The sequence below is a fragment of the Hevea brasiliensis genome, chromosome 2 (assembly GCF_030052815.1).
Source record: "Hevea brasiliensis isolate MT/VB/25A 57/8 chromosome 2, ASM3005281v1, whole genome shotgun sequence".
NCBI classification, from domain to species: Eukaryota; Viridiplantae; Streptophyta; class Magnoliopsida; order Malpighiales; family Euphorbiaceae; genus Hevea; species Hevea brasiliensis.
The window spans coordinates 47,275,977-47,420,155 of NC_079494.1; positions in this window are offsets into that span (position 1 = coordinate 47,275,977).

Below are 144,179 nucleotides of genomic sequence, written 5' to 3' on the forward strand. Positions count from 1 at the left end.
GCCTTTGATTGAGTTTGCTTACAACAACAGCTATCAATCAAGCATTGGGATGCCTCCATATGAAGCTTTATATGGCAGAAAATGTAGAACCCCGTTATGTTGGGATGACATGGGTGAAAGAAAGATGATTGGACCCGAAATTATTCAGCAAACTGATGAGAAAATCAGGGTGATTCGAGATCGACTTAAGACTGCATCAGACCATCAGAAGTCTTACATTGATTTGAAAAGAAAGGATATTGAGTATGCAGTGGGTGAGAAAGTTTTCCTCAATGTTTCTGCTTGGAAGAGAATTATGAGATTCAGCAGAAAAGGGAAACTGAGTCCTCGTTTCATTGGGCCATATGAGGTTCTGGAAAGAGTGGGTCCTTTGGCTTATCGGTTGGCACTACCTCCAGAGTTGGAGAAGATACATAATGTCTTCCATGTGTCTATGTTGATGAGGTATCGATCAGACCCATCTCATGTACTACCAGTAGAGGAAATTGAAATAAATCCAGACCTCACATATGAGGAAGAACCCATAAAAATTCTGGCTTATGAGGTGAAGCAGCTACGAAACAAGCAGATATCGTTGGTAAAAGTGCTGTGGAACCATCATTCGGGCCAGGAGGCTACATGGGAACGAGAGGAGGACATGAGGAGACAGCACCCACAGCTGTTCAGAGATTGATACCAGGTAAAATTTCGAGATGAAATTTATTTTAAGGGGGGGAGAATTATAACACCCCTGTTTGTATAGCTTGGTATATTTCGCTGTTCCGGTGACCGGTGTTGGTCCGGAAAATTAAGGGGATTAGAACCACACTTAAGATAACTTGATAAGCTATAAAAACAAATAATTAGTAATTGCCAATTAGTTAAGTATAAATAAGAAAAACAGAAGATAAGAAGTTAAACGAGCCGAGAGTCACAGCGATGGGTGACCTTCTCGGGAAGGACTGCGAAGTCATTTTAAACTCAAATTTCAAACCGTAAAATGTGACGCTGCGGTCCTTAGGACTATTATAAACACAGTAGAAAAGAGAAAATCACGAAAAAGAACTATTAAACCAGTCATATAATTAGGTCAGGGAGCCAGAAGAAATATTGAATTATTTGCAAATCGAGTTGAACCGGCGAGGGGCAATTTGGTCAATTGACCTCGAGAGCTGAATTTTGACCTAACTGTCAAATAAAATCAGAGAAAAGAAAATTTCAGAATCGAAAATTAAATTAAAGAACTAATAGAAAAAATAAATAGAAAAAAAAAGTCAAAAAGGTAGTGACATCATCAAGGTGACATCACATATGAAGTCATAAATTTTTTTTTTATTTACTAGATAAATTGACTAAGTCAATTAAAGGATACATATGCAATTAAATAAACAAAAACTCATTTTTGCTTCTTCCTTTTCAAGCTAGCCGAAGTCTCTCTCTCACTTTCCCTTACATCTTCATTTTCCAACCTCCATGGAAGCTTACTCTCAAGCTTCTTAAACCCCAAAACTAGCCATAAATTTCACAAATCCCTTCATTAAACTTGGTTTTTGAAGCTTGGTAAAACTATTGACAACAAAAAAAAGAGGAAAGAAAGGAGATTTGAAGAGGAAGAAATTCAACAAAAAAAGGTTAGTGATTTAAGATACAAAATTAGTTTGTTTGTTGTATTTTTAGCTTGATTAACTTGTAAATAAACTTAAAATGAAAAGAAAATTTGTTGAGGGACCAAACTGAAATTCGGCCAGCATGAAGGGGAGGGTGATTTGCATGATTTGAATGGTTTGAATGGGTATAGGAACTTTAATTAGTTGAATGGCTAGGATTAAAGACTTTGAAAGTAGCTAAATGCATGAGTTTGTGAATTAGGATTTTGAACATTAGAGTTTAGAGACCAAAAATGTGAGAAACTGGTAAATGATGTCTTTGACCTAATGTGAAGTGAAAAATGGTCATTTGTGACCAAATGAAGTATTTTGGAATGGTGGGAGTTAAGGCCAAATTCGAATGGAGTATCAGCATGACCAAATTTCATTTGAGGGACCAAAAATGAAATTTTACAAGTCCAATTGGTATGATACTAATTGGGAATGAAAATAGACACTAAATGACACAATTTTCATTTAGGAAACATGCCCAAAAAGTGACCAAAACCTAGTGAACAAATTGACCAAACTCAGAATTCTGCAGTCTGACCTGTACAAAGTGACCAAATGAACAGTGTTTGTTCATTTGGTCATAACATGAGCTAGGAAGGTCTAAATGACCTGAAATTTTACTAGTGGTTAGATGAGATATAGACCTAAAACTTTCATGAAGAACACAAACCTAAATTATGCCATTAACCAAGTCATTTGGCAACCCCAAGTTGGTGACCTAAATCTGCCTGAACCAAAAAATTGCCCAGAAAATCTGGGTTGAGTCTAATCCAGCAGCCATAGTTCAAATGGCTATAACTTAAGCTAAAAAACTCCAATTGGAGTGATTCAAAAAGGAGAATAAACTTAAGACAATACGGAACATTTTCTATGAAGAAAGTTTTTGCAAATTCCAATAGTAAGATAACCAATGGAACAGTGCAACATTGGACACCAAAACTAAAAATTATCAAATTTGCTTAAAAGACTTAGAATTTGAATAAACAACCAAAACCAACAAATTTAGTTACCAAAATGTGGTATGTGGGTGAAGTTGGAATTCCCATACCTATTAAGCCTTAGAAAGTCAACAATTTGACTTGAATAGTGTAGTGAATAGTAACCCCGAAATACAAAATTTTAAGAACGTCGAGTTTAGCATGTTAGAGCTAGGTAAAAGTGAAATTAAATTTATTTTTGGATTTATGCTAAGTTATGGTACTGAAACACTGTAAAATTGTGTTTTTCAGTTAAAAAGAATACCGGGAAAGAACTCGAGGAACCAAATCAAGGCCAAGAGGCGACTCGCTTGAGTTTTGTGCACAACATCACTATGCTTTAAAATTCATTGATAAAGTGAATGAAATATGCATTTTACTTTTGCTTTGAATTGTTGAAAGTTTATTGTGACCTTATTTATGATGTTTTGATTTAAATTGTGAAAGTTATTGTGTATATTTAGAATGACAATGTTTAGCAAATTGTTAAGATAAGTTTTGAAATCACAGTGTCATGACCATATATTTGAACACCTTACTAGCACGACTAGTGGGGGTAATTAGTTTCGAATTTTGATTCCTTCTCTGGAGAAGTGTTGAGGTGTGCCAGTAGAAGAGGATGTGAATGGATATCCATATATTTGAGCTAGCTAGCCTTGTGATGTGATTTCTCTTTAGCCTCTGGCTATTGAGATTCTATTTGTTTCGAATGGCATGATCTAACTGTGGGTTTTATGAAATGTGATTTGATACTTCAAAATGAAATTGTTTGGGATTAAAATCTCATAATGCATGATTTGTATTTAATTTTCATGTTCAGTCAAATTTTTTAATAAATGTGATTTAAGTTTTGCATAAAGATTATTTTAGTATGTTGTGCACCACTGAGTCCTAGTACTCAGCGATAGCTTTATTGCCGTCGCAGATTTAGAGACTAGAGGAACAATAGACTGAGCTGTTGAGCTGTGAGGATCTTTCAGCTTGAAGTTATCGGGTATAATTTATACCTTGCCTGTAAATATTTCTTTTGATGTATGTATTGCACATAAATGTATGGACATGTAAATTCGGTCTTGAGCAGCTTGTATAAAGCTTGTGTAAAGTTTGTAATAAATTTTAGTTGAATTTCTCTTAATGTAAATTTTGTAAGGATGTATATAAATTGTTTTGTCCTTAATGAATTATGAACGGAACTATTTTATTTATTTTGAATTGAATGAAATTTATTATTAGCATTTGATGATTGTTGGAAATTGATAAATGAGTTGAAATTGATTAAGATTGATTGTGAAATTGAAGTAGTGATTGAGAAAATTTATTGGAAGTGTTTTTTACAGGTATTTGAAGAACTGTTTTCTCAAAATATAAACGGAACTCTTTCAAAATTTTTATAAAATTTGCGGAAAAATAAAATGGACCAAAAATATTAACTAGTTTTAAATTTAATTAAATGTTTTAAATACCTATTAGAAAATGCTCACCACTTATCAAAAGTAAGAAAATTTTTTTAAAATCCCTTGTAGGGTACTTAATGAGTTATCAGTAGGTGAAGTTTGGTAGTTCATTAGGTATTCTACGGGATCATATTATGCCTTACAGAGGGATAAGGTGTGACATTTTCAGTTTAGGTCCCTAAAAGGGACCTTGGTTCTGCTGCCTACATACGACCCACATTCAATCTGAATCTAAACCAAATTCTAACACTTCCAACATACATCAATTGGTCACAAATGACCAAATTCTAACACTTCCAAGAAGACATTTCATGCTCCTCTTTTCCCTTCTCCATTTTCATGCTTACAAAGCTTGAATCCACACCCTTTCTCACCATAAAAACCCTAGTTGTCTTCACAAAAAATTCACCCCACACCTTGAGGAAGCTTTGGGCAGCAAATTTTTGAAGAAAAATTGAAGTTTTGCAAGACCCAAACTTAGTTCCATTAGAGGTTAGTGACCAATCCTTACTTTCTTTTTGAAATTCATGTTTAGGGACAAAAATTGAGCTAGAAAATGAGAGAAACTTAAATGAAATTGATGATTATGTAAACACCCCATTTTCAGCAGCTATGTGAAGGGTAGGGTTTTAATTGTTTTCTTTGAATAAATTTGGTATTGTGGCTACCCATAACACTAACCTATTGTTTAGAATGGTGAAAGGTAAGTGAATGCATGTATTGAGATGGAATGGGTTATGGTTTGGGTATAAAATGGAGACTTTGATCATGTAATGGTTAAATTGAGTTTTAATGGTCAATTAGTGACCATTTGGATATGGATAAACAAGAAATGAAGTGGTTTGTATAGTGGGAATTGAGATAAGTGTGGCTGCCCTAGGTGACCTGCAGAATTGGACATGAGTCCAGCAGGTTTGGGCAGCCATAACATAAATTGTAGAGGTTAAATTGGTGCAAGGCCAATTGGACATGAAACTAGACACATAATGGCACAACTTTGGTGAAGAAACCATGCCCATAAAACAAAACCAAGTGGACCAAAAGCTTGCCTTAATCCAGGTGACCTGCAGTCTGATTCTGCAGAATGACCAAATGAACAGTGATTGTTCATTTGGCCATAACTCAATGTAGAAAGGTCTAATTGACCTGAAATTTTACCAAAAACAAGCTAAGATATAGGCCAACAACTTTCATGAAGGAACCTACCTCAAATTATGACCAGAACCTATCCAACAAGGGAGTTGCAGTCACTGTTCACTGCACTGTAGATATGGTCAGTCTAGAAAAATTCCAATTCGGCCAGTTATGGTTTTTGGACCATAACTTGAGCTACAAAACTCCTAATGGAGTGATTCAAAAAAGGAAATTCAACTAGACAAAATAAGGAACAACTTTCATGTCGATCATTTTGCCAAATTCCCACTGCAAAAATGACCAATGGAACAGTATAAATAAGATATGAAAACTGAAATTTCAGCTCAATTAACTTTAAGCTTTGAAATGGTATTGACAACCAATACCAACAAATTTTGAATGCAAAATGTGGTATGTTGAGAGTATTAAAACCAATGTACCTATTGTCTATATAAAAGTCAATATTTTGGTTGACTAATGAAGTGAATAGTAACACCAAAACTTGAAATTCAAAAATTGTAAAACTTAAAAGTGTAAAATGCCCTAGTATACCTAATAAGATTGATTTAGATAGCTTGGCATGCCAATAGGGTTCTGTTAGCAGTACTGCATATGGCTTCATGCCATTCTGTGTTTCATGGCTTTCCCATGCCATTCTGTGACATAATAGCCTTTGGCTATGTTATTGAGTTAATATACTTGGGTTTTGACCCTGATAATTATTACAGCTTGTTAGCTGTTCTGTTGCACACCGGGAGACACAATGTGACTAATGGTGTGATGGTCCGAGGTACTTAGTACCCAGTGTCAGTTTACCCGTTTATCCAGTCCAGTCAATCAGTATGGGTTACTCGGGCAATGTTAATGAACCTTAACCAAAATTTTAAATCGTATAATAATGCAATAATACTAGAAATTAAGTCTACCCAAAAAAAAAAAATGAAATCATACATTCTGCATAATTATTTTATTCTATTTTATTTTATTTTATATTATCACCACTAAGCAGACTTGCTTAGTGCGTCGCTTTTGCCACGCGCAGGTACTAGAGACCTAGCTGGGGAGCCCAGCAGACACTAGACAGTGTGAGCCTACAGAGTTGCATCAGGAGTTTAGAGTCACCTCACATCTACACTGCATATGGTAGGACATTAGGACTATAGGTGGCTCTTTTGTATTTTGCATTTTGTATTAGTTTGAATTGTAACTATAAACTCCTGTAATTATGTATTAATGTAAATATATGAAATTTCATATTATTGAGATTTTCTGCATTATGTATGTTGATAAATGAAATGTTGAGAATTATTTGTGAATATGCTTTAGGTGATGAAGAGAACATAAAAGTTTTGAAATAATATCGTGATTGAGATTGAGATTTTGTGATTGACTTGAATATATATAATGGAGTTTGGAATTGGAAATTATTTTGGAAGTGTTTTTAAATAAGTGTAGAAGAACTGTTTTTCCAATTTACAGTCGGCACTCTGCCAGATTTTCTATAAAATTTGTGGATAAATTTAGATTTATCAAAATTGAAAATAAATAAATTATAAAGGGATAAATTGTAATAGAAACATAAATTGGTGCTCCGGCAAACTGAGTGGCATAACTTGCTCGGCTACACTATAGACGAGTAAGGAGTGTCACAAAAAAAGTCTTCTTCTTCCCAAACTTGCCGGCTAATCTATCTCAACTCTCCCTCACCAAAAACCTTCGTTGAAGCTCATTTTTTAGCTTGAAGAACACCAAAACTCACCATAGAAAATTTACCTACCATGATTAAACTTTGTTTAGGCAACTAGAAAAGAAGATTAAAGGAGAAAGAAAGAAGAAAAATTTGAAGGAAGTGAAGATTGAAATTCTGCATAAAGGTTAGTAAACTAAACTTGATTTTCTAGTTGAATTAATTGTGTTTATAGTTGTATAAACCTAGAAATATGCTTAAAATGAAATAAAAACATCTTTGGGGAACTATATGGAATTTTGGCCAGCTAGGGTTTGAGATGAGAATGCATGTGTTTGATTGAATTAAATGTGTTAGGAAGCTTGAATGAGTTGAGAAATGGTGTTTGTATGTTTGGAATTAATTAAATGTAACAAAGTAGTGAGTTAGGGTTTTGGACCTAGGGTTTTGGAAGAAAAAACTTGGAGAATTGGTCAAGTGGTGTGTTTGAGCTAGTTTGAGCTGAAAATTAGTCATGTATGACCAATTGTGGTATGTTGGAAGTGTTGGAATCAAGTGGAGATTCGGATTGGATATGGCCATTATGCAGGTAGCGAGACCAAGGTCCCTTTCAAGGACCAAAACTAAAACTTTATCAAACCAATTGGTGTGAGGCCAATTGGGAATGAAACTAGACACAAAATGGCACATTTTTCATTTAGGAATTATGCCCAAAAAGTGACCATAGCATAGTGAACAAACTGGCCAAATCCGGACTTAGTTATTCTGCCCTATACAAAAATGACCAAATGAACAGTATTTGTTCATTTGGCCATAACTTGGGCTAGGCATGTCAAAATGACCTGAACTTTCACCAGTAGAAAGATGAGATATAGACCTAAAACATTCATGAAGAATACAAACCCAAATTATGCCCTTAACCAAGTCATTTAGCCAACCAAAATTGGTGACCTAAAACTGCCAGAACCAGTTTTGGTGCCCAGAAAATCTGGGTTAGGCCAATCCGGCCAGCCATGTTCAAATGGCTATAACTTAAGCTAAAAAACTCCAAATGGAGTGATTCAAAAAGGAAAATAAATTTAAGACAATAAGGAACAATTTCTATGAAGAAAACTTAGCTAAATTCTAACAGAAACATGACCAATGGAACAATGCAATATAAGACACCAAAACTGAAAATTTGAAATTTTGCTAAAAAGACTTAAGTTTTGAGAAAACAACCAAAACCAATAAATTAGATAACCAAAATGTGGTATGTGAGTGAAATTAGAATTTCCATACCTATTAATCCTTAGAAAGTCATCAAATTGACTTGAATAGTGTAGTGAATAGTAACCCCGAAACACAAATTTTAAAGAACGCCAAGTTTACCAATTAAAGCTAGGTAAAAGTAAATTTGAATTTGTTTTTAGATTTATGATAAGTTATGATACTGAAATACTGTGAAACTATGTGTTTCAGTGAAAAAGAATACCGGAAAAGAACCCGAGGTGTCAAGTCAAGGCCAAGAGGCGACTCGTATAAGGTTTGTACACAACATAGAATTTTTGTAAATTTTCTTCTGCACATTGTTTTGAATGAATTGAGATATGAAATTGTGACATAATTGAATTGAAAAGTTTATTATGCTTTTGATTTAAATTGTTGAAAGATTAATTGTTTGTGTTTGAAATGGCAATAAATGTTTAGTAAATTGTTAAGATAGTTTTGAAACCACAGTGTCATGACCATATATTTGAATACCTCACTAGCATGACTAGTGCGAGAAATTAGTTTCGAATTTTGACTCCTTCTCTGGCTGAAGTGTTGAGGTGTGTGCCAGTAGAAGAAGAAAAAGAATGGGTTCCCATATATTTGAGCTAGCTAGCCTTGTGTTGTGACTTCTCCTTAGCCTCTGGCTACTGAGATGACATTTATTTCGAATGGCATGATATAACTGTGTGTTTTTATGAAATTTGTTTCGAGACTTTTGAAATGAAATTGTTTGAATTAAAATCTTATAAATCATGTGTTGAATTTATATTTCATGTTCAGTTTAATTTTTGAATAAGTATGATTTAAATTTTGCATAAAGGTTATTTTAGTATATTGTGCACCACTGAGTCCTAGTACTCAGTGATGGTTGTTATTGCTGTCGCAGATATAGAGACTAGAGGAGTAGCAGAGTGAGCTACTAAGGATTGAGGAGCTACCTACTCTGAAGTTTATCGGGTATAATTTATACCCTGATTGTAAAAATTATTTTGATGTATGTAATGTATGTAAATATAGAAAATGGTCATGAGCCGTTGTGTAGAGTTGTATAAAGCTTGTAATAAATTTTAGTTTGGATTTTTCCTAATGTAAATATTTAGAATGATGTATCTAAATTGTTTTATCTTTATTGAAATATGAATGGAAATATTTTGCTTTAATTTGAATGAAATTGAATTATATTATTTGATGATGTTGAATTTTGGAAATTGAGAAATGATGTTGAAATTGGTTGGGATGGATGTTGAATTGATGAAGTTATTGAGATAAATCTTTGGAAGTGCTTTTTACAGGTATTTAAAGAACTATTTTCTCAAAATACAGATGACACTCTGTCGAAATTTTTATAAAATTTGCAGAAAAATAAAATGGAACAAAAATTTTAACTAGTTTTCAAACTCTAATTAAATGTTTTAATACCTAATAGAAAATGCTCACCACTTATGAAAGAAAGAAAATTGTTTTAAAATCTCTTGTAGGGTACTTAATGAGTTATCGGTAGGTGAAGTTCGGTAGTTCATTAAGTATTCTACGGGATCATGTTATGCCTTACAGAAAGGTAAAGTGTGACATGTTTTAGTGGTATCAGAGAAAACTTTTGAAGTAATGTTTTAACTTATGAATTTGTGTCTTTCCTTATTATGTACAACTGCTCAATGTCCTTATTTGTTACATACAGTGCATTACATCATAAATATGAACTAACGGAAGGAAATCTCCTTATGTTAATTGTTCAGGAGATATCCTAACTTTAGATTAAAATGGAAGAAGGGGATCGCTCAGTTGAGCAATCTATTGAAGCTGAGGCACAAGGGGAAGCCCCAGCTCTACAGAATGTCAGTGGGTCAGTGGTATCAGCCCCACAAATGCCACAGTTTCCTGCACAGTTTGTATAGTAGATGGCAGCAATGTTTTAACAAATGGCTGGGGGTATGCCTACTCAAGCTCCACCCCAGACTCCTGTGGTGCAAACCCAATCTCCAGTCAGACAATATGATAAGTTATTAATATATGGGATGACAGAATTCAAGGGTACAGTAGACCCTTTAGAGGCAGAGCAGTGGCTAGAAAGGATGGATCGAGTGTTCAAGAAGCTGCATTGCCCAGATGAGTTGAAATTTGAATACTTCATATCACTACTGCAAGGGGATGCGTATGATTGGTGGAAAACCATCCCCCACAACTTGGCTGAACCACCAGTACTGACCTGAGATGACTTCATTAAACAGTTCAGACATAAATATATCCTAGATGCATAAGTTGATCAGAAACTACAAGAATTTCTGAGTTTGAAGCAAGGTAACAGAACAGTGGCAGAATATGAGAGGGAGTTCTCCTGCTTAAGCCACTATGCTGTGAGTCTCCTTTCTACCAACAAGGAAAGGTGCAAAAGATTTGAGGTGGGTTTGAAGCCCAGCCTACGGATGCAGGTAGTGGGATTCAGACACAGTAATTTCTCAGAGCTCATTTCTCAAGCACTTGAGTTGGAAAGAATTGAATCAGAAGTGACCCCAGCAAAAGAAAAATTAGAGAATGCTGAGAAATCAGAGAAAGATAAGAGAGAAAAGTCAGTAAAGCAAAGTCCCAGTGGTACCTCTGGAAAAAAGAAGAAATTCGGTGGACCTATTAGAGGTCGAGGTGGAAGGTTTGGAAGGGGCAGATTCTCTTGACAGAGACCCCTAGGTCTGGTCAACAGTCGAGCAGGGGTTCACAACCTCCCCGCCCCTGTGAGACTTATGGCAAGATTCATGGGGGAGAATACTATTGGGCAAAAAGAGCATATTTTAACTGTGGAGGCAAGGGTTATATTACAAAAGACTGCACTAGTGGTCCTAGATTCGGTCCAGCTCCTACTACTGCAGAAGGATCTATTATGTAACACCCCTCACCCGTCTACAGAATAGCCGAGCAAGGCATGCTACATGGCGTGCTGAAACACCTAGTCTATGATTATTTCATTACCTGAGCTCAATTTGATTTTAAGAAGTCTTTTATGTAATATTCATATCATGCTGATACTATTTTCATACTTTGATAAAATCAGTGTTTCAAGATTGGTAATAAAAATTTGGCAAGGTCCCGTCTGTATTTCGGACAAACTGTCCTTCCAAACCTGTTGAAAACAGTTTAATATGATAATATCAAAATCTCAAATATTTCACAGTCTCTATTTCTTAGTAAAGTAAATAGACTTTTACAGTCATTAAACAGTTCCATAATAATTCAAATATATCCAGAAAATCTCCATGTTATTTAATATGTACAAAATATTACAAACTTTAGAGCTTTCATAACATTACCAAATACAAGGCCGAATTTAAAAAATACAACAAAAGTACAAAATATAAGATATCCTAAGTCCTACCATGTATGCAATGCAGTGCAGATGACTCTGGACTCCTGTGCAGATGACTCTGGACTCCTGTGCAGATCTGATGTCTCGCCCGGTCGTAGGTCTGCTGGGCTCCCCAGCTGTGTCTGCAATACCTACGCGTTACAAAAGCAACGCGCTAAGCAATTTTGCTTAGTGGTGCAAAATATAAAGAATTATACACTAAAATAAAGTAAATGAAGTGTTTACGAATTTATAACATCGATATACTTTGTAGTTGCTGATTCAACTTTTATTTGCTAACATTTCAATATTTGCTAATTTTTGGTAGTGCTATATGTCAGTAGACTGGATTTAGCTATTTGAATTTAATAGTACTTGAATTACTGCCCGTGTAGCCTATATACTGATCAGACTGGATAAACAGATATACTGGCACTGGATACCTAGTACCTCGGGCCGTCACATCATCAGTCACAAAGAGTCTCCCGGTGTGCAAACAGCGTGGCTAAAAAGCCATATAGTCAATCTAGTGGTAAGCCAAAAATAAATACACAATATGTACTGTAGGCTGTTAAAGTTACAGTGTGGCATAATAAGCCGTAAAAATATAGTATGGCATGAAGCCATTTACAGAACAGCTGTCAGAATTCTATTGGCATGCCAACCTGTAACACCCTCCTTGTAGCAACTCCGTACATTCTACTGTTCCGGTGATCAGTGTCAGTCTAGACAGCTAAAACGTCCAGAAAAATATTTAAACTAAAGTGAGGAACCATAATTAACTCAAATATTAATAAGAAAAATTTAGGAAAAATTTTTGAAATAAAATACAACCAAGTTAAATAAGCCGGTGCCCTAGCGATGGGTAACCTAGTGAGAAGTTGCGGTTTAAGCAACTAGGAGCCCTAGACCCGAAGGAAAAATTATAAAATAATTATTGGGACTCTAGAGAAGGGTTATTGAGGTTTTTATGGCATTAGAATGCCAAAAAAATGCTTAGAAAAATTTTTCAATCGGTACAGACAATTTTAACCCGTTAAGCCAAACGGAGGGCATTTTGGTCATTTCGTCTTCAGAGATGATTTTTAGCCAACTTGTCCAGCTAAATAAATAATTTATATAACATAAAATATGATTAAATGTTGTTAAAAATTTAATTAAAATTAATTAGACAAGAAATGGAAAGAAAATGAAAGAAAATGGCATTATGACATCATAGTGACGTCATTAAAGTTTTCCCAATCAACTCAATGTGGACACATGGCATAAACTTATTTAAAAAAAAAACAAATGGGCTGGAAAAATGAAAAAAAAAATCAGATTTCTCTTCTCTTCATCTTCCTTGCTGTGAACATCCTCCATAGCCAAACCATTTTCAAGCTTTCAAAGCTTGATTTTCACTCACTTCTACCCAATAAAACCCTAACCTAGAAACACAAAAAAGTGTTCTTGCATCTTGAAGATTCTTTTGGGAACAAAAAGAAAAGGAAAACAAGAATTTTAGCAAGTGGGAAATCTCACTCCATAGAGGTTAGTGACCTAAACCTTGAATTTCACTTTAAATTCATGTTTAAGAACTATAAATGTGTGCAAATGACAAAGAAATTTGATGAAATACCATTGGTATGATAACTTGAAATTTTGGCAGCCATGGTTAGGGTAATATGGTGATGATTTTTGGGGAGCTAAAATGCTAGTATGGCTGCCCTTAATGTGTATCTCATAAGTGAATTGATAAATGCAATGATAATGCATGGTTTTATAATGTTGAGTTAGGGTTTGAGGTGGAAAAATGAGACTTTGACCATGTGATGATGGAAGTAGGTTTTAATGGTCAATTAGTGACCATTTGGTATTGTTTGAATAAAAAATGAAGTGCATTGTGCAGTGGGATTGGAGCTTGGTGTGGCTACCCTTGGTGACCTGCAGAATTGGACATGAGTCCAGCAGGTTTGGGCAGTAATAACTTGAATTGTAGAGGTTCAATTAGTGCAAGGCCAATTGTACATGAAACTAGACACATAATGGCACAACTTTGGTGAAGAAACCATGCCCAGAAAACCAAAGTAAGTTGACCAAAAGTTTGCCCTAATCCGGGTGACCTACAGTCTGCCTGGGCAAAATGACTAAATGAATAGTGTTTGGTCATTTGGTCATAACTCAGTGTAAAAAGGTCCAATTGACATGAAATTTTACCAGAAACAAGTTGATATATATATCAACAACTTTCATGAAGAAACCTAACCCAAATTATGACCAGAACATATTCAAAAAGTGAGTTACAGCCACTATTTCTAACACCATAGATTTGGTCAGTCCAGAAATTGTGGACAAAATTTTAATCCGGCCAGTTGTGGTTTTTGGGCCATAACTTGAGCTACAAAACTCCAAATAGAGTGATTCAAAAAAGGAAATTCAACTAGACAAAATAAGGAACAACTTTTATGTTGATCATTTTGCCAAATTCCTACTACAAGAATGACCAATGGAACAGTAAAGACAAAGCATGAAAACTGAAAATTCTGCCCAATTAACATTAAGCTTAGAAATGGTATTGACAACCAATACCAACAAATTTTGAATACAAAATGTGGTATGTTGGGAGTATTAAAACCAATGTACCTATTGTCTATGCAAAAGTCAACATTTTAGTTGACTACTGAAATGAATAGTAACATTCAAACTTGAAATTCAAAAATTGTAAAATTTAAAAGTGTAATATGCCCTAGTATACCTAACAAGATTGGTTTGGATAGCTTGGCATGCCAATAGGGTTCTGTTAGCAGTACTGCATGTGGCTTCATGTCATTCTGTGTTTCATGGCTTCCCATGCCATTCTGTGACATAATAGCCTTTGGCTATGTTATTTGAGTTGATATACTTGGGTTTTAACCCTGATAATTATTACAGCTTATTAGCTGTTCTGTTGCACACCAGGAGACACAATATGACCGATGGTGTGATGGTCCGAGGTACTTAGTACCCAGTGCCAGTTTACCCGTTTATCTAGTCCAGTCAACTAGTATGGTTTACTCGGGCAATAATAATAAATTTTTTACCAAATTTTAATCGAATAATACTATAATAAATACCAGAAATTAAGTCTACCCAAAAAAGAAATCATACATTCTGCATAATTATTTTATTTTATGTTATTTTTTATTGTCACCACTAAGCAGAATTGCTTAGCGTGTCGCTTTTGCCACGCGCAGGTACTGGAGACCTAGCTGGGGAGCCCAACAGACATCGGACAGGGTGAGCCTTCAAAGCTGCATCCGGGGTCCAGAGTCGCCTCACATTTGCATTGCATATGGTAAGACATTAGGATTTTGGGTAGCATTTTATATTTTGCATTTTGTATTAGTTTTGGATTGTAACTATAAACTCTTGCAATTATGTAATAATATAAATATATGAAGTTTCATATTTTTGAAATTTTCTGTATAATGTATGTTGATAAATGAAATGTTGAAAAATATGAATGTGCTTTCAATGATGATGTGAACAGAAAAGAAAAATTTGTAAAAATAGTATTGAGATTTTGAGATTGAGTTCAAATATGTATGAATAAAGGAGTTTAGATTTGGAAATTATATTGGAAGTGTTTTTAAGCAGGTTCAGAAGAACTATTTTTTCAATTTCTAGCCGGCACTCTGTCGGATTTTCTATAAAATTTACGAAAAAATTCAGATTTATCAAAAATTGAAAATAAATGAATTAAAAGGGATAAATTGTAATAGAAATATGAATTGGTGCTCCGGCACACTGAGTGGCATATCTTGCTCGGCTACACTATAGACGGGTAAGAGGTGTCATATTTAGTGGTATTAGAGCATCGGTTTAGGCATTTCTGTGCCTAGATAGAGTGCATACCATTTGCATTGCATTTGTAAGTGTTGAGGTGACACTGATGCAGATCTGTTTGTTTTCTTATTTTGAATAGAATATGGATCCTGCTTTGCAAAGAGCAGTTGATGAAGAGGTGGAGAGTCGTGCTCCACCAAGGCCTGAATCTGGGGGCAGGGGAGAATCTACTCCACCAGCAGCTGAGGCACTTGCCCAACCTCAGTTTGCTCTATTTCGGTAAATGACTGAATTCTATTGGCAAATGATGGGGGTAATTCCACCACCACAACCATAGCCACAACCCCCCCAAGCACCATAGAAATCTCATCTGGAGAAACTGCGAAAGTATGTGGCTGTGGACTTCTTTGGGAGGATGATCCCATGACAGCACAAAACTGGTTGGATAGAACCATCAGAGTGCTGAAATAGCTAAACTGCACCCCTGAGCAGAACTTGGTGGGTGTTGTGTCCCTACTTCAGGATGATGCATATCAGTGGTGGGACACAGTAACCCGTGAGGTGCAACTAGAACGGATTATCTGAGAATTCTTCCTTATAGAGTTCAGGAAGAAATATGTTAGCAAAGTGTACCTAGAAGAGCGAAGAAGAGAATTTATCAGTCTAAGACAGAGGCAATTGTCATTGGTGGAATATGAGCATTAGTTTGTCAGACTGAGTCGATATGGGAGGGAGATAGTCCCTACAGAGGTAGAGAGGTGCAGAAGGTTTGAAGAAGGGCTTAATGACAACATCAAAGTCATGATCACAGCATTAGAGATCACAGATTTTGCTAAACTGGTAGATGCTGCATCAAAAGTGGAAAGGGTCTGAATCAATGAACAAAATAGAAGGGAAAGACAGCAGAAGAGGGGTCTGGGTCAGTCCAAAGCATTTTCTGCTCCCAGTAAGAAGAGTAAGGGTCCTCCTTCTCAGAGTTTAGGACCACCACAGGTCGTGGTCGATCCTCGGGCCTGCACCACGCTCACACCTAGGAGAGGCCAGTCCACACCATCAGTGGGCAGCTCTCCACGCACGATGTTCAGGGGACTAGCCCCAGCATCTTCTGCTTGTTAGTACTGCCAGAAGTGGCATAAGGGGGACTGTTGGCGAATGACTGGTGCATGCTTACGGTGTGGATCTATAGAACACCAGATTAAGAATTGTCCGAAGAGGACTACTATAGTTGCTCCAACACAAAATGATAGACTTGCTCCTGCACCACAAAGGGGTAGGAAGCCCGATAAACCTGAGGCCGCTGGTCCATCACTGAAGCCAGCATCCAAGTCAGCTGAGAGGCCAAATACTAGAGTACCTGCTAGGGCCTATGCCATCAGAGCTCAGGAGGAGCAAGATGCCCCATATGTCATCAGGGGTACGTTTTCCCTCTATAACACTTCTGTGCATGCATTGGTGGATCCAGGATCCACTCATTCCTATATTTGCATCAAAATACCCGCAGAGAGGGGAGTTCCAACAGAGGAGAGTGATCAAGACATTCTGGTCACAAATCCACTAGGCCACAGTGTGGTAGTGAATAAGGTGTATAAAGGTTGCCCGTTGAGGATTCAGGGGTATGAATTCTCAGCAGATCTAATTGAATTACCCTTCCATGAGTTTAACGTGATTTTGGGAATGGACTAGTTGTCACGTCATCAGGCAATAGTTGATTGCAAATTGAAGAGGATTTCTCTTAAAACTTCTGAGGGTAATGAGATTGTTGTTGTGGGTGAAAAGACAGATTTTCTGTCCAATGTTATCTCAGCCACAGTTGCAAGAAGATTGATGAGAAAAGGCTGTGAAGCTTACCTAGCACACGTGGTTGATAATAGGCAAGCTAAGCCAAACCTGTGTGATATACCCACAGTAAGAGACTTCCTAGATGTATTTCCTGAAGAGTTGCCTAGTTTACCACCAGAAAAGGAAGTCGAGTTTGCTATTGAGGTAATGCCGGGTTCAGCACCCATTTCCATTGCTCCTTATAGGATGGCACCCACTGAATTGAGGAAGTTGAAAACTCAGTTGCAGGAGTTACTCGATAAGGGGTTCATACGCCCCAGTGTGTCACCATGGGGAGCTCCGGTGCTGTTTGTGAAGAAGAAGGATGGAACTTTGAGACTGTGCATTGATTACCAGCAGTTGAACAAAGTAACTGTGAAGAATAAATATCCGTTGCCCAGAATTGACGATCAGTTTGATCAGTTGATGGGAGCCGATGTATTTTCAAAAATTGATCTCAGATCAGGGTATCATCAATTAAGGGTAAAGGATGCAGATGTGTCAAAAACTGCATTCAGAACCCGGTATGGGCACTATGAATTTCTAGTGATGCCATTTGGGTTAACAAATGCACCAGCAGAATTTATGGACCTTACGAATCGTATCTTTCATCCATATCTTGATCAGTTTATAGTGGTCTTTATTAATGATATTCTGGTGTATTCCAAGACTAGGGAAGAACATGATAAACATTTGAGGATTGTTCTACAAACCCTGCGAGAAAAGAAGCTGTATGCTAAGCTGTCCAAGTGTGACTTCTGGATGAGTGAAATCTCCTTTTTTGGACACAGTATCACCTGAGAGGATTAGAGTGGATCCCAAAAAGATAGAAGCAGTGATGAAATGGAAGCCTCCCATAAATACAACTGAGGTTAGAAGTTTCTTGGGGCTAGCTGGGTATTACAAAAGATTTGTGAAGGGGTTTTCTCTTATAGCTTCTCTAATGACCAAGTTGTTACATAAGAATGTGAAATTTGGCTGGAACGACAAGTGCCAAGCCAGTTTTGAGAGGCTAAAGGCTATGTTGACAGAAGCACCAGTGTTAACATAGCCAGTGTCAGGAAAGGACTTTGTGGTCTACAGTGACGCCTCTCATAATGGGCTAGGGTGTGTATTGATGCAAGAGGGGAAAGTGGTTGCCTATGCTTCCAGGCAGTTAAGGCCACATGAACAGAACTACCCTACTCATGACCTAGAGTTAGCAGCAATTATCTTCGCACTGAAGATATGGAGGCATTATTTATATGGTGAAAAATGCTACATCTATACAGACCACAAGAGTCTAAAATATTTGCCAACCTAGAAGGAGCTCAATCTTAGACAGAGGCAATGGATTGAGTTCTTAAAGGACTATGATTGTGTGATAGATTATCATCCTAGGAAGGCAAATGTAGTTGCTAATGCTTTGAGCGGAAAATCCATCACAGCTTTAAGATCACTAAATGCCCGTCTGTCCTTAGCTCAAGATGGAGCTATTTTGGCTGAGTTGCAAGTGAGGCCAACCCTGCTACAGTAGATATAAGATGGGCAGAGGGCAGATGAAAATTTAATGGCCATTATGGGCAAAATTCTAGAGGGGAAAGAAACTGAATATGAGGTGAAAGCAGATGGGTGTTTGTATTACAGAGGAAGAGTGTGTGTACTAGATGATGGGGAATTGAAGACTAGTATTCTGAAAGAAGTACACACTAGTGTTTATGCTATGCACCTGGGAAGCACGAAAACGTATAATGATTTAAAGCCTCATTATTGGTGGCCTGGTATGAAGAGGGATATAGCTGACTATGTGACTAAGTGTTTGACATGTCAGCAAGTTAAAGCAGAACATCAAGTTCCATCAGGATTGCTACAGCCTATAAGCATACCTGAATGGAAATGGGACTGGGTCATTATGGATTTTGTTAGTGGTTTACTTCTCACCTAGAAGAAGCATGATGCAGTATGGGTGATAGTGGATAGATTGACGAAGTCAGCACATTTTCTGCCAGTTAGGACTGACTGCTCACTGGAGAAGCTAGCAGAATTGTATATCAGTGAGATAGTTAGACTGCATGGAATCCCACTTTCCATCATATCTGACCGAGACGTAAGGTTTACATCGAGATTCTGGAAAAAGTTGCAAGAAGCCTTGGGCACACAACTTCGTTTTAGCATGGCTTTTCATCCTCAGATGGATGGACAGTCAGAATGAGTAATCCAGGTAAACCTAAGAACTAATTGAATTTTTGAAATTAATAAATTGAAATGATAGTAACAATGTGAATTATGTGATAGATCTTAGAGGATATGCTAAGGAGTTGTGTCATTGAGTTTGAGGGGAGTTGGGATAGATACCTCCCATTGGCAGAATTCGCAAATAACAATAGCTGCCAAGCTAGCATTCAAATGGCTCCGTATGAAGCACTGTATGGGAGGAAATGTAGAACCCCAGTATGTTGGACTGAATTGGCCGAAGATAAGCTAGTAGGACCAGACCTGGTGAAACAGAATGAGGAAAAAGTGAAGATAATCAAAGCTAACTTGAAGGTTGCCTCAGATAGACAGAAATCATATGCTGACTTAAAGAGAAAAGAGATAGAGTATGCAGTTGGCGATAAAGTGTTTCTCAAAGTCTCACTGTGGAAGAAAGTACTGAGGTTTGAAAGGAAGGGTAAGTTAAGCCCTAGGTTCATTGGCCCATATGAAGTCATTGAACGTGTGGGACCAGTGGCCTATCGGCTAGCGTTACCACCAGAACTGGATAAAATACACAATGTATTCCATGTTTCTATGCTGAGGAGATTTTCCTCAAACCCTTCACATGTCATTTCCATGGAAGAGATTGAAATCCTACCGAACTTGACATATACAGAAGAACCTATACAGATCCTAGCTCGGGAAGTGAAGGAACTGAGAAATAAACAAATTCCATAGGTGAAAGTGCTTTGGAGGCACCACAACACTGAAGAGGCGACTTGGGAAAGTTAAGAGATGATGAGGCAACAATTTCCTCAACTGTTTGCATCTGGTAAATTTCGAGGACAAAATTTTTATTAGAGGGGAAGAGTTATAACACCCTCCTTGTAGTAACTCCATACGTTCTACTGTTCTAGTGATCAGTGTCGGTCCGGACAGCTAGAACGTCTAGAAAAAGTATTTAAACTAAAGTGAGGAACCATAATTAACTCAAATATTAATAAGAAAAATTTAGGAAAAATTTTTGAAATAAAATACAACCAAGTTAAATGAGCCGGTGTCCTAACGATGGGTAACCTAGTGAGAAGTTGCGGTTATCACAACTAGGAGCCCTAGACCCAGGGAAAAAATTATAAAATAATTATTGGGACTCCAGAGAAGGGTTATTGAGGTTCTTATGGCATTAGAATGCCAAGAAAATGCTTAGAAAAATTTTTCAATCGATACAGACAATTTTGGCCCGTTAAGCCAAACGGAGGGCATTTTGGTCATTTCGTCTTCAGAGATGATTTTTGGCCAACTTGTCCAGTTAAATAAATAATTTATATAATATAAAATATGATTAAATGTTGTTAAAAATTTAATTGAAATTAATTAGACAAGAAATGGAGAGAAAATGAAAGAAAATGGCATTATGACATCATAGTGATGCCATTAAAGTTTTCCCAACCAACCCAATGTGGACACATGGCATTAACTTATTTAAAAGAGACAAATGGGCTGGAAAAATGAAACAAAAATCAGATTTCTCTTCTCTTCATCTTCCTTGCCGTGAACCTCCTCCATAGCCAAACCATTTTCAAGCTTTCAAAACTTGATTTTCACTCACTTCTACCCAACAAAACCCTAACCTAGCAACACAAAAAAGTGTTTTTGCATCTTGGAGATTCTTTTGGGAACAAAAAGAAAAGGAAAACAAGAATTCTAGCAAGTGGGAAATCTCACTCCATAGAGGTTAGTGACCTAAACCTTGAATTTCGCTTTAAATTCATGTTTAAGAACTATAAATGTGTGCAAATGAGAAAGAAATTTGATGAAATACCATTGGTATGCTAACCCTAAATTTTGGCAGCCATGGATAGGGTAATATGGTGCTAATTTTTAGGGAGCTAACATGCTAGTATGGCTGCCCTTAATGTGTATCTCATAAGTGAATTGATAAATGCAATGATAATGCATGGTTTTGTAATGTTGAGTTAGGGTTTGGGGTGGAAAAATGAGACTTTGACATTGTAATGATGGAAGTAGGTTTTAATGGTCAATTAGTGACCATTTGGTATTATTTGAATAAAAAATGAAGTGCATTGTGTAGTGAGATTAGAGCTTGGTGTGGCTGCCCTTGGTGACCTATAGAATTGGACATGAGTCCAGCAGGTTTGGGCAGCAATAACTTGAATTGTAGAGGTTCAATTGGTGAAAAGCCAATTGGACATGAAACTAGACACATAATGGCACAACTTTGGTGGAGAAACCATGCCCAGAAAACCAAAGTAAGTTGACCAAAAGTTTTCCCTAATCCGGGTGACCTACAGTTTGCCTGGGCAAAATAACCAAATGAACAGTATTTGGTCATTTAGCCATAACTTAGTGTAGAAAGGTCCAATTGACCTAAAATTTTACAAGAAACAAGCTGAGATATAGACCAACAACTTTCATGAATAAATATAACCAAAATTATGACCAGAACATATTCAAAAAGTGAGTTGCAGTCATTATTTCTAACACTGTAGATTTGGTTAGTCCAGAAATTGTGGACAAAATTTTAATCCGGCCAGTTGTGGTTTTTGGGCCATAACTTGAGCTACAAAACTCCAAATGGAGTGATTCAAAAAAGGAAATTCAACTAGACAAAATAAGGAACAACTTTTATGTTGATCATTTTGCTACTGCAAAAGTGACCAATGGAACAGTAAAAACAAAGCATAAAAACTGAAAATTCTGCCCAATTAACATTAAGCTTAGAAATGGTATTGGCAACCAATACCAACAAATTTTGAATGCAAAATGTGGTATGTTGGGAGTATTAAAACCAATGTACCTATTTTCTATGCAAAAGTCAACATTTTAGTTGACAAATGAAATGAATAGTAACATTCAAACATGAAATTCAAAAATTGTGAAATTTAAAAGTGTAATATGCCCTAGTATACCTAACAAGATTGGTTTGGATAGCTTGGCATGCCAATAGGGTTCTGTTAGTAGTACTACATATGGCTTCATGCCATTCTATGTTTCATGGCTTCCCATGCCATTCTGTGACATAATAGCATTTGGTTATGTTATTTGAGTTGATATACTTGGGTTTTAACCCTAATAAATATTACAGCTTATTAGTTGTTCTGTTGCACACCGGGAGACACAATGTGACCGATGGTGTGATGGTCTGAGGTACTTAGTACCAAGTGTTAGTTTACCCGTTTATCTAGTCCAGTAAACTAGTATGGTTTACTCGGGCAATGATAATAAATTTTTTACCAAATTTTAATCGAATAATACTACAATAAATACCAGAAATTAAATCTACTAAAAAATGAAATCATACATTCTGCATAATTATTTTATTTTATTTTATTTTTTATTGTCACCACTAAGCAGATTTGCTTAGCGCGTCGCTTTTTCCACGCGCAGGTACTGGAGACCTAGTTGGGGAGCCCAACAGACATCAGACAGGGTGAGTCTTCAAAGCTGCATCCGGGGTCCAGAGTCGCCTCACATCTGCACTGCATATGGTAGGACATTAGGATTTTGGGTAGCATTTTATATTTTGCATTTTGTATTAGTTTTGGATTGTAACTATAAACTCTTGTAATTATGTAATAATGTAAATATATGAAGTTTCATGTTTTTGAAATTTTCTGTATAATGTATGTTGATAAATGAAATGTTGAAAAATATGAATGTGCTTTCAATGATGATGTGAACAGAAAAGAAAAATTTCTGAAAATAGTATTGAGATTTTGAGATTCAGTTGAGATATGTATGAATAATGGAGTTTGGATTTGGAAATTATATTGGAAGTGTTTTTAAGCAGGTTCAGAAGAACTATTTTTCCAATTTATAGCCGGCACTCTGCCGGATTTTCTATAAAATTTGCGGAAAAATTCAGATTTATAAAAAATTGAAAATAAATGAATTAAAAGGGATAAATTGTAATAGAAACATGAATTGGTGCTCTGGCACACTAAGTGGCATATCTTGCTCGGCTACACTGTAGACGGGTAAGGGGTGTCACACAACCTATCCAAACTATTCAACTAGGCAAACTAGGGCACATTATAAATTAATTGTTTAATTCTTCAATTTTTAGAGTTTACTAACTATTATGTAATTCATAAGTCAATGCATGTGTTGACCTTTTTAGGTACTATGGATAAGTTGTTTCTAGCCTCAATATGTCACATATTGTAATTCAATATGCTGCCAATATAGTGCAATTTACCATTTTTACAAGTTGGCATTCATTGCCAAATTGCTTCAAGTATCATTGTATGTAAATGTCAAATTCTCAATTTTTGGTATGCTAGATTAGTCTAGCTTAAAATCCTATTTCTCTTGGTTTTTAGCTTCTGGTCAAAGAAGCAAAATTGTAGCTCTATGTCTTATTGCACGCGGGGCAAATTTCAGATTATTCTGAGTTGTATAGACCAAGATATGGTTAATTTACTAAAGCTGGACAGATTGCACCTTTAGTGCAAAATTTGGTCAATTTTAGGTCACTTTTAGTCCTGGTAGTTTTGGTACCCGAAATTGTGCAAGCTATTTGACTTAGTTCTGGTCATTTCTGGGCTTTGGTGTCTTCATAAGAAATGTAGCTCTATATCTAAGCTATCCATGGTAGAAATTTCAGGTCAATTGGACTTGTTTTGAGTGAGTTATGATCATCCTAATGATTACTGTTCATATAGTCAAAAATCTGGGTTGCAAGGTTGCTATTCCGGATTTGGTCATTTTTAAGGTTAGTTTCTAGGCAGAATTTTAGCAACATTTCTACATGAAAGTTGGCCTATTTGGTGTCTAGTTTCACCCCCCATTGGCCTCATACCAATTGGGTTTGCAGTTTAGCACTTATGACCTAATTTAGGTACTGCCATCAATACACAACCTGCACAAAACACATACACTTCCAATTTGATATTCCTTCTCCTCCTCATTACTTCAATATTCAATCAATGACACTTCCATATATATATTATACACAATTCTAGTAACAATTTTGGGTAGAACATTCAAGTGCTCAATGCACACAATTCACTATTAATCAACAATAATTTCCATCCATTAGAGGTAAGAAAAACTCAAATACAACACATAATCATGGCTACCGAAAATGGACCATTTCATTTCTCAAGATTTTCTTCATTTCTCTTCACCAAAATACTCACCTCAACCTAAACACAAGGTTTACTAAAGCAAGAGAGAGGTTTTGGACACTTACCACTTTTGAAGCTTATCAAAACTTCACCAAATCTTGTTTTTCTTGTTGCCAATATCTTTCTCATGGTAAGTAGGCAAGCTTTAATGAAGGAACTAAGTAGAAATGGTGGCTTGATCATGCACCCATGGAGGTTGCATGTGGGGCGGCCATGGTGATTTCCATGGTGAATTTCTCTTGACTAGTTTTTCTCTCAATGTTGAAGATGGTGATTCTGCCCACAAATGGCTTAGATAGGTGTCCAAGGGTTTGAGTTAGTGGAGCACTAACTTTAAGCTAAATGTTTAATTATTTCAAGTTCCATTATTTACACATTTATCTTCCCTTTTTCACTATTTACATAATGTGTCACAATTTAATTTTTCATGATATTTTCTAAGTGCAATATCATTTATTCTTAATGGACATTGAGGTCAAAAGGCAACTCTAGGTGTCAAATGACCAAAATACCCCACTTCGGGTTATATTCCAAATTTTTCGGTAACACCGATTTTTATCTGTTTCTCAATTTTTCGTTTTTCTTTGTATTAATTTATTAAAATTTTTTTTTTGATATTTCTAGTGTCAATTACATTTCAATAAACCTTTATTTATGTCTCAAAATTAAATTCCGAGGGTTCCTCGCGGTCCTGGGTCGAATGACCTTCCAGTGCGGTCACCCATCATGTCATTGCTTAACTTAGCTTCATTTTCTCTCTTATACTTTTCTTTGATTTTTCTTGTATTTTATTTTTATCTATTTCATCATTATATGCCTATTCACTATCACCGAAGTGTAGTTCCAGACATCCTGACTTGCTTGGACTGTTATTTGGCCACTAGAGCAATAGAACATACAGAACACATACAATGGGGATGTTACATATTCAGAGTCTTGCTTCCAGAGGTTCACAACCAGTTAGTAGAGGAAGAGGCAGAGGTAGAGGCATTACTTTTAGCAGTCAGGGTACTGTTGGTCAGTCAACATAAGGAAGTGCTTCAGCCAGAGTTTATACAATGAGACAGTGAGAAGAGGCTGAGACTTCTGACATTGTAGCCGGTATATTCTCTATCTCTAATCAAGAAGTATTTGTGTTGTTTGATCTGGGTTCAACCCACTCATATGTTAGTGCTAGCATAGTCAGTTCACTTGCTATTCCGTGTGTCAAAATGGGTTTTGAAGTGTTAGTAACTAGTCCATTAGGACAAGAGGTTCGAGTCAATAGAATCTATAGAGACTGTCCTTTAGTGATCCAAGGATATGTTTTTCTGTCAAATTTGATTGAAATGCCCTTCAGAGATTATGATATTATCTTGGGCATGCATTGGTTAACCAGGCATCACGTCATGATTGACTGTAGACTGAAGATAGTCACTTTTTGTCTCTCTCTATATAGTGATGTGGTAATACATGGGGAGAGGCATTTACTACCATCAAACATCATTTCGGCTGTACTGGCCAGAAGGATGATCAGAAAGGGGTGTGAAGCATACTTGGCACATGTGATAGACACCCAAGTGGGGAGACTAGTACTAAGGGACATCCCTACAGTATGTGACTTTCCGGATGTGTTTCCTGATGAATTGCCAGGATTACCTCCAGAAAGAGAGGTGCAGTTTGAGATTGATGTTATGCCTGGTGTAGACCCAATCTCTATAACACCATATAGAATGGCACCTGCAGAATTGAAAGAGTTGAAAGTGCAGTTGCAAGAGTTACTTGATAAGGGCTTTATCCGGCCTAGTGTGTCACCTTGGGGAGCGCCAGTGCTGTTTGTTAAGAAGAAGGATGGCACTCTTCGCTTATGTATTGACTATCGGAAGTTGAATAAGGTGACAATCAAGAATAGATATCCATTGCCCCGCATTGATGACTTGTTTGATCAGTTGAGGGGTGCTGCTGTGTTCTCCAAAATTGACCTGAGATCAGGTTATTATCAGCTGAAAGTATAAGAGTAGAGTATTCCTAAAACTGCCTTTAGAACCCGCTATGGCCATTATGAGTTATTGGTTATGCCATTCGGGTTAACTAATGCTCCGGCTGCTTTTATGGATCTGATGAACACTATCTTTAGACCATACCTCAACCAGTTTATTGTGGTATTGATAGATGATATATTGGTCTATTTGAGGAGTGTAGAAGAGCATGATAGACATCTGCGGATTGTACTACAGACTTTGAGGGAGAAACAGCTATACGCTAAATTATCGAAGTGTGAATTTTGGCTGAAGGAAATATCCTTCTTGGGGCATATAGTATTAGTAGAGGGCATCAAGGTAGATCCAAGTAAGATAGAAGCTGTCCTTAATTGGAGGCCACCCAGAAATATCATAGAGATTCATAGTTTTCTGGGTTTAGCTGGATACTACCGTCGTTTTGTGAAGGGATTTTCTATGTTGGCATCTCCATTGACTAAGCTACTTCGAAAGGATGTGAAATTTCAGTGGACGGATAAATGTCAATAGAGTTTTGATGAATTGAATAGGTGTTTAATTGAGGCTCTAGTCCTAACTTTACGTACTCCGGGTAAAGAATACACAGTTTACAGTGATGCTTCTCACAATGGGTTAGGCTGTGTATTGATGCAAGATCGAAATATCATTGCCTATGCATCACGCCAGCTGAAACCGTATGAGAGGAATTATCCGACACATGACTTGGAGCTTGCAGCTATAGTGTTCGCTCTTAAGATCTGGAGACACTATTTGTATGCGGAGAAGTGCTACATCTACACAGATCATAAGAGTTTGAAGTATTTAGGCACCCAGAAAGAGTTGAATTTGAGACAGAGGAGATGGTTAGAGTTGATAAAAGACTATGATTGTCTGATATCAGCCAGGGAAAGCTAATGTTGTGGCTGATGCCTTAAGTCGCAAGACTATGGCAAGTTTACGGGTTACTCCTTTGTCTATGGTACATGAGTTGAGATCATTACATGCCAGCTTAGAGATTAATAATGAGGGACAGACAACAGTTGCATGGACAGCCAGTGTTGATTCATCAGATCAAAATGGCTGCTCATAATGATGAAAAGTATCAGAAACTATTGGAAGAAGTCAGACAGGGCAAGAAACTAGAATTCTCAATAAGAGATGATGGCCTACTATTACACCAGGGCAGAATGTGTGTTCCTAATGATGTTGATTTGAGAAAGATCATTTTGAAGGAAGCACATGAGTCTCCTTTTGCCATGCACTCCGATGGCACAAAAATGTATAGAGGGTTAAAAGTGCATTACTGGTGGATGGGTATGAAAAGAGATGTGGCAGAGTTTGTTTCCAAATGCCTAACTTGTCACACCCTACCCCTCCGTACGGCATAACATGATCCCGTAGTATACCTAATGAATTACCAACTTCGTCTACTGATAACCCATTAAATATACTACAAGGGATTTTAAACCTTTTCTTACTTCTTTTTATAGTGGTGAGCACTATTTGCAGGTGTTAAATTTTTTTTTTTTTTTTACTGAAGTGAAACCAGATAATACATTTGAAGAATTAATAATTTCTATAAAAATTTTAGCAGAGTGCCATTTGTATTTTGAATAAAACAGTTCTTCAAAAATCTGTAAAAAAGTACTTCAATTATTTTGTTCAATCCCCAAACTCCAATATACAATCAACACAATAAGTTTCTCAAAAATTGTCAACTCAAACCCACAATAATTTTCCAGTGTTTTCAAAAGCTGAGACAAAAGAATATATCACAATATTTACAAACCAAAATAATTTACAAATTTAGTTTACAACTTTAATGTACAATTTTAATTTACAACTGCTCAAAACCAAGAACAATATATATATACAGTGAACATACATTACAATACAAAATGCAAAATATGGTATACTCAATATACCCGATGATCTCTCAGTGTAGTACTAGCAGCCTAGTCTACTGCATTGTCAGTCTGTCTACCTGCGACAACAATGAAAAGCTATCACTGAGTAAAATTTACTCAGTGGTGCACAATAACAATTTGAAATGCTATATATAAATCTTTTATTGACAATTCACAAATCAAATAATTCACAATTCCATTTCACAATTTACAAAGTTCATATAACACAAATTTGATTAAATAATTGAATAACACAGTTTTGCCAATTAATAACACCATTTGATCAAATAACTGAATAATACAGTTTTGCTAATCAATAACATCATTTGATCAAATAACTGAATAATACAGTTGTAACATCCTCATTTTAGCTAGTCCGTACAGTCTACTGTTCCGGTGACCAGTGTCGGTTCGGACGGCTAGAACATTCAGAAAAATATTTAAACTAAAGTGAAGAACCAAAAATTAACTCAAATAATTAATAAGAAAAAAAATTTAGGAAAAATTATAAAATAATTTTTGGGACTCCATAGAGGTTCTTATGGCATTAGAATGCCAAGAAAATACTTAGAAAAAATTTTCAATCGGTATAGATAATTTTGGCCCATTAAGCCAAACGGAGGGCATTTTGGTCATTTTGTCTTCAGAGATGATTTTTGGGCCAACTTGTCCAGTTAAATAAATAATTTATATAACATAAAATATATATAAATATTATCAAAAATTTAATTGTAATTAAATAGACAAGAAATGGAGAGAAAATGAAAGAAAATGGATTTATGGCATTATCATGATGTCATTAAAACTCACCCAACCAACCCAATCTTGACACATGGCATAAACATATATAAAAGAGGTATAATGGGCTGGAAAACAAACAAAAAAATCAGAACCTCTTCCTTCTTCTTCTCCTTGACGTCAACTCTCCTTCCCTAACCCTCCATGAATAAGCTTTTTCAAGCTTGATTTTCCCTAGCTTTCTTCCACCAAAAACCCTAATTGTCAATACAAAAACTTGCTCTTTCATCTTGGTGAAGCTTTGGGCAGCAAAATTTTGAAGAAAAACTGAAGTTTTGCAAGACCCAATCTTAGTTTCAAAGAGGTTAGTGACCCAACCCTAATTTTTTTACTTTGAATACATGTTTAGGGACTTGAATGAGTGTAAATTTCAAAGGAAATTTGTTAAAAACCACTTATATGCTATCCCATATTTTTTGGCAGCCATGGTTAGGGTTTGATTGTGTTAAGCTTAATGAAGTTAAAAGACCATCATGGCAGCCCACAATATGTACCCACTAAGTGTATTGAAGAAATGCAAGTTAAATGTATGATTTGAGATGTTAGGGTTAGGGTTTGGGTATAAAATGGAGACTTTGATCATGTAATGGTTAAAGTGAGTTTTAATGGTCAATTAGTGACCATTTGGATATGTGTAAACAAGAAATGAAGTGGTTTGTGTAGTGGGAATTGAGATTAGTGTGGCTGCCCATGGTGACCTGCAGAATTGGACATGAGTCCAACAGGTTTGGGCAGCCATAACTTGAATTGTAGAGGTTCAATTAGTGCAAGGCCAATTGGACATGAAACTAGACACATAATGGCACAACTTTGGTAATGGAACCATGCCTATAAAACCAAACCAAGTGGACCAAAAGCTTGCCTTAATCCGGGTGACCTGCAGTCTGTTTCTGCAAAATGACCAAATGAACAGTAATTGTTCATTTGGCTATAACTCAATGTAGAAAGGTCCAATTGACCTGAAATTTTATCAGAAACAAGCTGAGATATAGACCAACAATTTCATGAAGAAACCTAACCCAAATTATGATCATAACCTATCCAACTAGTGAGTTGCAGTCACTGTTCACTGCACTATAGATATGGTCAGTCCAGAAAAATTTCAATCCGGCCAGTTATGGTTTTTGGACCATAACTTAAGCTACAAAACTCCAAATGGAGTGATTCAAAAAAATAAATTCAACTAGACAAAATAAGGAATAACTTTCATGTTGATCATTTTGCCAAATTCCCACTGAAAAAATGACTAATGGAACAGTAAAAATGAAGTATGAAAACTGAAAATTTTGCTTAATTAACATAAAGCTTAGAAATGGTATTGGCAACCAATACCAACAAATTTTGAATGCAAAATGTGGTATGTTGGGAGTATTAAAACCAATGTACCTATTATCTATGCAAAAGTCAACATTTTGGTTGACTAATGAAGTGAATAGTAACACCAAAACTTGAAATTCAAAAATTCAAAAACTCAAAAGTGTAAAATGCCCTAGTATACCTAACAAGATTGGTTTGGATAGCTTGGCATGCCAATAGGGTTTTGTTAGCAGTACTGCAAGTGGCTTCATGCCATTCTGTGTTTCATGGCTTTCCCATGCCATTCTGTGAAATAATAGCCTTTGGCTATGTTATTTGAGTTGATATACTTGGGTTTTAACCCTGATCATTATTACAGCTTATTAGCTGTTCTGTTGCACACCAGGAGACACAATGTGACCGATGGTGTGATGGTCCAAGGTATTTAGTACCCAGTGTCAATTTACCCATTTATCTAGTCCAGTCAACTAGTATGGGTTACTCGGGCAATGATAATAGACCTTACCAAAGTTTAATCAAATAATAATGAAATTAATATCAGAAGTTAAGTCTACCAAAAATGTAAACACACATTCTGCATATTTGTTTCATTTTATGTTATTTTATATTATTTTATATTGCCACCACTAAGCAGAATTGCTTAGCGCGTCGCTTTTACCACGTGCAGGTACTGGAGACCTAGCTGGGGAGCCTAGCAGACATCAGACGGGGTGACTCTTCAGAGCTGCATCCGGGGTCCGGAGTCACCTCACATCTGCACTGCATATGGTAGGATATTAGGATTATAGGTGGCCCTTTTGTATTTTGCATTTTGTATTAGTTTGGATTGTCACTCTAAACTCCTATAATTATGTATTAATGTAAATATATGAAATTTCATATTATTGAGGTTTTCTGCATTATGTATGTTGAAAAATGAAATGTTGAGAATTATTTGTGAATATGCTTCAAATGATGAAGTGAACAGAAAAGTTTTAAAAATAGTATTGTAATTTGAGATTGAGATTTTAAGATTGACTTGAATGTGTATAATGGAGTTTGAATTTGGAAATTATTTTGGAAGTGTTTTTAAACAGGTTCAGAAGAAACTGTTTTTCCAATTTACAGTCGGCACTCTACCAGATTTTCTATAAAATTTGCGGATAAATTCAGATTTATCAAAATTGAAAATAAATGAATTATAAAGGGATAAATTGTAATAGGAATATAAATTGGTGCTCCGGCATACTAAGTGGCATAACTTGCTCGGCTACACTGTAGATGGGTAAGGGGTGTCACAGCAGTGTTGCCAATCAATAACACAATTTGATCAAATAACTGAATAACACAATTTAGGCCATGACACAATTTTTCTGCACATGCCATGTTGTACACCACGACAAGACACACTCACCCCAATAATCAAAATCAATGAGGGAGGAAGCTAGCTAAATAATGAGTACTCATCTACACTCACCTCAGACTAACAAGTAAAAGAGGGAGGAACATAATCACACTCACCCCAGACTGATAAGTCAAAGAGGGAGGAATATAATAACAGTATCATGCCAAGTGTGAATCAAAACAATTCCAAATCATAATATTTCATACAATTCCCAAATCACATTTTATCTCAAAATTTCCATTTGCAAAGTACGCAACACAATAATTTCCAATTAAGATTCACAAGGCCAAAACAATAAAAAATTATTCATAACTCATTTCTCTAAATAAATTTTCTGGTAAAAGCAGTGAATATAAAAAGTATTGTGCACGGACACAATTTAAAACTATAATGTTCAATTAAAATTTTAAGTAGAAAATGAGAAATCAAAATTATTGCGCACAAACATAATTTAAAATAATAACATACAAATAATCATAATTTATTTCAATTGAAAAATTCAAAAGAAATAACTATTGTGCGCAAACCTCTGATATATGCCTCTTGGCCCTGACTCAGTGTTCCTTATGCTTCTCAATATCCTTTTCAACTGAAACACAACAATTTAAAGTGTTTCAGTACTCAATAAATTTATTTCTAACAATAAAATCTAATATTTAAATTTTCTTGGTACTATTCCCTTCAATTCATTTCATTAGTCAACCTATAATATTGACCATTGATGCACTCTAAGTGAGTCAATTCTAATGTTACCAATATGTTACATTTCATAGCCTTTTAGTGTTGGTACATGTTACCAAATTCATTTTCAAGTATATTGCATTTTATTGCAATTTGCCGGATTTCGGTATACTAATTTGACCTAGCAGGATGACCTAGTTTCCTCGATTTTCGTATTTCGGTCCAAACTACAAACTTGTAGGTATATGTCTTATTACACGGGGGCAAAATTTCAGGTCATTCTAAGTTGTGTAGACCAAGTTATGGTCAATTTACCAATGCTGGACAGAATGTACCAAAATGGTAACTTTAGGTCATTTTTAGGTCACTTTTGGTTCAGCCAGTTTTGGTACCCAAAATTGTGCAAGCTATTTAACTTGCTTATGGTCATTTCTGGGTGTTGGTGTCTTCATAAGAATTGTAGACATATGTCTAAACTATTCATGGTAAAAATTTCAGGTCAATTGGACCGTTTTGAGTGAGTTATGGCCAAAACACCAACTACTACCCAAATGGTCAATTTTCAGGCTTTCAATTCACTAATCCGGATTTGGTCATTTTTCAAGTTACCTTCTAGGGAGAATTTTGGTAAGCTTCCTTCATGAAAGTTGGCATATTTTGTACCTAGTTTCACCTCCAATTGGTCTCATACCAATTGGAGTCATACATTTTCATGTATAACCTAAAATGTATACTGTTTTTACTAACCATACTTTGCATTGTAAATTGGCACTTCTAATGAACACCATTCACATTTCATTTTGGTCAATTGTCCAACCACAACCCAATTTGTTAATTTGTCCGGCAACAACTCAGTTTAATGAAATGAAATGTCCAACAATACTCAATTCACTTAAACATCCAACAGCTATTCTATTTAAGTAAATATCTATTACATTCAATTCAATGAAATCAATATCCAACTCTTATACAAACCTTCAAACCCTAATCCATTGATCAAAACCACTAATGTACATTCCATTAACTCATAATCAACATTAATCTACATGAAATTAAAGCTCTCTTACATACATCAAAACTGCCCAATTACACATACACTTCTCTCATTTTCAATTCACAACCTCACTTCACATACACACTTCAAACTATACCTATGGTAATCAAACTCTTATGCATTTAAATACTCTAATCAACATCATTCCCCAACAAATACATGTAAAAACAAACTAACTCCTTTAATCACCATGGCTGCCAAAATTGAAGTCCACCAATTACCATCCAATTCTTCAAATTTCTCCATAAATCAACTCATTACAACATTAACTCAAAGATTAATTAAGAAAGGGAAGGAAAATTGACACTAACCTTGACTTGAGCTTGACAAAACTTCACCAAATCCTCTCCTTCTTGCTGCATATCTCTTTCCCATGTTGTGTAGACAAACTTTGGTGAAGAAATCAAGTGGAAAAGGGGCTCACTTCATGCTTGCATGGAGGTTAGGAAGCTTTGGCCATGGTGTTTCCATGGTGGATTCAATTCAGCTGGTGAGAGTGAGGTTGAAGAAGAAGAAGTTTCTGCCCATTTCCACTTTGATATATCTCTTTTTTTTTTTTAAGGATAGTGGAGCACTAACCAATAATTTAATGTTTAATGATTTAAAGTTTCCCTAATTTTCACATTTAGCTCAATTCTTTCACTATTTACATAATGTATCACCATTTAATTTTTTCATAACATTTCTAAGTATAATATCATTTATTTTTAATGGACATTGAGGTCAAAAGGCAACTCCAGGTGTCAAATGACCAAAATGCCCCACTTCGGGTTATATTCCCGATTTTTCGATAACACCGATTTTTGTCTGTTTCTCGATTTTTCGTTTTTCTTTGTACTAATTATTTAATTTTTCTTTGATATTTCTAATGACATTTATACTTCAATAGATGTTTATTAAAGTCCTAAAAATATTTATTAGGGTTCCCCATGGTCCAAGGCTAGTTAACGGTCCACGCCGTAACTTCTCGGTGCGGTCACCCATCGCTATGGTTCTCGGCTCGTTTAACTTGTTTACATTTCATTGCTATTATTTTTCCTTTATTTTTCTTATATTTTCTTTTCTTATATTTCATTATTCTATGTCTCCTCACTAATATTTAAATATAGTTCTAGGCATTCTAGCTATCTGGACAGACACTGGTCACTGGAGTAGTAGAACGCACTACTGAACATAGGGGTGTTACATAACTTGTCAGCAAGTGAAGGCAGAGCATCAAGTACCCGTTGGGTTGTTACATCCACTACCAGTACCAGAATGGAAATGGGAGAGAATAACGATGGATTTTGTGATGGGACTTCCGAGGACACAGAAGAGTCATGATGCAGTTGGGGTCATTATTGACAGACTAACCAAGTTTGCTCATTTTCTGCCAGTTCGGATGGACTACAGTTTATAAAGGTTGGCCAAGTTGTGCATTGATGAGATAGTAAGACTGCATAGAGTGCTAGTATCCATTGTATCAGACAGAGATCCCAGGTTCACTTCTAGATTCTGGGGTAGTCTTCAGAGAGCCTTAGGAACTAGATTGAACTTCAGCACAACATTCCACCGACAGACCGATAGCCAGTCTAAAAGGATAATTCAGATCTTGGAGGACATGCTACGGGCTTGTGTGATTGAGTTTGAGGGTAGTTGGGATACACACTTGCCTTTGATTAAGTTTGCTTACAACAACAGCTATCAATCAAGCATTGGGATGCCTCCATATGAAGCTTTGTATAGCAGAAAGTGCAAAACTCCCCTGTGCTAGGATTAAGTAGGTGAAAGGAAAATGATTGTGCCCGAAATTGTTCAGCAGACCTAGGAGAAGATTAGGTTGATCAGAGATCGACTTAAGACTGCATCAGACCGTCAAAAGTCCTATATTGATTTGAAGAGAAGAGATATTGAGTGTACAGTGGGTGAGAAAGTATTCCTCAAGGTTTCCCCTTGGAATAAAATTATGAGATTCGGCAGAAAGGGGAAACTGAGTCCACGTTTTATCAGGCCATATGAGGTTCTGGAAAGAGTGGGTCCTTTGGCATATCGGTTGGCACTACCTCCAGAGTTGGAGAAGATACATAATGTCTTCCATGTGCCAATGTTGAGGAGGTATCGATCAGACCCATCTCATGTACTACCAATAGAAGAAATTGAAGTGGATCTATACCTCACATATGAGGAAGAACCCATAGAGATTCTAGCTTATGAAGTGAAGCAGCTACGGAACAAGCAGATACCGTTAGTGAAAGTGTTGTGGAACTATCATTCAGGCCAGGAGACTACTTGGGAACGAGAGGAGGACATGAGGAGACAACACCCACAGCTGTTTAGAGACTGATACCAGGTAAAATGCCTGTTATATTTCACCATTCCAGTGACCGGTGTTGGTCCGAACAATTAAGGGGATTAGAACCACATCTAAGACAGCTAGATAAGCCCTAAACACAAATAATTAATAATTGTCAATTAGTTAAGTATAAATAAGAAAAATAGAATATAAGAGGTTAAATGAGCCAAAAGTCACAGTGATGGGTGATCTTCTCGGGAAGGACTGCAAAGTCAATTTGAACTCAAATTTCAAACTGTAAAATATGACGCGACTGTCCTTAGGACTATTGCGAACATAGTGGAAAAGAGAAAATCACAAAGAAGAATTGTTAATCCAGTCAAATAATTAGGTCAGGAATCCAAAAGAAATATTGAATTATTTACAAACAGGGTCGAATCGGCGAGGGGCAATTTGGTCAATTGACCCCTGGAGCTGATTCTTGACCTAACTGCCAAATAAAATCGGAGAAAAGAAAATTTCGGAGTCGGGAATTAAATTAAAGAACTAATAAAAAAATAAATAGAAAAAAAAAAGAAAAAGAAAAAGTGAAAAGTGATGACGTAATGCATGACATCATGTGTGATGCAATAAATATTATAATTAAAAAAATTAATTTTGGATAATTGTGGTCTTCCTAAAGGATTAAAAACATAAAAGAAAAGAAAGGAAGCAAAAAAAAAAAAGTCTTCTTCTTCCCAAACTTGCCACCCCATCTCTCTCACCTCTCCCTCACCAAAAACCTCCATCGAAGGTCATTTTTGAGCTTGAAGAACACTAAATCCCACCATAGAAAATTTACCTACCATGATTAAACTTTGTTTGGGCAACTAGAAAAGAAGATTAAAGAAGAAAAAAAAAAAAAGAAAATTTTGAAGGAAGTGAAGATTGAAATTTTGCATAAAGGTTAGTAAACTAAACTTGATTTTCTAGTTGAATTAATTGTGTTTATAGTTGAATACACGTAGAAATATGCTTAAAATGAAATGAAAACATCTTTGGGGGACTATATGGAATTTCGGTTAGCTAGGTTTTGAGATGAGAATGCATGAGTTTGATTGAATTAAATGTGTTAGGAAGCTTGAATGAGTTGAGAAATTGTGTTTGTATGTTTAGAATTAATTAAATGTCACAAAGTAGTGAGTTACGGTTTTGGACCTAGGGTTTTGGAAGACAAAACTTGGAGAATTGGTCAAGTGGTGTGTTTGACCTAGTTTGAGCTGAAAAATGGTCATGTATGACCAATTGTGGTATGTTGGAAGTGTTGGAATCAAGTGGAGATTCGGATTGGATATGGCCATTATGTAGGCAGTAGGACCAAGGTCCCTTTCAAGGACCAAAACTGAAAATTTACCAACCCAATTGGTATGAGGCCAATTGAGAATGAAACTAGACACAAAATGGAACATTTTTTATTTAGGAATCATGCCCAAAAAGTGACCATAGCATAGTAAACAAATTGGCAAAATCTGGACTTAGGTATTCTGCCCTGTACAAAAATGACCAAATGAATAGTATTTGTTCATTTAGCCATAACTTGGGCTAGGCAGGTCAAAATTACCTGAAATTTTACCAGTAGAAATCTGAGATATAGACCTAAAACTTTCATGACGAAGACAAACCAAAATTATGCCCTTAACCAAGTCATTTAGCCACCCAAATTTGGTGACCTAAAACTGCCAGAACCAGTTTTGGTGCCCAGAAAATTTGGGTTAGGCCAATTCGGCCAGCCATGTTCAAATGGCTATAACTTGAGCTACAAACCTCCAAATGGAGTGATTCAAAAAGGGAAATAAAGTCAAGACAATAAGGAACAATTTCTATGAAGAAAACTTAGCCAAATTCTAACAGCAACATGATCAATGGAATAGTGCAACATAAGACATCAAAACTGAAAATTTGAAATTTTGCCTAAAAGACTTAAGTTTTGAGAAAACAACCAAAACCAAAAAATTAGGTAACCAAAATGTGGTATGTGAGTGAAATTAGAATTTCCATACCTATTAAGCCTTAGAAAGTCAACAAATTGACTTGAATAGTGTAATGAATGGTAAGCCCGAAACACAAATTTTAAAGAACGTCAAGTTTAGCATATTAAAGCTAGGTAAAGCATATTAAAGCTAGGTAAAAGTAAATTTAAATTTATTTTTGGATTTATGATAAGTTATGATACTGAAACACTATGAACTGTGTGTTTCAGTGGAAAAGAATACCGGGAAAGAACCCGAGGTGTCGAGTCAAAGCCAAGAGGCGACTCATATAAAGTTTGTGCACAACATAGAATTTTTGTAAATTTTCTTCTGCACATTGTTTTGAATGAATTGAGATATGAAATTGTGACATAATTGAATTAAAAAGTTTATTATGCTTTTAATTTAAATTGTTGAAAGATTAATTGTTTATGTTTGAAATGGCAATAAATATTTGGTAAATTGTTAAGATAGTTTTGAAACCACAGTGTCATGACCATATATTTGAATACCTCACTAGCATGACTAGTGGGGGAAATCAGTTTCAAATTTTGATTCCTTCTCTGGCTGAAGTGTTGAGGTGTGTGCTAGTAGAAGAAGAAAAAGAATGGGTTCCCATATATTTGAGCTAGCTAGCGTTATGTTGTGACTTCTCCTTAGCCTCTGGCTACTGAGATGATGTTTGTTTCGAATGGCATGATATAACTATGTATTTTTATGAAATTTGTTTTGAGACTTTTGAAATGAAATTGTTTGAATTAAAATCTTATAAATCATGTTTTGAATTTATATTTTATGTTCAATTTAATTTTTGAATAAGTATGATTTAAATTTTGCATAAAGGTTATTTTAGTATATTGTGCACCACTTAGTCCTAGTACTCAGCGATGGCTGTTATTGCTATCGCAGATATAGCGACTAGAGGAGTAGCAGAGTGAGCTGCTGAGGATTGAGGAGTTACCTACTCTGAAGTATATCGGGTATATTTTATACCCTGATTGTAAAAATTATTTTGATGTATGTAATGTATGTAAATGTAGAAAATGGTCATGAGCAGTTGTATAGAGTTGTATAAAGCTTGTAATAAATTTTGGTTTGGATTTTTCCTAATGTAAATATTTAGAATGAAGTATCTAAATTGTTTTATCTTTATTGAAATATGAATGGAAATATTTTGTTTTAATTTGAATGAAATTGAATTCTATTATTTGTTGATGTTGAATTTTGGAAATTGAGAAATGATGTTGAAATTGGTTGGGATGGATGTTAAATTGATGAAGTTGTTGAGATAAATCTTTGGAAGTGCTTTTTACAGGTATTTGAAGAACTGTTTTCTCAAAATACAGACGACACTTTGCTGAAATTTTTATAAAATTTGCAGAAAAATAAAATAGAACAAAAATTTTAACTAGTTTTCAAACTCTAATTAAACGTTTTAATACCTAGTAGAAAATGCTCACCTTTTATGAAAGTAAGAAAATTGTTTTAAAATCCCTTGTAGGATACTTAATGAGTTATTGGTAAGTGAAGTTCAGTAGTTCATTAGGTATTCTACGGGATCATGTTATGCCTTACAGAGAGGTAAGGTGTGACACTTATCCAGAAAGATTGTAATCATGTTTATTCCCAAGTTATTTATATGAGATATAGTAAGATGGAATGGTGAGCCTCATGCCATATAACAAATATGATAGGCACTTATACATGATAAGTAAGCCGAGCCAGTGACATCTATGACAAGTACATGGAGTTTACTCTTATCAATGTATTGTCATAAATCATGTCAGTGCATATAATCTTTAGACTTGAGATAGCACATTTATCTTGTATATAGGTGGTTTGAGTTTGATACTGTTTTCATACTTGTACTGTGTATGGGTATATGGGCATGTGTTGGCTCTTACTAGTTATATATAGAGGTAGGTGTTGATCAAGATGGAATCTGTTACCCTAAGCAAATAGGGATAAAATCCTATGTTCATTTAATTATTCTTGATGTTTCAAGTTCTTGGCCAGGACAGATAGATTTAATCAGAAAAGAGTTTCTAATGAGAAAATCTTTTTAATGAAGAACTGGAATTAAAAGAGAACATAATATTCATAGCAAATGGGGTTTGACATAAACCATGACTCCAGCTCGAATTGGGATTTTGTAACAGAGAGATTCTAGTGCATGGTAATATATGATTATAGGTTCATTTAAGGTAAACCTTATTTGTCACACCTTACCCCTTTGTAAGGCATAACATGTTTCCATAGTATACCTAATGAATTACCCACTTCATCTACTGATAACTCATTAAATACACTACAAGGGATTTTAAAACTTTTCTTACTTCTTTTTACAGTGGTGAGCACTATTTACAGGTGTTAAAAACTTTTTAAACTGAAGTGATAGAACTAACACATTTGAATTATTAGAAATTTCTGTAAAAATTTTGGCAGAGTGCCATCTGTATTTTGGATAAAGAGTTCTTCAGAAAACCTGTAACAAAAAACACTTCAATATATTTTCCTCAATCTCAAACTCCAACAAAATTCAACACAATATGTTTTTCAACTCAATCCACAATAGTTTTTCGAAGGCTGAGATAAAGAAATACAGTACAAATTTTACAAGCCAAAATATCTCATAATTTACTTTACAACTTCAATGTACAATTTTAATTTACAACTTCTCAAAACCAAGAACAATATGTACATACAGTGGTCATACATTACAGTACAAAATGCAAAATGAAGTATACTCGTTATACCCGATAATCTCTCGCTGGATGTACTAGCAGCCTAATCTGCTGCCCTGTCCATCTATCTACCTGCGATAGCAATGAAAAGCTATCGCTGAGACAATGTCTCAGTGGTGCACAACATTAACAAAATACAACTTTAAATCACAATTCATAAATCATATAAATGATGGATATGTAAAATCATAGTTAAATTCAAGACATTTAATGTCATAAGGAATTTAACACAATATCACAATAAATCTCAGAGATCAAAACATAGTTAACTTCAAAAGACAGTGAATGTCAATAAGAGTTTAAATTCATTTCACAATCTCACAATACATATCAATAAATCACACACAGCTTAATCATGTTCCAAGGTTCAATTCGTCCTAAAAGCCGATGGCTAATGAGGTATTCAATTCGTCCTAAAAGTCGATGACTAATGAGGAATAACATAGCTAGCTAGCAAAAATATGAGTACTCATTCTATTCGTCCTCAACAGGCACACACCTCAACACTTCAGCCAGAGAGAGAATTCAATTCATCCCACTAGACAAGCTAGCGAGGAATACAAACAATATACATGATAGCTGTGGTTTCAAATCATTTCCAATGCTTTTCAATCAATAAGTATCCATCAATATCATTCAAACAATTTTTCACAGTTTCAAACCATTTACAATACTTTTCAATCAGTAAGTATCCATTCAAACACATTTCCACAATTTAAAACAATAATGTACAAATAGTCATAATTCATTTCAATTGAAAAATTCAAAAGAAATAGCTATTGTGCACAAACCTGTGATAACTGTCTCCTGGTCTTGACTCAATGTTTCCTTCCCTTTTCCTGAGTCTTTGGTAACTGAGAAACACAATTTGAAGTGTTTCAGAACTAAATTAAACTATCTCTAACAATAATGCTTGATAAGTAATTCACTGAATGCTATTATTTGCTTAATCAACCTAATATATCGACCCTCGATGCATTCTAGGTAAATTAAGTTTTAATGTTACTAACATGTCACATTCGATAGTCTTTTAGGGTTGGTACATGTTACCAAGTTCATTTCCGTGTATACTGCATTTTCTTGCAATTTGTTGGATTCCAGGATACTAGTTTGACCTAGCCGGACGACCTAGTTCCCCCGGTTTTCGGGTTTCGGTCAAAACTACAAACTTGTAGATCTATGTCTTATGGAACGCGGGGCAAAATTTCAAGTCATTCTGAGTTATGTAGGCCAAGTTATGGTCATTTTACTATTGCTGGTCAAATTGCATCAAAATTGGTCACTTTAGGTCATTTTAGGTCAATTTTGGTTCGGCCAGTTTTTGAACCCGAACTTGTGCAAGCTGTTTGACTTGCTTATGGTCATTTCTGGGCTTTCACATATTCATAAGACTTGTAGATATGGGTCTTAGCTATTCATGGTCAAAATTTCTGGTCAATTGGACCTGTGTTGAGTGAGTTATGGCCTAAACACTAACTGCTGCCCAAATGGTCAATTTTCAGGCCTTATTTGCACTTAATTCGGATTTGGTCATTTTTCAAGCTACCTTGCAAGCAGAATTTTGGTATGCTTCCTTCATGAAAGTTGGCACATTTTGTGTCTAGTCTCACCTCCAATTGGTCTCATACCAATTGGAGCCACACGCTTAAAGTTCTAGGCCTAAAACACAAACTGCCTTATTGCATTTCTTTCATACACACCAAGGATCACTCTTAACACTTACCAAACTCAACATTCAAGCCAATTCTGGTTGTACCATGACCTAAACATAATTCACAACATATTATAGGTCATTTTGGCAGCTTACAATTACATTCAAAATACACCATAAAGTGCAGAATTTTTCAAACCAAATTTACAACAATTCAATCACCTAACCATAACACTTTTACATGTCCAACTTCACACCATCACACACATACCCAAATTGCCATAATAACCAACACAATTCAACATCATTATTCCATAAACCAAGCATGAATTCCAGCATTCTTCAAGAGTTAACAAACTGCCACAATGGTACACCTCCATAATTGTCTTCAAACTCAAAATTTTCACTTGGTCACCATTCCACATACATGAAGTTAACTTACCAAACTTTGAATCACATTAGCCAAAGTTAATTCTCCATAATACATGTAATTATATTTCATTTAGTGTACAATCCCATGGTTGTCCATTTAGACAATCACACATATAATTCCAAATTCAACAAAAATTTCCAATTCAAGTGTTCAATTTAACATACATCAATAACTAACTTACTAAACTTTGATTTACTTTAATCAACACTAATACCCATCAAATGCATGTGAAAATAATTCAAATTCTTAAGTTGCCATGGCTGCCTAACTAGTGCATAACAACAATTCTCCAAAATTTCAAAATCTCTCCATAAATCAAATGCCCATGACATCCTTACAAACTTTAACAAAGTAACAATCAAAAACTCAAACTTACCTATGGATGAGGCTTCTTAAATCTTCACTAAACTCCCTTGATTTTGGTATCTACTTCTTCCTTGTGAGGTGGGGATCAAAATTACTTAAGACAAGTAAGGAAAATTCAACTTGAAAATGGGTGGAGTGTGGCATACAAATGGGGCGGCCATGGGAGGATTTTGTTAGAGTTCATTTCGGCAATGGTGATTTTTAAGGTTGAAGATGAAGTGTGAGTGGAGGTAATCTGCCCACTTAATGCATATTTTAAATCCTTAGTGGTCCACTCACCTAAGAAAATAATTAAATATGATTTAAGTGCTAATTATCCAACTTATACTCCACTTTTGGCTATTTACATTAGGTACCCCTAATTTAATTTTTCATGACATTTTCCAAGTGTAATATTATTTATTTTTAATGGAAATTTAGGGCAAAAGACAACTCGGTGTATCAAATGACCACAATGCCCCTGTTCGGGTTGCATTCCCGATTTTTCGGTAACACCGGGTTTTGTCCATTTTTCGATTTCTCACTTTTCTTTGTACTAATTATTTAATTTTCATTTAATATTTCTAATGGTATTTGTATTTCAATATGTGTCTATTTAAGTCCTAAAAATATTTTCCAGGGTTCCCCGCAGTCTAGGGCTAGTCAACGATCCACGCCGTGACTTCCCGGTGCGGTCACTCATTGCTAAGGTTCTCGGCTCGCTTAACTTGGTTACATTTCTTTGCTATTATTTTTCCTTTGTTTTTCTTGTATTTTCTTTTCTTGTATTTCATTATTTTATGTCTCCTCACTCATATTGAAGTGTAGTTCTAGGCATTCTAGTTGTTCAGACAAAACTGGTCATTGGAACAGTAGAACGCACTACAGAACATAGGGGTGTTACAATTCTCCCCCCCTTAAAATAAATTTCGTCTCGAAATTTCACTTGGCATTAGTCTCTGAACAGCTGTGGGTGTTGTCTCCTCATATCCTCTTCACGTTCCCAAGTAGCTTCCTAGCCTGAATGATGGTTCCACAGCACTTTAACCAGGTGTATCTGTTTGTTCCTCAGCTGCTTCACCTCATAGGCGAGAATTTCTATGGGTTCTTCCTCATATGAGAGGTCTGGATTTACTTCAATCTCTTCAACTGATAGTACATGAGATGGGTCAGATTGTACCTCCTTAACATGGACACATGGAAGACATTGTGTATCCTTGTTAACTCTGGAGGTAATGCCAATCGATATGCCAAAGGACCAACTCTTTCCAGAACCTCATATGGTCCGATGAAACGAGGACTCAGTTTCCCCTTTCTGCCAAATCTCACAATCCTCTTCCAAGGAGAAACATTGAGGAATACGTTATCACCCACTGCATACTCAATATATCTTCTCTTCAGATCAACATAGGACTTCTGACGGTCTGATGCAGCCTTGAGTCTATCTCTGATGAATCTGATCTTTTCCTCTGTCTGCTGAACAATTTCTAGCCCAATCATCTTCCTTTCACCTACTTCATCCCAACATAAGGGAGTTCTGCACTTTCTGCCATATAAAGCTTCATATGGAGGCATCCCAATGATTGATTGACAGCTGTTGTTATAAGCAAACTCAATCAAAGGCAAGTGTGTATCCCAACTACCTTCAAACTCAATCACACAAGCCCGTAGCATATCCACTAATATCTGAATAACCCTCTCAGACTGGCCATCTGTCTGGGGGTGGAATGCTGTGCTGAAGATCAATATAGTTCCTAGGGCTCTCTGAAGACTACCCCAGAATCTAGAAGTGAACCTAGGATCTCTGTCAGACACAATTGATACTAGCACTCCATGCAATTTTACAATCTCATATATGTACAATCTGGCCAATCTTTCCAGGCTATAGTCTATCTGAACTGGCAAAAAGTGAGCAGACTTGGTCAATCTGTCAACTATAACCCATACTGCATCATGACCACTCTGTGTCCTTGGAAGTCCTGTAACAAAATCCATAGTTATTTGTTCCCATTTCCACTCTGGTACTGACAAAGGATGTAACAAACCAATTGGAACTTGATGTTCTGCCTTTACTTACTGACAAGTTAGGCATTTGGAAACAAATTCAGCTATATCTCTCTTCATACCCATCCACCAGTAATGCTCTTTCAGCCCTCTGTACATTTTAGTTCCACCAGGGTGCATAGCAAAAGGAGACTCATGTGCTTCCTTCATAATGATTTGTCTCAATTCCACAAGCCAAAATATCTCATAATTTACTTTACAACTTCAATGTACAATTTTAATTTACAACTGCTCAAAACCAAGAACAATATGTACATACAGTGGTCATACATTACAGTACAAAATGCAAAATGTAGTATACTTGTTATACCCGATAATCTCTCGCTGGATGTACTAGCATCCTAATCTGCTGCCCTGTCCGTCTGTCTACCTGCGACAGAATGAAAAGCTATCGCTGAGACAATGTCTCAGTGGTGCACAACATTAACCAAATACAACTTTAAATCATAATTCATAAATCATATAAATGATGGATACGTAAAATCATAGTTAAATTCAAGACAATTAATATCATAAGGAATTTAACACAATATCACAATAAATCTCAGAGATCAAAACATAGTTAACTTCAAAAGACAGTGAATGTCAATAAGAGTTTAAATTCATTTCACAATCTCACAATACATATCAATAAATCACACACAGCTTAATCATGTTCCAAGGTTCAATTCGTCCCAAAAGCCGATGGCTAATGAGGTATTCAATTTGTCCCAAAAGTCGATGACTAATGAGGAATAACATAGCTAGCTAGCAAAAATATGAGTACTCATTCTATTCATCCTCAACAGGCACACACCTCAACACTTCAGCCAGAGAGGGAATTCAATTCGTCCCACTAGACAAGCTAGCAAGGAATACAATCAATGTACATGATAGCTGTGGTTTCAAATCATTTCCAATGCTTTTCAATCAATAAGTATCCATCAATATCATTCAAATAATTTTTCACAGTTTCAAACCATTTACAATACTTTTCAATCATTAAGTATCTATTCAAACACATTTCCATAATTTAAAACAATAATGTACAAATAGTCATAATTCATTTCAATTGAAAAATTCAAAAGAAATAGTTGTTGTGCACAAACCTCTGATAAATGCCTCCTGATCTTGACTCAGTGTTTCCTTCCCTTTTTCTGAGTCTTTGCTAACTGAGAAACACAATTTGAAGTGTTTCAGTACTAAATTAAACTGTCTCTAACGATAATGCTTGATAAGTAATTCACTGAATGCTATTATTTGCTTAATCAACCTAATATATCGACCCTCGATGCATTCTAGGTAAATTAAGTTTTAATGTTACTAACATGTCACATTTGATAGTCTTTTAGGGTTGGTACATGTTACCAAGTTCATTTCCGTGTATACTGCATTTTCTTGCAATTTGCTGGATTCTGGGATACTAGTTTGACCTAGCCGGACAACCTAGTTCCCTCGGTTTTCAGGTTTCGGTCAAAACTACAAACTTGTAGATCTATGTCTTATGGAACGCGGGGCAAAATTGCAGGTCATTCTGAGTTATGTAGACCAAGTTATGGTCATTTTACTATTCCTGGTCAAATTGCATCAAAATTGGTCACTTTAGGTCATTTTAGGTCAATTTTGGTTCGGCCAGTTTTTGGATCCGAATTTGTGCAAGCTGTTTGACTTGCTTATGGTCATTTCTGGGCTTTTGTGTCTTCATAAGACTTGTAGATATGGGTTTTAACTATTCATGGTCAAAATTTCAGGTCAATTGGACCTGTGTTGAGTGAGTCATGGCCTAAACACTAACTGCTGCCCAAATGGTCAATTTTCAGGCCTTATTTGCACTTAATCCGGATTTGGTCATTTTTCAAGCTACCTTGCAAGCAGAATTTTGGTATGCTTCCTTCATGAAAGTTGGCACATTTTGTGTCTAGTCTCACCTCCAATTGGTCTCATACCAATTGGAGCCACACACTTAAAGTTCTAGGCCTAAAACACAAACTGCCTTATTGCATTTCTTTCATGCACATCAAGGATCACTCTTAACACTTACCAAACTCAACATTCAAGCCAATTCTGGTTGTACCATGACCTAAACATAATTCACAACATATTATAGGTCATTTTGGCAGCTTACAATTACATTCAACATGTGACACCCCTTACCCGACTACAGTGTAGCCGAGCAAGTTATGCCACTCAGTGTGCCGAGCACTCTATTTTATCTTAATTCATTTTTATTATTCCTTTTGAATATAACTTGTGAAATATAATTTATTTAAGCCATTTATCGAAATTATAATTTATTTGAGGTTCTGAGAATTTTATAGAAAATCCGGCAGAGTACCGGCTAAAAATAGAGAAAACAGTTCTTCGGAACATGTGAAAAACACTTCCTATGATCATATTCAATCATCTCATCACTCTCAAACTTCAATATCAAAATCTCAACATTTTTCACCATTCATTTCTCAATCATTTATCTCATGTGATAATCATGTACAAGTCACAGTTATGTATTCACTTTTCCTTTCACAAACACAATTTTCTTAACAATTCCTCTATTTGTCATTCATTCATTTCACATCATCATTAGACTCAAATCATAAATAAATTCTCACATGTGATTTATAATCACAAATTACAAGTACTTACATTAATACAAAATTATATTACATTTGTTTCAAATACACATGATAAAATAAGAATTTAATTACAAAATTTACAAAAATCTCAAAATACAAAATGGGACCTAGTGTCCTACCAATGCACTGTGGATGGTGAGGTGACACGAACACTATGCAGAACTGTGAACTGCCTTACCGAATCTGTGGTCTTCTGGGCCCTCTGTCCAAATCTTCAGTACCTACGCGTTGCAAAAGCGACGCGCTAAGCATAAAGCTTAGTGGCATAATTTGGGGTGGGTTTCTTCATGAACGTTATGTGTCTATATCATATCTTGTTACTGTAAAAATTTCAAGTCAATTGACCATATCTACAGTGAGTTATGGCCAAATGAACAGTTACTGTTCATTTGGTCATTTCTACAAAGTCTTTGTGGTATCCGGATTGGGGCCAACTTTTGGTCCTCTTGCTTTGGTCTTTTGGGCATGGTTTCTTCAGCAAAAATGTGCCATTATAAGCCTGGTTTCATGTCCAATTGGCCAAACACCAATTGGACCTACACAGCCAAAGTTATGGCGGTCTAAGTGGACTGAAATTTCAGTCACCCTGCTGCACTTACAAGGCAGCCTACTCATTCCCTTTGCCATGCTACATTTCAGTCCAAATTATGGTCAACTTACCTAAAATGGTCACTAATTGACCCTTATAATGTTCTTTCACAATTTCATAAGCTAAATCCAAGTTTCACACCTCAAAACCCTAATTTCCATTATAAATTTTCACAACTACCTTAATTAATCACTTTCATTCCTTACATATATATATATATTTTAAACATACTCTCTAGTTCACTCTAAGTCCATCAAAACACTCAATCATGTTCCTTCTTTAGGGCTGCCAAAAATCATGGTGGACATACTCATAACTTTTATTCATTTAAGTTACAAATTCATACTTGTTTCAAGTCTCTAGCATGGGATTAAAGAGTTTTAAGTATATATGTGCACTAACCTCTTGTAGGGTATAATTTTCCCAAGTTAATCTTCACTTTCTTTCCCTTTCTAGGCTGCCAAACACTTCCCAAGAGGTAGAGAAAAGTTTTTAGTGAAGAGACTTAGGGTTTTGGGGTGAGGAAACCATGGAAATTGAAGCTTTAGAAAGTTTGTTAATGGAGGAGTGAGGGAGGAGGTGAAAAACGTTTTTGAAGGAGAAGAAGGGCTGCTGTTTGCTTTTTAATTCTTTGGTCTCTTTTGACTCTTTTTATTAGTTAATTTGATGGTTACTTAATTGTGATTGGTGGACAATTTTAAATGACCTCATAATATGTCATAATTGGCATTTTATTGTATTTTCTTTTCTCTTCTTCTCTACTCACTTTCAATTAATTTTTTATCAATATTAATTCATATTTTATGTCATAATAATTATTTACTTAACTGGACAAGTCGGCCAAAAATCACCTCTGAAGGCGAAATGACCAAAATGCCCTCCGTTTGGCTTAACGGGTCAAAATTGTCTGTACCGATTGAAAAATTTTTCTAAGTATTTTCTTGGCATTCTAATACCATAGGAACCTCAATAACCATTCTCTGGAGTCCCAAAAATTATTTTAAAATTTTTCCCCCGAGTCTAGGGCTCCTCGTTGCGAGAATCGCAACTTCCCTCTGGTTACCCTTCGCTTGGGCACCGGCTCATTTAACTTGGTTGTATTTTATTTCTAAAATTTTTACTAAATTTTTCTTATTAATATTTGAGTTAATTATGATTCTTCACTTTAGTTTAAATGGTTTTTTTTCTAGAAGTTCTAGCTGTCTGGACCGACACCGATCGCCGGAACAGTAGACTGTGCGGAATTGCTACCGGGAGGATGTTACAACTCTTCCCCTCTTATTTAAATTTCGTCCTCGAAATTTACTCAATGTAAATAACCAAGGAGCTAATACCTCTTTATTTCTTCACCTTTCCGTGTTATCCTACTTCACTTTCTCCTTAGTCTCAATCCTATCCTCAAACAGTTATGTACTCATCCTTTTTCATCTTAAATATAGTCTCCTTCTCATCTCCATTCGCTATCTCATTGTCTCTTCACTCTCTTATTCCATACTTTAATGTAAAATAAACAGGAAATACAGATCTGCAATAGTGTCACCTCGACTCTTATGAATGCAATGCATGATATGCAATCTATCTAGGTCCAGAAACACCTAAACCGTGCTCTGATACCACTAAATGTGACACCCCTTACCCGACTACAGTGTAGCTGAGCAAGTTATGCCACTCAGTGTGCCGCGCACTCTATTTTATCTTAATTCATTTTTATTCTTCCGTTTGAATATAACTTGTGAAATATAATTTATTTAAGCCATTTATCGAAATTATAATTTATTTGAGGTTCCGAGAATTTTATAGAAAATCCAGCAGAGTACCAGCTAAAAATGGAGAAAACAGTTCTTCGGAACCTGTGAAAAACACTTCCTATGATCATATTCAATCATCTCATCACTCTCAAACTTCAATATCAAAATCTCAACATTTTTCACCATTCATTTCTCAATCATTTATCTCATGTGATAATCATGTACAAGTCACAGTTATGTATTCACTTTTCCTTTCACAAACACAATTTTCTTAACAATTCCTCTATTTGTCATTCATTCATTTCACATCATCATTAGACTCAAATCATAAATAAATTCTCACATGTGATTTATAATCACAAATTACAAGTACTTACATTAATACAAAATTATATTACATTTGTTTCAAATACACATGATAAAATAAGAATTTAATTACAAAATTTATAAAAATCTCGAAATACAAAATGGGACCTAGTGTCCTACCAATGCACTGTGGATGGTGAGGTGACACGGACACTATGCAGAATCGTGAACCGCCTTACCAATCTGTGGTCTTCGGGCCCTCTGTCCAAATCTTGACCTACAGCGTTGCAAAGCGACGCGCTAAGCATAAAGCTTAGTGGTGCCAATAATACAAGAAAATACAATATGCAAATAAAAATAATAATTTCCTTGCTATTGTGTTCATAAGAATTGACTAATTACTAACTTATTGTTTAGTCGAGGGCTAATCATGTTTTATGATATTAACTTCTTCATGCATTTCGTTAATTATTTTCTTCATGATCTTGAGCTTCTTTGTATTTTTGTAATCATTCCTGATACTTAATTTTCGTATTTTCTTTAATAATCAGTTCAATCACAGTTATACTTTTCTATGCCCAAGTAACCTATACCGACGATCGGATCGATAACGGGTCGCTGGCACCGACACCGTGGTGCCTCGGTCATCATACCATGGGACGCAGTAACGCCTACCACGTATGCAGTCAGTATGGATAAAAAGCCATGATATCACATAATCGGGCATAAAAGCCATGAATACGGGCATAAAGCCATGAATACGGGCATAAAGCCTTTCGCAGTACTGCTAAAACAATACCCTATTGGCATGCCAAACTATCCAAACCAATCTTGTTAGGTATACTAGGGCATTTGATACTTTAAAATTCTTCAATCTTTGAATTTCAACTTTTGGTGTCACTATTCATTTCATTGGTCAACAAGAAAGTTGACTTTTGCATAAAAAGTAGTTACATTGACTTTGGCACTTCAAACATACCACATTTTTCATTTAAAACTTGTTGGAAGTGATCACCATTACCATTTCTAGGCTTAAACCAAGGGAAACAAAATTTTCGCTTTTGAAGCTTAACTTTACTATTCCATTAAGCACTGTTAGTGGGAATTTGAGGAAATGGTAAACATGAAAGTTGTTCCTTATTTTGTCTAGTTGAATTTCTTTTTTTGAATCACTCCATTTGGAGTTTTGTAGCTCAAGTTATGGCCAAAATAAGTTTACTGCTCACTGCATCGCTCTCGCTGAAATTTTGGGTTTTGACAGATTTTGGTCCAACTTTGGTCAGTAATTTGACCAAGTTAAGTTCATAATTTGGTCTAACTTTCTTCATATGAAATGTTCTACCGTGCCTTAGGTTTCCATCGGTTCAAGAATTGCCTAAATCCGAGTTTTCTAGAGAGAGTTATAGCCATCCAAACATTACTGTTCAAATGTAAATCTGCAGAGTTGCAGGTTTGATAACTCAACTTTGTTCAATAATTTGAATGGGTTAATGGCATAATTTGGGGTAGGTTTCTTCATGAAAGTTGTTTTTCGATATCATATCTTGTTACTGTAAACATTTCAGGTCAATTGACCCTATCTACAGTGAGTCATGGCCAAATGAGCGATTCATCGTTCATTTGGTCATTTCTACAGTGTGCAGTGGTATCCGGATTGGGGCCAACTTTTGGTCCTCTTGCTTTGGTCTTTTGGGCATGGTTTCTTCAGAAAAATGTGCCATTATAAGCCTAGTTTCATGTCCAATTGGCCAAATACCAATTGGACCTACACACAAAGTTATGGCTGTCTAAGTGGACTGAAATTTCATCACTGCTTTGCACTTACAAGGCAGCCTACTCATTCCCTTTGCCATGCTATATTTCAGTCCAAATTATGGTCAACTTACCTAAAATGGTCACTAATTGACCCTTATAATGTTCTTTCACAATTTCATAAGCTAAATCCAAGTTTCACACCTCAAAACCCTAATTTCCATTATAAATTTTCACAACTACCTTAATTAATCACTTTCATTCCTTACATATATATATATATATATATATATATTTTTTAAACATACTCTCTAGTTCACTCTAAGTCCATCAAGACACTCAATCATGTTCCTTCTTTAGGGCTGCCAAAAATCATGGTGGACATACTCATAACTTTTATTCATTTAAGTTACAAATTCATACTTGTTTCAAGTCTTTAGCATGGGATTAAAGAGTTTTAAGTATATATGTGCACTAACCTCTTGTAGGGCATAATTTTCCCAAGTTAATCTTCACTTTCTTTCCCTTTCTAGGCTGCCAAACACTTCCCAAGAGGTAGAGACAAGTTTTTAGTGAAGAGACTTAGGGTTTTGGGGTGAGGAAAGCATGGAAATTGAAGCTTTAGAAAGTTTGTTAATGGAGGAGTGAGGGAGGAGGTGAAAAACGTTTTTGAAGGAGAAGAAGGGCTGCTGTTTGCTTTTTAATTCTTTGGTCTCTTTTGACTCTTTTTATTAGTTAATTTGATGGTTACTTAATTGTGATTGGTGGACAATTTTAAATGACCTCATAATATGTCATAATTGGCATTTTATTGTATTTTCTTTTCTCTTCTTCTCTACTCACTTTCAATTAATTTTTTATCAATATTAATTCATATTTTATGTCATAATAATTATTTACTTAACTGGACAAGTCGGCCAAAAATCACCTCTGAAGGCGAAATGACCAAAATGCCCTCCGTTTGGCTTAACGGGTCAAAATTGTCTGTACCGATTGAAAAATTTTTCTAGGTATTTTCTTGGCATTCTAATGCCATAGGAACCTCAATAACCCTTCTCTGGAGTCCCAAAAATTATTTTAAAATTTTTCCCCCGGGTCTAGGGCTCCTCGTTGCGAGAACCGCAACTTCCCTCTGGTTACCCTTCGCTTGGGCACCGGCTCATTTAACTTGGTTGTATTTTATTTCTAAAATTTTTACTAAATTTTTCTTATTAATATTTGAGTTAATTATGATTCTTCACTTTAGTTTAAATTTTTTTTTTCTAGAAGTTCTAGCTGTCTGGACCGACACCGATCACGAATAAGAGATGGTATGAATTGCTACCGGAGGATGTTACAACTCTTCCTACTTATTTAAATTTCGTCCTCGAAATTTACTCAATGTAAATAGCCAAGGAGCTAATACCTCTTTATTTCTTCACCTTTCCGTGTTATCCTACTTCACTTTCTCCTTAGTCTCAATCCTATCCTCAAACAGTTATGTACTCATCCTTTTTCATCTTAAATATAGTCTCCTTCTCATCTCCATTCGCTATCTCATTGTCTCTTCACTCTCTTATTCCATACCTTAATGTAAAATAAATAGGAAATACAGATCTGCAATAGTGCCACCTCGACTCTTATGAATGCAATGCATGATATGCAATCTATCTAGGTCCAGAAACACCTAAACCGTGCTCGATACCACTAAATGTGACACCCCTTACCCGACTACAGCAGTAGCCGAGCAAGTTATGCCACTCAAGCAGCCGCAGACTCTATTTTATCTTAATTCATTTTTATTCTTCCTTTTGAATATAACTTGTGAAATATAATTTATTTAAGCCATTTATCGAAATTATAATTTATTTGAGGTTCCGAGAATTTTATAGAAAATCCAAGAAGTCTGGCTAAAAATAGAAAGCAGTTCTTCGGAACCTGTGAAAAACACTTCCTATGATCATATTCAATCATCTCATCACTCTCAAACTTCAATATCAAAATCTCAACATTTTTCACCATTCATTTCTCAATCATTTATCTCGTGTGATAATCATGTACAAGTCACAGTTATGTATTCACTTTTCCTTTCACAAACACAATTTTCTTAACAATTCCTCTATTTGTCATTCATTCATTTCACATCATCATTAGACTCAAATCATAAATAAATTCTCACATGTGATTTATAATCACAAATTACAAGTACTTACATTAATACAAAATTATATTACATTTGTTTCAAATACACATGATAAAATAAGAATTTAATTACAAAATTTACAAAAATCTCAAAATACAAAATGGGACCTAGTGTCCTACCAATGCACTGTGGATGGTGAGGTGACACGGACACTATGCAGAATTGTGAACTGCCTTACCGAATCTGTGGTCTTCTGGGCCCTCTGTCCAAATCTTCGCACTCACGCTGCAAAAGCGACGCGCTAAGCATAAAGCTTAGTGGTGCCAATAATACAAGAAAATACAATATGCAAATAAAAATAATAATTTCCTTGCTATTGTGTTCATAAGAATTGACTAATTACTAACTTATTGTTTAGTCGAGGGCTAATCATGTTTTATGATATTAACTTCTTCATGCATTTCGTTAATTATTTTCTTCATGATCTTGAGCTTCTTTGTATTTTTGTAATCATTCCTGATACTTAATTTTCGTATTTTCTTTAATAATCAGTTCAATCACAGTTATACTTTTCTATGCCCAAGTAACCTATACTGGACGATCGATCGATAACGGGTCGTTGGCACTGGACACCGTGGTGCCTCGGGCTGTCATACCATGGGACGCAGAACGTCTACCACGTATGCAGTCAGTATGGCTAAAAAGCCATGATATCACATAATCGGGCATAAAAGCCATGAATACGGGCATAAAGCCATGAATACGGGCATAAAGCCTTTCGCAGTACTGCTAAAACAATACCCTATTGGCATGCCAAACTATCCAAACCAATCTTGTTAGGTATACTAGGGCATTTGATACTTTAAAATTCTTCAATCTTTGAATTTCAACTTTTGGTGTCACTATTCATTTCATTGGTCAACAAGAAAGTTGACTTTTGCATAAAAAGTAGGTACATTGACTTTGGCACTTCAAACATACCACATTTTTCATTTAAAACTTGTTGGAAGTGATCACCATTACCATTTCTAGGCTTAAACCAAGGGAAACAAAATTTTCAGTTTTTGAAGCTTAACTTTACTATTCCATTAAGCACTGTTACAGTGGGAATTTGAGGAAATGGTAAACATGAAAGTTGTTCCTTATTTTGTCTAGTTGAATTTCTTTTTTTGAATCACTCCGTTTGGAGTTTTGTAGCTCAAGTTATGGCCAAAATAAGTTTACTGTTCACTGCATCGCTCTGCTAAAATTTTGGGTTTTGTGATTTTGGTCCAACTTTGGTCATGAATTTGACCAAGTTAAGTTCATAATTTGGTCTAACTTTCTTCATATGAAATGTTCTACCGTGCCTTAGGTTTCCATCGGTTCAAGAATTGCCTAAATCCGAGTTTTCTAGAGAGAGTTATAGCCATCCAAACATTCTGCTCAAATGTAAATCACAGAGTTGCAGTTTGATAACTCAACTTTGTTCAATAATTTGAATGGGTTAATGGCATAATTTGGGGTAGGTTTCTTCATGAAAGTTGTTTTTCGATATCATATCTTGTTACTGTAAACATTTCAGGTCAATTGACCATATCTACGATGAGTTATGGCCAAATGAACAGCCATCGCTCATTTGGTCATTTCTACAGTGTCAGTGGTATCCGGATTGGGGCCAACTTTTGGTCCTCTTGCTTTGGTCTTTTGGGCATGGTTTCTTCAGAAAAAATGTGCCATTATAAGTCTAGTTTCATGTCCAATTAGCCAAATACCAATTGGATCTACATAGCCAAAGTTATGGCTGTCTAAGTGGGCTGAAATTTCAATACCCCGCTGCACTTACAAGGCAGCCTACTCATTCCCTTTGCCATGCTACATTTCAGTCCAAATTATGGTCAACTTACCTAAAATGGTCACTAATTGACCCTTATAATGTTCTTTCACAATTTCATAAGCTAAATCCAAGTTTCACACCTCAAAACCCTAATTTCCATTATAAATTTTCACAACTACCTTAATTAATCACTTTCATTCCTTACATATATATATATATATATATATATATATATTTTTAAACATACTCTCTAGTTCACTCTAAGTCCATCAAGACACTCAATCATGTTCCTTCTTTAGGGCTGCCAAAAATCATGGTGGACATACTCATAACTTTTATTCATTTAAGTTACAAATTCATACTTGTTTCAAGTCTTTAGCATGGGATTAAAGAGTTTTAAGTATATATGTGCACTAACCTCTTGTAGGGCATAATTTTCCCAAGTTAATCTTCACTTTCTTTCCCTTTCTAGGCTGCCAAACACTTCCCAAGAGGTAGAGACAAGTTTTTAGTGAAGAGACTTAGGGTTTTGGGGTGAGGAAAGCATGGAAATTGAAGCTTTAGAAAGTTTGTTAATGGAGGAGTGAGGGAGGAGGTGAAAAACGTTTTTGAAGGAGAAGAAGGGCTGCTGTTTGCTTTTTAATTCTTTGGTCTCTTTTGACTCTTTTTATTAGTTAATTTGATGGTTACTTAATTGTGATTGGTGGACAATTTTAAATGACCTCATAATATGTCATAATTGGCATTTTATTGTATTTTCTTTTCTTCTTCTCTACTCACTTTCAATTAATTTTTATCAATATTAATTCATATTTTATGTCATAATAATTATTTACTTAACTGGACAAGTCGGCCAAAAATCACCTCTGAAGGCGAAATGACCAAAATGCCCTCCGTTTGGCTTAACGGGTCAAAATTGTCTGTACCGATTGAAAAATTTTTCTAGGTATTTTCTTGGCATTCTAATGCCATAGGAACCTCAATAACCCTTCTCTGGAGTCCCAAAAATTATTTTAAAATTTTTCCCAGGTCTAGGGCTCCTCGCTATGAGAACCGCAACTTCCTCCAGTTACCCTTCGCTTGGGCACCGGCTCATTTAACTTGGTTGTATTTTATTTCTAAAATTTTTACTAAATTTTTCTTATTAATATTTTAGTTAATTATGATTCTTCACTTTAGTGTAAATTTTTTTTTTCTAGAAGTTCTAGCTATCTGGACCGACACCGATCACGAATAAAGAGATCGTATGGAATTGCTACCGGGAGGATGTTACAACTCTTCCCCTCTTATTTAAATTTCGTCCTCGAAATTTACTCAATGTAAATAACCAAGGAGCTAATACCTCTTTATTTCTTCACCTTTCCGTGTTATCCTACTTCACTTTCTCCTTAGTCTCAATCCTATCCTCAAACAGTTATGTACTCATCCTTTTTCATCTTAAATATAGTCTCCTTCTCATCTCCATTCGCTATCTCATTGTCTCTTCACTCTCTTATTCCATACCTTAATGTAAAATAAATAGGAAATACAGATCTGCAATAGTGCCACCTCGACTCTTATGAATGCAATGCATGATATGCAATCTATCTCGGTCCAGAAACACCTAAACCGTGCTCTGATACCACTAAATGTGACACCCCTTACCCGACTACAGTGTAGCTGAGCAAGTTATGCCACTCAGTGTGCCGCGCACTCTATTTTATCTTAATTCATTTTTATTCTTCCTTTTGAATATAACTTGTGAAATATAATTTATTTAAGCCATTTATCGAAATTATAATTTATTTGAGGTTCCGAGAATTTTATAGAAAATCCAGCAGAGTACCGGCTAAAAATAGAGAAAACAGTTCTTCGGAACCTGTGAAAAACACTTCCTATGATCATATTCAATCATCTCATCACTCTCAAACTTCAATATCAAAATCTCAACATTTTTCACCATTCATTTCTCAATCATTTATCTCGTGATAATCATGTACAAGTCACAGTTATGTATTCACTTTTCCTTTCACAAACACAATTTTCTTAACAATTCCTCTATTTGTCATTCATTCATTTCACATCATCATTAGACTCAAATCATAAATAAATTCTCACATGTGATTTATAATCACAAATTACAAGTACTTACATTAATACAAAATTATATTACATTTGTTTCAAATACACATGATAAAATAAGAATTTAATTACAAAATTTACAAAAATCTCAAAATACAAAATGGGACCTAGTGTCCTACCAATGCACTGGATGGTGAGGTGACACGGACACTATGCGTAATCGTGAACCGCCTTTACCGAATCTGTGGTCTTCGGGCCCTCTGTCCAAATCTTGATCGCACTCACGCGTTGCAAAAGCGATGCGCTAAGCATAAAGCTTAGTGGTGCCAATAATACAAGAAAATACAATATGCAAATAAAAATAATAATTTCCTTGCTATTGTGTTCATAAGAATTGACTAATTACTAACTTATTGTTTAGTCGAGGGCTAATCATGTTTTATGATATTAACTTCTTCATGCATTTCGTTAATTATTTTCTTCATGATCTTGAGCTTCTTTGTATTTTTGTAATCATTCCTGATACTTAATTTTCGTATTTTCTTTAATAATCAGTTCAATCACAGTTATACTTTTCTATGCCCAAGTAACCTATCCGACGATCGATCGATAACGGGTCGTTGGCATCGACACCGTGGTGCCTCGGTCGTCATACCATGGGACGCAGTAACGCCTACCACGTATGCGATCGATGGCTAAAAAGCCATGATATCACATAATCGGGCATAAAAGCCATGAATACGGGCATAAAGCCATGAATACGGGCATAAAGCCTTTCGCAGTACTGCTAAAACAATACCCTATTGGCATGCCAAACTATCCAAACCAATCTTGTTAGGTATACTAGGGCATTTGATACTTTAAAATTCTTCAATCTTTGAATTTCAACTTTTGGTGTCACTATTCATTTCATTGGTCAACAAGAAAGTTGACTTTTGCATAAAAAGTAGGTACATTGACTTTGGCACTTCAAACATACCACATTTTTCATTTAAAACTTGTTGGAAGTGATCACCATTACCATTTCTAGGCTTAAACCAAGGGAAACAAAATTTTCAGTTTTTGAAGCTTAACTTTACTATTCCATTAAGCACTGTTACAGTGGGAATTTGAGGAAATGGTAAACATGAAAGTTGTTCCTTATTTTGTCTAGTTGAATTTCTTTTTTTGAATCACTCCATTTGGAGTTTTGTAGCTCAAGTTATGGCCAAAATAAGTTTACTGTTCACGGGTACTGTTCCTGCTGAAATTTTGGGTTTTGACAGATTTTGGTCCAACTTTGGTCAGTAATTTGACCAAGTTAAGTTCATAATTTGGTCTAACTTTCTTCATATGAAATGTTCTACCGTGCCTTAGGTTTCCATCGGTTCAAGAATTGCCTAAATCCGAGTTTTCTAGAGAGAGTTATAGCCATCCAAACATTACTGTTCAAATGTAAATCTGCAGAGTTGCAGGTTTGATAACTCAACTTTGTTCAATAATTTGAATGGGTTAATGGCATAATTTGGGGTAGGTTTCTTCATGAAAGTTGTTTTTCGATATCATATCTTGTTACTGTAAACATTTCAGGTCAATTGACCATATCTACAGTGAGTTATGGCCAAATGAGCGATCGCTCATTTGGTCATTTCTACAGTGTTGCAGGTATCCGGATTGGGGCCAACTTTTGGTCCTCTTGCTTTGGTCTTTTGGGCATGGTTTCTTCAGAAAAATGTGCCATTATAAGCCTAGTTTCATGTCCAATTGGCCAAATACCAATTGGACCTACACACCAAAGTTATGGCTGTCTAAGTGGACTGAAATTTCAGTCACCCTCTTTGCACTTACAAGGCAGCCTACTCATTCCTGTGCCATGCTACATTTCAGTCCAAATTATGGTCAACTTACCTAAAATGGTCACTAATTGACCCTTATAATGTTCTTTCACAATTTCATAAGCTAAATCCAAGTTTCACACCTCAAAACCCTAATTTCCATTATAAATTTTCACAACTACCTTAATTAATCACTTTCATTCCTTACATATATATATATATATATATATATATTTTAAACATACTCTCTAGTTCACTCTAAGTCCATCAAGACACTCAATCATGTTCCTTTTTTAGGGCTGCCAAAAATCATGGTGGACATACTCATAACTTTTATTCATTTAAGTTACAAATTCATACTTGTTTCAAGTCTTTAGCATGGGATTAAAGAGTTTTAAGTATATATGTGCACTAACCTCTTGTAGGGCATAATTTTCCCAAGTTAATCTTCACTTTCTTTCCCTTTCTAGGCTGCCAAACACTTCCAAAGAGGTAGAGACAAGTTTTTAGTGAAGAGACTTAGGGTTTTGGGGTGAGGAAAGCATGGAAATTGAAGCTTTAGAAAGTTTGTTAATGGAGGAGTGAGGAGGAGGTGAAAAACGTTTTTGAAGGAGAAGAACGGCTGTTGTTTGCTTTTTAATTCTTTGGTCTCTTTTGACTCTTTTTATTAGTTAATTTGATGGTTACTTAATTGTGATTGGTGGACAATTTTAAATGACCTCATAATATGTCATAATTGGCATTTTATTGTATTTTCTTTTCTCTTCTTCTCTACTCACTTTCAATTAATTTTTTATCAATATTAATTCATATTTTAAGTCATAATAATTATTTACTTAACTGGACAAGTCGGCCAAAAATCACCTCTGAAGGCGAAATGACCAAAATGCCCTCCGTTTGGCTTAACGGGTCAAAATTGTCTGTACCGATTGAAAAATTTTTCTAGGTATTTTCTTGGCATTCTAATGCCATAGGAACCTCAATAACCCTTCTCTGGAGTCCCAAAAATTATTTTAAAATTTTTCCCCCGGGTCTAGGGCTCCTCGTTGCGAGAACCGCAACTTCCCTCTGGTTACCCTTCGCTTGGGCACCGGCTCATTTAACTTGGTTGTATTTTATTTCTAAAATTTTTACTAAATTTTTCTTATTAATATTTGAGTTAATTATGATTCTTCACTTTAGTTTAAATTTTTTTTTTCTAGAAGTTCTAGCTGTCTGGACCGACACCGATCGCCGGAACAGTAGACTGTGCGGAATTGCTACCGGGAGGATGTTACAACTCTTCCCCTCTTATTTAAATTTCGTCCTCGAAATTTACTCAATGTAAATAACCAAGGAGCTAATACCTCTTTATTTCTTCACCTTTCCGTGTTATCCTACTTCACTTTCTCCTTAGTCTCAATCCTATCCTCAAACAGTTATGTACTCATCCTTTTTCATCTTAAATATAGTCTCCTTCTCATCTCCATTCGCTATCTCATTGTCTCTTCACTCTCTTATTCCATACCTTAATGAAAAATAAACAGCAAATACGGATCTGCAATAGTGTCACCTCGACTCTTATGAATGCAATGCATGATATGCAATCTATCTCGGTCCAGAAACACCTAAACCGTGCTCTGATACCACTAAATGTGACACCCCTTACCCGACTACAGTGTAGCTGAGCAAGTTATGCCACTCAGTGTGCCGCGCACTCTATTTTATCTTAATTCATTTTTATTCTTCCTTTTGAATATAACTTGTGAAATATAATTTATTTAAGCCATTTATCGAAATTATAATTTATTTGAGGTTCCGAGAATTTTATAGAAAATCCAGCAGAGTACCGGCTAAAAATAGAGAAAACAGTTCTTCGGAACCTGTTAAAAACACTTCCTATGATCATATTCAATCATCTCATCACTCTCAAACTTCAATATCAAAATCTCAACATTTTTCACCATTCATTTCTCAATCATTTATCTCGTGTGATAATCATGTACAAGTCACAGTTATGTATTCACTTTTCCTTTCACAAACACAATTTTCTTAACAATTCCTCTATTTGTCATTCATTCATTTCACATCATCATTAGACTCAAATCATAAATAAATTCTCACATGTGATTTATAATCACAAATTACAAGTACTTACATTAATACAAAATTATATTACATTTGTTTCAAATACACATGATAAAATAAGAATTTAATTACAAAATTTACAAAAATCTCAAAATACAAAATGGGACCTAGTGTCCTACCAATGCACTGTGGATGGTGAGGTGACACGGACACTATGCAGAATTGTGAACTGCCTTACCGAATCTGTGGTCTTACGGGCCCTGTCCAAATCTTGGTACCTACAGCGTTGCAAAGCGACGCGCTAAGCATAAAGCTTAGTGGTGCCAATAATACAAGAAAATACAATATGCAAATAAAAATAATAATTTCCTTGCTATTGTGTTCATAAGAATTGACTAATTACTAACTTATTGTTTAGTCGAGGGCTAATCATGTTTTATGATATTAACTTCTTCATGCATTTCGTTAATTATTTTCTTCATGATCTTGAGCTTCTTTGTATTTTTGTAATCATTCCTGATACTTAATTTTCGTATTTTCTTTAATAATCAGTTCAATCACAGTTATACTTTTCTATGCCCAAGTAACCTATCGGGCATCGGGTGGATAACGGGTCGTTGGCACCGACACCGTGGTGCCTCGGTCATCATACCATGGGACGCGACGTCTACCACGTATGCAGTCAGTATGGCTAAAAAGCCATGATATCACATAATCGGGCATAAAAGCCATGAATACGGGCATAAAGCCATGAATACGGGCATAAAGCCTTTCGCAGTACTGCTAAAACAATACCCTATTGGCATGCCAAACTATCCAAACCAATCTTGTTAGGTATACTAGGGCATTTGATACTTTAAAATTCTTCAATCTTTGAATTTCAACTTTTGGTGTCACTATTCATTTCATTGGTCAACAAGAAAGTTGACTTTTGCATAAAAAGTAGGTACGTTGACTTTGGCACTTCAAACATACCACATTTTTCATTTAAAACTTGTTGGAAGTGATCACCATTACCATTTCTAGGCTTAAACCAAGGGAAACAAAATTTTCAGTTTTTGAAGCTTAACTTTACTATTCCATTAAGCACTGTTACAGTGGGAATTTGAGGAAATGGTAAACATGAAAGTTGTTCCTTATTTTGTCTAGTTGAATTTCTTTTTTTGAATCACTCCATTTGGAGTTTTGTAGCTCAAGTTATGGCCAAAATAAGTTTCTTTGTTCACTGCATGTCTCTGCTGAAATTTTGGGTTTTGATTTTGGTCCAACTTTGGTCGATAATTTGACCAAGTTAAGTTCATAATTTGGTCTAACTTTCTTCATATGAAATGTTCTACCGTGCCTTAGGTTTCCATCGGTTCAAGAATTGCCTAAATCCGAGTTTTCTAGAGAGAGTTATAGCCATCCAAACATTCTTGTTCAAATGTAAATCTGCGAGTTGCGGTTTGATAACTCAACTTTGTTCAATAATTTGAATGGGTTAATGGCATAATTTGGGGTAGGTTTCTTCATGAAAGTTGTTTTTCGATATCATATCTTGTTACTGTAAACATTTCAGGTCAATTGACCATATCTACAGTGAGTTATGGCCAAATGAGCGATTCTTGTTCATTTGGTCATTTCTCAGTCTTTGTGCAGGGTATCCGGATTGGGGCCAACTTTTGGTCCTCTTGCTTTGGTCTTTTGGGCATGGTTTCTTCAGAAAAAATGTGCCATTATAAGCCTAGTTTCATGTCCAATTGGCCAAATACCAATTGGACCTACACAGCCAAAGTTATGGCTGTCTAAGTGGACTGAAATTTGATCACCTGCTGCACTTACAAGGCAGCCTACTCATTCCCTTTGCCATGCTACATTTCAGTCCAAATTATGGTCAACTTACCTAAAATGGTCACTAATTGACCCTTATAATGTTCTTTCACAATTTCATAAGCTAAATCCAAGTTTCACACCTCAAAACCCTAATTTCCATTATAAATTTTCACAACTACCTTAATTAATCACTTTCATTCCTTACATATATATATATATATATATATATATTTTTTAAACATACTCTCTAGTTCACTCTAAGTCCATCAAGACACTCAATCATGTTCCTTTTTTAGGGCTGCCAAAAATCATGGTGGACATACTCATAACTTTTATTCATTTAAGTTACAAATTCATACTTGTTTCAAGTCTTTAGCATGGGATTAAAGAGTTTTAAGTATATATGTGCACTAACCTCTTGTAGGGCATAATTTTCCCAAGTTAATCTTCACTTTCTTTCCCTTTCTAGGCTGCCAAACACTTCCAAAGAGGTAGAGACAAGTTTTTAGTGAAGAGACTTAGGGTTTTGGGGTGAGGAAAGCATGGAAATTGAAGCTTTAGAAAGTTTGTTAATGGAGGAGTGAGGGAGGAGGTGAAAAACGTTTTTGAAGGAGAAGAACGGCTGTTGTTTGCTTTTTAATTCTTTGGTCTCTTTTGACTCTTTTTATTAGTTAATTTGATGGTTACTTAATTGTGATTGGTGGACAATTTTAAATGACCTCATAATATGTCATAATTGGCATTTTATTGTATTTTCTTTTCTCTTCTTCTCTACTCACTTTCAATTAATTTTTTATCAATATTAATTCATATTTTAAGTCATAATAATTATTTACTTAACTGGACAAGTCGGCCAAAAATCACCTCTGAAGGCGAAATGACCAAAATGCCCTCCGTTTGGCTTAACGGGTCAAAATTGTCTGTACCGATTGAAAAATTTTTCTAGGTATTTTCTTGGCATTCTAATGCCATAGGAACCTCAATAACCCTTCTCTGGAGTCCCAAAAATTATTTTAAAATTTTCCCCCCGGGTCTAGGGCTCCTCGTTGCGAGAACCGCAACTTCCCTCTGGTTACCCTTCGCTTGGGCACCGGCTCATTTAACTTGGTTGTATTTTATTTCTAAAATTTTTACTAAATTTTTCTTATTAATATTTGAGTTAATTATGATTCTTCACTTTAGTTTAAATTTTTTTTTTCTAGAAGTTCTAGCTGTCTGGACCGACATCGATCGCCGGAATAGTAGACTGTGCGGAATTGCTACCGGGAGGATGTTACAACTCTTCCCCTCTTATTTAAATTTCGTCCTCGAAATTTACTCAATGTAAATAACCAAGGAGCTAATACCTCTTTATTTCTTCACATTTCCGTGTTATCCTACTTCACTTTCTCCTTAGTCTCAATCCTATCCTCAAACAGTTATGTACTCATCCTTTTTCATCTTAAATATAGTCTCCTTCTCATCTCCATTCGCTATCTCATTGTCTCTTCACTCTCTTATTCCATACCTTAATGAAAAATAAACAGCAAATACGGATCTGCAATAGTGTCACCTCGACTCTTATGAATGCAATGCATGATATGCAATCTATCTCGGTCCAGAAACACCTAAACCGTGCTCTGATACCACTAAATGTGACACCCCTTACCCGACTACAGTGTAGCTGAGCAAGTTATGCCACTCAGTGTGCCGCGCACTCTATTTTATCTTAATTCATTTTTATTCTTCCTTTTGAATATAACTTGTGAAATATAATTTATTTAAGCCATTTATCGAAATTATAATTTATTTGAGGTTCCGAGAATTTTATAGAAAATCCAGCAGAGTACCGGCTAAAAATAGAGAAAACAGTTCTTCGGAACCTGTTAAAAACACTTCCTATGATCATATTCAATCATCTCATCACTCTCAAACTTCAATATCAAAATCTCAACATTTTTCACCATTCATTTCTCAATCATTTATCTCGTGTGATAATCATGTACAAGTCACAGTTATGTATTCACTTTTCCTTTCACAAACACAATTTTCTTAACAATTCCTCTATTTGTCATTCATTCATTTCACATCATCATTAGACTCAAATCATAAATAAATTCTCACATGTGATTTATAATCACAAATTACAAGTACTTACATTAATACAAAATTATATTACATTTGTTTCAAATACACATGATAAAATAAGAATTTAATTACAAAATTTACAAAAATCTCAAAATACAAAATGGGACCTAGTGTCCTACCAATGCACTGTGGATGGTGAGGTGACACGGACACTATGCAGAACTGTGAACTGCCTTACCGAATCTGTGGTCTTACGGGCCCTCTGTCCAAATCTTTCGCACTCACGCGTTGCAAAAGCGACGCGCTAAGCATAAAGCTTAGTGGTGCCAATAATACAAGAAAATACAATATGCAAATAAAAATAATAATTTCCTTGCTATTGTGTTCATAAGAATTGACTAATTACTAACTTATTGTTTAGTCGAGGGCTAATCATGTTTTATGATATTAACTTCTTCATGCATTTCGTTAATTATTTTCTTCATGATCTTGAGCTTCTTTGTATTTTTGTAATCATTCATGATACTTAATTTTCGTATTTTCTTTAATAATCAGTTCAATCACGCTTATACTTTTCTATGCCCAAGTAACCTATCATCGACGATCGATCGATAACGGGTCGCTGGCACCGACACCGTGGTGCCTCGGTCGTCATACCATGGGACGCAGTAACGCCTACCACGATATGCAGTATGGCTAAAAAGCCATGATATCACATAATCGGGCATAAAAGCCATGAATACGCATAAAGCCATGAATACGGCATAAAGCCTTTCGCGATCGCTAAAACAATACCCTATTGGCATGCCAAACTATCCAAACCAATCTTGTTAGGTATACTAGGGCATTTGATACTTTAAAATTCTTCAATCTTTGAATTTCAACTTTTGGTGTCACTATTCATTTCATTGGTCAACAAGAAAGTTGACTTTTGCATAAAAAGTAGGTACATTGACTTTGGCACTTCAAACATACCACATTTTTCATTTAAAACTTGTTGGAAGTGATCACCATTACCATTTCTAGGCTTAAACCAAGGGAAACAAAATTTTCAGTTTTTGAAGCTTAACTTTACTATTCCATTAAGCACTGTTACAGTGGGAATTTGAGGAAATGGTAAACATGAAAGTTGTTCCTTATTTTGTCTAGTTGAATTTCTTTTTTTGAATTACTCCATTTGGAGTTTTGTAGCTCAAGTTATGGCCAAAATAAGTTTACTGTTCACTGCATCGTTCTCGCTGAAATTTTGGGTTTTGACAGATTTTGGTCCAACTTTGGTCAGTAATTTGACCAAGTTAAGTTCATAATTTGGTCTAACTTTCTTCATATGAAATGTTCTACCGTGCCTTAGGTTTCCATCGGTTCAAGAATTGCCTAAATCCGAGTTTTCTAGAGAGAGTTATAGCCATCCAAACATTACTGTTCAAATGTAAATCTGCAGAGTTGCAGGTTTGATAACTCAACTTTGTTCAATAATTTGAATGGGTTAATGGCATAATTTGGGGTAGGTTTCTTCATGAAAGTTGTTTTTCGATATCATATCTTGTTACTGTAAACATTTCAGGTCAATTGACCATATCTACAGTGAGTTATGGCCAAATGAACAGCCATCGCTCATTTGGTCATTTCTACAGTGTGCAGGTATCCGGATTGGGGCCAACTTTTGGTCCTCTTGCTTTGGTCTTTTGGGCATGGTTTCTTCAGAAAAAATGTGCCATTATAAGCCTAGTTTCATGTCCAATTGGCCAAATACCAATTGGACCTACACAGCCAAAGTTATGGCTGTCTAAGTGGACTGAAATTTCAGTCACCTCACTGCACTTACAAGGCAACCTACTCATTCCCTTTGCCATGCTACATTTCAGTCCAAATTATGGTCAACTTACCTAAAATGGTCACTAATTGACCCTTATAATGTTCTTTCACAATTTCATAAGCTAAATCCAAGTTTCACACCTCAAAACCCTAATTTCCATTATAAATTTTCACAACTACCTTAATTAATCACTTTCATTCCTTACATATATATATATATATTTTTTTTTTAAACATACTCTCTAGTTCAGTCTAAGTCCATCAAGACACTCAATCATGTTCCTTCTTTAGGGCTGCCAAAAATCATGGTGGACATACTCATAACTTTTATTCATTTAAGTTACAAATTCATACTTGTTTCAAGTCTTTAGCATGGGATTAAAGAGTTTTAAGTATATATGTGCACTAACCTCTTGTAGGGCATAATTTTCCCAAGTTAATCTTCACTTTCTTTCCCTTTCTAGGCTGCCAAACACTTCCAAAGAGGTAGAGACAAGTTTTTAGTGAAGAGACTTAGGGTTTTGGGGTGAGGAAAGCATGGAAATTGAAGCTTTAGAAAGTTTGTTAATGGAGGAGTGAGGGAGGAGGTGAAAAACGTTTTTGAAGGAGAAGAACGGCTGTTGTTTGCTTTTTAATTCTTTGGTCTCTTTTGACTCTTTTTATTAGTTAATTTGATGGTTACTTAATTGTGATTGGTGGACAATTTTAAATGACCTCATAATATGTCATAATTGGCATTTTATTGTATTTTCTTTTCTTCTCTACTCACTTTCAATTAATTTTTTATCAATATTAATTCATATTTTAAGTCATAATAATTATTTACTTAACTGGACAAGTCGGCCAAAAATCACCTCTGAAGGCGAAATGACCAAAATGCCCTCCGTTTGGCTTAACGGGTCAAAATTGTCTGTACCGATTGAAAAATTTTTCTAGGTATTTTCTTGGCATTCTAATGCCATAGGAACCTCAATAACCCTTCTCTGGAGTCCCAAAAATTATTTTAAAATTTTTCCCCCGGGTCTAGGGCTCCTCGTTGCGAGAACCGCAACTTCCCTCTGGTTACCCTTCGCTTGGGCACCGGCTCATTTAACTTGGTTGTATTTTATTTCTAAAATTTTTACTAAATTTTTCTTATTAATATTTGAGTTAATTATGATTCTTCACTTTAGTTTAAATTTTTTTTTTCTAGAAGTTCTAGCTGTCTGGACCGACATCGATCGCCGGAACAGTAGACTGTGCGGAATTGCTACCGGGAGGATGTTACAACTCTTCCCCTCTTATTTAAATTTCGTCCTCGAAATTTACTCAATGTAAATAACCAAGGAGCTAATACCTCTTTATTTCTTCACCTTTCCGTGTTATCCTACTTCACTTTCTCCTTAGTCTCAATCCTATCCTCAAACAGTTATGTACTCATCCTTTTTCATCTTAAATATAGTCTCCTTCTCATCTCCATTCGCTATCTCATTGTCTCTTCACTCTCTTATTTCATACCTTAATGAAAAATAAACAGCAAATACGGATCTGCAATAGTGTCACCTCGACTCTTATGAATGCAATGCATGATATGCAATCTATCTCGGTCCAGAACACCTAAACCGTGCTCGATACCACTAAATGTGACACCCTTACCCGACTACAAGTGTAGCCGAGCAAGTTATGCCACTCAAGCAGCCGCGCACTCTATTTTATCTTAATTCATTTTTATTCTTCCTTTTGAATATAACTTGTGAAATATAATTTATTTAAGACATTTATCAAAATTATAATTTATTTGAGGTTCGGAGAATTTTATAGAAAATCCAGCAGAGTAATTACTAAAAATAGAGAAAAGCGTTTCTTGAACTCGTGGAAAAACACTTCCTATGATCATATTCAATCATCTCATCACTCTCAAACTTCAATATCAAAATCTCAACATTTTTCACCATTCATTTCTCAATCATTTATCTCGTGTGATAATCATGTACAAGTCACAGTTATGTATTCACTTTTCCTTTCACAAACACAATTTTCTTAACAATTCCTCTATTTGTCATTCATTCATTTCACATCATCATTAGACTCAAATCATAAATAAATTCTCACATGTGATTTATAATCACAAATTACAAGTACTTACATTAATACAAAATTATATTACATTTGTTTCAAATACACATGATAAAATAAGAATTTAATTACAAAATTTACAAAAATCTCAAAATACAAAATGGGACCTAGTGTCCTACCAATGCACTGTGGATGGTGAGGTGACACGGACACTATGCAGAATTGTGAACTGCCTTACCGAATCTGTGGTCTTCTGGGCCCTCTGTCCAAATCTTCAGTACCTACGCGTTGCAAAAGCGACGCGCTAAGCATAAAGCTTAGTGGTGCCAATAATACAAGAAAATACAATATGCAAATAAAAATAATAATTTCCTTGCTATTGTGTTCATAAGAATTGACTAATTACTAACTTATTGTTTAGTCGAGGGCTAATCATGTTTTATGATATTAACTTCTTCATGCATTTCGTTAATTATTTTCTTCATGATCTTGAGCTTCTTTGTATTTTTGTAATCATTCCTGATACTTAATTTTCGTATTTTCTTTAATAATCAGTTCAATCACAGTTATACTTTTCTATGCCCAAGTAACCTATACCGACGATCGGATCGATAACGGGTCGTTGGCACTGGACACCGTGGTGCCTCGGGCTGTCATACCATGGGACGCAGAACGTCTACCACGTATGCAGTCAGTATGGCTAAAAAGCCATGATATCACATAATCGGGCATAAAAGCCATGAATACGGGCATAAAGCCATGAATACGGGCATAAAGCCTTTCGCAGTACTGCTAAAACAATACCCTATTGGCATGCCAAACTATCCAAACCAATCTTGTTAGGTATACTAGGGCATTTGATACTTTAAAATTCTTCAATCTTTGAATTTCAACTTTTGGTGTCACTATTCATTTCATTGGTCAACAAGAAAGTTGACTTTTGCATAAAAAGTAGGTACATTGACTTTGGCACTTCAAACATACCACATTTTTCATTTAAAACTTGTTGGAAGTGATCACCATTACCATTTCTAGGCTTAAACCAAGGGAAACAAAATTTTCAGTTTTTGAAGCTTAACTTTACTATTCCATTAAGCACTGTTACAGTGGGAATTTGAGGAAATGGTAAACATGAAAGTTGTTCCTTATTTTGTCTAGTTGAATTTCTTTTTTTGAATCACTCCATTTGGAGTTTTGTAGCTCAAGTTATGGCCAAAATAAGTTTACTGTTCACTGCATCGCTCTGCTGAAATTTTGGGTTTTGACAGATTTTGGTCCAACTTTGGTCAGTAATTTGACCAAGTTAAGTTCATAATTTGGTCTAACTTTCTTCATATGAAATGTTCTACCGTGCCTTAGGTTTCCATCGGTTCAAGAATTGCCTAAATCCGAGTTTTCTAGAGAGAGTTATAGCCATCCAAACATTACTGTTCAAATGTAAATCTGCAGAGTTGCAGGTTTGATAACTCAACTTTGTTCAATAATTTGAATGGGTTAATGGCATAATTTGGGGTAGGTTTCTTCATGAAAGTTGTTTTTCGATATCATATCTTGTTACTGTAAACATTTCAGGTCAATTGACCATATCTACAGTGAGTTATGGCCAAATGAACAGTTACTGTTCATTTGGTCATTTCTGCAGGTGCTGTTGCAGGGTATCCGGATTGGGGCCAACTTTTGGTCCTCTTGCTTTGGTCTTTTGGGCATGGTTTCTTCAGAAAAAATGTGCCATTATAAGCCTAGTTTCATGTCCAATTGGCCAAATACCAATTGGACCTACACAGCCAAAGTTATGGCTGTCTAAGTGGACTGAAATTTCAGTCACCCTGCTGCACTTACAAGGCAGCCTACTCATTCCCTTTGCCATGCTACATTTCAGTCCAAATTATGGTCAACTTACCTAAAATGGTCACTAATTGACCCTTATAATGTTCTTTCACAATTTCATAAGCTAAATCCAAGTTTCACACCTCAAAACCCTAATTTCCATTATAAATTTTCACAACTACCTTAATTAATCACTTTCATTCCTTACATATATATATATATATATATATATATATTTTAAACATACTCTCTAGTTCACTCTAAGTCCATCAAGACACTCAATCATGTTCCTTCTTTAGGGCTGCCAAAAATCATGGTGGACATACTCATAACTTTTATTCATTTAAGTTACAAATTCATACTTGTTTCAAGTCTTTAGCATGGGATTAAAGAGTTTTAAGTATATATGTGCACTAACCTCTTGTAGGGCATAATTTTCCCAAGTTAATCTTCACTTTCTTTCCCTTTCTAGGCTTCCAAACACTTCCCAAGAGGTAGAGACAAGTTTTTAGTGAAGAGACTTAGGGTTTTGGGGTGAGGAAAGCATGGAAATTGAAGCTTTAGAAAGTTTGTTAATGGAGGAGTGAGGGAGGAGGTGAAAAACGTTTTTGAAGGAGAAGAAGGGCTGCTATTTGCTTTTTAATTCTTTGGTCTCTTTTGACTCTTTTTATTAGTTAATTTGATGGTTACTTAATTGTGATTGGTGGACAATTTTAAATGACCTCATAATATGTCATAATTGGCATTTTATTGTATTTTCTTTTCTTTTCTTCTCTACTCACTTTCAATTAATTTTTTTATCAATATTAATTCATATTTTATGTCATAATAATTATTTACTTAACTGGACAAGTCGGCCAAAAATCACCTCTGAAGGCGAAATGACCAAAATGCCCTCCGTTTGGCTTAACGGGTCAAAATTGTCTGTACCGATTGAAAAATTTTTCTAGGTATTTTCTTGGCATTCTAATGCCATAGGAACCTCAATAACCCTTCTCTGGAGTCCCAAAAATTATTTTAAAATTTTTCCCCCGGGTCTAGGGCTCCTCGTTGCGAGAACCGCAACTTCCCTCTGGTTACCCTTCGCTTGGGCACCGGCTCATTTAACTTGGTTGTATTTTATTTCTAAAATTTTTACTAAATTTTTCTTATTAATATTTCAGTTAAATATGATTCTTCACTTTAGTTAAAATTTTTTTTTTCTAGAAGTTCTAGCTGTCTGGACCGACATCGATCGCCGGAACAGTAGACTGTGCGGAATTGCTACCGGGAGGATGTTACAACTCTTCCCCTCTTATTTAAATTTCGTCCTCGAAATTTACTCAATGTAAATAACCAAGGAGCTAATACCTCTTTATTTCTTCACCTTTCCGTGTTATCCTACTTCACTTTCTCCTTAGTCTCAATCCTATCCTCAAACAGTTATGTACTCATCCTTTTTCATCTTAAATATAGTCTCCTTCTCATCTCCATTCGCTATCTCATTGTCTCTTCACTCTCTTATTCCATACCTTAATGTAAAATAAACAGGAAATACAGATCTGCAATAGTGTCACCTGGACTCTTATGAATGCAATGCATGATATGCAATCTATCTCGGTCCAGAAACACCTAAACCGTGCTCTGATACCACTAAATGTGACACCCTTACCCGACTACGTTGTAGTGAGCAAGTTATGCCACTCAAGTGCCGCAGACTCTATTTTATCTTAATTCATTTTTATTCTTCCTTTTGAATATAACTTGTGAAATATAATTTATTTAAGCCATTTATCGAAATTATAATTTATTTGAGGTTCCTAGAATTTTATAGAAAATCCAGCAGAGTAACGCCTAAAAATAGAGAAAGCAGCTTCTTGAACTGTGAAAAACACTTCCTATGATCATATTCAATCATCTCATCACTCTCAAACTTCAATATCAAAATCTCAACATTTTTCACCATTCATTTCTCAATCATTTATCTCGTGTGATAATCATGTACAAGTCACAGTTATGTATTCACTTTTCCTTTCACAAACACAATTTTCTTAACAATTCCTCTATTTGTCATTCATTCATTTCACATCATCATTAGACTCAAATCATAAATAAATTCTCACATGTGATTTATAATCACAAATTACAAGTACTTACATTAATACAAAATTATATTACATTTGTTTCAAATACACATGATAAAATAAGAATTTAATTACAAAATTTACAAAAATCTCAAAATACAAAATGGGACCTAGTGTCCTACCAATGCACTGTGGATGGTGAGGTGACACGGACACTATGCAGAACTGTGAACTGCCTTACCGAATCTGTGGTCTTCTGGGCCCTCTGTCCAAATCTTCAGTACCTACGCGTTGCAAAAGCGACGCGCTAAGCATAAAGCTTAGTGGTGCCAATAATACAAGAAAATACAATATGCAAATAAAAATAATAATTTCCTTGCTATTGTGTTCATAAGAATTGACTAATTACTAACTTATTGTTTAGTCGAGGGCTAATCATGTTTTATGATATTAACTTCTTCATGCATTTCGTTAATTATTTTCTTCATGATCTTGAGCTTCTTTGTATTTTTGTAATCATTCCTGATACTTAATTTTCGTATTTTCTTTAATAATCAGTTCAATCACAGTTATACTTTTCTATGCCCAAGTAACCTATCTTCGACGATCGATCGATAACGGTCGTTGGCACCGACACCGTGGTGCCTCGGTCATCATACCATGGGACGCAGTAACGCCTACCACGTATCGATCAAGATGGCTAAAAAGCCATGATATCACATAATCGGGCATAAAAGCCATGAATACGGGCATAAAGCCATGAATACGGGCATAAAGCCTTTCGCAGTACTGCTAAAACAATACCCTATTGGCATGCCAAACTATCCAAACCAATCTTGTTAGGTATACTAGGGCATTTGATACTTTAAAATTCTTCAATCTTTGAATTTCAACTTTTGGTGTCACTATTCATTTCATTGGTCAACAAGAAAGTTGACTTTTGCATAGAAAGTAGGTACATTGACTTTGGCACTTCAAACATACCACATTTTTCATTTAAAACTTGTTGGAAGTGATCACCATTACCATTTCTAGGCTTAAACCAAGGGAAACAAAATTTTTAGTTTTTGAAGCTTAACTTTACTATTCCATTAAGCACTGTTACAGTGGGAATTTGAGGAAATGGTAAACATGAAAGTTGTTCCTTATTTTGTCTAGTTGAATTTCTTTTTTTGAATCACTCCATTTGGAGTTTTGTAGCTCAAGTTATGGCCAAAATAAGTTTACTGTTCACTGCACTGCCTGCTGAAATTTTGGGTTTTGGCAGATTTTGGTCCAACTTTGGTCAGTAATTTGACCAAGTTAAGTTCATAATTTGGTCTAACTTTCTTCATATGAAATGTTCTACCGTGCCTTAGGTTTCCATCGGTTCAAGAATTGCCTAAATCCGAGTTTTCTAAAGAGAGTTATAGCCATCCAAACATTACTGTTCAAATGTAAATCTGCAGAGTTGCAGGTTTGATAACTCAACTTTGTTCAATAATTTGAATGGGTTAATGGCATAATTTGGGGTAGGTTTCTTCATGAAAGTTGTTTTTCGATATCATATCTTGTTACTGTAAACATTTCAGGTCAATTGACCATATCTACAGTGAGTTATGGCCAAATGAACGATTCATCGCTCATTTGGTCAGTGTTGCAGTGGTATCCGATTGGGGCCAACTTTTGGTCCTCTTGCTTTGGTCTTTTGGGCATGGTTTCTTCAGAAAAAATGTGCCATTATAAGCCTAGTTTCATGTCCAATTGGCCAAATACCAATTGGACCTACACAGCCAAAGTTATGGCTGTCTAAGTGGACTGAAATTTCAGTCACCCTGCTGCACTTACAAGGCAGCCTACTCATTCCCTTTGCCATGCTATATTTCAGTCCAAATTATGGTCAACTTACCTAAAATGGTCACTAATTGACCCTTATAATGTTCTTTCACAATTTCATAAGCTAAATCCAAGTTTCACACCTCAAAACCCTAATTTCCATTATAAATTTTCACAACTACCTTAATTAATCACTTTCATTCCTTACATATATATATATATATATTTTTTTTAAACATACTCTCTAGTTCACTCTAAGTCCATCAAGACACTCAATCATGTTCCTTCTTTAGGGCTGCCAAAAATCATGGTGGACATACTCATAACTTTTATTCATTTAAGTTACAAATTCATACTTGTTTCAAGTCTTTAGCATGGGATTAAAGAGTTTTAAGTATATATGTGCACTAACCTCTTGTAGGGCATAATTTTCCCAAGTTAATCTTCACTTTCTTTCCCTTTCTAGGCTGCCAAACACTTCCCAAGAGGTAGAGACAAGTTTTTAGTGAAGAGACTTAGGGTTTTGGGGTGAGGAAAGCATGGAAATTGAAGCTTTAGAAAGTTTGTTAATGGAGGAGTGAGGGAGGAGGTGAAAATGTTTTTGAAGGAGAAGAAGGGCTGCTGTTTGCTTTTTAATTCTTTGGTCTCTTTTGACTCTTTTTATTAGTTAATTTGATGGTTACTTAATTGTGATTGGTGGACAATTTTAAATGACCTCATAATATGTCATAATTGGCATTTTATTGTATTTTCTTTTCTCTTCTTCTCTACTCACTTTCAATTAATTTTTTATCAATATTAATTCATATTTTATGTCATAATAATTATTTACTTAACTGGACAAGTCGGCCAAAAATCACCTCTGAAGGCGAAATGACCAAAATGCCCTCCGTTTGGCTTAACGGGTCAAAATTGTCTCTGTCTGGATTGAAAAATTTTTCTAGGTATTTTCTTGGCATTCTAATGCCATAGGAACCTCAATAACCCTTCTCTGGAGTCCCAAAAATTATTTTAAAATTTTTCCCCGAGGTTTAGGGCTCCTCGTTGCGAGAACCGCAACTTCCCTCTGGTTACTCTTCGCTTGGGCACCGGCTCATTTAACTTGGTTGTATTTTATTTCTAAAATTTTTACTAAATTTTTCTTATTAATATTTGAGTTAATTATGATTCTTCACTTTAGTTAAAATTTTTTTTTTCTAGAAGTTCTAGCTGTCTGGACCGACACCGATCGCTACAAGAGCAGTGGAATTGCTACCGGGAGGATGTTACAACTCTTCCCCTCTTATTTAAATTTCGTCCTCGAAATTTACTCAATATAAATAACCAAGGAGCTAATACCTCTTTATTTCTTCACCTTTCCGTGTTATCCTACTTCACTTTCTCCTTAGTCTCAATCCTATCCTCAAACAGTTATGTACTCATCCTTTTTCATCTTAAATATAGTCTCCTTCTCATCTCCATTCGCTATCTCATTGTCTCTTCACTCTCTTATTCCATACCTTAATGTAAAATAAACAGGAAATACAGATCTGCAATAGTGTCACCTCGACTCTTATGAATGCAATGCATGATATGCAATCTATCTCGGTCCAGAAACACCTAAACCGTGCTCTGATACCACTAAATGTGACACCCCTTACCCGACTACAGTGTAGCTGAGCAAGTTATGCCACTCAGTGTGCCGCGCACTCTATTTTATCTTAATTCATTTTTATTCTTCCTTTTGAATATAACTTGTGAAATATAATTTATTTAAGCCATTTATCGAAATTATAATTTATTTGAGGTTCCGAGAATTTTATAGAAAATCCAGCAGAGTACCGGCTAAAAATAGAGAAAACAGTTCTTCGGAACCTGTGAAAAACACTTCCTATGATCATATTCAATCATCTCATCACTCTCAAACTTCAATATCAAAATCTCAACATTTTTCACCATTCATTTCTCAATCATTTATCTCGTGTGATAATCATGTACAAGTCACAGTTATGTATTCACTTTTCCTTTCACAAACACAATTTTCTTAACAATTCCTCTATTTGTCATTCATTCATTTCACATCATCATTAGACTCAAATCATAAATAAATTCTCACATGTGATTTATAATCATAAATTACAAGTACTTACATTAATACAAAATTATATTACATTTGTTTCAAATACACATGATAAAATAAGAATTTAATTACAAAATTTACAAAAATCTCAAAATACAAAATGGGACCTAGTGTCCTACCAATGCACTGTGGATGGTGAGGTGACACGGACACTATGCAGAACTGTGAACTGCCTTACCGAATCTGTGGTCTTCTGAGCCCTCTGTCCAAATCTTCAGTACCTACGCGTTGCAAAAGCGACGCGCTAAGTATAAAGCTTAGTGGTGCCAATAATACAAGAAAATACAATATGCAAATAAAAATAATAATTTCCTTGCTATTGTGTTCATAAGAATTGACTAATTACTAACTTATTGTTTAGTCGAGGGCTAATCATGTTTTATGATATTAACTTCTTCATGCATTTCGTTAATTATTTTCTTCATGATCTTGAGCTTCTTTGTATTTTTGTAATCATTCCTGATACTTAATTTTCGTATTTTCTTTAATAATCAGTTCAATCACAGTTATACTTTTCTATGCCCAAGTAACCTATCTTTGGACGATCGGATGGATAACGGTCGTTGGCACCGACACCGTGGTGCCTCGGGTCATCATACCATGGGATGCGTAACGCCTACCACGTATCACGATCGATATGGCTAAAAAGCCATGATATCACATAATCGGGCATAAAAGCCATGAATACGGGCATAAAAGCCATGAATACAGGCATAAAGCCTTTCGCAGTACTGCTAAAACAATACCCTATTGGCATGCCAAACTATCCAAACCAATCTTGTTAGGTATACTAGGGCATTTGATACTTTAAAATTCTTCAATCTTTGAATTTCAACTTTTGGTGTCACTATTCATTTCATTGGTCAACAAGAAAGTTGACTTTTGCATAAAAAGTAGGTACATTGACTTTGGCACTTCAAACATACCACATTTTTCATTTAAAACTTGTTGGAAGTGATCACCATTACCATTTCTAGGCTTAAACCAAGGGAAACAAAATTTTTAGTTTTTGAAGCTTAACTTTACTATTCCATTAAGCACTTTATTCAGATTGGGAATTTGAGGAAATGGTAAACATGAAAGTTGTTCCTTATTTTGTCTAGTTGAATTTCTTTTTTTGAATCACTCCATTTGGAGTTTTGTAGCTCAAGTTATGGCCAAAATAATTTTCTTGTTCATGAGTCATTCTGCTGAAATTTTGGGTTTTGGCAGATTTTGGTCCAACTTTGGTCAGTAATTTGACCAAGTTAAGTTCATAATTTGGTCTAACTTTCTTCATATGAAATGTTCTACCGTGTCTTAGGTTTCCATCGGTTCAAGAATTGCCTAAATCCGAGTTTTCTAGAGAGAGTTATAGCCATCCAAACATTCTTGTTCAAATGTAAATCTGTGAGTTGCAGGTTTGATAACTCAACTTTGTTCAATAATTTGAATGGGTTAATGGCATAATTTGGGGTAGGTTTCTTCATAAAAGTTGTTTTTCGATATCATATCTTGTTACTGTAAACATTTCAGGTCAATTGACCATATCTACAGTGAGTTATGGCCAAATGAGCGATTCTTGTTCATTTGGTCATTCTGCAGTCTTTGTTGCAGGGTATCCGGATTGGGGCCAACTTTTGGTCCTCTTGCTTTGGTCTTTTGGGCATGGTTTCTTCAGAAAAAATGTGCCATTATAAGCCTAGTTTCATGTCCAATTGGCCAAATACCAATTGGACCTACACAGCCAAAGTTATGGCTATCTAAGTGGTGAAATTTGATCACCTGCTGCACTTACAAGGCGACCTACTCATTCCCTTTGCCATGCTACATTTCAGTCCAAATTATGGTCAACTTACCTAAAATGGTCACTAATTGACCCTTATAATGTTCTTTCACAATTTCATAAGCTAAATCCAAGTTTCACACCTCAAAACCCTAATTTCCATTATAAATTTTCACAACTACCTTAATTAATCACTTTCATTCCTTACATATATATATATATATATATATATATATATATATATATATATATATATATATATATATATATATATATATATATATATATATTTATAAACATACTCTCTAGTTCACTCTAAGTCCATCAAGACACTCAATCATGTTCCTTCTTTAGGGCTGCCAAAAATCATGGTGGACATACTCATAACTTTTATTCATTTAAGTTACAAATTCATACTTGTTTCAAGTCTCTAGCATGGGATTAAAGAGTTTTAAGTATATATGTGCACTAACCTCTTGTAGGGCAGAATTTTCCCAAGTTAATCTTCACTTTCTTTCCCTTTCTAGGCTGCCAAACACTTCCCAAGAGGTAGAGACAAGTTTTTAGTGAAGAGACTTAGGGTTTTGGGGTGAGGAAAGCATGGAAATTGAAGCTTTAGAAAGTTTGTTAATGGAGGAGTGAGGGAGGAGGTGAAAAACGTTTTTGAAGGAGAAGAAGGGCTGCTGTTTGCTTTTTAATTCTTTGGTCTTTTTTGACTCTTTTTATTAGTTAATTTGATGGTTACTTAATTGTGATTGGTGGACAATTTTAAATGACCTCATAATATGTCATAATTGGCATTTTATTGTATTTTCTTTTCGCTTCTTCTCTACTCACTTTTAATTAATTTTTTATCAATATTAATTCATATTTTATGTCATAATAATTATTTACTTAACTGGACAAGTATGACACCCCTTACCCGACTACAGTGTAGCCGAGCAAGTTATGCCACTCAGTGTGCCGGAGCACTCTATTTTATCTGATTTCATTACAGTCCTTGATTTATTTATTCAAAAACTTTATTGAAGATTTAAGCTATTTTTACTTTTATCAAAATCTAACTAAGTTGGAAATTTCAAAAATTTTAATGATAATCCGACAATGTGTCGGCTGTAATTTGGACTAACAGTTCTTCTGAACCTGCCAAAGACAATTTCAATATATACTCAATTTCTCAAACTTAATAGTCTCAAAAATTTTCAAACATAATGTATCTCAATGCAGTATCCAGATTTCTCAGAAATCTCATTAGATTTTCAATATCTCAATATTCACAAGTATAATCTCATTATAACTCAAATTCAATTCACATACTAAAATACTTACTTTGAATAGCTTCCATAATTCATAGGTTAATTACATGAGTTTATTTTGTACAAGATATACAAATAATTTACAATGTGCTAGGAATGAACAATATACATAACATGTATAAAATGAGCCCTATCTACATGCATTGCTGAGGAGGTGACAATCTTGAACTCTTCCGACATACGTAGATCGGACTCCAAAAATCTCGATTGACATCTACTTGGTTTTACCTTGATACTGCGAGGAAGCAATTCCATCGCGCTAAGCATTTCTGCTTAGTGGTGCAATAATATAACCAGAAATAATATATACAAGTAAAGAAAGAAATAAATGATAATTCAGATACTCAAGAATCAATTTAATTTGGTATGGTATTTCTAGTATCAACGATCTTATATACTAGTTTGTTCCTCTTTGGAAGTGCTTAGTTTATAACTTTTGATAATACTAGCGGTATATAATTTATTCTATCCGTATTGTATTTCAAGTGCATGCGGTTACGCAATTTATATTTTTGTTATGTTTCTTTTGCTAATCTCTTTTGCTTATTCATTCAATACTTAATTTAATTGTATCTGGATTTTCATTATACTTAACTTAACTTAGCTGAATTGAATAATACTTTAATTGATCGCCCAAGTAACCTATACTAGGCAGTGGATCGGATAACGGTCGTTGGCACTTTGGACACGCGATTGCCTCGGGCCGTCATACCATGGGACGTAGAACGTCAACCACATATGCAGTCAGTATGGCTAAAGAGCCATGATATCACATAATCGGCATAAAAGCCATGAATACGGGCATAAAAGCCATGGATACGGGCATAAAGCCATGAATACAGGCATAAAGCCTTTCCTTTCGCAGTACTGCTAAAACAATACCCTATTGGCATGCCAAACTATCCAAACCAATCTTGTTAGGTATACTAGAGCATTTGATACTTTAAAATATTAATATATTGTGCTTTATGACTTCATTATTTCATGATAAATTTCAATCATAATTCATACATTCATTTGATCATTTATATGATCACAATTCACATCAATTATCCTTTTATACCATTGTACTCAAAATACTTCTCCTGTTTACAATAATGAGAACTAATGTCTCATTCATACATTTATATGGTTTATTTATCCATTCATTATGTTATTCATATTGATCCCAATTCTAAACAATGGTTCACATGTACCATTGTATTCAAAACATTTTTCCTTTCTCATTTATACATTCAAGAGTCTACTTACGTAATTACAAATTTTATATTTCAAGTTGAGTTACTAATATTTTATGAATTCCATTTGTGATGGGCCTATATGCCCTAACTATCTATTCACATCAATTAGGTGACTTATTTTTCATGTTTCAAGTAATCCATGAATATTTCATGGATTTCAAATTTATGGCCTAATTTCTTTTTAACAATTTTGACTAGGATGCATAGTCCATATTTGTCATACAATTCTAAGCATTTAAGCTTAGAATTGGTTCTAGGTCTTCATCTTAATTCACTAATCATTTTGATTACTATTCACCATACTAGTCAACCAAAATGTTGACCTTTTTATACTTAATGGATATATTAATTCTAATTACACCAAGATCCCACATTTTGAGTTTTACCTTCGCTAGTACTAATTGTCAATTGCAATTTAAAGTTCCCTAGATGCATTTCTAAATTTTCATACCTTAATTTGTTCTACCAATCTAGTTATTGTACTTTGTGTCTTTGTATTACTATTCATATTACTATTCACTCAAATTGTTGACTTTTTAATACATAATAAATTTATTGAATCTAAGTTCTCAAAGATACCACATTTTGCATTTCAAATTTGTTGGTATTGGTTGCCAATACCATTTCCAAGCTTATTGGATACTTTTGAATTCTTCAAGTTTTGGTGTCACTATTCACCTCATTGGTCAACAAAAATGTTGACTTTTGGATAGAAAATAGGTACATGGGTTTTGGCATTCCCAATATGCCACATTTTGCATTTAAAACTTGTTAGAATTGATCACCAAATCCATTTCCAAACTTAGCACTAAAGGGCAGAATTTTCAGTTTTTGTACTATAAGTTTACTATTCCATTAGGGACTGTTACAGTGGAAATTTGAGGAAATGGTAAACATGAAAGTTGTTCCTTATTTTGTCTAGTTGAATTTATTTTTTTGAATCACTCCATTTGGAGTTTTGTAGCTCAAGTTATGGCCAAAATAAGTTTACTGTTCACGTGCACTGTTCATGCTGAGATTTTGGGTCTTGCAGATTTTTGGTCCAACTTTGGTCAGTAATTTGATCAAGTTAAGTTCATAATTTGGTCTAACTTTCTTCTTATGAAATGTTCTACCATGCCTTAGGTTTCCATCGGTTCAAAAATCGCCTAAATCCGAGTTTTCTAGAGAGAGTTATAGTCCTCCAAACATTGCTGCTCAAATGAAAATTCTGGAAATCTCAGTACAATAAACTTCAATTTGCTCAATAATTTGATTAGGTTCTGGTCATAATTTTGGGTAGGTTTCTTCATGAAAGTTGTTTGTCTATGTCTTAACTTGTTGCTGTAAAAATTTCAGGTCAATTGACCAAATCTACAGTGATTTATGGCCAAATGAACAGTTACTGTTCATTTGGTCATTCTGCAGGGGCTGTTTGCAGGGTATCCGGATTGGGGCCAAGTTTTGGTCCTCTTGCTTTGGTCTTTTGGGCATGGTTTCTTCAGCAAAAATGTGCCATTACAAGCCTAGTTTCATGTCCAATTGGCCAAACATCAATTGGACCTACATAGCCAAAGTTATGGCTGTGCAAGTGGACTGAAATTTCAGTCACTATGCTGCACTCACAAGGCAGCCTACACATTCACTTGGCTATACTATTTTTCAGTCCAATTCATGGTCAACATACCTAAAATGGTCACTAATTGACCATTAAGATGTTTTCTAACAATTTCCTAAGCCAAGTCAATTTTTCACTTCTCAAAACCCTAGTTTTCCCTTATGATTCACACATACACCTAATTAAGCACTTCCATTCATTATTTATGTGTATATACACCTTAAACATAATCTCTAATTCATTCTAAGTCCATTAAAACCATCAAAAACACTCCACCTTTGTTCCTTCCTTAGGGCAGCCAAAATTGATGGCATACATACACATAGTTTTTATTCATTTTACTTACAATTCCTTACTTATTTCAAGTCTTTAACATAGAAATAAAGAGTTTTAAATAGATAGGTGCACTAACCTTGAATGGGGCAGAATTTCCAGCCACCCAAACTCCTTTCTTTCTTCCTCTTTTGGCTGCCTAGAGGTTGCTCAAGTTGCTAGGTTAATTTTTTGTGAAGCTAGGTTATGATTTTGTTGGGTAGAAATGGGTGAATCAAGCTTTGAAAAGCTTGAATATGCTTAGCTATGGAAGAGGTCACGTATTGGAAGAAGATGAAGAAGAAGAAGAGCAGAATTTTTAGGTCCATTTGTCTCTTTTATTTGTTAAGTAAATGGTTGGTTAAATGTGATTGGTGGGAAACTCTTAGATGACATCATATGATGTCAAAATTGACATTTATTGTCATTTTTCTTTCCTCTTCTTCTCTACCCATTTTCACTTTAATTTTTAGTAACATTTATTCATATTTTAGACCATAATAATTATTTACTTAACTGGACAAGTCGGCCAAAAATTGTCTCTGAAGGCGAAATGACCAAAATGCCCTCCGTTTGGCTTAACAGGTCAAAAATGTCTGTACCGATTGAAAAATTTTTCTAGGTATTTTCTTGGCATTCTAATGCCATGGGAACCTCAATAACCCTTCTCTGGAGTCCCAAAAATTATTTTATGAATTTTTTTCCCGGGTCTAGGGCTCCTCGTTGCGAGAACCGCAACTTCCCTCTGGTTACCCTTCACTAGGGCACCGACTCATTTAACTTGGTTGTATTTTATTTCTAAAATTTTTACTAAATTTTTCTTATTAATATTTGAGTTAATTATGATTCCCGACTTTAGTTTAAATATTTTTCCGGACGTTCTAGCTGTCCGGACCGACACCGGTCACCGGAACAGTAGAATGTATGGAGTTGCAACGGGGAGGGTGTTACAACAAGTCGGCCAAAAATCACCTCTGAAGGCGAAATGACCAAAATGCCCTCCGTTTGGCTTAACGGGTCAAAATTGTCTGTACCGATTGAAAAATTTTTCTAGGTATTTTCTTGGCATTCTAATGCCATAGGAACCTCAATAACCCTTCTCTGGAGTCCCAAAAATTATTTTAAAATTTTTCCCCCGGGTCTAGGGCTCCTCGTTGTGAGAACCGCAACTTCCCTCTGGTTACCCTTCGCTTGGGCACCGGCTCATTTAACTTGGTTGTATTTTATTTCTAAAATTTTTACTAAATTTTTCTTATTAATATTTGAGTTAATTATGGTTCTTCACTTTAGTTAAAATTTTTTTTTTTCCAGAAGTTCTAGCTGTCCGAACCGACAGGCCGCGTAACAAGAGATCTTTGAATTGCTACCGGGAGGATGTTACAACTCTTCCCCTCTTATTTAAATTTCGTCCTCGAAATTTACTCAATGTAAATAACCAAGGAGCTAATACCTCTTTATTTCTTCACCTTTCCGTGTTATCCTACTTCACTTTCTCCTTAGTCTCAATCCTATCCTCAAACAGTTATGTACTCATCCTTTTTCATCTTAAATATAGTCTCCTTCTCATCTCCATTCGCTATCTCATTGTCTCTTCACTCTCTTATTCCATACCTTAACCTAAAATAAACAGGAAATACAGATCTGCAATAGTATTCCATACCATAAGAGTATTCCATACCATACTCTTATGAATGCAATGCATGATATGCAATCTATCTAGGTCCAGAAACGCCTAAACCGTGCTCTGATACCACTAAATGTGACACCCCTTACACGACTACAGTGTAGCCGAGCAAGTTATGCCACTCAGTGTGCCGAGCACTCTATTTTATCTTAATTCATTTTTATTCTTCCTTTTGTATATAACTTGTGAAATATAATTTATTTAAGCCATTTATCGAAATTATAATTTATTTGAGGTTTCGAGAATTTTATAGAAAATCCAGCAGAGTACCGGCTAAAAATAGAGAAAACAGTTCTTCGGAACCTGTGAAAAACACTTCCTATGATCATATTCAATCATCTCATCACTCTCAAACTTCAATATCAAAATCTCAACATTTTTCACCATTCATTTCTCAATCATTTATCTCATGTGATAATCATGTACAAGTCATAGTTATGTATTCACTTTTCCTTTCACAAACACAATTTTCTTAACAATTCCTCTATTTGTCATTCATTCATTTCACATCATCATTAGACTCAAATCATAAATAAATTCTCACATGTGATTTATAATCACAAATTACAAGTACTTACATTAATACAAAATTATATTACATTTGTTTCAAATACACATGATAAAATAAGAATTTAATTACAAAATTTACAAAAATCTCAAAATACAAAATGGGACCTAGTGTCCTACCAATGCACTGTGGATGGTGAGGTGACACGGACACTATGCAGAACTGTGAACTGCCTTACCGAATCTGTGGTCTTCTGGGCCCTCTGTCCAAATCTTCGCACTACGCGTTGCAAAAGCGACGCGATAAGCATAAAGCTTAGTGGTGCCAATAATACAAGAAAATACAATATGCAAATAAAAATAATAATTTCCTTGCTATTGTGTTCATAAGAATTGACTAATTACTAACTTATTGTTTAGTCGAGGGCTAATAATGTTTTATGATATTAACTTCTTCATGCATTTCGTTAATTATTTTCTTCATGATCTTGAGCTTCTTTGTATTTTTGTAATCATTCCTGATACTTAATTTTCGTATTTTCTTTAAAAATCAGTTTAATTACAGTTATACTTTTCTATGTCCAAGTAACCTATACTTGACGATTGGACTGGATAACGGGTCGTTGGCACTGGACACCGCGGTGCCTCGGACTGTCATACCATGGGACGCAGAACGTCTACCACGTATGCAGTCAGTATGGCTAAAAAGCCATGATAGCACATAATCGGGCATTAAAGGCATGAATACGGGCATAAAAGCCATGAATACGGGCATAAAGCCATGAATACGGGCATAAAGCCTTTCGCAGTACTGCTAAAACAATACCCTATTGGCATGCCAAACTATCCAAACCAATCTTGTTAGGTATACTAGGGCATTTGATACTTTAAAATTCTTCAATCTTTGAATTTCAACTTTTGGTGTCACTATTCATTTCATTGGTCAACAAGAAAGTTGACTTTTGCATAAAAAGTAGGTACATTGACTTTGGCACTTCAAACATACCACATTTTTCATTTAAAACTTATTGGAAGTGATCACCATTACCATTTCTAGGCTTAAACCAAGGGAAATAAAATTTTTAGTTTTTGAAGCTTAACTTTACTATTCCATTAAGCACTGTTACAGTGGGAATTTGAGGAAATGGTAAACATGAAAGTTGTTCCTTATTTTGTCTAGTTGAATTTCTTTTTTTGAATCACTCCATTTGGAGTTTTATAGCTCAAGTTATGGCCAAAATAAGTTTACTGTTCACTGCACTGCTTCTCGCTGAAATTTTGGGTTTTGGCAGATTTTGGTCCAACTTTGGTCAGTAATTTGACCAAGTTAAGTTCATAATTTGGTCTAACTTTCTTCATATGAAATGTTCTACCATGCCTTAGGTTTCCATCGGTTCAAGAATCGCCTAAATCCGAGTTTTCAAGAGAGAGTTATAGCCATCCAAACATTACTGTTCAAATGTAAATCTGCAGAGTTGCAGGTTTGATAACTCAACTTTGTTCAATAATTTGAATGGGTTAATGGCATAATTTGTAACACCCCTAAGTTCGGTAGTGCGTTCTGCTGCTCCAGTGACCAGTGTTGTCCGGACAGCTAGGATGCCTAGAACCACACTTCAATGAGAGTGAGGAGACATAAAATAATGAAATAAAAGAAAAGAAAGTACAAGAAAAACAAAGGAAAAATGATTGCAAAGAAATGTGATCAAGTTAAACGAGTGAAACCTAACGATGGGTGATCAGACTTGGGAAGTCACGGCGTGGACCGTTGGATCGCCTCGGATCATGGGAACCCTGGAAAACATTTTTGGGACATAAATAGACCCTTGTTGAAGAATAAATATCATTAGAAATATCAAAGAAAAATTAAATAATTAGTACAAAGAAAAGTGAGAAATCGAAAAACAGACAAAACCCAGAATACTGAAAATCAGAATGCCACCCGAACAGGGGCATTATGGTCATTTGACATCCCAAGTGTCTTTTGACCTAAATTTCCATTAAAAATAAATAATATTACACTTAGAAAATGAAATGAAAAATTAAATTGGTGGTACCTAAAGTAAATAGTGAGAATTAAGGGTTTAATGTGGGATTAAGTGAAAGTAACTTATAATATGAATTAATTAGAGTAAGTGGACCACTAAGAGAATAAAATAAACACATTATGGGGCTGATGTAAGTCCACTATGTCCAGCAGCCACTTCATCTTCTTCATTTACCATCCAAGCCGTGAATGAAGGGAGAGAAAACTCCATGGACATTTTCATGCAAGCTTGATCCTCCTTCCATTTCAACTCCAAACACTTGAGTTCCTTCATTAAACTTTGTCTACACATCACAAGGAAGATATTGACACCCAATTTGAGAAGTTTGGTGAAGGTTTAGCAAGTTACAAATAAAGGTAAGTTTGCATTTTTGAGAAATCCTTTGTTAAAGTTTTTGTGCATGTTATGGGTATTAGTTTGGTGAAGGAAAATTTTAAGTTTGAAAGGTTATTGTTATTTTCATTTTGGACAGCCATGGGTCACGTTTATGATGAGGTATTTGTGCATATAATTGATGGGAAAGAATGTTAATAATGGTGATTTAGTAACTTAGTGAGTTATTGCATGTTTATATGGTGAATTATGCACTTTGATGGGAATTGGCATATGGTACGGCAATGTGATGTTGATGAATGTTTTGTGGCAGCTTGTGGACACTTGAGAAATGGTGTATATTGAAGGAAGAGTGGGCAGAATATTGACCTAGAAGGATTGATGATATGTATGTGAATGAATGTTGTAAAGTGTATGTAAAGTTTGTAATGTTTAGGTGTGGTTGTAATGGTATTTAGAAATTGTAATTGTGAATGATATTTGGTGTGTTGAGGGTGATTGGAATCTGCCCAAAATAATGCTAATGTAATGTAGAAAATGTTTTTGGTAATGTGCCAAAACAGTTTGGTAGGGTATGGAAGTAAACCTTGCAAGGTGAGTATGTGTTTGAAGTTGGGGTGTGAAATGCATATTGAGGGCAGTGAATATTTTAGCCTATAACCTTGAATGTGTAACCTCAATTGGTATGAGACCAATTTGGGTGAAACTAGGCACAAAATGTGCCAACTTTCATTGAGAAACCATGCCAAAATTCTGCTTGCAAGGTGACCTAAAATTTGACCAATTCGGATTAGGTGCAATTAGGACCTGAAAAATGACCAATTGGGCAGCAGTGAGTATTTAGGCCATAACTCACTCAAACCAGGTCCAATTGACCTGAAATTTTAACCATGAATAGTTAAGACCCATACCTACAAGTCTTATGAAGACACCAAAACCCAGAAATGACCATAAGCAAGTCAAACAACTTGCACAAGTTCGGGTCCAAAAACTGGCCGAACCAGAATTGACCAATTTGACCTAAAATTGACCTAAAATGGTACCATTTGACCAGCAAGAGTGTAATGACCATAACTCGGTCTACTTAACTCGGATTGACCTGAAATTTTGCACCGGGTCCATAAGACCTAAATCTACAAGTTTGTAGTTTCGACCGAGACCAAAACCGAGGGAACTAGATCGTCCGGTTAGGTCAAACCAGTGTCCCGATCCAAAGAATTTGCATTAAAATGCACTAAGCAAGGAAATGACTTTGGTAAAACATACCAAACCTAAAACCCTATCAAATGTGACATATTAACGACACTAAACCTAATTTACCTAAAACGCAACGAGGGTCGGTATATTAGGTGATTAAGTGAATAATTGAGTTCGATGCATTAATTACCAAACACCATCGATAGAGACGGTTTAAATTAGTAATCAAACACTTCAAATTGTGTTTCTCGATTACCAAAGACTCAGAAAAGGGAAGGAAACATCGAGTCCAGATCGTGGGGACAGTCATCGAGGTTTGTGCACAACAACTGCTTTCTTTTGAATTATTTTCAATGGAAATAAATATTGACTATTTGCATATCATTGTTTTAAATTGTGGAAATGTGTTTGGCGGACACTTATTGATTGAAAAACATTGTGAATGGTTTGAAACTGTGAAAAATTGTTTGAATGGTATTTGATGGATACTTATTGATTGAAAAGCATCAGAAATGGTTTTTGTGGAAATTGAAGTGAATTACGAATTGTGTTGCCATTTTGTGAATGAAATTATAACTTTGGAAATTTATTGGATTATTACGGATCATTTGAATAAAATGTTTGGAATTGTTTTGACTCACAATTGGCATGACACTGATAATATGTTCCTCCTCCATTAATGGGGTGAGTGTGATTATTCCTCCCTCTTTGACTTATTAGTCTGGGGTGAGTATGATTATGTTCCTCCCTCTTTGACTTCCCAGTCTGAGGTGAGTATAGATGAGTACTCATTATATAGCTAGCTTCCTCCCTCATTGATTTCGATTATTGGGGTGAGCATGTCTTGTCGTGGTTTACAACACGGCATATATGGAAAAATAGTGTCATGGCCTAAATTGTGTTATAGATTGGCAATACTGTATTCTTCAGTTATTTGATCGAATTGTGTTATTATGTATTGTGAGATTGTGAAATTGATTTAAACTCTTATTGACATATACTGTCTATTGAATTCAACCATGATCTGACTTATTGAAAATTATTGTGATATTAACAAATGGAGTTTAAATTCTTGTTGACATTTATTGTCTTGAATTTAACTATGGTTTTAAGTATCCACTATTGATATGATTTATGAATTGTGATTTAAAATTTGTATTTGGTTAATGTTGTGCACCACTGAGACATTGTCTCGTGATAGCTTTATTCTTGCCGCAGTAGAGAGATGACAGGTAGCAAAGCTAGGTCGCTAGTATCGCCAAATGAGAGATTTTGGGTATACTGAGTATACCACATGTGGCATTTTGTCTTGTAATGTATATTCACTGTATGTATATTTTGTTCTTGGTTTTGAGCAGTTGTAAATTTAAGTTGTACAGTAAAGTTGTAAAATAAATATGAGTTATTTGGCTTGTAAAAATTGTGTTATATCTTTGTATCTTAGTCTTTGAAAATCACTGTGGATTTGACTTGAGAAATGTGTTGTGTTGATAAAAATGTTGGAGTTGAGATTTGAAAATATATTGAAGTGCTTTTTACAGTTTTTTCAAGAACTGCTTTGTCCAAAATACAAATGGCACCTTGCCAAAATTTTTACAGATATTCCAAATAAATCAAATGAGTTAGTTGTTTCACTTCAGTTCACCAAAGTCTTTCACACCTGTAAATAGTGCTCACCACTGTAAAAGAAGTAAGAAAAGTTTTTAAAATCCCTTGTAGTGTATTTAATGGATTATCAGTAGACGGAGTTGGTAATTCATTAGGTATACTACGGGATCATGTTATGCCTTACAGAGGGGTAGGGTGTGACATGTTTTAGTGGTATCAGAGCAAAGTTTTTAAATTCTGTTTTCACTTGTTACTTGAATATTCTTTCTTCACAGTACAACTGCTCAATATCATTGTTTGATACATACAATACATTACATTATAAAAATGCACTAACTGGAGGAAATCTCCTTGTATCATTGTACAGGAGATCTAAAATCCTCGAATTGATTGTGGAAGAGGGTGATCGTTCAGTCGATCAATCGATAGAGGCTGAGGTGCAAGGGGATGCCCCATGCCTACATAATGTCAGTGGTTCAAGAGCACCACCGCAGCATCGCAGATTCTCGCTCGCTCGCCAAAGCAGACGGCTGCAATGTTCCAACAAATGGATGGTAATGTGCCTACTCAAGTCCCAATACAGACACCGGTGGTACAACCACAGTCTTCTGCTAGACAATATGACAAATTGATGAAGTATGGGGCTACAGAGTTCAAGGGGACAGTAGATCCTCTAGAGGCAGAACAAAGCTGAGAGAGGATGGATAGTGTATTCAAGAAACGCATTATGCAGAGGAGCTTAGATTTGAGTACTCGATCTTTGCTCTGGGGATGCTTATGACTGTGGAAAACCATCCCCATAGTCCGATAGAACTGCAGTGCTAACATGGAATGACTTCCTGTGGAATTCAGCAAAAATATGTCCCTGATGCTTATGTAGACCAGAAGCTGCAAGAATTCCTAAGTCTGAAACAGGGGGGCAGATCAGTGGCTGAGTATGAAAGGGAATTCTCCCGCCTAAGCCATTATGCAGTAAGTCTACTTTCTACCAGCAGGGAGAGATGTAAGAGGTTTGAAACCGGCTTGAAGCCTAGTATCAGATTACAAGTGGTCGGATTCAAACATAACAACTTCTCTGAACTTATTTCTCAAGCACTAGAATTAGAAAGAATTGAATCAAGCGGCTCTTGAGAAAAAGAAATCGAGAAGGCGTAAAAGAGGGAAAGTCACAGAAGAGTTCTAGTGGTCCCTCTTGGAAAGAGGAAAACTTTGGGGATACGACAGAGATAGTAAGAAGTCAGGTAGAGATAGATCTTTGGACAGAAACCACCTCGATCCGATCACCAACTCAACGAAACCCAGAAATGCGCTGTCAGATCGACTTTGTGAAACTTGTGGTAAACCACATAGTGGGGTATGTTATAGAGCCGTAGGAGCATGCTTTAATTGTGGAGAGACTGGTCATTTTGCTAAGGATTGTGTAAATCCAGGTCGTTCTGGATCATTTACTACACCAAAGGGATCAACCCAAGTTTCTACCCCAAAGAGTTCACCATCAGTTAGTAGAGGCAAAGGTAGAGGTAGGGGTAGTACACCTAGAAGTCAGATTACTGTGAATCAGCCAAAACAGGGTGATGCTTCAACGAGAGTATACGCTATACGATAGAAAAGAGACTGAGACTTTTGACATCATTGCTGGTACTTTCTCAATTAGCAACTGAGATATATATATGTATTGTTTGACCTGGAATTTTCATATTTTTACATTAGTGTTAGAACTATATGTTCTGTTGTTGTTCGTTTACAGAGGAATAAATTTTAACACATTAGTGATTAGCCCTTAAGATAAGGATTGTGATAATAAGTGAAATTAGTTTTGAAAGAGTTTATCGGCGAAAAGTATTTTCTAACACACCATAAATTATAAAGCTAATTAGTGAGCCTACTTAATGTAAGGCAAGAGGACGAAAAGTAAGATGCGAATGGAATTGCTCTTGATAAGGGCAAGGAGGTTCTTGTAGAAATTGCTAATGGATATTGTAATCAGAATAAGATTCGAATATCAGTGAATTCAAAAAGAATAAAAGATAACAAAGTTTGATCTATTGGGATGTATCGTAGTAACTATGCAATGTTCTTGATGTTTATACCGTAGTCGCAGATTACAAGACTAACTTGAGATTATTGTGTAGAGCTACGTACTAACCGATAGTACACCTAGATGAGAATAGTTGCCAACGGCATCTGCTTTGGCATAGTTATGCCGTGATGAATTTAATTGTTAGAAATAAGTTTGAAAATCCTACTTAGGATCTAAAACTCAAAAGTTAAAATATCGAAAGGTTATAGTTCAAGATAAAAGGAAGTAAGTTATAGAACATTGTGAGATAAAAAGAGTTATGGAAGTAGAGACTTGAGCAGTTGATTCATATGTAACAAAGAAATATTCCGAATGTGAGGAAGACTATGGACTAGAATGGTCGAGGACCAATGCACGATGAATGATTCTAATATGACCTCAAGGGTCATTCAAGAAGGAACGTGAGTGAAATATTAGACAACATAATAGTAAGAGGAGATTGGTGTTATCCAAACAAAGTAAACATTGTATTAGATTGTTAAAAGTCTTACGATCATATAGAAAGGAGAAAATAAACGTATGACTATTGTAAGATGATTATCGGGTAAAATTTCGTGGACGAAATTTATTTAAGGGGGAGAATTGTAACACCCCTAAGTTCGTGAGTGCGTTCACGCTCCGGTGACCGGTGTTGTCCTGGACAGCTAGGATGCCTAGAACCACACTTCAATGAGAGTGAGGAGACATAAAATAATGAAATAAAAGAAAAGAAAGTACAAGAAAACAAAGGAAAAATGATTGCAAAGAAATGTGATCAAGTTAAACGAGTGAAACCTAACGATGGGTGATCAGACTTGGAAGTCACGGCGTGGACCGTTGGATCGCCCTCGGATCATGGGGAACCACGAAAACATTTTTGGGACATAAATAGACCCTTGTTGAAGAATAAATATCATTAGAAATATCAAAGAAAAATTAAATAATTAGTACAAAGAAAAGTGAGAAATCAAAACAGACAAAACCCAGAATACTGAAAATCAGAATGCCACCCGAAAAGGGGCATTATTGTCATTTGACATCCCGAAGTGTCTTTTGACCTAAATTTCCATTAAAAATAAATAATATTACACTTAGAAAATGAAATGAAAAATTAAATTGGTGGTACCTAAAGTAAATAGTGAGAATTAAGGGTTTAATGTGGGATTAAGTGAAAGTAACTTATAATATGAATTAATTAGAGTAAGTGGACCACTAAGAGAATAAAATAAACACATTATGGGGCTGATTTAAGTCCACTATGTCCAGCAGCCACTTCATCTTCTTCATTTACCATCCAAGCCGTGAATGAACGGAGAGAAAACTCCATGGACATTTTCATGCAAGCTTGATCCCTCCTTCCATTTCAACTCCAAACACTTGAGTTCCTTCATTAAACTTTGTCTACACATCACAAGGAAGATATTGACACCCAATTTGAGAAGTTTGGTGAAGGTTTAGCAAGTTACAAATAAAGGTAAGTTTGCATTTTTGAGAAATCCTTTGTTAAAGTTTTTGTGCATGTTATGGGTATTAGTTTGGTGAAGGAAAATTTTAAGTTTGAAAGGTTATTGTTATTTTCATTTTGGACAGCCATGGGTCACGTTTATGATGAGGTATTTGTGCATATAATTGATGGGAAAGAATGTTAATAATGGTGATTTAGTAACTTAGTGAGTTATTGCATGTTTATATGGTGAATTATGCACTTTGATGGGAATTGGCATATGGTACGGCAATGTGATGTTGATGAATGTTTTGTGGCAGCTTGTGGACACTTGAGAAATGGTGTATATTGAAGGAAGAGTGGGCAGAATATTGACCTAGAAGGATTGATGATATGTATGTGAATGAATGTTGTAAAGTGTATGTAAAGTTTGTAATGTTTAGGTGTGGTTGTAATGGTATTTAGAAATTGTAATTGTGAATGATATTTGGTGTGTTGAGGGTGATTGGAATCTGCCCAAAATAATGCTAATGTAATGTAGAAAATGTTTTTGGTAATGTGCCAAAACAGTTTGGTAGGGTATGGAAGTAAACCTTGCAAGGTGAGTATGTGTTTGAAGTTGGGGTGTGAAATGCATATTGAGGGCAGTGAATATTTTAGCCTATAACCTTGAATGTGTAACCTCAATTGGTATGAGACCAATTTGGGGTGAAACTAGGCACAAAATGTGCCAACTTTCATTGAGAAACCATGCCAAAATTCTGCTTGCAAGGTGACCTAAAAATTTGACCAATTCGGATTAGGTGCAATTAGGACCTGAAAAATGACCAATTGGGCAGCAGTGAGTATTTAGGCCATAACTCACTCAAACCAGGTCCAATTGACCTGAAATTTTAACCATGAATAGTTAAGACCCATACCTACAAGTCTTATGAAGACACCAAAACCCAGAAATGACCATAAGCAAGTCAAACAACTTGCACAAGTTCGGGTCCAAAAACTGGCCGAACCAGAATTGACCAATTTGACCTAAAATTGACCTAAAATGGTACCATTTGACCAGCAAGAGTGTAATGACCATAACTCGGTCTACTTAACTCGGATTGACCTGAAATTTTGCACCACGGTCCATAAGACCTAAATCTACAAGTTTGTAGTTTCGACCGAGACCCGAAAACCGAGGGAACTAGATCGTCCGGTTAGGTCAAACCAGTGTCCCGAATCCAAAGAATTTGCATTAAAATGCACTAAGCAAGGAAATGACTTTGGTAAAACATACCAAACCTAAAACCCTATCAAATGTGACATATTAACGACACTAAAACCTAATTTACCTAAAACGCAACGAGGGTCGGTATATTAGGTGATTAAGTGAATAATTGAGTTCAGTGCATTAATTACCAAACACCATCGATAGAGACAGTTTAAATTAGTAATCGAAACACTTCAAATTGTGTTTCTCGTTACCAAAGACTCAGAAAAGGGAAGGAAACACCGAGTCCAGATCGGGGGACAGTCATCGAGGTTTGTGCACAACAATCGCTTTCTTTTGAATTATTTTCAATGGAAATAAATATTGACTATTTGCATATCATTGTTTTAAATTGTGGAAATGTGTTTGGTGGACACTTATTGATTGAAAAACATTGTGAATGGTTTGAAATCGTGAAAAATTGTTTGAATGGTATTTGATGGATACTTATTGATTGAAAAGCACTGTAAATGGTTTTTGTGGAAATTGAAGTGAATTACGAATTGTGTTGCCATTTTGTGAATGAAATTATAACTTTGGAAATTTATTGGATTATTACGGATCATTTGAATAAAATGTTTGGAATTGTTTTGACTCACAATTGGCATGACACTGATAATATGTTCCTCCTCCATTAATGGGGTGAGTGTGATTATTCCTCCCTCTTTGACTTATTAGTCCGGGTGAGTATGATTATGTTCCTCCCTCTTTGACTTCCCACCGAGGTGAGTATGGATGAGTACTCATTATATAGATAGCTTCCTCCATCATTGATTTCGATTATTGGGGTGAGCATGTCTTGTCGTGGTGTACAACAAGGCATATATGGAAAAATAGTGTAATTGCCTAAATTGTGTTATAGATTGGCAATATCTGTATTCTTGATTATTTGATCGAATTGTGTTATTATGTATTGTGAGATTGTGAAATTGATTTAAACTCTTATTGACATATACTGTCTATTGAATTCAACCATGATCGACTTATTGAAAATTATTGTGATATTAACAAATGGAGTTTAAATTCTTGTTGACATTTATTGACATGAATTTAACTATGCTTTTAACTAACCACTATTGATATGAATAATGAATTTTGATTTAAAATTTGTATTTGGTTAATGTTGTGCACCATCGAGACATTGTCTCAAATGATAGCTTTATTCTCGCCGCAGTAGAGAGACAGGTAGCAGTGCTAGGTCGCTAGTATCGCCAAATGAGAGATTTTTGGGTATAGTGAGTATACCACATGTGGCATTTTGTAATCAGAATGTATATTCACTGTATGTATATTTTGTTCTTGGTTTTGAGCAGTTGTAAATTTAAGTTGTACACGAAAGTTGTAAAATAAATATGAGTTATTTGGCTTGTAAAAATTGTGTTATATCTTTGTATCTTAGTCTTTGAAAATCACTGTGGATTTGACTTGAGAAATGTGTTGTGTTGATAAAAATGTTGGAGTTGAGATTTGAAAATATATTGAAGTGCTTTTTACAGGTTTTCTGAAGAACTGTTTTGTCCAAAATACAAATGGCACCTTGCCAAAATTTTTACAGATATTCCAAATAAATCAAATGAGTTAGTTGTTTCACTTCAGTTCACCAAAGTCTTTCACACCTGTAAATAGTGCTCACCACTGTAAAAGAAGTAAGAAAAGTTTTTAAAATCCCTTGTAGTGTATTTAATGGATTATCAGTAGACGGAGTTGGTAATTCATTAGGTATACTACGGGATCATGTTATGCCTTACAGAGGGGTAGGGTGTGACATAATTTGGGGTAGGTTTCTTCATGAAAGTTGTTTGTCTATATCATATCTTGTTACTGTAAAATTTCAGGTCAATTGACCATATCTACAGTGAGTTATGGCCAAATGAGCGATTCGTTCATTTGGTCATTTCGCAGTGCCATGCAGTGGTATCCGGATTGGGGCCAACTTTTGGTCCTCTTGCTTTGGTCTTTTGGGCATGGTTTCTTCAGAAAAAATGTGCCATTATAAGCCTAGTTTCATGTCCAATTGGCCAAACACCAATTGGACCTACACAGCCAAAGTTATGGCTGTCTAAGTGGACTGAAATTTCAGTCACCCTGCTGCACTTACAAGGTAGCCTACTCATTCCCTTTGCCATGCTACAATTCAGTCCAAATTATGGTCAACTTACCTAAAATGGTCACCAATTGACCCTTATAATGTTCTTTCACAATTTCATAAGCTAAATCCAAGTTTCACACCTCAAAACCCTAATTTCCATTATAAATTTTCACAACTACCTTAATTAATTACTTTCATTCCTTACATATATATATATATATATATATATTTTAAACATACTCTCTAGTTCACTCTAAGTCCATCAAGACACTCAATCATGTTCCTTCTTTAGGGCTGCCAAAAATCATGGTGGACATACTCATAACTTTTATTCATTTAAGTTACAAATTCATACTTGTTTCAAGTCTCTAGCATGGGATTAAAGAGTTTTAAGTATATATGTGCACTAACCTCTTGTAGGGCAGAATTTTCCCAAGTTAATCTTCACTTTCTTTCCCTTTCTAGGCTGCCAAACACTTCCCAAGAGGTAGAGACAAGTTTTTAGTGAAGGGACTTAGGGTTTTGGGGTGAGGAAAGCATGGAAATTGAAGCTTTAGAAAGTTTGTTAATGGAGGAGTGAGGGAGGAGGTGAAAAACGTTTTTGAAGGAGAAGAAGGGCTGCTGTTTGCTTTTTAATTCTTTGGACTCTTTTGACTCTTTTTATTAGTTAATTTGATGGTTACTTAATTGTGATTGGTGGACAATTTTAAATGACCTCATAATATGTCATAATTGACATTTTATTGTATTTTCTTTTCTCTTCTTCTCTACTCACTTTCAATTAATTTTTTATCAATATTAATTCATATTTTATGTCATAATAATTATTTACTTAACTGGACAAGTCGGCCAAAAATCACCTCTGAAGGCGAAATGACCAAAATGCCCTCCGTTTGGCTTAACGGGTCAAAATTGTCTGTACCGATTGAAAAATTTTTCTAGGTATTTTCTTGGCATTCTAATGCCATAGGAACCTCAATAACCCTTCTCTGGAGTCCCAAAAATTATTTAAAAATTTTTCCCCCGGGTCTAGGTCTCCTCGTTGTGAGAACCGCAACTTCCCTCTGGTTACCCTTCGCTTGGGCACCGGCTCATTTAACTTGGTTGTATTTTATTTCTAAAATTTTTACTAAATTTTTCTTATTAATATTTGAGTTAATTATGGTTCTTCACTTTAGTTTAAATATTTTTTTTCCAGATGTTCTAGCTGTCCGGACCGACACCGGTCGCCGGAATAGTAGACTGTGCGGAATTGCTACCGGGAGGATGTTACACAACATACACCATAAAGTGCAGAATTTTTCAAACCAAATTTACAACAATTCAATCACCTAACCATAACACTTTTACATGTCCAACTTCACACCATCACACACATACCCTAACTGCCATAATAACCAACACAATTTAACATCATTATTCCATAAACCAAGCATGAATACAATCATACATCAAGAGTTAACAAACTGCCACAATGGTACACCTCCATAATTGTCTTCAAACTCAAATTTTTCACTTGGTCACCATTCCACATACATGAAGTTAACTTACCAAACTTTGAATCACATTAGCCAATGTTAATTCTCCATAATACATGTAATTATATTTCATTTAGTGTACAATCCCATGGCTGTCCATTTAGACAATCACACATATAATTCCAAACTCAACAAAAATTTCCAATTCAAGTGTTCAATTTAACATACATCAATAACTAACTTACTAAACTTTGATTTACTTTAATCAACACTAATACCCATCAAATGCATGTGAAAATAATTCAAATTCTTAAGTTGCCATGGCTGCCTAACTAGTGCATAACAACAATTCACCAAAATTTCAAAATCTCTCCATAAATCAAATGCCCATCATCCTTACAAACTTTAACAAAGCAACAATCAAAAACTCAAACTTACCTATGGATGAGGCTTCTTAAATCTTCACTAAAATCCCTTGATTTTGGTATCTACTTCTTCCTTGTGAGGTGGGGATCAAAATTACTTAAGACAAGTAAGGAAAATTCAACTTGAAAATGGGTGGAGTGTGGCATGCAAATGGGGCGGCCATGGGAGGATTTTGTTGGAGTTCATTTCAGCAATGGTGATTTTTAAGGTTGAAGATGAAGTGTGAGTAGAGGTAATCTGCCCACTTAATGCATATTTTAAATCCTTAGTGGTCCACTCACCTAAGAAAATAATTAAATATGATTTAAGGGCTAATTATCCAACTTATACTCCACTTTTGGCTATTTACATTAGGTACCCCTAATTTAATTTTTCATGACATTTTTCATGTGTAATATTATTTATTTTTAATGGACATTTAGGTCAAAAGACAACTCTGGGTATCAAATGACCACAATGCCCCTGTTCGGATTGCATTCCTGATTTTTCGGTAACACCGGGTTTTGTCCGTTTTTCGATTTCTCACTTTTCTTTGTACTAATTATTTAATTTTCATTTAATATTTCTAATGGTATTTGCATTTCAATAGGTGTCTATTTAAGTCCTAAAAATATTTTCCAGGGTTCCCTGCGGTCCAAGGCTAGTCAACGGTCCACGCCATGACTTCCCGGTGCAGTCACTCATCGCTAGGGTTCTCGGCTCGCTTAACTTGGTTACATTTCTTTGCTATTATTTTTTCTTTGTTTTTCTTGTATTTTCTTTTCTTGTATTTCATTATTTTATGTCTCCTCACTCATATCGAAGTGTAGTTCTAGGCATTCTAGCTGTCCAGACAACACTGGTCATTGGAACAGTAGAACGCACTACCGAACATAGGGGTGTTACATTATTACTAATTGGGTGGCCATGGCATGCTATGCTAGGTGTTAACCATAGTCTATGAGGTGCATAAAATGATTTAGAGAAATCATTTATGGTAAAAAAGAATTCTGATGATATTAAAAGTTGATATTATGTCTCATTGCCAATTAGTGATAAGCCTAGTAAGTCACACACATACACAAGTAATCACTAAATTAAATATGATTTAATTAATTAATTAAAGAGTTTAATTGATTAATTAAATAGGTTTAGTTTACAATTAGATTGCAAAGTCCCTAGTATGGCTTAAAACCAAATCTAGGTTATTGGATGTATAGTATACGTTAAATTTATATTTAAAGTGTTTAAATATGAATTTAACTAATGAAAAAATAATTAATGGAGATTAATTAATTACTTTATATTTGATATAAATTGATTAGAAGAAGAGAAATAATTATTTTGGGTTGAGAACTCAAAATTAAGACAGAGGGGTATTTTGGTCATTTCACAGGGTGATATGTGGCACTATGAGATGGTGACACATGGCACTACACATAAGCTTGCCAATTGTCTTTTAATCATTTAAGATTATCAAAGTTAAGATTAAATATAGGTTTGACACTTGTCACAATGGATTGGGTCGATTAAACTTAGAGCTAATTAGAAGGTGACATGTGGCAAGGGTTTTAAGTGGTGACCTAGCTATATAAGGAAAAGGATGAAAAGAAAAAATACACTCTACTCATTCTCTCTTTGGTGCCACCACCTTTGAGCCTCTCCCCTCTCATCTTCTTCATCTCTCATCAACTCAAAGAGATTTGCCAACAATCTCTTGAATTAAAAATACTAGAAATCATTTCTAGTATCCTATTTACATCTGTAATCTCTCTAAAGGCAAAACCTGATTTTCTAATTAATTGGAAAGGCTTGGAAAGCTGTTCAAGGGGCTGCCATTAGTGATCTTGGTGTGGACAAGCTAGAGGGACAATATCTGGTGTCCTAGGTGCATCCCAAAGGTGCCAAACACACCGCAGTGCATCAAAAGGTTAGTGCACTTATTCTTGATCTAATCTAGGGTTCTAATGAATTAATCTGTTAATTCTAAAATCTTAAATGGCAAATGTAGATCCAAAAACAAATTAAAAGAGTTTTAATATGCTGTTTATCATTGAAATCAAATAGATAAAAATAAATCTTGCATGATACATGTGACCCTAGATGAAAATTTTTAAATTCAATGATCTAAACTTATGTTTTTCATGCTTCCGTTCCTTCACATAAGGCATGACATGATCCTGTATACCTAATGAATTACCGAACTTCACCTATCGATAATCCATTAAATATACCATTAGGGATTTTAAACCAATTTTCATTTCTTTTTAAAGTGGTGGGTACTTTTGCACAGGTATTAAAAATCTTTAATTGAAGTTAAGTCATAAAATCAAATTTTTTATTAATTTAAAATCTCTGCAAATTTTACAGAAAATTTGGCAGAGTGCCGTCTATAATTTGAAAAAACAGTTCTTTAGAGAACCTATGAAAAACACTCCCAATATACATTTAAATCCCAAACTCCAATATTCTCATTACAATCCATTCTCAACTCAACACAATTTCAAGCAATTCATAAAAAAATATTTCAAAATAAGCTGAGCATTTCATTACATAAAATAAGAGGTTTATATTATAACATTTACACAAATCAAAAATAAATTACAAAATTTATTATACAACTGCTCAAGTCTAATGCACACACATACAGTTACATATACATTAAAATAAAATTTACAAGGGTATAATCTATACACCCTGTAAAAATCCAAAATGTTGATCACTTCAAGTGGCAAGCAGCCTACTCTGCTGTTTTATTTTCCTCTCTACCTGCGACAGTAATAAAAAGTTATCGCTGAGCCAAAGTCTCAGTGGTGCATAACTTAAAGAAGTAATAACTTACACAACAATTAATCACAATTTTTTTTCCAAGGTAAATCAATTCGAATATTAACACATGCAGAATCATGCTTTATTTTTAAAGCTAGAAAATTTCTTTAAAATAAACCAAATTTCATTCCATGATCACAAAATATTTTTTTTGAAAAGTCACACAGCTTAATCATGACTCCAATATCCAATTCATCCCACTAGCCAAAGGCTAGTGAGGAATATCAAGGCTAGTTAGCATAATATATGAGTACTCATTCAATTTGTCCTCAACTGGCACACACCTTAACACTTCCACCAGAGAGAGAATACAAAACCAATTCGTTCCACTAAACAAACTAGTGAGGAATTCAATCAGATAGTCATGACAACTGTGGTTTCAAACTATTTTAACAATTTTCTAAACCTCAAACTATCCATCAATTCACATTCAAATAATTTCCCAAAATTTGGGCTAATACGCAAAATTAAGGCCATAAATTCATTCCATAACTTTTTCAATTTAAAATTCAATTTGAAAATCAAAAGAAATTTAGTTGTTGTGCACAAACCTCTAATGAGTCGCCTCTTTGCCTTGACTCACTGTTTTCTTATTCTTCCCAGTGTCTTTTTCTACTGAAACACACAATTTAAAGTGTTTCAATATTCATTCAACTCATTTCTAATAAGTAATTCAATAATTAAATTTGTGTAGACTTAATCTACTCAATCAAATTTAATTCAATAATTAAATTTGTGCCTAGTACATTTTCTATCTTTAACCAAAATGTGTTTATGCTATTATGACCCGGGGTCTACACATTCTTATGTTAGTGCCAGCATCACTGGTTATATTGTTATTCCTTGTATGAAAATGGATTTTGAGATGTTAGTAACTAGTCCATTAGGACAAGAGGTTAGGGTCAATAGAATGTATAAGGATTGTCCTTTGGTGATCCAAGAATACACTTTCTTATCCGATTTGATTAAAATGCCCTTCAGAGATTATGATATCATCTTGGGCATGAATTGGTTAACCAGGCATCATGCAATTATTAATTGCAGACTGAAGACAGTCACTTTTGGTCTCCCTCAATATGGTGATGTGGTTATACATAGGGAGAGGCAGCTATTGCCATCAAACCTTATTTCTGTTACACTTGCCAGAAAAATGATCCGAAAAGGGTGTGAAGCTTACTTGGCCCATGTGATAGACACCCAAGTAGGGAGTCCAGCACTGAGGGACATCCCTACAGTATGTGACTTTCCATATGTGTTTCCAAAAGAATTGCCAGGATTACCTCTGGAAAGAGAGGTGCAATTCGAAATAGAGGTTGTGCCTTGTGTGGACCTAATATCTATTACTCCGTACAGAATGGCACCTGCTGAATTGAAGGTGTTGAAGGTGCAGTTACAAGAGTTATTTGATAAGGGCTTTATCCACCCTAGTGTGTCACCTTAGGGAGCGCCAGCATTGTTTGTTAAGAAGAAAGATGGTACTTTCCGTCTGTGTATCGACTACAGACAGTTGAAAAAGGTAACAATAAAGAATAGATATCTGTTGCCCCACACAGATGATTTTTTTGATAAGTTGAAGGGTGCAGCTGTGTTCTCCAAAATTGACTTGAGATCGGGGTATTATCAATTGAGGGTGCAAGAACAGAGTATTACAAAAACTGCTTTTAGAATGCGATATGGCCATTATGAGTTTCTAGTTATGCTATTCGAGTTAACCAATGCTTCAGCTGCTTTTATGGATCTAATGAACACTATCTTCAGGCCATATTTAGATCAATTTGTTATTGTGTTTATTAATGACATATTGGTATATTTGAAGAGTGCAGAGGAGCATGATAGACATCTGCGGATTGTGCTATGGACTTTAAGGGAGAAACAGTTGTATGCCAAGTTATCAAAGTGTGAATTTTAGCTGGAAGAAATCTCTTTCTTAGGGCACATTGTGTCAGCTAAGGGTATTAAGGTAGATCCCAGTAAGGTGGAAGCTATCCGCAATTGGAAGTTGCCCAGGAATGTTATAGAAGTTCATAGTTTTCTGTGTTTAGCTGGATACTACCGCCGTTTTGTTAAGGGATTTTCTATATTAGCATCTCCACTAACCAAGCTGCTTTGGAAAGATGTAAAATTTCAGTGGATTGACAAATGTCAGCAGAGTTTTGATAAATTGAAGAGATGTTTGACTGAAGCTCTAGTCCTAACTTTACCTACTTCGGGTAAAGAATACACTGTTTATAGTGATGCTTCTCACAATGGGCTAGGCTATGTATTGATGCAAGACTGAAATGTCATTACTTATGCATCTCGTTAGCTGAAACCCCATGAAAGAAACTATCCTATACATGACTTGGAGCTTGCAGCTATTGTATTTTCTCTGAAGATCTAGAGACATTATTTGTATGGGGAGAAATGTTACATCTACACAAATCATAAGAGCTTGAAGTATTTGGGCACATAGAAAGAACTGAATTTGAGACAGAGGAGATGGCTAGAACTGATAAAAGACTATGACTGCTTAATAGACTATCAGCCAGGGAAAGCTAATGTAGTAGCTAATGCTTTAAGTTGCAAAATTATGGCTAGCTTAAGGGTTTCTCCTTCGTCTATGGTACATGAGTTGAGGGCACTACATGCTAATTTGGAGATAGATGGTGAGGAATAGATGGTAGCTACTTCGCAAGTGCAACCTATGTTGATTGATCAGATAAAACTGGCTACACTGAATGATGAAAAATATCAAAAATAGGTGCAGGAAGCTCGAGAAGGTAAGAAACTAGACTTTTCTGTAAATAATGATGGCTTACTACTACACCAGGGTAGAATGTGTGTTCCTATTGATGTGGAATTGAGACAAATCATTATGAAGGAAGCACATGACTCTCCTTTTGCTATGCACCCTAGTGGGACTAAAATGTATCGAACTGTAAAAAAACACTATTGGTGGATGGGTATGAAGAAAGATATAGCTGAGTATGTATCCAAATGCCTAACTTATCAACAAGTGAAGGCAGAGCACCAAGTGCCAGCTGGTTTGCGACATCCATTACCAATTCCCAAGTGGAAATGGGAAAGAAAAATGATGGATTTTGTGATGGGGTTTCGGAGAACACAAAAGAATCATGATGCAGTATGGGCCATTATGGATAGATTAATGAAGTTTGCTAAATTTCTGCCTGTGAGGATGGATTATAGCCTAGACAGATTGGCTAAACTGTATCTTGATGAGTAGTGAGACTTCATGGGGTGCCGATATCGATTGTGTCAGACAGAGATCCAAGAATCACTTCTAGATTCTAGGGTAGTTTGCAAAAAGCCCTAGGAACTAGATTGAACTTCAATATAGCATTCCATCCACAAATAAATGGCCAGTCTAAGAGGGTGATTCAGATATTGGAGGATATGTTACGGGCTTGTGTGATTAAATTTGAAGGTAGTTGGGATACACACTTGCCTTTGATTGAGTTTGCCTATAACAACAGCTACCAATCAAGCATAGAGATGCCTCCATATAAAGCTCTGTATGGCAGGAAGTGCAGAACTCCTCTGTGTTGGAATGAAGTGGATGAAAGGAAGTTGATTAGCCCATAAATTGTTCAGCAGACAGAGGAAAAGATTAAGCTTATCAGAGATCTACTCAAAGCTACATCAGACCAGCAGAAATCCTATATTGATTTGAAAAGGAGGGACATTGAATATACAGTGGGTGATAAGGTATTCCTCAAGGTTTTCCCTTGGAAGAGGATTATGAGATTTGGCAGAAAGGGAAGCTAAGTCCTCAGTTCATTAGGCTGTATGAGGTGCAGGAAAGAGTGGGTCCTTTGGCCTACCAATTGGCACTACCTCTAGAGCTAGAAAAGATATATAATGTCTTCCATGTGTCTATGTTGAGGAGGTACAGATCAGACCCCTCGCATGTTCTACTAGTAGAGGAGATTGAAGTAAATCCAAACCTCACTTACGAGGAAGAACCCATAGAGATTCTGGCATATGAGGTGAAGCAACTAAGGAACAAGCAAATACCACTGATTAAGGTGTTGTGTAACCATCATTCAGGCTAGGAGGCTACTTGGGAACATGAGGAGGACATGAGGAGGCAACACCCATAGTTGTTCAGAGACTAAGACCAAGTAAAATTTCGAGACGAAATTTATTTTAGTGGGGGGGGGGGACAATTGTAACACCCCTATGTTTATTAGTTCTATACATTTCACTATTCTGGTGACCAGTGTCAGCCCAGACAGTCAAGGGGCTTAGAACTATATTTAAGTCACCTATAAAAGCCACAAACAAAAATTAATAATAATTACATGAAGGTAAAATAGAAATCAAGAAAACAAGGCATAATGGGTGACCAAACCGGGAAGTGACTGCGAGGTCAGTCGCTGCCTTATTTTTGAATGGAACCCTATGGAACCCCAAGCCTAGGGATAATTGCAAAGTTAGTGGAAATGTAAAAACCATAGAAAAGAATTGAGAACAAGTTCAAATAATTAGATCAAGGTTCAGGAAGCAATCTAGCATTATTGGTAAAACGGATCAGACTGGTAAGGGGCAATTTGGTGAATTCACCCTTAGAGGTGACTCTTAGCCTAAATGTCCATTAAAATATAGGAAATTAATATTTTGAAAAATAGATTAAAAGAGGAGAGGTGTATGGAAGAAAATAAAAAAAAAAAAGAAAATTCAAATTTAAATAAGGGAATTTATGACATCATGATGAGGTAGCATGATATAATTGTGACACCCCTTACCCGACTACAGTGTAGCCGAGCAAGCAATGCCACTCGGTGTGCCGGAGCACTCTATTTTATCTTAATTGATTTTTATCATAGTTTTGAAAATAACTTGCGAAATATAATTCATTTATTGAAATTGTAATTTATTTGAGGTTCCGAAAATTTTAAAGAAAATCCGGCAGAGTACCGGTTAAAAATAGAGAAAACAGTTCTTCGGAACCTGTGAAAAACACTTCTAATAATCATATTCCATCATCTCAACTCCATTTATCAAAATCTCAATATTTTTCAGTTCACATTCATTTCTCAATCATCCATCACATGTGATAATTATATATATATCACAGATAAGCATTCACTTTTTCATTTACAAACACAATTCTCATTATTTACATGAGCATTAAATTACATTTCATAAGTTCATTTACACATGAGAAAATAAGATCAATTACAAAATACCAAAATGACACCCAGTGTCCTACCAATGCACTGTAGCCTGTGAGGTGACACGGACACTATGCGTAATCAGAACCGCCTTTACCGAACTGTGGTCTACTGGGCCTCTGTCCAAATCTTCGCACTACGCTGCTGTAAAGCGACGCGCGCTAAGCATAAAGCTTAGTGGTGCCAATAATACAAGAAAATACAATATGCAAATAAAAATAATAATTTCCTTGCTATTGTGTTCATAAGAAATGAATAATTACTAACTTATTGTTTAGTCGAGGGCTAATCATGTTTTATGATATTAACTTCTTCATGCATTTCGTTAATTATTTTCTTCATTATCTTGAGCTTCTTTGTATTTTTGTAATCATTCCTGATTCTTAATTTTCATATTTTCTTTAATAATCAGTTCAATCACAGTATACTTTTCCATGCCCAAGTAACCTATACTGGACGACTGGACTGGATAACGGGTCGTTGGCACTGGACACCGCGGTGCCTCGGGCCGTCATACCATGGGACGCAGAACGTCAACCACGATAAATCGGTATGGCTAAAAAGCCATGATATCACATAATCGGCATAAAAGCCATGAATACGGGCATAAAAGCCATGAATAGGGGCATAAAGCCATGAATACAGGTATAAAGCCTTTCCTTTCGCAGTACTGCTAAAACAATACCCTATTGGCATGCCAAACTATCCAAACCAATCACATTAGGCCTACTAGGGCATTTTGCATTTTTAAGTTTCACAATTTTTGAATTTCAAGTTTTCATGTCACTATTCATTTCATTAGTCAACTAAAATATTGACTTTTGCATAAACAATAGGTACATTGGTTTTAGTACTCCCAACATACCACATGTTGTATTCAAAACTTGTTGGTTTTGGTCACTTTCTCAAAGTTTAGGTCATTTTGGCAAAATTGCCAATTTTTAGTTTTGGTGTCACTATTCACCTCATTGGTCAACAAAAATATTGACTTTTGGATAGAAAATAGGTGTATTGGTCTTAACACCTCAAACATACCACATTTTGTATTTCAAACTTGTTGGTATTGGTTGCCAATACCATTTTTAAGCTTAATGCTAATTGAGCAAAATTTTCGGTTTTCATGCTTCATCTTTACTGTTCCATTTGTTATTATTTTTACAGTGGGAATTTGAGGAAATGGTAAACATGAAAGTTGTTCCTTATTTTGTCTAGTTGAATTCCCTTTTTTGAATCACTCCATTTGGAGTTTTGTAGCTCAAGGTATGGCCAAAATAAGTTTCATGCTCACGCAATCGCTCATGCTTTGAGATTTTGGTCCGGCAGATTTTTGGTCCAACTTTGGTCAGTAATTTGATCAAGTTAAGTTCATAATTTGGTCTAACTTTCTTCATATGAAATGTTCTACTATGCCTTAGGTTTCCATCGGTTCAAGAATCGCCTAAATCCGAGTTTTCTAGAGAGAGTTATAGTCCTCCAAACATTACTGCTCAAGTGAAAATCTGCAGAGTTGCAGGTTTGATAACTTAACTTTGCCCAATAATTTGAATGGGTTAATGGCATAATTTGGGGTAGGTTTCTTCATGAAAGTTGTTTGTCTATATCCTATCTTGTTGCTGTAAAAATTTCAGGTCAATTTGACCACTCTACAGTGAGTTATGGCCAAATGAACAGTTACTGTTCATTTGGTCAATTCTGCAGGGACTGTTGCAGGGTGTCCGGATTGGGGCCAAGTTTTGGTCCTCTTGCTTTGGTCTTTTGGGCATGGTTTCTTCAGCAAAAATGTGCCATTATAAGCCTAGTTTCATGTCCAATTGGCCAAACATTAATTGGACCTACACAGCCAAAGTTATGGCAGTGTAAGTGGACTGAATTTTCAGTCCCTCTGCTGCTGTCCTAGGGCAGCCTACAACTTCACTTTGCAATCCTATTTTTCAGTCCATAATATGGTCAACTTACCTAAAATGGTCACTAATTGACCATTAAAATGTGCTCTAACAATTTCATAAGCCAAATCAATTTTTCACTTCTCAAAACCCTAATGTCCAATTCAATTTGCCCATAAACCTCAATTAGCATACTAGTTCAACATCCATGCATATTCATACCTTAAACATCATTTCTATCCACTCTAAATTCATTAAAACAATCAAACTCATCATTCCTTAGGGCTGCCAAAAATTCAAGGGATGCATACACTTAACTTTTATTCATTTAATTTACAATTTCTCACTTATTTCAAGCTTCTAACATGGAATCAAAGAAGTATATATATAAGTAGGCACTAACCTCACTTTAACCTCTTGTAGGGCAGATTTCTCCAAGTTAAATCTTCATTTTCTTGTACTCTCTTGGCTGCCAAACACTTCCTCTAGGTCCAAGGATTCATTTTGGTGTTGGGGTCTTGAGGAAATATGATGAGGAAGCATGAGAAATGAAGCTTTTGTTTGAAAATCAATGGAGGGAGAAGAGGGAGAGATTCACGTTTTGGCTGAAGAAGAAGAAGGAAACAGCAGAATTTTGAGTCCATTTGTCTCTTTTAATTGTTTAAAAAAAGACTTATTGAATGGTGATTGGTGGAGGGTATGTAAATGACATCATATGATGTCATTATCCCTAATTTCCTTCATTTTTCTTTTCTTATCTACCACATATCAATTTAATTTTTAGCAATATTTCTTCATATTTTATGTCATATTAATTATTTACTTAACTGGACAAGTCGGCCAAAAATCACCTGTGAAGGCGAAATGACCAAAATGCCCTCCGTTTGGCTTAACGGGTCTAAATCGTCTGTACCGATTGAAAAATTTTTCTAGGTATTTTCTTGGCATTCTAATGCCATAGGAACCTCAATGACCCTTCTCTGGAGTCCCAAAAATTATTTTATAATTTTTCCCCCGGGTCTAGGGCTCCTCGTTGCGAGAACCGCAACTTCCCTCTGGTTACCCATCGCTTGGGCACCGGCTCATTTAACTTGGTTGTATTTTATTTCTAAAATTTTTACTATATTTTTCTTATTAATATTTGAGTTAATTTTGGTCCCTCACTTTATTTTAAATATTTTTCCAGACGTTCTAGCTGTCCGGACTGACACCGGTCACCAGAACAGTAGAATGTACGGAGTTGCTACCGGGAGGGTGTTACAATAATAAAGTATCATTTTTAAATTTTGAAAATAAGGGATAAAGTAACATAAAATGACAAATTAAAAAAAAATCATTTCTGCTTTCTTCTTCATTTGGCCAATTCTTTTCTCTCTCTCATCTCTCTCATTTTCTCTCACAATCCACCATTAAAGCCAAAGTTAAGCTTTGGTAACCCTAGTTTTAGCGACAAATCCCATAAGTCCCTTAAGTAGACCATGTTCTTGGATCTTGGCAAGAATATTGTATCATACCTTACCCCTCCGTAAGGCATAACATGATCCCGTAGTATACCTAATGAATTACCAAACTTCGTCTACTGATAACCCATTAAATATGCTACAAGAGATTTTAAAACTTTTCTCATTTCTTTTTGCAGTGGCGAGCACTTTTGATAAGTGTTAATTTTTTTTTTTTAACTGAAGTGAAATCAAATAACAAATCTGAAGTATCAATAATTTTTGTAAAAATTTCAGCAGAGTGCCGTCTATATTTGGAGCAAAACAGTTCTTCAAAAACCTATAAAAAAAGCATTTCCAATATATTTGTTCAATCCCAAACTCCAATATGGCTCAACTCAAATCAGTGTCCTTAACATAGTTCAAACTCAATTTAATATCATTTTCAGCAATTCCAAAGATAAAGTGCAAAATAAATGAGTATTTCAAAAGCTGAAATAAGAGAATTGTAATACAACATTTTGACAGGCCAAAATAATTTACAATTTTATTTTACAACTGCTCAAAACCAAATACAATATATACATATAGTTCACATACATTACAATAATATTTACAAGGTAGTGGTATACTCAATATACTCAACAAAATCCCAAAGCAAAGTCATAAGCAGCCTACTTTGCTGCTTTATCTGTCTGTCTACCTGCGATAGCAATGAAAAAGCTATCGCTGAGTAAAATTTACTCAGTGTTGCACAGTAACAATTTAAAATGCGGTATATAAAACTTTTATTGACAATTTACAACTCAAATAATTCACAATTTCATATCACAATTTTCAAAGCTCATATAACACAAATTTAATCAAACAATTGAATAACAAAGTGTTGCCAATCAATAACACAACTTAGGTCATGACACAAATTTTTCCGAACATGTCATGTTGTACACCACGAAAAGGCATACTCACCCCACTAATCAAAATCAATGAGGAAGGTGGTTAGGTAGATAATGAGTACTCATCCATACTCACTTCAGACTGGCAAGTCAAAAAGGGAGGAATATAGTCATACTCACCCCATAAATGGAGGAGGAACATAGTAATATTGCCATGCCAAATGTGAATCAAAATAATTCCAAATCACAATATTTAAATATTTCATACAAATCACAAATCACATTTTATCTCAAAATTTCCATTTATAAAGTAGGCAACACATAAATTTTCAAATAAAATTCTCAAGGCTAAAATAATAAAAAATTATTCATAACTCATTTCTCCAAATAAATTTTCTAATAAAAATTAGTGAATACAAAAAGTATTTGCACAAACCTGATTTGAGTCGCCTCTAGGCCTTGACTCAATATTCCTTATGCTTTTCAATATCCTTTTCAGCTGAAACACATAATTTAAAGTGTTTCAGTACTCAGTTAAATTATTTCTAACAATAAGGTTCGATAATTAAATTTTATTGATACTATTCCTTTCATTAGTCAACCTATAATGTTGAATTTAATATACACTAGGTGAATTAATTTTAATGTTATCAATATGTCACATTTTATAGTCCTCAAGTGTTGGTATATGTTACCAATTTCATTTCCAAGTGTATTGCATTTTATTGCAATTTATCGGATTTTGGTATGCTGTTTTGACCTAGCCAAATGACCTAGTTCCCTCAATTTTTGGGTTCTGGTCAGAATTACAAACTTGTAGGTCTATGTCTTATTGAACTTTTGCCACAAATTTTAGGTCATTTGGAGTTTACTTGACCAAGTTATGGTCATTTTACCAATACTGGATATGTTGCACTAAAATGGCAAACTTAGGTCATTTTTAGGTCATTTCCGATTCTGGCAGTTTTTATACCCGAACTTGTGCAAGCATTTTGACTTGCTTATGGTCATTTCTGGGTTTTGTGATCTCTACAAAAGATGTAGCTCTATGTCTAAGCTTTCCAACCATATAAATTTTAGGTCATTTGGACCTATTTTGAGTAAGTTATGGCCAAAATACTGACTACTGTTCAAATGGTCAATTTTCAGGTTTGCAATGTCACCAATCCGGATTTGGTAAGTTTTCATGTCACTTTCTGGACAGAATTTAGGTAGGCTTCCAACATGAAAGTTGGCACATTTTGTGCCTAGTTTGACCTCCAATTGGCCTCAAACCAATTGGAGTCACATAATTCCATTTATAACCAAATTTATACACTGCCAACAATCACAACCTGCATAAAAGAATTTACACTCCCAATTTGGCAATCCTCCTCCTCCCAATACTTCAATATTCATTCATGGCATTTCTACATATTGTGAACACAATTTCAACAAAGTAAATTGGGCAAAATACTCAAAATTTAAGGTACACAATACTCCATTAAAATTCAATATGTAAGTCAACCCAAATTCAATATACATACTCACCTAAATTTCACATACACTTCCATGGCAATTACACACATACTGCCCCCAATTCATCACCATCATAATTCATCAATAATTTTCATCAATTTACACATAAAATCATGAGTTTACAAGCTGCCAACCATGGCAGTTTACTAAGGTAATTAATTCCCCTTTCAAACCCCTAAATTCAACACTAACATTAATATACACATAAAATTAACTTGTTAATCTTTCTAATCACTTCATTCAACATCAATTCCCACTAATTTAATGTGAGAATAAATCAAACCGCTTTCATCACCATGGCTGCCAAATTCATGGTGAACCATGTGATAACCCTTACCCGTCTACAGTGTAGCTGAGCAAGATATGCCACTCAGTGTGCCAGAGCACCAATTCATATTTCCATTATAATTTATCCCTTTTTATTCATTTATTTATAATTTTTAATAAATCTGAATTTTTTCGCAATTTTTATAGAAAATCCGACAGAGTGCCGGCTATAAATTAGAAAAACAGTTCTTCTGAACCTGTTTAAAAGACACTTCCAATATAATTTCCAAATCCATAACTCCATTATACACACATCTCAACTCAATCTCAAAATCACAACACTATTTCTAAAATTTTTTTTTCTGTTCACTTCATTACTTGAAGCACATTTATAAATAACATGAAATTTCATATATTTACATTATCAAATAATTTGAAGAGTTTATAGTTACAATCCAAAACTAATACAAAATACAAAATATAAAATGCTACCCAAAGTCCTAATGTCCTACCATGTGCATTGCAGATGTGAGGTGACTCTGGACTCAGGATGCAGCTCTGAAAGTTTACCCTGTCTAATGTCTGCTGGGCTCCCTAGCTAGGTCTCCAGTACCTGCTCGTGGCAAAAGCGACGCGCTAAGCAATTCTACCTAGTGGTGACAATATAAAATAAAATAACTAAAATAAAGTAAGTATGCAGAATGTATATTTACATTTTTGGTAGACTTAATTTCTGATATTTATTGCAGTATTATTCGATTAAAATTTGGTAAGGTTTATTATCATTGCCTGAGTAACCCATACTAGTTGACTGGACTGGATAAATGGGTAAACTGGCACTAGGTACTAGGTACTAAGTACCTCAGACCATCACACCATCAGTCACATTGTGTCTCTTGGTGTGCATCAGAACAGCTAATAAGTTGTAATAATTATCAGGGATAAAACCCAAGTATATTATCTCAATCAACATAGCCAAAGGCTATTTTATCACAGAATGGCATAGGAGGCCATGAAACACAGAATGGCATAAAGCCATATGCAGTACTGCTAACAGAACCCTATTAGCATGCCAACCTATCCAAACAATCTTGCTAGGTATACTAGGGCATATTACACTTTTAAGTTTCACAATTCTTGAAATTCAAGTTTTGGTGTTACTATTCAATTCATTAGTCAACCAAAATGTTGACTTTTACATGGACAATAGGTACATTGGTTTTAATACTCCCAACATACCACATTTTGCATTCTAAAATTGCTGATATTAGTTGCCAATACCATTTCTAAGCTTAATGTTAATTGTATAAAATTTTTAGTTTTCAAGCTTTGTGTTTACTGTTCCATTAGTCATTTTTGCAGTGGGAATTTGGCAAAATGATCAACATGAAAGTTGTTCCTTATTTTGTCTAGTTGCATTTACTTTTTTAAATCACTCCATTTGGAGTTTTTTCGCTCAAGTTATGGCCCAAAAACCACAACTGGCCGGATTATGATTTTTCCAGAATTTCTGGACTGACCAAATCTACAGTATTAGGAGCAGTGATTCAGGTCACTTTTTGAATATGTTATGGTCATAATTTCGATTAGGTTTCTTAATGAAAGTTGTTGATCTATATCTCAGCTTATTGCTGGTAAAATTTTAGGTAAATTGGACCTTTCTACGCTGAGTTATGGCCAAATGACTAAACATTGTTCATTTGGTCATTTTGCCTAGGCAGAATGTAGATCACCCGGATTAGGGCAATCTTTTGGTCAACTTGGTTTGGTTTTCTGGGCATGGTTTCTTCACCAAAGTTGTGACATTATGTGTCTAGTTTCATGTCCAATTAGCCTTGAACCAATTGAACCTCCAAAATTCCAGTTATTGCTCCCAAACCTGCTGGACTCATGCCCAGTCCTGCAAGTCACCAAGGGCAGCCACACCAAACTCAAATCCCACTACGCAATTCACTTCATTTTTTATTTAAACAAAACCAAAGCCATTAAAACCTACTTTCATCATCACATGATCAAAGTCTCATTTTCATCCCAAACCCTAACTCAAACATCATCAACCATGCATTATCATTTGCATTTCATCACTCCACTCAAGAGATGCATATTGAGGGCAGCCATACTGCCATTTTAACTCCATAAAAATCATCACAATCTTACCCCAACCAAGGCTGGCAAAATCATGGGATGGCATACAAATGGTATTTAATAAATTTCTTTGTAATTTGCACTCATTCATAGTCCTTAAACATGAATTTAAAGTGAAAATCAAGGTTAGGTCACAAACCTCTAATGGAGTGAAGTTTCCCACTTGCTAGAGTTTTTCTTTTCCTTTTCTTTTTGCTCTCAAAAGACTCACTAAGATGTAAGAACACTTTTTTGTGTTGGGAATATAGGGTTTAGTTGGGTAAAAGTTAGGGAAATCAAGCTTTCAAAAGCTTGCTAAGGTTGGCAATGGAGGGAGAGGTGATGGCAAGGAAGAAGAATGGAGAGAGTTCTGATTTTTTTTTTTCATTTTTCAGCCATTAAGTCTCTTTTAAATAAACTTATGCCATGTGTCAACATTGGATTGGTTGGGAGAATTTTAATGACATCATTATGATGTCATAATTCCATTTTCTTTCATTTTCTATCATTTTCTTGTCTATTTAATTTCAATTAAATTTTTAACAATATTTATTCATATTTTATGTCATATAAATTATTTATTTAACTAGACAAGTTGGCCAAAAATCATCTCTGAAGATGAAATGACCAAAATGCCCTCTGTTTGGCTTAACAAGCCAAAATTGTGTGTACTAATAGAAAAATTTTTCTAAGCATTTTCTTGGCATTCTAATGCTATAAGAACCTCAATGACCCTTCTTTAGAGTCCTAATAATTATTTTATAATTTTTCTCTCGGGTCTAGGGTTGCTAACAGCCTTCACCGTCACTTCCCTTTTGGGCTACTCATCTCTGGTTTTTCGGCTCGTTTAACCTTAGTGTATTTCGTTTCTAAAAATTTTTCCTTCATTTTTATGAGCATTATTTAGTTTTTTTATAACTCCTCACTCTAGTCCATTTATAATTTCAAACATTCTAGCTGCCTGGACCGACATTAGTCACCAGAATAATAGACGGTACGGACTAGCTAAAGTGAGGATGTTACAAACCAAAACTCAAGCATTTCCTCAAAATTTCTTAACCATTTGACTTGTTTCAACCTTAGCACAACTTTTACTTAAGAAAATTTAAGAAACTAGCACTAACCTTTTATGGAGCTTGATCAAATCTCAACTATTCTTCTTCAAAATACCATCAATCTCTTCCTTATAGTGTGGGGAGCAAAGTTAATGAAGTAAGCTTTGGGATTTAAGTTGGAAATGGTCGAGGTTATAGAGCTTTTGAAGTTTTGGCCATGGAGGAATTTTGGGTCTTCAATTCGGCATGGAGAAGATGAAGAAGGAAATGAAGTGCTTAGTGGACATACACATATCCTTTAATGAGTTTAAATGCTCCTTAGTGCTCCACTAAATTTTAATTAACATTAAAATATTCTAATTTTAATTATTCCAAATTCTTACCCTTAATTTCTTCCTAAGTACCTTTTATACATAATTTCATTTTTCATGGCATTTTCAAAATTTAACACTACTAATTGTTTATGGACATTTAGGTCAAAAGTCAACTCTAGGTGTCAATTGACCAAAATGGCCCTCCTTGGGTTGTATTCCCAATTTTTCGGTAACATCGATTTTTATCGGTTTCTTGATTTTTCGTTTTTCTTTGTACTAATTTATTAATTTTTCTTAGACATTTATAATGTCAATTATACTTCAATAAATCTTTAATTATGTCTTGAAACTTAATTTCGAGGGTTTCCCGCAGTCCTGGGGTCGGCTATTACCTGCACCGTAACTTCCTCGTGCGGTCACCCATCGCTGCGGTGCTGCCTCGTTTAACTTAGTTTTATTTTCTCTCTTTTATTTTTTCTTAATTTTTCTTGTATTTTCTTTTTATTTATTTCATCATTTCATGTCTCCTCACTAACATTTAAGTGTAATTCTAGGCATTCTAGCTGTCCGGATAGACATTGGTCACTGGAATAGTAGAACGCACTACCGAATATAGGGATGTTACAATTCTGCCCCCCTTAAAATAAATTTCATCTCAAAATTTTACCTGATTTTAGTCTCTGAACAACTGTGGGTGCTGCCTCATCATATCCTTCTCTCGTTCCTAAGTAACTTCCTAGCCTGAATGATGGTCCATAACACCTTGACCAAATGTATACATTTATTTCTCAGCTACTTCACCTCATGTACTAAGATCTTTATGAGTTTCCCCATCATACATTGAATTTAAATTCATTTCACCTTTTTAGAGGTAAGCAATTTTGTGTGCTAATGAATCCACTCTTTCTAGGACCTTGTGTGATCCTATGGAGTGACAACTTAATTTTTCTCCTTTCTATAGAATCGTATAATCTTCTTTCCTTTAAGTTTGTGTAAGACTTTAATAATCTAATATAACATTTAATTTGTTTATACAATACTAATTTTTTCTTACTATCGTTCTGTCTAATATTTTGATTCATGTTTCCTTATTAAATGACCATTGAGGTCATGTTAGAATTATTTATCTAATCATTGGTCCTCTGACTATTCTAGTCAACAATCTTACTCATATTCGTAACATCTCTTTGTTACATCTGAACCAACTGTTCAAATTTTTACTTCCACAACTCTTTTATCTATCGATTTTTGAATAGTTATCGTATTCTAGGAAATGTATTTCGCTAACAAACTCTTCCAAAACTAATTCCAAAAAGACTAGTCACTAACATATTAAAATTTATTTTTGTACGAGGGACAATAGGAAGGCAAACAATGCTAGCACTAATATAAAAGTATACAGACCTTGGATCAAACAATACATACATATATATATATATATATCCTAGTTAAAAATTGAGAAAGTATCAGCAATAATGTCAGAAGTCTCAGCCTCTTCCCTCTGCCGTATAGAGTATACTCTAGCTGAAGCATCACCTTGCTCTGGCTGATTCACAGTGCTCTGACTTTCAGATATACTACCCCTACCTCTACATCTGCCTCTACTAACTGATGGTGAACTCTTTGGGGTAGAAACTTAGGCTGATCCCTCTGGTGTAGTAAATGATCTAGAACGGTGTGGATTTATACAATCCTTAGCAAAATGACTAGTCTCTCCATAATTAAAACATGCTCCTATGGCTCTATAACATACACCACTATGTGGTTTACCACAAGTTTCACAAAGTCGATCTGACAGCGCATTTCTGGGTTTCTGCTGAGTTTGCTGATCCGATCGGGGTGGTTTCTGTCCAGAAGATCTATCTCTACCCAATTCGCGTGAGCTAGATCCTCCAAAGTGCTTTCTCTTTCCTGACCCACTATTACGAACTTGATCAGTAGTCTTTCTAATTTTCTCTTCTTCTTCTGTACCCTTTTTAACTGTTTCTTCATTCTTAATTCCTTCCAGTTTCAGGGCTTGTGATATTAGCTCTGAGAAATTCTGGTGTCGTAACCCCACAACTTTCATTCTTAGACTAGGCTTTAACCCGGCCTCAAAACATTTACATCTATCTCTAGGAGTGGTAAGCAGGCTTCCTGCATAATGACTCAATCGAGAGAAGTTTCTCTCATATTCTCCCACTATTCTATTCCTTTGCTTCAGGCTTAAGAACTCTTGTAGCTTTTTGTCCACATAGGCATCTGGGATATATTTTTGTCTGAACTTTCTGAGAAAGTCATCCCATGTCAGCACTGGGGGTTCCATCAAACTGTGGGGAATGGTTTTCCACCAATCATATGCATCCCTTTGTAGAAGTGAGACTGAGTATTCAAACTTCAGCTCATCAGTGCAGTGCAGCTTCCTAAAAACTCTTTCCATCCTTTCCAACCATTGTTCTGCCTCTAGTGGATCCACTGTCCCCTTGAACTCAGTAGCCCCATACTTACTCAGCTTATCGTAGTGCCTAGCTGAAGGCTGTGGTTGTACTACTAGTGTCTGCAATGGGGCTTGAGTAGGCATGTTATCAGCCATTTGTTGGAATATTGCAGCCATCTGCTAATTAAACTGAGCAGGAAACTATGGAACTAAGGGGGTTAGTGCGGCTTATCCACTCACATTTTGGAGGGCTGGGGCTTCCCTTTGCACCTCAGTTTCTATTGATTGATCGACTGAACGGTCCCCTTCTTCTATAGTCAATTAGAGGATATTATACCTCCTGAACAAATAACAAAAGAAGATTTCCTCCCGTTAGTGCACATTTATAATGTATTGTACTGTATGTATCAAACCATGACATTAAGCAGTTGTACTATGAAGAAATAATATTCAAATTATAAGTCAAAACAGAATTTAAAAACTACCTCTTATACCACTAAAATATGTCATACCTTACCCCTCCATAAGGCATAACATGGTCCTGTACTATACCTAATGAATTACCAAACTTCGTCTACTGATAACCCATTAAATATACTACAACAGATTTTAAAACTTTTCTTATTTCTTTTTACAGTAGTAAGCACTTCTGATAGGTGTTAAATTTTTTTTTTTTTAACTGAAGTAAAATCAAATAACAAATATGAAGTATCAATAATTTCTGTAAAAATTTCGGCAGAGTGCCGTCTGTATTTGGAGCAAAACAGTTCTTCAAAAACCTGTAAAAAAAGCATTTCCAATATATTTGTTCAATCCCAAACTCCAATATGGCTCAACTCAAATCAGTGTCCTCAACACAGTTCAAACTCAATTCAATATCATTTTCAGCAATTCCAAAGATAAAGTGCAAAATAAATGAGTATTTCAAAAGCTGAAATAAGAGAATTGTAATGCAACATTTTGACAGGCCAAAATAATTTACAACTTTATTTTACAACTGCTCAAGAACAAGTACAATATATACATACAGTTCACATATATTACAATAATATTTTCAAGGTAGTGGTATACTCAATATACCCGGTAAAATCCCAAAGCGAAGTCGCAAGCAGCCTACTCTGCTACTTTATCAGTCTGTCTACCTGTGACAGTAATGAAAAAGATATTGCTGAGTAAAATTTACACAGTGTTGCACAATAACAATTTAAAATGCCGTCTATAAAACTTTTATTGATAATTTACAACTCAAGTAATTCACAATTTCATGTCACAATTTTCAAAGCTCATATAACACAAATTTGATCAAATAATTGAATAATACAGTGTTGCCAATCAATAACACAACTTAGGCCATGACACAAATTTTTTCGAACATGCCATGTTGTACACCACGACAAGGCATACTCACCCCACTAATCAAAATCAATGAGGGAGGTGGCTAGCTAGATAATGAGTACTCATCCATACTTACCTTAGACTAAATTAAATACTTTTCAATATCCTTTTCAACTAAAACACACAATTTAAAGTGTTTTAGTACTTAATTAAATTATTTCTAACAATAAGGTTCGATAATTAAATTTTATTGATACTATTCCTTTCATTAGTCAACCTATAATGTTGACCTTTAATGCACACTAGGTGAATTAATTTTAATGTTATCAATATATCACATTTTATAGTCCTCAAGTGTTGGTATATGTTACCAATTTCATTTCCAAGTGTATTGCATTTTACTGTAATTTATCGGATTTTGGTATGCTGTTTTGACCTAGCCGAATGACCTAGTTCCCTCAATTTTTGGGTTCTGGTCAAAATCACAAACTTGTAGGTCTATGTCTTATTAAACTTTTGCCACAAATTTTAGGTTATTTGGAGTTTACCAAACCAAGTTATGGTCAATTTACCAATGCTGGACTGGTTGCACTAAACTAACAAACTTAGGTCATTTTTAGGTCATTTCTGATTCTGACAGTTTTTATACCCGAATTTGTGCAAGCATTTTGACTTGCTTATGGTCATTTCTGGGTTTTGTGATCTCTACAAAAGATGTAGCCCTATGTCTAAGCTTTCCAACCATATAAATTTCAGGTCATTTAGACCTATTTTGAGTGAGTTATGGCCAAAATACTGACTGCTATTCAAATGGTCAATTTTCAGGTTTGCAATGTCATCAATCTGGATTTGGTCAGTTTTCATGTCACTTTTTGGACAGAATTTAGGTAGGCTTCCAACATGAAAGTTGGCACATTTTGTGCCTAGTTTCACCTACAATTGGCCTCATACCAATTGGTGTGACACCCCTTACCCGTCTACAATGTAGTCGAGCAAGTTATGCCACTCAGTGTGCCGGAGCACCAATTTATGTTTCTATTACAATTTATCCCTTTACAATTCATTTATTTTCAATTTTGATAAATCTGAATTTAACCGCAAATTTAATAGAAAATCCGGTAGGGTGCCGGCTGTAAATTGGAAAAACAGTTCTTCTGAACCTGTTTAAAAACACTTCCAAAAATAATTTTCAAATCCAAACTCCATTATATATATTCAAGTCAATCTCAAAATCTCAATCCCAATCAAGATATTATTTTCAAAACTTTTTTGTTCACTTCATCACTTGAAGCATATTCACAAATAATTCTCAACATTTCATTTATCAACATATATAATGCAGAAAATCTCAATAATATGAAATTTCATATATTTACATTAATACATAATTACAGGAGTTTATAGTTACAATCCAAATTAATACAAAATGCCAAAATATAAAATACTCCCAAAATCCTATGTCCTACCATATGCACTGTAGGTGTGAGGTGACTCGGGACTCCGGATGCAAATTTGAAGGCTCACCCGGTCTAATGTCTGCTGGGCTCACCAGCTAGGTCTTCAGTACCTGCGCGTGGCAAAAGCGATGCGCTAAACAATTATGCTTAGTGGTCACAATATAAAATAAAATAAAATGAAATAAAATAAAATAAAATAAAATAAAACAAAGATGCAGAATGTGTATTTACAATTTTTGGTAGACTTAACTTCTGATATTATTTGCATTATTATTCAATTAAAATTTTGGTAAGGTTCTTTAACATTGCCCGAATAACCCATACTAATTGACTGGACTGGATAAATGGGTAAACTGGCACTGGGTACTAAGTACCTCGGACCATCACACCATCGGTCACATTGTGTCTCCGATTGTGCAGCGACTAATAAGTCAGAACAATGATCAGAGTTAAAACCCAAGTATATCAACTCAAATAACATAGCCAAAGGCTATTATTTCACAGAATGGCATGGGAAAGCCATGAAACATAGAATGGCATAAAGCCATATGCAGTACTGCTAACAGAACCCTATTGGCATGCCAAGCTATCCAAACCAATCTTGTTACGTATACTAGGGCATTTTACACTTTTGAGTTTTACAATTTTTGAATTTCAAGTTTTGGTGTTACTATTCACTTCATTAGTCAACCAAAATGTTGACTTTTGCATAGACAATAGGTACATTGGTTTTAATCCTCCCAACATACCAAATTTTTCATTCAAAATTTGTTGGTATTGGTTGCCCATACCATTTCTGAGCTTAATGATAATTGAGCAGAAATTTCAGTTTTCTTACTTCATTTTTACTGTTTTATTAGTCATCTTTGTAGTGGGAATTTGGCAAAATGATCAACATGAAAGTTGTTCCTTATTTTGCCTAGTTGAATTTCCTTTTTTGAATCACTCCATTTGGAGTTTTGTAGCTCATGTTATGGTCCAAAAACCACAACTGGCCGGATTGAAAATTTTCTGGGCTGACCATATCTACGGTGCAGTGAACAGTGACTGCAACTCACTTGTTGGATAGGTTCTGGTCATAATTTGGGGTAGGTTTCTTCATGAAATTTGTTGGTCTATATATTAGCTTGTTTCTGGTAACCTTTCAGGTCAATTGGACCTTTCTACATTGAGTTATAGCCAAATGAACAATCACTGTTCATTTGGTCATTCTGCAGAATCAGACTGCAGGTCACCTACTGTAACTCACTTGCTGGATAGGTTCTGGTCATAATTTGGGGTAGGTTTCTTCATGAAAGTTGTTGGTCTATATCTTATCTTGTTGTTAGTAAAATTTCAGGTCAATTGGACCTTTCTACATTGCGTTATGGCCAAATGAACAATCACTATTTATTTGGTCATTCTGCAGAAACAGACTGCAGGTCACTCGGATTTGGGCAAGCTTTTGGTCCACTTGGTTTGGTTTTATGGGCATGGTTTCTTCACCAAAGTTGTGCCATTATGTGTCTAGTTTCATGTCCAATTGGCCTTGCACCAATTGCACCTCTACAATTCAAGTTATGGCTATCCAAACCTGCTGGACTCAAGTCCAATTCTGCAGGTCACTCCATTCTGCAGGTCCCTTTCATGGCAGCCACACCAAACCCAATCCCATCACTCAAGACACTTCATTTTTGGTTTAAACAGAACTAAATGGTCACTAATTGACCATTAAAACCTATTTTCATCATCACATGGTCAAAATCCCATTTTTATACCCAAACCCTAACCCTAACTTCTCAAATCATGCATTTAACTCGCATTTCATCAATCCACTTAGTAAATACATGTTGTGGGCAGCCATAATAGTCTTTTAACTTCATTAAACTCAACTCAATCAAACCCTAACCATGGCTGCCCAAAATCTAGGGTTTCCATCCAAATGGTATTCAATAATTTTTCTTTGCAATTCACACTTATTCAAGTCCCTAAACATGTATTCAAAGTAAAAATTTAGGGTTAGGTCACTAACCTTAAAGGAGTGAGCTTTCCAATTTGCTAAAGTTCTTCCTTTCCTTTTCTTTTTGCTCCCAAAAGGATCACTAAGATGATAGAACAATTTTTTTGTGTTGGAAAATTTAGGTTTTAATGGATGGAAACCCAAGAAATCAAGCTTGGTAAAGCTTGGTTATGGAGGGCAAAGGGGGAGGCAAGGAAGGAGAGAAGAAGAGCATATGGTGGTTCACGACTTTTGGACTTCTTTTCTTTCTTTTTCTGCCAATTAAGTCTTTTTAAATACCTTGGTGCCATGTGTCAACACTTGATTGGGTTGGAGACTTTTAATGACATCATTATGATGTCATAATTTCAATTTCTTCCATTTTTTCATCCTTTTTTTGTCTAATTAATTTCAATTAAATTTTTAACAACATTTAATCATATTTTGTGTTATATAAATTATTTATTTAACTGAACAAGTTGGCCCAAAAATCATCTCTGAAGACGAAATGACCAAAATGTCCTCCGTTTGGCTTAACGGGCCAAAATTATCTTTACCGATTGAAAATTTTTTCTAAGTATTTTCTTGGCATTCTAATGCCATAAGAACCTCAATAACCCTTCTCTCGAGTCCCAAAAATTATTTTATAATTTTTCCCCCAGGTCTAGGGCTCCTGGTTGCGAGAACCGCAACTTCTCACTAGGTTACCCATCGCTAGGGCACCGGCTCATTTAACTTGTTGTATTTTATTTTTAAAATTTTTTCTAAATTTTTCTTATTAATATTTGAGTTACTTATGGTTCCTCACTTTAGTTTAAATATATATATATATATATATATATATATATATATATATATATATATATATATATATATATATATTTTTTTTTTTTTTTTTTTCAAACGTTCTAGCTGTCCGGACATACACTGGTCACCGGAACAGTAGACTGTACGGACTAGCTAAAATAAGGATGTTACAACTCTTCCCCTCTAAGAAAAATTTCGTCCTTGAAATTTACCTGATGCAAACAGTTGAGGGAACTGTTGCCTCATTATCTCTTCACTTTCCCAAGTTGCCTCTTCAGTGTTGTGGTACCTCCAAAGCACTTTCACTAGTGGAATTTGTTTATTTCTCAGTTCCTTCACTTCCCGAGCTAGGATCTGGATAAGTTCTTCTGTATATGTCAAGTCCGGTTGAATTTCAATCTCTTCCATGGAAATGACATGTGAAGGGTCTGAGCGATATCTTCTCAGCATGGAAACATGGAATACATTATGAATTTTATCGATTACGGTGGTAAAGCTAGCCGATAGGCCACTGGTCCCACACGTTCAATGACTTCATATGGGCCAATGAACCTAGGGCTTAACTTACCCTTTCTCCCAAACCTTAGTACTTTCTTCCATGGTGAGACTTTGAGAAACACTTTATCACCAACTGCATACTCTATCTCTTTTCTCTTCAAGTCGGCATAAGATTTCTGTCTATCTGAGGCAACCTTCAAGTTAGCTTTGATTATCTTCACTTTTTCCTCAGTCTGTTTCACCAGGTCTGGTCCTACCAGTTTATCTTTGCCCAATTCAGTCCAACATACTGGGGTTCTACATTTCCTCCCATACAGTGCTTCATACGGAGCCATCTGAATGCTAGCTTGGTAGCTATTGTTATATGCGAATTTTGCCAGTGGGAGATATCTATCCCAGCTCCCCTCAAACTCAATAACACAACTCCTTAGCATATCCTCCAGGATCTATCACATAATTCACATTGTTACTATCATTTCAATTTATTAATTGTGAGAATTCAATTAGTTCTTAGGTTTACCTGGATTACTCGTTATGACTGTCCATCCGTCTGGGGATGAAAAGCCGTGCTAAAACGGAGTTGTGTGCCCAAAGCTTCTTGCAACTTTTTCTAGAATCTCGATGTAAACCTTGGGTCTCTGTCAGATATGATGGAAAGTGGGATTCCATGCAGTCTAACTATCTCACTGATATATAGTTTTGCTAGCTTCTCTAGTGAGTAGTCAGTCCTAACTGGCAGAAAATGTGTTGACTTCGTCAATCTATCCACTATCACCCATACTGCATCATGCTTCCTTTGGGTGAGAGGTAGACCCCTAACAAAATCCATAGTGACCCAATCCCATTTCCATTTAGGTATGCTTATAGGCTGTAGCAATCCTGATGGAACTTGATATTCTGCTTTAACTTGCTGACATGTCAGACACTTAGTCACATAGTCAGCTATATCCCTCTTCATACCAGGCCACTAATAATGAGGCTTCAAATCATTATACATTTTTGTGCTCCCCGGGTGCATAGCATAAACACTAGTGTGTGCTTCTTTCAGAATACTAGTCTTCAGTTCCCCATCATTTGGTACACACACTCTTCCTCTGTAGTACAGACACCCATCTGCTTTCACCTCATATTCAGTTTCCTTCCCCTCAGGAATTTTACCCATAATGGCCATTAGTTTTTCATCTACCCTCTGCCCATCTTGTATCTGCTGTAGCAGGGTTAGCCTCACTTGCAACTAAGCCAAAATAGCTCCATCTTGAGCTAAGGACAGATAGCATTGAGTGATCTTAAAGCTGTGATGGACTTCCTACTTAAAGCATCAGCAACTACATTTGCCTTCCCAGGATGATAATCAATCACACAATCATAGTCCTTTAGGAACTCAATCCATCGCCTCTGCCTGAGGTTGAGCTCCTTCTAGGTTGGCAAGTATTTTAGGCTCTTGTGGTCTGTATAGATGTAGCATTTTTCACCATATAAATAATGCCTCCATATCTTCAGTGCGAAGATAATTGCTGCTAACTCCAGGTCATGAGTAGGGTAGTTCTGTTCATGTGGCCTTAACTGCCTGGAAGCATAGGTGACCACTTTCCCCTCTTGCATCAATACACACCCTAGCCCATTATGTGAGGCATCACTGTAGACCACAAAGTCTTTTCCCGACACTAGCTGTGTTAACACTGGTGCTTCTATCCACATAGCCTTCAACCTCTCAAAACTGGCTTGGCACTTGTCATTCCAGCCAAATTTCACATTCTTGTGTAACAACTTAGTCATTGGAGCAGCTATAAGAGAGAACCCCTTCACAAATCTTCTGTAATACCCAGCAAGCCCCAAGAAACTTCTGACCTCAGTTGTATTTCTAGGAGGCTTCAATTCCATCACTGCTTTTATCTTTTTGGGATCCACTCTAATCCCCTTAGCTGATACTATATGTCCAAGAAAAGAGATCTCACTCATCCAAAATTCACACTTGGACAACTTAGCATACAACTTCTTTTCTCGCAGGGTTTGCAGAACAATCCTCAAATGTTCATCATGTTCTTCCCTGGTCTTAGAATACACCAGAATATCATCTATAAAGACCACTACAAACCAATCTAAGTATGGATGGAAGATACGGTTCATAAGGTCCATAAATGCTGCTGGTGCATTTGTCAAACTAAATGGCATCACTAAAAATTCATAGTGTCCATACCGAGTTCTGAATGCAGTTTTTGACACATCTGCATCCTTTACCCTCAACTAATGATACCCTGATCTGAGATCAATTTTTGAAAATACACCAGCTCCTTTCAACTGATCAAACAGATCGTCAATTCTGGGCAACGTATATTTATTCTTCACAGTTACTTTGTTCAACTGTCGGTAATCAATACATAATCTCATACTTCCATCTTTCTTCTTCACAAACAGCACCGGAGCTCCCCATTGTGACACACTAGGGCGTATGAACCCCTTATCAAGCAACTCTTGCAATTGAGTTTTCAACTCCCTCAATTCAGTGGGTGCCATCCTATAAGGAGCAATAGAAATGGGTGCCGTACCCAGCATTACCTCAATAGCAAACTCGACTTCCCTTTCTGGTGGTAACCCAGGCAACTCTTCAGGAAATACATCTGGGAAATCTTTTACTGTGGGTATATTACACAGGTTTGGCTTAGCTTGCCTAGTATCAACCACGTGTGCTAGGTAAGCTTCACAGCCTTTTCTTATCAATCTTCTTGCAACCATGGCTGAGATAACATTGGACAGGAAATCTGTCCTTTCACCCACAACAGTAATCTCATTAGCCTCATAAGTTTTTAGAGAAATCCTCTTCAATTTGCAATCAACTATTGCCTGATGACGTAACAACCAATCCATTCCCAAAATCACGTCAAACTCGTGGAAGGGCAACTCAATTAGGTCTGCCGAGAATTCATACCCCTAAATCTTCAATGGGCAACCTTTATACACCGTATTCACTACCACACTGTGGCCAAGTGGATTTGTGACCAAAATGTCTTGATCACACTCTTCTACTGGAACTCTCCTCTCTATGGGTAGTCTGATGCAAATGTAGGAATGAGTGGATCCTGGATCCACCAATGCATGCACAGAAGTGTTGTAGAGGGAAAACATACCCCTGATGACGTCCGGGGCATCTTGCTCCTCCTGAGCTCTGATGGCATAGGCCCTGGCAGGTATTCTAGTGTCTAGGCTCTCAGCTGACTCGGATGCAGGCCTCAGTGATAGACCAGCTGCCTTAGGTTTACCAGGCTTCCCACCCCTTTGTGGTGCAGGAGCAGGTCTGTCAGTTTGTGTTGGAGCAACAGTAGTAGTCCTCTTTGGACAATTCTTGATCTGGTGTTCTGTCGATACACACCGTAAGCATGCACCGGTCACTCGCCAACAATCCCCCTTATGCCACTTCTGACAGTATTGACAAGCAGAAGATGCAGGGGCTGTGGACTTCTTTGGGAAGAGGGAAGATGATCCCATGGTTGTAGAAAATTGGTTGGATAGAACTATCAGAGTGCTGAAACAGCTAAATTGCACCCTCGAGCAGAACTTGGTGGGAGCACTAAATGTGACACCCCTTACCCGTCTACAGTGTAACCGAGCAAGTTATGCCACTCAGTGTGCCGGAGCACCAATTTATGTTTCTATTACAATTTATCCCTTTATAATTCATTTATTTTCAATTTTGATAAATCTGAATTTAAACGCAAATTTTATAGAAAATCCAGCAGGGTGTCGGCTGTAAATTGGAAAAACAGTTCTTCTGAACTTGTTTAAAAACACTTCCAAAAATAATTTCCAAATCGAAACTCCATTATATATATTCAAGTCAATCTCAAAATCTCAATCTCAATCACGATATTATTTTCAAAACTTTTTTGTTCACTTCATCACTTGAAGCATATTCACAAATAATTCTCAACATTTCATTTATCAACATATATAATGCAGAAAATCTCAATAATATGAAATTTCATATATTTACATTAATACATAATTACAGGAGTTTATAGTTACAATCCAAATTAAAACAAAATGCCAAAATACAAAATACTCCCAAAATCCTATGTCCTACCATATGCACTGCAGGTGTGAGGTGACTTGGGACTCCGGATGCAAATCTGAAGGCTCACCCGGTCTGATGTCTGCTGGGCTCACCAGCTAGGTCTCCAGTACCTGCGCGTGGCAAAAGCGACGCACTAAGCAATTCTGCTTAGTGGTGACAATATAAAATAAAATAAAATGAAATAAAATAAAATAAAATAAAACAAAGATGCAGAATGTGTATTTACAATTTTTGGTAGACTTAACTTCTGATATTATTTGCATTATTATTCAATTAAAATTTTGGTAAGGTTCTTTAACATTGCCCGAGTAATCCATACTAATTGACTGGATTGGATAAACGGGTAAACTGGCACTGGGTACTAAATACCTCGGACCATCACACCATCGGTCACATTGTGTCTCCCGGTGTGCAACAGAACAACTAATAAGCTGTAACAATGATCAGAGTTAAAACCCAAGTATATCAACTCAAATAATATAGCCAAAGGCTATTATTTCACAGAATGGCATGGGAAAGCCATGAAACCCAGAATGGCATAAAGCCATATGCAGTACTGCTAACAGAACCCTATTGGCATGCCAAGCTATCCAAACCAATCTTGTTTGGTATACTAGGGCATTTTACACTTTTGAGTTTTAAAATTTTTGAATTTCAAGTTTTGGTGTTACTATTCACTTCATTAGTCAACCAAAATGTTGACTTTTGCATAGACAATAGGTACATTGGTTTTAATCCTCCCAACATACATACCACATTTTGCATTCAAAATTTGTTGGTATTGATTGCCCATACCATTTCTAAGCTTAATGCTAATTGAGCAGAAATTTCAGTTTTCTTACTTCATTTTACTGTTCTATTAGTCATCTTTGCAATGGGAATTTGGCAAAATGATCAACATGAAAGTTGTTCCTTATTTTGTCTAGTTGAATTTCATTTTTTGAATCACTCCATTTGGAGTTTTGTAGCTCAAGTTATGTTCTAAAAACCACAACTGGCCGGATTGAAATTTTTTTGGGCTGACCATATTTATAGTGCAGTGAACAGTGACTGCAACTCACTTGTTGGATAGGTTCTGGTCATAATTTGGGGTAGGTTTCTTCATGAAAGTTGTTGGCCTATATCTTATGTTGTTTCTGGTAAAATTTCAGGTCAATTGGACCTTTCTACATTGAGTTATGGCCAAATGAACAATCACTGTTCATTTGGTCATTTTGCAGAATCAGACTGCAGGTCACCGAATGCAACTCATTTGTTGGATAGGTTTTGGTCATAATTTGGGATAGGTTTCTTCATTAAATTTGTTGGTATATATCTTAGCTTGTTGCTGGTAAAATTTCAGGTCAATTGGACCTTTCTACATTGAGTTATGGCCAAATGAACAATCACTATTTATTTGGTCATTCTGCAGAAACAGACTGCAGGTCATCCGGTTTTGGGCAAGCTTTTGGTCCACTTGGTTTGGTTTTATGGGCATGGTTTCTTCACCAAAGTTGTGTCATTATGTGTCTAGTTTCATGTTCAATTGGTCTTGCACCAATTGAACCTCTAAAATTCAAGTTATGGCTGTCCAAACCTGCTGGACTTAAGTCCAATTCTGCAGGTCACTCCATTCTGCAGGTCCCTTTCATGGCAGCCACACCAAACCCAATCCCATCACTCAACACACTTTATTTTTGGTTTAAACAGAACTAAATGGTCACTAATTGACCATTAAAACCTATTTTCATTATCACATGGTCAAAATCCAATTTTTATACCCAAACCCTAACCCTAACTTCTCAAATCATGCATTTAACTTGCATTTCATCAATCCACTTAGTAAATACATGTTGTGGGCAGCCATAATAGTCTTTTAACTTCATTAAAATCAACCCAATTAAACCCTAACCATGGCTGCTCAAAATCTAAGGTTTCCATCCAAATGGTATTCAATAAATTTTCTTTGCAATTCACACTTATTCAAGTCACTAAACATGTATTCAAAGTAAAAATTTAGGGTTAGGTCACTAACCTTAAAGAAGTGAGCTTTCCAATTTGCTAAAGTTCTTCCTTTCCTTCTCTTTTTTCTCCCAAAAGGATCACTAAGATGATAGAACAATTTTTTTATGTTGGGAAATTTAGGTTTTAATGGATGGAAACCCAAGAAATCAAGCTTGGTAAAGCTTGGTTATGGAGGGCAAAAGGGGAGGCAAGGAAGGAGAGAAGAAGAGCAGATGGTGGTTCATGACTTTTGGACTTCTTTTCTTTCTTTTTCTGCCAATTAAGTCTTTTAAATACCTTGGTGCCATGTGTCAACACTTGATTGGGTTGGAGACTTTTAATGACATCATTATGATGTCATAATTTCAATTTCTTTATTTTTCCATCCTTTTTTTTTGTCTAATGAATTTCAATTAAATTTTTAACAACATTTAATCATATTTTATGTTATATAAATTATTTATTTAACTGAACAAGTTGGCCCAAAAATCATCTCTGAAGACAAAATGACCAAAATGTCCTCCGTTTGGCTTAACGGGCCAAAATTGTCTTTATCGATTGAAAAATTTTTCTAAGTATTTTCTTGGCATTCTAATGCCATAAGAACCTCAATAACCCTTCTCTCGAGTCCCAAAAATTATTTTATAATTTTTCCCCCAGGTCTAGGGCTCCTGGTTGCGAGAACCACAACTTCTCACTAGGTTACCCATCGCTAGGGCACCGGCTCATTTAACTTGGTTGTATTTTATTTTTAAAATTTTTCCTAAATTTTTCTTATTAATATTTGAGTTACTTATGGTTCCTCACTTTAGTTTAAATATATATATATATATATATATATATATATATATATATATATATATATATATATATATATATATATATATATATATTTTTTTTTTTTTTTTTTTTTTTTTTTTTTTTTCCGAACGTTCTAGCTGTCCGGACCGACACTGGTCACCGGAACAGTAAACTGTACGAACTAGCTAAAATGAGGATGTTACAATTAGAGTCACACAATTTCATTTATAACCTAATTTATGCACTGCCAACAATCACAACCTGCATAAAAGAATTTACACTCCCAATTTGGCAATCCTCCTCCTCCCAATACTTCAATATTCATTCATGGCATTTCTATATATTGTCAATACAATTTCAACAAAGTAAATTGGGAAAAATACTCAAAAGTTCAAGGCACACAATACTCCATTAAAATTCAATATGTAAGTCAACCCAAATTCAATATACATACTATCTAAATTTCACATACACTTCCATGGCAATTACACACATACTGCCCCTAATTCATCACCATCATAATTCATCAATAATTTTCATCAATTTACACATAAAATCATGAGTTTACAAGCTACTAACCGTGGCAATTTACTAAGGTAATTAATTCCCCTTTCAAACCCCTAAATTCAACACTAACATTAATATACACATAAAATTAACTTGTTAATCTTTCTAATCACTTCATTCAACATCAATTCCCACTAATTTAGTGTGAGAATAAATCAAACCTCTTTCATCACCATGGCTGCCAAATTCATGGTGAACCAAAACTCAAGCATTTGCTCAAAATTTCTTAACCATTTGACTTGTTTCAACCTTAGCACAACTTTTACTTAAGAAAATTTAAGAAACTAGCACTAACCTTTTATGGAGCTTGATCAAACCTCAACTATTCTTCTTCAAAATACCATCAATCTCTTCCTTACAGTGTGGGGAGCAAAGTTAATGAAGTGAGCTTTGGGATTTAAGTTGGAAATGGTAGAGGTTATGGAGCTTTTGAAGTTTTGGCCATGGAGGAATTTTGGGTCTTCAATTCGGCATGGAGAAGATGAAGAAGGAAATGAAGTGCTTAGTGGACATACACATTTCCCTTAATGAGTTTAAATGCTCCTTAGTGCTCCACTAAATTTTAATTAACATTAAAATATTCTAATTTTAATTATTCCAAATTCTTACCCTTAATTTCTTCCTAATTACCTTTTATACATAATTTCATTTTTCATGGCATTTTCAAAATTTAACACTACTAATTTTTTATGGACATTTAGGTCAAAAGTCAACTCTAGGTGTCAATTGACCAAAATGTCCCTCCTCGGGTTGTATTCTAAATTTTTATCGATTTCTTGATTTTTCGTGTTTCATTGTACTCATTCATTAATTTTTTTTTAGACATTTATAATGTCAATTATACTTCAATAAGTCTTTAATTATGTCTCGAAACTTAATTCCGAGGGTTCTCTATAGTCCTGGGGTCGGCTATTGCTTGTGCTGTAACTTCCCCGTGCAGTCACCCATCGCTGCGGTGCTGGCTCATTTAACTTAGTTTCATTTTCTCTCTTGTATTTTTTCTTAATTTTTCTTTTATTTTATTTTTATTTGTTTCATCATTTCATGTCTCCTCACTAACATTTAAGTGTAGTTCTAGGCATTCTAGCTGTCCGAACAGACACTGGTCATCGGAACAGTAGAATGCATTATCGAATATAGGAATGTTACATATTGAGAGCAAAGAGGAAGTGAAAACTAGAAGAATTAGAGCTTTGGAAAATCTAACAAGAGGTAAGTTAATCCAATCTTATCCTTTAGTGTAATTGATTGAATTGAATGGGGAATTGATTGATTTATGTAAAGAAAATTGAAAAAAATGACATGTTAGGGGACCTAGTGAAATTCAGCCAACTTGTGAATAATTGGGGTTTGATGGGAATGGATGGTATTAAACATGTAGGCAAGCTTGATTGAATATATAAATGTGTTTTGTACACTTTGATTTCATGAATTGTAACAATTGGACAATTAGGGTTCTTGGTCATTAGGGTTTTGGGGAAAATTGGGAATTTTGATGAATTGATGCACAATTGACATAATTACGCTTAAATTGGTCAATTGGTTTGTTTATGAGTGTGATTGAATGCATGGAATGGAATTGAAGTGTGAATGTGGTAATGTCCAATTCTAGACAGCTTGACCTTGGTCCACTCCAATGGCCATGACTAAAATTCTGTTGCTCCAATTGGTGTGAGGCCAATTGGAGATGAAAATTAAGACCCAAAGCAGCATTTTTCATGTGGAAAGCCTGCCTAAAACTAATCACAAGTTGGTGTAAAATTTGGTTAAATCCATATTAGGTACCCTGCCATTGGACAAAACTGACCATATGAACAGTACATGTTCAAATGGTCATAACTTTGTGTAGAAAGGTGCAAATGATCTGATTTTTGAACCATTGGAAATCTAGGACATATTAGAACAACATTCATGAAAAACACAAATCAAAATTCTCGCTATAACCTAGTCAATTTGCCAACCAAATTTGGCTCACCAAAACTGCCAAAACCCTAAATTGCCCAGAATTTTGGAATCTGACCAATCTGGGCAGCCTTAGTAAAAATGGCATAACTTGAGTTACAGAATTCCAAATGGAGTGATTCAAAAAGGAAATTAATTCTAAGACATTAAGAAACAACTTTGATGAAGAAAAGTTGGCCAAATTTCTACTGTAGATAGATCTAATAGAATAGTAAACCCAAGTGACCAAAACTGAAATTTTAAAATTTCTCTTAGGGAGTTTTGAATTTCAATTGGCAATCAATGCCAGCATAATTGTAACCCAAAATAAGGTATGTGGGTGCAATTAGAACTAGTATATCCCTTAAGTATGAAAAAGTCAACATTTTGAAATGAATAGTAAGGTGAATAGTAACTACAAATGCACCAAATGCAAAGGACTCAAATTTTATAAATCTTATTGGGGTAGATTAAGTCTATAAAATTTAATTGTTAAATTATTTATTAGAAATGAGTTGAATGAGTATTGAAATGCTTTAAATTGTATGTTTCAGTAGAAAAGGAGACCATGAAAGATAAGGAAAAAAGTGAGTCAAGGCAGAGAGGCGATTCATTAGAGGTTTGTGCACAATAACTAACCCTTTTTGATTTTCAATTTTAATTTTGAATTGAATAAGTTGTGAAATAATTTATGGCCTCATTTGTGTTGAATATATTGCTTGACAAAATTATGTGTTACTAGCCCAAATTTTTGGGAAATTATTTTAAATAAAATACGAAAGTGAATTGAATGATATTTTTATGCTTGGAAAATTGTTGAAATGGTTTGAAACCACAGTGTCATGACTATATGTTTGAATTTCTCACTACCTTGCCTAGTGGGATGAACTGGATTTGTATTTCCTCTCTAGTTGAAGTGTTGAGGTGTGTGCCAGTTGAGGATGAATTGAATGAGTACTCATATATTTGCGCTAGCTAGCCTTAGTATTTCCCATTAGCCTTTGGTTATTGGGAGGAATTGGAAATTGTATCAAGATTAAAACTTTGTGTTTTTCTTTTAGAAATTTATTTTTTGATTGGAATGAAATATGTTTTTATTAAGAAATTTTTTGGCTTTAGAAATAAAGCATCATTTTATATGTATTAATGTTTGAATTGATTTGCTTGGGGAAATTGTCATTTATTTGTTGTGTAAATTATTATTTTCTTTAAATTGTGCAACACTGTGTCTTTGGCTTAGCGATAGCGTTTTATTGCTATCGTAGGTAAAGAAGTAGATAAAGCAGTAGAGTAGGCTACTTAAGATTCTAAGTGACTAGAATTTTTGTGATCATTACCGGGTATATCGATTGTACCCTTGTAAATTTTTATCTTAATGTATATGTAACTGTGTGTATGTATATTAGACTTGAGCAATTGTATAATAAATTTTGGAATTTTATTTTAACCATTGTAAATATTTGTACTGCAAACTTATTATTTCTTAGTAATGAAAAGTTTAAGTTCTTCTTTTTTTTATTTTGTTTACATTTTTTTTTAAATAATGAATTGCCCGAAATTGTGGTTATTGAGATTCAATTGTGATGAGAATATTGGAGTTGTGGGTATTAAATATATTGGGAATGCTTTTAACGGGTTTTTGAAGAACTACTTTCCCAAAATATAGACAGTACTTTGCCGAATTTTTTATAAAATTTTTGGAGATTTCAAATTAATTTAAAATTTTAATTTATAACCTAAACTTCGATTAAAGGTTTTTTTATAATTAATCAGCATTACCCACCACTTTAAAATGATTGGAAATTGGTTTAAAATTCCTAGTAATATATTTAATGGGTTATCAGTAGGCGAAGTTTGGTAATTCATTAGGTATACTACGGGATCATGTTATGCCTTACGGAAGGGTAAGGTGTGACACGGATCAACCAACGGATCAGGTGGATATAGATCCATCTAATCAACCTAAACTTATTGATGATACATCCACAATACTTCCTCGTAGATCAACCAGAATACCTCACCTACCAGAGAGGTAGGGTTTTCTTCATGAGAATGGACAAGAGTTGCTTATTCATGAGCAAATAGATCATGGAGATGATCATTTAACCTATAAAGAAGCTATATCAAATATAGAATCTTCTAAATGGATCGAAGCAATGAAATCTAAAATGGATTCTATGTACAAGAACCAAGTTTGGGATTTTATAGACTCACCTAAAGGTATTGTACCTATAGGGAATAAATGGGTTTTCAAGAAGAAAATTGGTTTTGATGGAAAGGTAGAAATTTATAAAGCAAGGCTAGTTGCGAAAGGATTTTGCCAGAGATAAGGAATCGACTATGACGAGACTTTCTCACCTGTTGCCACGCTTAAATCCATTAGGATTTTATTAGCAATAGCTACATACAATGACTATGAAATTTGGTAAATGGATGTCAAAACAACTTTTCTCAATGGCTATAATGAGGAAAACATATTCATGGAACAACCTAGGGGTTTTGAATCTCAATATTGTTCCAAAGTATGTAAGCTAAAATGATCCATTTATGGGTTAAAGCAAGCTTCGAGGAGTTGGAATATCCATTTTGATGAAGCCATTAAATCCTTTGGTTCTATAAAAAATGAGGATAAACCATATGTTTACAAGAAGGTTAGTGGGAGCACAGTCACTTTCCTTGTATTGTATGTGGATGATATGTTATTAATTGGTAATAATGTTAGTATGCTTAGTACTGTAAAAATCTTATTGTCAAATACAATCGCCATGAAAGACTTAGGGGAAGCAACCTACATCTTGGTATTTGCATCTGTAGAGATAGAGCAAAAGGAATGATTGGTTTATCCCAAAGTCTATATTTGCAAAAAGTGTTAAAGAAGTATAACATGCTTGATTCCAAAAGAGGATTGTTACCAGTTAGGCATGGTATCCACCTTTCTAAGGATATGTCTCCTAAGACACCTGAAGAAAGAGAGAAAATGGCCAAGATTCCATATGCTTCAGCTATTGGAAGTCTTATGTATGCCATGTTATGTGCTAGGCTAGATATTACTTATGTTATTAGTTTGACTAGCAGATTTCAATCTAATCCAGGTTTAGAATACTAGATAGCTATCAAGAACATCCTTAAGTACTTGAGAAGAACTAAGGATTTAGTCTTGATATATGGAGGAGATGAACTACAACTAGATGGTTTTACATATTCTGATTTTCAATCAGACGTGGATGATAGAAAATTAATCTCCAGTTTTGTGTTCATTTGTAATAGAGGTGTAGCTAGTTGGAAGAGTTTCAAATAGAGTACAACTGCAGTCTCCACTATAGAGGCTGAGTATATTGCTGCATCGGATGCTACAAACGAAACTGTTTAGATAAAGAAGTTTGTAATAAAACTTGGAGTGGTTCTATCCATTGTATCACCAATTCTATTATATTTTGACAATAATGGTACTATAATTCAAGCTAAGGAACCCTGGTCTCACCAAAAATCCAAACACATAGAAAAATGCTATCACATTATTAGAGAAATAGTTGGGCACGGCGATGTAGCCATGCAAAAAATAGCATCAGCAAAAAATCCAGCTGATCCATTCATGAAGGCTATGACACAAAATTAGTTAGATTGGCATCTTGAGAAGATAGGTCTTAGATATTGTAATGAATGGCTCTAGTGCAAGTGGGAAATTGTTACTAGTATGCCCTAAAACATATCATTTGTTTGTATCTTGTAAATATTTATTTATTAATAAAGGCAAGTATTCTTTTCTATTTATATAAGTTATCTATGTGTAATGGAAAAGGTCCATTGGTATTTTGTTAAAAATTATATTCTTAAGTTGTTAAGAATATGCATAATAGAATTTTTTAGTATAAAGTATCATAAATTTGGTTCGCAATTGAGGATACTTCACAAAGGACATGACTTATCGAGAAAGATTGCCATTCATGTTTGTCTCCATAGATTAGTATGGGGTACTAATGGAATGCAATGGTAAGTCTCATACCATATGACAAACGTGGATGCCACTTATATGATAAGTAGGTCGAACCTATGTTTATGACATGCACATAGAGTTTACTCTTGTTAATGCAATGTCATAAATATCATACTAGTGCATATAATCCCTTAACCTAAGATAGCATAGTCATCTTGTATATAGGTGGTTTGAGTTTGATACTGCTTTCAAACTTGTACTATGTCTGGGTATATGGGCATGTGTTGGTTCCTACTAGTTATTTATGGAGATAGGTGTTACTCAAGAAGGGATTCGTTACCCTAAGTAAATAAAGATAAAATCCTATGTTCATTTAATTATTCTTGATTAGTTAAGTTCCTAGCCAGGACAAATGGACTTAGACAAAAAAGAGTTTCTGTCAAGTAAGTCTAATTTATCAAGAACTATAATTAAAGGAAAATATAATATTTGACGCAATTAGGGTTTGACATAAATCATGACTCCAGCTAAACTTGAGATTTTGTAATAGAGATATTCTAGTGTATGATTCATATGATTAAGGGTTCATTAAATTGGAGATATAATTCATAACTAGTTGGGTAATCATAACACATAATGCTAGATGACAATTATGACTTAGGAGGACTTGAATAAAATTGGTATTCCATTCCAAGTTTAGAATGGTTCCAATAATGTTAAGCAGTTAATATTATCGTCATTACCAATTTGTATTGAACCTAGTAAGTCACATATATAATAGCATATTGACCAAAAGCAAAATCATTTTTAATTAATTAATTAAAGAGTTTAACTGATTAATTGAATTAACAAATTTAGTTTGCAATAAGTTTGCAAAGTCTCTAGCATGACTTGGAACTAAATTTATTTAAGGAACTGTATAAGTTAATATTTAAATAGTTTAAATATAAACTTGAAAATTATTCAAAGAAAAAAGATGGAAATTGGAGAGGTTTGAATTGTCAAATGTTGACTATGTTGACTTGTCAAAGTTGACACTTTGACTTAGTCAATAGAAGACCAAAATTAATTAATTAATATTGATTAATTAATTGATCTTAACTATAACACCCTGAATTTTTCTAAGCTCTGAATAGTATCATTTTTAGTCAGTGAATAGTATTATTCAAAGCCAGTTTGAGGACTAAAAATAAGATGAAAAATAATTAGAAATAAGCAAATTAAAAATCAAGTAACCATTGGGTTATGAAAAATATCGGTATTAATGAAAAAGATGGACTATAACCCGATGAGGTGCATTTTGGTCATTTGACACTCAGAGTTGACTTTTGACCAAAATGTTAATTAAATTAAGTGAAAATTTTTGGAAATAAAATATGAAGAAATTTTGGTAAAAATTTAAATAGAAATGTGTAATTAAAAGAAGAAAAGAAAAGAAATAAAAAAAACTTAATTAAAATTATGACATAAGCATGACCAAATTAAAAATAAAATTTAAAAAGTGGATAAGTATATAAGTAAGAGACAAAACCCTAAAATGAAAAGCTCTTTTCTTCTCTTCCTTTCCCACATGTACCACCCACTCTCTCCCCCTTGTCTTCCTCCATTTGTTTCTCTTCCAAAGCTTGATTCCTTGCATTTCTTCCATATTTTCCCAAACTTCAAACACAAAAACTTGTTAAGTGACCTTGATTTAGTGATTAAAAGTAAAAAGAATAAGAGAAATTGAAGATTTGGAAGCTTAAAGAATTGGGCAAGTGTGGTTAGTGCTATCCCTACCTTTCTTTCTTCTTCTAACAAATAAATTGATTTTAATGGTGAGGGAATTGCATGAAAAATTAAAGAGATTTGCATGAAATTAGGAATTGCAAAATTAGGGTTTTGGAAACTTTGGGAGAATTAGGGTCTTGATATGTTAAATTGAAATTAAACTTGAATTCTAGCTTGGGTAAAGTGTTATACATGATTGGTATGTTGAATTGCAAGTGATTGTATGAAATTTTGAGTATATAGGAATTAGGGTTTTGGAATATTGGGATTTTGTGCTATGGCATGAAATTAATGTTTTTGAGGCCAAATATTGACCAAATTATGTGTATTGAGCATGAAATGAAGTTGGTTGTTGAATTGAATTTATGAATTGGAAGTGGGTCAATATGCTGAATTTTAGACCTTTGAGTCCAGCAGATTTGGATGAGCATAAGTAGAGTTACATAGCTCTAATTGGTGTGAGGCTAATTAGATATGAAACCTAAGACATAATGCCACAATTTTTATGAAGGAAGCTTGCCTAGAAAATGACCATAGGATTCCCTAATTCAACCTTGAATCTGGAATGACAATTCTGGACGGTAGCAGAATTGGCCATGTGAACAGTAATATTAAAATTATCATAACTCACTCTAGGAAACTCCAATTGACCTGATTCTTGAACCCATGGAAACCTGAGACATAGTAGAATATTGCATATGGAGAACTTAAGGCCAAATTATGAACATAACCCAACCAAATTGCTAGATAAAGTTGGATCAATAATTCTGCCCTATGCCATAACCAAACCTGAAATCTTGAATTTTGGATGCCTGACCAGTTTTGGTAAAACTGACATAACTTCAGCTACAAAACTGCAAATATAGTAGTTCTAAAGCCAAAATTCTCATAATACATAGAACTAAAACTTTTCTCTTTTGACCAGAACCCAGAACTTAAGACAACTTAGAGAAATTGTTAGGATAATTTAGTGGTGAAAATGCAGGAATTCAGAAATCCAGCAGACTTGCCTCATGACCTTCGGATACTTAATAGGTTATAACTTCTTCTAGAAAACTTCAATTGAGTTGAATCAAATTGATTTGGAAACCTAAGACAAGGATCTAAAACTTTGTTTCAGAAACTTGAATAAAAAATTGAGCTTAAGATGCTCGGATTTGGGATGCAATACTTGGTAGAAATTCTGGCAGCAAGAGACTAGCAGAATTGAGTGCGTGAACAGTAGTTAGAAATTTGACCATATCTAGAGCAAAAAAACTCCAAATTGAATGATTCAAAAAGGGAAATAAAGTTAAGATATAAAGAAACAACTTCTATGGAGGAAGTGTGGCCAAACATATTTTGTATCATGGCCAAATTGCTAGGAAAAATTATAACCCCAATTCTGAAAAATTTTTAATCTTTCTTATAATACCCCTTGCCCCTCTACAGTGTAGCCGAGTAAGGTGTGCCACATTCGGTGTCGGAGCATCTTATCTTATCTTAATTTATTCCTTTAATAATTTTTATCTTGTTATATTTTAAAATCAATTATATTCAAAGGAGAAACTGACGGAGTTTTTCCTATTCTATTACCGTTTGGCGTATACCTATTTAAAAATTTCAATAATATTTTTCCTTCTAATAATCTCATCTATAGTCATCATAACTAAATAATTTCAACTCATTATCCTAAATATCATTTCTCAACATCATCATTTCCATATTTTCAAATATCATCTCATAAATTTCAATTCATGTTTTCCATCACAATTTCAAAAATTTCATCCATTTGATTCATAACATCTTACAATCCTCATTATATATGAAATAGCCAGTTTATTAATTTATATCATATACATATATATATATATATATATATATATATATATATATATATATATATATATATATATATATTAAATACAATCCCATAATTTACATTACAATATAATAAATATTTATAATGATTAAAATACTTTAATATGACCTATATGGGCCCTATCTACATGCACTGCTAAGGAGGTGACACCTTGGACACTTCTGCAGATCTAGACTCTAAAATCCTAGTCTAATGTCCACTAGGCTTTATTTTCAGTACCTACACGAGAAAACAATCCATCGCGCTAAGCATTTCTGCTTAGTGGTGCAATAATATAACAAGACACTTCTGCAGATCTAGACTCTAAAATCCTAGTCTAATGTCCACTAGGCTTTATTTTCAGTACCTACACGAGAAAACAATCCATCGCGCTAAGCATTTCTGCTTAGTGGTGCAATAATATAACAAGGAAATAATATATAAAAATAAAGATAAAGATAGAGCATAATTTGTGTAATTAAGAATTATTTTGATTTCATATGAAATTTTTAATATTAAATATCTTTTGTAATTTTTGTTGTTCTTTGGAAGCGCTTATTTCATAAGTTTATAATAATAATATACAATATACAAAATTAATAAAAATATTAAACTTATGTTTATATTATTATGGATGATGCATTTGTAATAATTATTTAAGTTATACTTATTTTTCTAGCATTTTCATTGCTTTACTTAATATTTTCTATATATTTTGGATCAGTTCATAATAAATAAATTTTTAGAACTAATCTAGTTCATTTTAGATCTTTCTCACTCAGTTATTTAATTTGTAACACCCCTAAGTTCGGTAGTGCGTTCTGCTGTACCGGTGACCAGTGTTGTCCGGACAACTAGGATGCTTAGAACTACACTTCAATATGAGTGAGGAGACATAAAATAATGAAATACAAGAAAAGAAAGTATAAGAAAAACAAAGGAAAAATCATAGCAAAGAAATGTAACCAAGTAAGTGAGCCGGGAAACCTAGCGATGGGTGACCGCACCGGGAAGTCACGGCGTGGACCGTTGATCGCCTCGATCATGGGAACAATGGAAAACATTTTTAGGACATAAATAGACCCTTATTGAAGTATAAATCTCATTAGAAAGATTAAAGAAAAATTAAATAATTAGTACAAAGAAAAGTGAGAAATCGAAAAACAGACAAAATACGGTGTTACCGAAAAATCGGGAACGTAACCCGAACAAGGGCATTATGGTCATTTGACATCTCGAAGTGTCTTTTGACCTAAATGTCCATTAAAAATAAATAATATTACACTTAGAAAATAAAATGAAAAATTAAATTGAGGGTACCTAATACAAATAGCCAAAATGGAGTGAAAAATGTGTAAATAACACATGTAAACATATTATATGATTTAATCCAAATAAGTGGACCACTAAAGGAATAAATTAAAGCTAAT